The sequence below is a fragment of the Anabrus simplex genome, chromosome 2 (genome assembly GCF_040414725.1).
Source record: "Anabrus simplex isolate iqAnaSimp1 chromosome 2, ASM4041472v1, whole genome shotgun sequence".
NCBI classification, from domain to species: Eukaryota; Metazoa; Arthropoda; class Insecta; order Orthoptera; family Tettigoniidae; genus Anabrus; species Anabrus simplex.
Genome location: NC_090266.1, coordinates 1,177,268,282 through 1,177,392,762, shown reverse-complemented (window position 1 = coordinate 1,177,392,762; position 124,481 = coordinate 1,177,268,282). Strand labels below are relative to the sequence as shown.

The window sequence follows — 124,481 nt, the reverse complement described above, 5'->3', positions numbered from 1 at the left end:
TATTATTATTATTATTATTATTATTATTATTATTATTATTATTATTATTATTATTATTATTTAGGCTGGCTATTTTATTTCGCACTTACACAAGTAGGTTTCCGGTGGGATAGGAAAGACTTCGACTGGAAAAGTGGCCTATAATAAGATACAGTTCTGAAATTTGCATGGAGTAAAAATGAGAACCCGCGGTGCCGAGTTGATTGGCTCAGACGGTTAAGGCGCTGGATTTCTGTGACCAAGTTAGCAGGTTCGATCTGGCTCAGTCCGGTCGTGGTCAAATACGTCAGACCCCAGGGTTGTAGACAGTGAGGTTGTGTGGGGGTTGGGGCTTTCTGTGAGTTAGAACCTCCCACACCTCCATTAACATTTTACAAAAAGCAAATGAACAGAGACTGGCATTAAACCATCAGAGATATTATTGTAGAACCAACAGATCTGTTGTATCTATTATCTAAGAAGCCTCTGAAGTTGGATTTTAGATCGTAAACTGAACACACCATTCCTTGTAAAACTGTTGATCTTGATCGTATTGTATTTTAATGTAAGATTTTGTCCTGTACTGTGATCGGAATATCAACATAATTTACTTCAAATGAAAAAATGAAATGGCGTATGGCTTTTAGTGCCAGGAGAACCCAGGACGGGTTCAGCTCGCTAGGTGCAGGTCTTTTGATTTGACTCCCGTAGGCGACCTGCGCGTCGTGATGGGGATGAAGTGATGATGAAGACAACACATACACCCAGCCCCCGTGCCAGGAAATTTAACCAATGATGGTTAAAATTTCCGACCCTGTCGGGAATCGAACCCGGGACCCCTGTGGCCAAAGGCCAGCACACTAACCATTTAACCATGGAGCCGGACATTCACTTGTATCAGTGTCATAACGACAAGCGATGCATGCCTGCACCACACACGCACAAGCACCTATATTGTGTTCTATTGTAATTTTGTAATTATAACCCCACATCGGCCGATCCTTGCTACGCTACTGTCAGCCCCGTGTCGGTAGATTTACCGGCATGTAAAAAGAACTTCCGCGGGACAAAATTCTGGCATCTCGTCGTTTCCGAAAACAGCAAAAGGAGTTAGTGGAAAGTAAAACCCATAAATGTATTATTAGAAACCACGATAAAGTACATTCAGTGGACCAGATAGTTTGGTTCAAACTCACCATATACCGAATGCAAGCTTACAGCTACATGGTCCGCACCACACAGTTTACTATATCGATATTATTATTATTATTATTATTATTATTATTATTATTATTATTATTACCGGGGTAGTTAGCCGTGCGGTCAGGGGCGCGCAGCTGTGAGCTCGCACCCGGAAGATAGTGGGTTCGAATCCCACTGTCGGCAGCCCTGAAAATGGTTTTCCGTGGTTTCCCATTTTCACACCAGGCAAATGCTGGGGCTGTACCTTAATTAAGGCCACGGCCGCTTCCTTCCAACTCCTAGGCCATTCCTGTCCCATCGTCGCCATACGACCTATCTGTGTCGGTGCGACGTTAAGCAAATAACAAAAAAATATTATTATTATTATTATTATTATTATTATTATTATTATTATTATTATTATTATTATTATTCATCTTCCTCATCGCCTTTCCCCCATGTATCTGGGGTCGGAACTTCATGAGGATTAAGCCCAGTTTTACGGCCAAATGCCTTTTGTGATATAAACTTTTTGTGAAGGTATGTACTCCCAATTTGTTATGTCTGTGGTGGTTAGTAGTGTACTGTAATGTGTTTTATGTAAATGAGGATATGTATTAAAATGAACACGAATGGCCCGCCACCGAACCAGAGGAATTAACCAGACGCTGCTAAAATCCCCAGTCCGGCCAGGATTGATCCCAAGGCCCCCTGAATTTTTTATTTACAATTTGCTTTACGTCGTGCCGACACAGACAGGTCTTGTGGCGACGTTGGGATAGGGAAGGGCTAGAACTGAGAAGGAAGAGGCCGTGGCCGTAATTAAGGTTCTGCCCCAACATTTGCCTGGTGTGAACATGGGAAACCACGGACAACCACCTTCGGGGCTGCCGACACTGAGGTTCGAACTCGCGGATGCAAGCTTACAGCTGCGCGCCCCTGACCGCACGGCCAACTCGCCCGGTGCCCCTTAGAATTGAAGGTCACTACGCTAACCACTCGGATCCGGATTATTATTATTATTATTATTATTATTATTATTATTATTATTATTATTATTATTATTATTATTATTATTATTATCGAGAATAGGTAGATCGGCTATACAGAAACATTCGTGAGTAGGTTCCTTGCACACACTAAATTTCATACGAAATAGGGGAAACTAAGTGCGACTCGATAAATGTTACACTATCATAATAATAATAATAATAATGATGATGATGATGAAAAATGAAATGGCGTATGGCTTTTAATGCCGGGAGTGTCCAAGGACATGTTCGGCTCGCCAGATGCAGGTCTTTCGATTTGTGTCCCGTAGGCGACCTGAGTGTCGTGATGAGGATGAAATGATGATGAAAACGACACATACACCCAGTCCCCGTGCCAGCGAAATTAACCAATTATGGTTAAAATTCCCGACCATGTCGGGACCCCTGTGACCAAAGGCTAGCACGTTAACCATTTAGCCATGGAGCCGGAAATAATAATAATAATAATAATAATAATAATAATAATAATAATAATAATAATAATAGATAAGTAAATAAAGCTGGTGAGAAACCTCCTGAATCAATCGAAAATTGAATAAACGCCAGAATGTATAATGTAACTTCTCGTAGTTTGTAGGTGCCCGATTAGCGAATAATACATAAATAAATAAATAAATTATACTTTTACGTCCCTCATTTACTCGGAGACACTGAGGTGCCGGATTATTTGTCCCACAAGAATTATTTTATCACTGATAAGCCCACCGAAAAGATGTATGTAGGCGTATTTGAGCATGTACCACTGGGCTAATCCAGAGTCGAATCCGCCTGAGCCACTCCGCCGGGCGTGAAACCTGAAACCTGCTATTACGGCATTTGCTTAAAGTGAGGAACTAAGGAAAATTCCGGGAAAGAACTGTTAGAAATCACTGAATTATACAGCTATTCTCGTTAAATCAACATTCCAACTGGGGATTAACTCGCGTTTCTCTTGTTATGGCGGGAAGAGAAGAGTGACGGTTTCGTGGACGCAGCTCGACGTCGCAGAAGGGAGGGGGAGGATTAGCACTTATCCACGTGCGTAGCGCATAGCGGCAACAAGTGGGCCGCTGTGACGTCATCACAACAAGCGGCACGACAGGCAAGCTCTGAAATCCTCTGGCAGGGTTACATCAGCTGCGTAGCTGGCGACTCTGGACGTCAGGCAGTCGTGGGGAAGTTGCTTGACGCTAGGCAGAGCAGTGTAGTCGTGATCCGAACAGAGCACACACACACACTGACTTGGACGCGAGTGTGTGTGTGTGTGTGGTGTGATTTTTCGCGTCAAGTCTATCTGCTCCCTTATCCTCTGCCCCTCCTCTCCCCACCCTACTTCTGCAGACAGCTGGCAAACTTGACATTCAGCGTGCAATTATTGAAGTGAACTGATCATTGCTGGGCTAGCTGATCGCGTGTAGCGAGTGAACATGCAAGAACAGCACGTACAGGAAGCAGCTGATCGGCCTGCGGGAACATCTACTTCCGGCCTTTGGGTGTTTGGCTATGGATCTCTGTGCTGGCATCCTGGATTTGAGTACGACAAGTCCTTGACCGGTTTCGTCCGCGGTTGGGCGAGACGATTTTGGCAAGGAAACATCACTCACCGCGGAACGGAGGGAAAGGTATTTATGTAACCCATTATACTTCAGCATTTTAACTTAAGCATAGGAAATTTATTTTGAGGATCTTATCTTTTAAAATGTAAATCCTTGGAGAAATATTTCGTATTCAGTATTATTTTTCTGAAGAGCATGTTTAAAGAGAGAGAGAGAGAGAGAGTGTGTGTGTGTGTGTGTGTGTGTGTGTGTGTGTGTGTGTGAGAGAGAGAGAGGGAGAGATAATTGAACTGAATTTAATTTGATTGATAATTTACATGCCACCGAGGCTGAAGACCCCTTATATAGCGTCTTTATATAATAATATACAGATTTATGAACACACTAACTGCATTTTTATGATAGTAAACTATTAAATTAAACATTAAACTTAGACCAATTAAAATCAATTACAATTAAAACAGAGAAAGAGCAAATGGGTCATTTTCTAATTCTGAGAGGAAACCGTCAACAGGTCCTCTGTGTTAGGGTCGACGTACAGGTATATGCTTATAAATGTATATTTAACTAAGGGTACATTTATAGTGCATAATTAAATACGAGAAAAATCTGCTCTCTGTGTAGTGTGTGCAAGTGTAAACTCAGCTTCTCCATGTTATTGTTTTCCATAATTTGCTTCTACGATTTTAGTATTGAACTGTTTAGAATCAAAACATGCTTGAAATTTGGAAAATATTGATCACTGACCATTTGTTGTTTTTCTTCTAAGCGAACTTTAATACTCTATCTTTGAAATAGTTTCATATTGTGTGTTAACGTCTCAGTACGAACATTCCTGGTCCACGTGGAAAATACCAGCACTTTCTCCGGCAGGGCTCTCCCTACTCTGCAACCTCTCCCTTCCCCTCACAGCGTCACATTCTCTCCACCTGCCGATACAATCTAGTCTTTTCACATACAATTCCTGTATTACGTGCCGTAGTTAAGTTTCCTTTGAACGTCAGTGACTTGAACTATGGCAGTTACTTTATATATTTGCTAAAAATTATTTTTCTGTTCTATTGTGCACACGGTTATTGCCTAGCTTAGAAATTACTTTCATATGAAATAACCTGAACCAATGTTATTTTAAGTCTCTTTTTGTGCTGTTTATAGTTCCCTGTCAAACTCTCCAAATATTAATTTCCATAATGCCATTGCTGCAGTACAGTTCAATTTCAAGGTCATGGCCTTCCTCACACCTGCTTGAGTTACAGGTGGCAACTCCCGTAAGTGCCTCAAAAGACTGCTTCTCACTCGTAGGCGGGGTGGGGAGGGGGAGGATCATACACATTTCATATTTTTTTAACGTGGCTGTACTGAACCAGGATATTGGATTCGTAATTTCGGAACATGTCTGAAGTTTATGTAAAATGCAAATTATTATTATTATTATTTACTGGGGCTGCCTGGCCGAGGCGGTAGAGGCGTGCTCGGTTCGCACGGAAGGATGTGGGTTCGAATCCCCGTCAGGAAGTCGTAAAATTTAAGAAACGAGATTTCCACTTCCGGAGGTGCATATGGCCCTGAGGTTCACTCAGCCTCACCAAACATGAGTACCAGGTTAATTCCTGGGGGCAAAGGCGGCCGGGCGTAGAGCTAACCATTCTACCCCATCACGTGCCGAGGTTAACAATGGTGGAAGCCTTTACCTTCCACTCCTCCAAGGGCCTTCATGGCCTATACGGAGATGACTTTGCTTTTTATTATTATTATTAATATTATTATTATTTCTTCGTTGTGCCCATTCAAAGATCGCGTTTGAACTTGTTCGTTGGCCTGATGGTTTTCGCCTTCTTATCCTCCCAAATTCTCTTCATGAATGCACTGTTGCATCTTGCGTTCAGTGGACCACTTCCTACCAGTTTTCTTTTTAGATTTCTCCACGAATTTGTGCTTGGCTACTATTGTGCTAAAAGCTCCATGATCTTCTGTGATGTCAGCCGTGATGTTCATTTCTTGGAGGTCTGCCTCAGTTTCTTCTAGCTATTTTATATTGACCTTCTTTGATAATTTTTGGTGAGTCGGTGGTGGCTGTCCATTATATATATATATATATATATATATATATAGCCATAGAATTTCAGGCGTCCCTTGCGTACGGCATCAGTGAACCTGTCAGTTAATGAATGAAGGTCCGCTCTTCTCTTAATCCACATTCCATTTTCTCTCGTGGGACCATAAATTATTTATTATTATTATTATTATTATTATTATTATTATTAATTTCTGTGTTTGTCATAGTGTAATATCTGGAAGCATGTGTTGCGTTGACGAATCGTGTAACAAGGACGGTATAAACACCTTGTTATACTGTCCATTTCTAAGTTTTTAAATCATAGATATTATCTCAAGTGGACATATTGTTTCTCTCGAGATGTATTCAGCAGTTTTCTTAGATCAAACCACTTTTGTTCTTCAAACGTTAATCCCTTATCTCTGGACGAATTTCCGGAACGCTATTATCCTAAAGGAGATCAGCTTAAGGCTATGCTAACCATAGCGGTACCAGCTGAATGGCATAAATCAGTCCTACGTAAACCTGGTGCGAATCTAGCCTCACCGAGTGATTGGCCGCGTGGTTTGGAGCACGTAGCTGTTTGCTTGCATTCGAGAGATAGTGGGTTCGAATCCCACTTTTGGGAGCCCTGAAGACGGTTTTCCGTGGTTTCCCATTTTCACACCTGGCGAATGCTAGGGGTGTACCTTAAGGCCACGGCCGCTCCCTTCGCGCACCTAGCCCTTGCCTACATCACCGTCGCCATAAGACCTATCTGTCGGTGCGACGTAAAGCAAATTCCAATTCGAATCTTGTCTGGCAAACTGCACATGATAAGCTGTAGGACAGGCACTAGATTATGGCTTAGGTCTCTCCTTCCCTCGTCCACCAGTCTAATGGGGGTTGTTAAACTTCACTTGAATATAAGCTTGGAATTAGCTTCATGAAATGTATAGAATTACCTTCCATTAAACTATGATGTGTTCGTACAATAAGAAAACATAAATTATTAATTAGGTACTCCGAATAGTCAAGATACTTACCACATGGAGATTTCACAATTGATAGATGTATTACTTTGGTTTTAATATTTTTAACATTATTATCAATAATGCCACATTCTTGCAGTCCTTTCCTTTTGCCTATAGCTCCAGTACGAGCAGAAAAATGTGAATTGTCCTTTTACTAGAAGAAAGTTTTTTTAAATGCTATTTGTTCGGGGCGTCGACCTATAGAGATCTTTTGCCCCTACTTGCGCCATGTGATATGAACCTGCATGTAATTGGAATTGCGGAAGCTTAGAGTGTTGAATGTGAGGAAAGGAACGTTAAGGACGACACAAACACCCAGTCCTTAGGCCAGGGATATTAATAATTTACAATTAAAAACCCCTGACCCGGCCAGAAATCGAACCCGGGGCCGCCGGGTGACAAGCAGACTCGTTGCCCCCTACAGCGCGGGGCCGAACACGTTAATCTATTCCTAAATATTTTACTGCGAGCGAGAGAAATCAGCTATAATTAGTCAGTAAAATCCAGTGCTTTGTACGTTCCTCTGTACGCTGAAAAGCAATAGAGTTACAAATGAGGCCCTTAAATCTCGCAAGTCTGTAGAATCTGCCCGTGGCCAAGTCAGTAGGTCTATTATGGTCGGATATGGAAGAATGGAACGTCAGTGTATTTTCATTCCACACCTTAGTCCACCCTTGGCATCTTGAGTGATTTTGTACTTCTGGGTAGAATTGGTTAGATCACAATTTTGTGTAGTCCAGATTTTTTTCGAGATCCGTTAATCTTGAAGAAACTGCTTCAGTATAGAGATAATTCGATTATACACCATGATATGTTAGTGTAACTGCAGCGTGGTCCACGTACTGTATACACTTGGTTAACAGTTGATCACATGAGACTTACAGTGCATAAGTCTGTTTGTACACCCCACTTAGCAGATTTAATATCTTTATAATTTCTAAATAGTACATAACCAATGCACAAGACTTGGGTAACTTATTGTACAAGGTGTTGAGAACTTAATGTTAGCTATCAAAAGTCTCAGTAGATCATATTAAAAGAATAGGAGTGAAATATACTGTGCAGTGGCCTGTTTGCTTGCAACAGTCTTGTTTGTACACGTTCACTCCCTTGTATTCGCTCGGGAACACTCCTACTGAAATTCAAGTCAAGAGCTTAGGAAAAGTATCCTTCCGCATGTGAGCACGTCCCCTGTTTCCCCTTCCCGTCTCCTCCCGTTTTCCATCTCCGCCACAACCAGCTTATCATTAACGCCGTGCGTCCATCTGACAAGTACAGTACTTCATTCTGAAATAGTGAAGCATCAAACAAAATCACTTCCTTTCACATAGCTGTACTTTGATTACATACCATACCTACTTATTCCTTTATTGACCATGTAAAACCTACAGATTACTGACGAATTCCGAGGCAAGAGAAGCAAGGTTTATTTTTATTTCATAATGCGATTTGTGTGAGGCACATGGAGACTTACAACATACGTATAACATTCCGCTCTCGTACAACGACTGTCGGTGGCAGTTTCTCACAGTTAAAGAAGCTGAAAAACCCACCCGTGAGTGGGATTGCAAAATACAATGCTTCCAGGAATGTTGTAAATATTGTAGTCTCGTCATTCGGAAGGTAAAAACGAACTCATGATCCTATCATGACAACATTTCTGCAGGTAGAGGGCGGTTACGAATATAAAGTAAAGTACACATTATTATTATTATTATTATTATTATTATTATTATTATTATTATTATTATTATTATCAACATCATCATCATCGAATACGCCAAGGATCCTATTCCCATACCGTGTTAAGGCCCTTCCTGTTTTATTTACGGCGAGTGCTGAGCTGACACATCGATCTTTCGCTGGAGACTTGGATTTTCCATTCCAAGCGAGCGGCGTAAACACTGTACACAGAAACGCCGATCAGCTGCGCGGACTTTTTCACGTCTTCCACAGTCCACAGTGGATTCTAATCTCGCAGGCTACTGTAAACGTTTAAAACAATTTGGTTTAGATTTTCTACTTTATTTTTCTCCACTTTTGTTGGCTTTAAAGTATTTCACAGGGGACTCAAGCGTCATAGCATCACACACGTCTTGCTCACAGCTGGCAGCCATTATGAATACTGAACACGCTGTTGCAGCCAGTATTGCCAACAGTTTTCCTGGATCCACTTTCAACGTCCCACATATTATGCGAAATTATCAACAGTGGAATGAACTCGAACAAACTTACTAAGTACACAGTGCAATAAGATATCAATATCATATTAAATTATTATTATTTTGCTACATACACCACTGAGAACAATAAATATTCATAGCCATCTACGTATGAAATATGAGTTGGTAATGAACCCGAATAACATGCAACCTGTGATATATTTTCCATATATATACAGGGCAAAAATTTTAATTCATCAAGTCAGTTCACCAGAATATCTAACCAAAGTGAAGGAAGCTCCTGACTTGAGGAACAAGTAACAAACCTAGGGAACTATTTGGCGCTGCGGAAGCCTTTTCACCGACCAGAAGTCTGACTAACATCAAAGGGACCGCTAAGGTCTTGAGTTGACTCTCGGTTTTTTTATAGTTAGCTGGTGTGTATCTGTGCTGTGCTAGTGTGTACAGTTTCGCAGTTAGTGCACCAGGCCGTGTGTTATATAATGGATAAAGGAACAGAGTTAAGTGACGAACTAAACAGTGTAAGTGTATCTCTCGGATTGCAAGGCTATTCTATGCCTGAAATTGTACGTAAAGTAAATAAACCGCATTCCACAATACACTGTGTGTTGAACAAATTCAGGTATAGAGGTGCCACAAAGTATTTGCCAAGGAAAGCAAATGAAAAGATACTGAATAGGCGGGATGAACGTTATATTGTGAAACAAGTACAACAAATCCACAGTTAAGTGCGCCAATGATCCACGTAATGCTGGAAGGAAGTACGGAGAAGAAAATGTCAAGTCAGACAATTCGTAGGATATTGCGTAAATATGATTATCACGGTAGACAACCACGGAAAAGGCAGTTTGTTGCTAAGAAAAATCGACGAGGCAGAATGAAATTTTGCAGAGAGTTTGAAAACGAGGATTGTATGTTCTGGAACAAAGTTATTTAGTCAGAAGAGATCAAAGTATCTCTATACGGTTCGGATGGAACAGTTACGTATGGAGAAAAATAAATACATCCAATAAAGCTGCAAATAAGCTACCCACCCTAAGTTGTCGAGGTGGATCAAATAATGATTTGCGGGTGCATATCTTCTTGTGGAGTGGGAAATATCGAAATCAATGGCATCGTGGACAGATGGGGTTATTTACAGATTTTAAAGAACTCTGTCCGAGTGCAGTAAAAAGGGGGGTTGGGGTCTTGTTACATCTTTCAGAAAGGAAATGACCCCAAGCGCACAGCTGATATTTGCAAGCACAGTGGCTGATATGGAACGTACCAACGCAACTGCGAACTCCTGCCCAATGCCCTGATTTGAACCACATAGAGAATTTGTGGATCTTTCTAAAAAGAAGGGTTCATGTAAGGAAACCTCAATCACTTGAGCAGTTAAGAAGAATAGCCTACAATGAATGGGGTAAAACCGACCCTAAAAGATGCGATAAACTGGTTCATTCCATGCAGCGAAGGTGCAAGGCAGTTTTTAAGGCCAGAGTACACTCATCGGGGTATTAAATCCAAGGCGATTAATAAGTGTTTTTGAGTAAACTTTTCATTTCCTTCTGTTAGTGTACAAACAAGATTGCTGCACGATGAAACGTCCAGTTTTGGTACATTGCTTTTATTTGTGTTAAATTGTAAGGTCATAGATCTGTTTTTTTATTATTTACATTGTTTATTAGCGTATCTGTTACGATAGGGGAAATAAAATATAACACAATAATCGTCTACCAAAATTTAACCGTTATTTCGTTGCAATAAGTTGGTGTACAAACAAGACTGTCATGCACTGTATGTTATTTAACCTTGAAATACGAAATATGCATTAAGACGGCGCTAATACACAGTAATTTGTTCGAAGCCCAATATCCCTTAGCGAACCGAATCAGTGGTAACATCCACTTGCTTTGCGTGGTTTCAAGGCAAAGACGGTAGTTAATAACCTCGTCATCCCCGTAAAACCAAAGTTGTATTAATTTAATTGGTGAGTAAAACATTGAAGTTCGTCGTATAAAGAGAGATCAGCTAAAAATGCATAAGTTCCCGAGTACAAGCACAACGCACGTAGTGGTCAGCTTGCATTCGGGAGATAATGGATTCGAATCCCACTGTACCTAACGAGTTGGCCGTGTTGCTCGGGTTGCGTAACTGTGAGCTTTTACTCGGGACATGGTGGGTTCGAATCCCACCGTCGGCAGCTCTGAATATGGCTTTCCGTAGTTGCCCGTTTTCACACCAGGCAAATGATGGGACTGTATCTTAAGGCCACGGTCGCTGTCACCACAGTCCATTCACTCACCCATCCTTGCGTAGCTGAAAATCTTCCATCTACTAACAGAAGAGAGAATCCCACTGTCGGCAACCCTGAAGATGGTTTTCCATGGTTTCCTATTTTCACACCAGAGAAGTGCTGCAGCTGTATCTTTATCAAGGCCACGGTCCATTCCTTCTTATGTGCCCCCATCGTCTCCATAAGCCTATCTGTGTCGTTGCTACGTACAGTAAAGTAGGCCTATATCGTGAAAAGAAACAAAGCAGGACTGAAATGAAAGAGCGTATTTTACATACATACGTACATACATACATACATACATACATACGTAATCATTATAGACTGCTATGCCTTTCAGCGTTCAGTCTGGAAGCCTCTGAGAATTTACTAAACTTTGCCACAATCCTCGATGTGCAACTAGTGTTGTGGCCTCATTTAGTTCTATACCTCTTACTTTTAATCGTTAGAAACTGAGTCTAACCATCGTCATCTTGGTCTACCTCTACTTCTTTTACCCTCCATAACAGAGTCCAATATTCTCCTAGGTAACCTATCCTCCTCCATTCGCCTTACATGACCCCACCACCGAAGCCAGTTTATGCGTACAGCTTCATCCATCGAGTTCATTCCTAAATTAGCCTTTATCTCCTCATTCCGAGTACCCTCCTGCCATTGTTCCCACCTGTTTGTACCAGCAATCATTCTTGCTACTTTCATGTCTGTTACTTCTAACTTATGAATAAGATATCCTGAGTCCACCCAGCTTTCGCTCCCGTAAAGCAAAGTTGGTCTGAAAACAGACCGATGTAAAGATAGTTTCGTCTGGGAGCTGACTTCCTTCTTATAGAATAATGCTGATCGCAACTGCGAGCTCACAGCATTAGCTTTACGACACCTTGATTCAATCTCGCTTACTATATTACCATCCTGGGAGAACACACAAACTAAATACTCCAAATTATGGACCTGTTCTAGCTTTGTATCACCAATCTGACATTCAATTCTGTTGAATTTCCTACCTACTTAAATCAATTTAGTCTAATTTTCATACCATACTCATTGCACCTATTTTCAAGTTCCAAGATATTAGACTGCAGGCTTTCAGCACAATCTGCCATTAAGACCAAGTCATTAGCATAGGCCAGACTGCTTACTACATTTCCACCTAACTGAATCCCTCCCTGTAATTCTATATCTTTCAGCAGATGATCCATGTAAACTACGAACAGCAAAGGTGAAAGATTACAGCCTTGTCTAACCCCTGTAAGTACCCTGAACCAAGAACTCATTCTACCATCGATTCTCACTGAAGTCCAATTGTCAACATAAATGCCTTTGATTGATTTTAATAATCTACCTTTAATTCCATAGTCCCCCCAGTATAGCGAACATCTTTTCCCTCGATACCCTGTCATATGCTTTCTTTAGATCTACGAAACATAAACACAACTGCCTATTCCTCTCGTAGCATTTTTCAATTACCTGGCGCATACTGAAAATCTGATCCTGACATGCTCTCTGTGGTCCGAAACCACACTGGTTTTCATCCAACTTTCTCTCAACGACTGATCGCACCCTCTCTTTCAAGATGCCAGTGAATACTTTGCCTGGTTTACTAATCAATGAGATAGTTGTTGCCATCCTTCCTGTTCCCTTGCTTATAGATAGGTGCAATTACGGCTTTTGTCCAATCTGAAGATACCTTACCAACACTCCATGCTAATCTTACTACGCTATGAAGCCATTACATCCCTGCCTTCCCACTATACTTCACAATTCCAGGCCTAATTTCATCTATTCCTGCTGCTTTATGACTATGGAGTTTATTTACCATCCGTTCCACTTCCTCAAGCGTAATTTCACCAACATCATTTTCCTCCTCCCCATGAGCTTGGCTGTTCGCAACACCACCAGGATGATTTCCTTTTACATTGAGAAGATGTTCAAAATATTCCCTCCACCTCTCCAGTGATTCCCTGGGATCTATTATGAGTTCACCTGAATTACTCAAAACACTGTTCATTTCCTTTTTCCCTCCCTTCCTAAGATTCTTTATTGCTGTCCAGAAAGATTTCCCTGCTGCTTGACCTAGCCTTTCCAGGTTATTACCAAAATCTTCCCACGCCTTCTTTTTGGATTCAACTATTTGTTTCGCTCTGTTTCTTTCATCTACGTACAAATACCTGTCTGCTTCGGCCCTGGTTATGAGCCATTTCTGATAAACCTTCTTTTTACGTTTACAAGCTGCTCTCACTTCATTCCACCAATATGTTCGCCTTTTCCCATCTTTACACACAGTTGTTCCCAGGCATTCCCTTGCTGTTTCTATTACAGCATCCCTGTATGCCACCCATTCATTTTCTATATCCTGAACCTGCTTACTGTCTACTGTTCGAAACTTCTCACTAATCATATACATGTACTTCTGTCTAATTTCCTCGTCCTGGAGATTTTTCTACCCTTATTCGTTTGCAGACAGATTTCACTTTCTCTACCCTAGGCCTAGAGATACTTAGTTCGCTACAGATCAGATAGTGATCTGTATAATCAATAAATCCCCGGAAAACTCGTACATTCCTAACAGATTTCCTGAATTCGAAGTCGGTTAAGATAGTCTATCATGGATCTGGTACCCCTAGCCTCAAATGTGTAGCGGTGAGCCGTATGCTTGAAGAATGTATTCGAAAGTGCTAAACCGATCCTAGCACAGACGTCCAGCACACGCTTCCCGTTCCCATTAGCTTCCAAATCTTCCCCATATTTACCGATCACCCTTTCGTTTCCTTCAGTTTTATTCCCAACTCTTGCATTGAAATCGCCCATTAGCACTATTCTATCCTTGCTGTTGACCCTCACCACGATGTCACTTAATGCTTCATAAAATTTGTCAAGAGGCGCTGGCCTTCTGACCCCAACTTGGCAGGTTCGATCCTGGCTCAGTCCGGTGGTATTTGAAGGTGCTCAAAAACGACAGCGTCGTGTCGGTAGATATACTGGCACGTAGAAAAACTCCTGCAGGACTAAATTCCGGCAGCTCGGCGTCTCCGAAAACCGTAAAAGTAGTTGTTGGTACGTAAAGCCAATAACATTATTATTATTATTATTATTATTATTATTATTATTATTATTATTATTATTCAAAAATAAATTAAAAGGAACACGGACAAAACATCTTAAAACTACTAAACAATCCAGTATTGAAGAAGACGAAGATGAAGTTTTTAATTACGCGGCTACAGTATACACGAAATGAAATTCTTAAACTATATCTATAATCCATGTTGATAATACAGTAATTTGGATATACATGTACATAAGTTCTAGAATGACAGACATACAACAATGTACATATCATAACATTAAGAATAACAAGAAGCCAATACTTCAAATATTCCTTAACAAATGTTCCTAGCAATGTTGCCTGAACTAACAAGCGAGGCCTCTCTGACAGAGACAGAAGTAAGAGTAAGACAAATATTGCATTACGAAAGGCTGTAGCGCGGGATGAGGTGAACAAAGTTACACTGATTCTTCTGCACACTTCTGTATACTAAGGCCCACGAGAGTTGAAGTCTGAGCGAAGGAAGGACGGCAGACTGGAGCCTGACGGATTAGCTCGACACACCAACATTTAGCTACTTCACGGCAGGGGATCTCATTAGTTGGCGAACAAGGAAATAAGTCTACAAATAAGTCTTGGTCAGAAAGAGAAAGGGATAGTTTGCAAAGGAAGCTCGCTACGTGAGTAATGCACTGGGATATTTTTGGCAGGACGGAAATTCCGTGCCGTCATGGAAAACTACAGCGGTTGCCAGTACATTCGCTAGCCTAGGTTCGGGCAGGTGGAGATTTAAATCACGTGACCGCTTGCCGGCCAATCGTAAAAATTTGATGGAAGACTCAGGGATACCATCTTAAGGAATGATGGATGAGATAGTCTCGTAACTTCAAAAGTAATCAGTAATAAATTATTGTGAGTACACGGATCGATGTAATGAATTTATTAGATGTCACGCATGGAAAAATAATCAATAATTATTGGCAAATTAAATAAATTGAAGGCTGGATTTCTTGGAAACCAGACAGCTTGAATCTCATTGGCTGGACAAAGACCACGTTGTAAGGGACGCTTCCGAAGGCGCGAAATGTGAGGAGCTAAATCCACCCGTATCTCCTAAATCTGTGATCACCAGGAGTTCATATTTAATCCAGCAGATATGCTAGCGGAGTGGATTAATTTGATGTAAATTTTAACGTCCAATTCGGAGTGCAAGTACCGATATTAAAAATCCACCCCCTCCCTCAGGGGTATGACGTCAATAAATCCGCGGGAGAAAGCTTCATCCATATATACGGGACAAGGGATCCTCGCCAACAGCTCTGGTTTCCCTTCAAAACGAAGGGACACAATCTCCAAGAGGCTTTTAACATTGAAGAGCTCTGGTTGGGGACACGACGACTGCTCTCCTCTGCTTCAACGCAACGCATATTTTTTCTTCGGCCGGGTGACTGCTCAACTTTACTTATCACCCTGCCGAGACAAAGCATATAGGCTGGCACCACGTAGGAGGTCGGCCTTCCCACAATGCTCTACACCTGCCTTGCCCGCAACGTTCCTCTCGTCTTCTCAGATCAAGATGTCCTCGCTGCTCTTCGTCCGGCGGGTGCCTATGGTGCCTGCCGGCTAGTCGACGACGAAGCTCAACCACTATCCGATGTACTTCTCTATTTATCCACTCCAGCCGACGTCTCTACCATCATCAAGAATGGCGCACGCATCCACAACCATCTCTATGCAGTTGAACCTACTCCAGAGGATCTTTTGGCTGAGCTACCGGACACCGACGACCCTCCGCCTGGAACCATCGATCCGCCCGCTACGACCACACCACCTCCCTACTGCTCACCCCCGCCCCCTTTGTCCTTCCCTCCTGTTACCTCTGCCACTACTCTAACCACTGCTACCTCCACCATTACCACCTCAGTTCACACCTCCTCTTCCCTTCCTATCACTACTACTGTTACCACTCATCCTTCCCCTCTCATGACATTTCCTTTCCCCTTACCTCCTTCCACTGACCCCACACACCCCCAGCGCTCATCACTTCCGTCATCTGAAGAGGGATATTCCCATCAAGATACTCCTGGCAACTTGGTACAGCCACCATTGGTCCCACCGCCTTCCACCGGCACTACCACCTTTAGCTGTGTCGTCTGCGGTGTGGAGCCCAGTCTTCCATCAGCATCTATCATCCAAACACTCCGCCAGACAGGGATACCAGTGCGCCGAGCCTTTTGGATCTATAACTCCGCTGGACCCACCTATCTCGTCCGCCTTCATCTGCCGACTGCTGAAGACGTTGAACGCCTCATCGCCACCGGGATCCACCTCAACGGCCGTCATCACCGCATAGAACCATCTCGCTCACCTCCACAACCTTCATCTCATCCCTCCACACCTCGAAGTAGTCCCCGGCCGGCCCCACCTCCCCAACCACCTCCTCCATCATTTCATCCTTATTTCTTCCCGCCCCCACCTCCTTACTTTCCCCCACCTCCCTCTTTTGATATCCTTCGCCTTCTTCTAACTTCGCTTGTTAGCTTCTCCTCCTTTTATAACACCCTTGCTATTCATTTATTTTCCTCTCACCTTGTATAACCCCTCTCCTCTTTGTTCACAGCTCATTTTGACATAATCACAACTGTATTCTCACTTCAATAAAGAATAAATACTTAGGAATAGACGCAATTCCCCTCCCATCTCCTAACTCTCCACATCCTTTACCCACCTCCTTCTTCCATCACATCTCCCCAACCCGCCCGCATCTCTTGGCCAGAGAGAGGGCGACACCCTCTAGGTGGCCCGCCCCACCCCTTCAGGGTGGGGAATGAAAGCATTTAAGCAGCAGCAGTCCTCGCCAACACACTTGAAATGAATCTCTGGAGCTGAACTGTCGGTCGCAGCTAACTTCAAATTCTACGGACGTACAGTAACTCAACATTTAATGGCGCGAGCATCCGCCAGTGTTTAGAAAATGTGATCGCGCTCAAGCAACATGAACTGGAAATAGTTAACGTAGGACAGTGTTTGTCAGTTATAAATATCAGTGAAGTAAAGTAATTGCACTGTAAGAGAGTAAAATAAATTGTACCACAATAAGTACGTGAATAACCTACTGTGTGACGAACAGTACTTTAGGGGAATAATAGCCTGTACTTTGCAATATCGAACCGCTATCATGAACACTTCAAGAGTGCCGTATGAAACGGGCGTATCGCGTCAGACGACATAAATCGCGACGGGCGTAAAATTTGACACCTCGTCGTACGTGTCCAGGTCCATTGTGCGGTAATTGGACGAAGATTAAAATAGTGTAAATATTAAATTTTTGGGTCTAGGAGATTAATTTGTTGTATAAAAGTTAAAGTATTCAGTGTTAACGTTGTCAATGGTGAAAGTTTTGTGATAATTAAGGTATTAGTACAAAATGGTAATGTGCCAGGAAATCTTTTGTGGAACTACGCCATCAAGAATGGAGGAGTAAAATGCAGAGAGGGGCCGAAAAGAGCCTCCCATCTGCAAAGCTGTAATGGAATACCGAGAAACTAAGATGAGTACATAATGTATATAATATTTGGGAAATGTTAGCGTGATTGGGAAAAATGGGAATAATTTGATTAGACTTGGTTACCTTCTGTAACAAGATGAGGCGCTTAACGACCCCATCCTAAATTTGTAGCACGGACAGTAGTAAATATAACAATGTAAATAATCGGGTCTTTTATATATTCAGTTTGTTGGAGATGTAAATTTGTATATATAGTGTAGTACGTTAAGTCATGCATGTATTCATATTTCTTCGTAGAATAATTTTCTTTATATTTGATTTTGGTTATGATAGTTAAAATAGACCCGATATGTGCTTTTCTGTTTTGTCATTTTAACGAGCTATGTAATGACACTGAAGGAAAATCCAGCTTCGCCATACCAGTTGTGTTTTGTTGTGATTAGTATGTTCATATTTTCAAAGTGAAGTTGTTCAAATTTGTGAGAAGCGATTATAATAATAATATTCCAAGTAAATCGTATCTGGAGTTGATTAGTGCCAGAATGAATCGAAATTGTAAAAGGGGTTATGCGTTAAACATATTAAGAGTGGACTACCGTGTAACAGGCGAAATATTATTTTTTTAAAAAATTAATAATAATAATAATAAATAAAAATAAAACTACTTTTGTTTGAAGAATTTTTTTTAAAATTTAATTTGGATATAATAATAATTCATGAGATATTGGAATTTTTAGTGATCAATGCGTAATAATAAATTTAAGTGATCAGGTGTTGAGTTTATCGGGAATCATTTAATGACGGGAGGTCGTTTTTAATTCGGAATTAAAGTGTGTGGTAATTTAACTTGATAAATTAATAATATTGAAATGTAGATCGGTGCTAATAATCCGTACATGTTAATGAACGTGTGGTTTAAATTACGGTCCAATGTATTTTTATGTATAAATGTCGTGTCTTAAATTTGCAATTCATTAGCCGGAACACGTAGGACTAATATTACGAAACCATGATTGTCAAATTTTGGTAAATATAATTTCAAGATGTTACGATTATTTGTGGAGAATGAACTAAGGCGTAGATCAAAATGAGATAGAAAAATGTTAAAGAATCTGCAGTCAGATAATAAAAGGTCGTACGATGTCAAAAGTGGAATGAATAAGTCAGTTGATAATTCTGTGAGAAATAAATGAATCAAGGAATATTGAGATAGAAAAGGAAATAAATTCCGTACGAGAGACACTTAGGATATTGAAATGAGTGTAAAATGTACGGGCAGTGTCACAGAGAAATACTGAGTTACGTAGCGGGTAGAATTCGAACCCGTGACAGCATGTACGAAATAAATAGACTGCACAGGTATTCGTCGAGATGCTACGGATCTAAGGATAGTGAGAGTTCAGATTCCACATAAATGATCGTATATTGTAATCATTGTAATGACGAGTGATGTCAATCATGATGTCGTGATAATAATAATAATAATAATAATAATAATAATAATAATAATAATAAATATTGCAGATAAATGATTGGACCGCTTTAATTAATTGAGCGTTGATAAAGATGTTAAACGGGAATCTAAATGATAATATGCAACCGATAATAATAATAATAATAATAATAATAATAATAATAATGTAAGGACGATGTTAAATCATCGCGGTCAGCTTAATAATAATTGTCATAATAATAACAGTAATTATGTCGTTGATCAGTGAAATAATTATAATTGCGACCGATATCTTAATATATTTGGCGGAAGTGACCGGTTCATAAATAATAACCTCTTGAGTGGCGTGAATAATAATAATAAAATCTGGAGTCACCTATTTAATAATAATAATAATAATAATAATAATAATAATAATAATAATAATAATAATAATAATAACCACAAGAGGGATATAATAATAACATTAATAACCATTTGTGTTTGCATCCCGCATAATAATGATATTAATCAAACGTGACAGTGCCAGGAACCGTTGAGTAATAATAATAATAATAATAATAATAATAATAATAATAATAAGAATAATAATAATTTCGAGGATGATAATTTCATGAATATTTCTGACGATAGTTAATTAATTATTTGGTGACAACATCCCTCGATTCGTATGTTTGAATAATAAGAATGATAAATATTATAATCATTTGTTACCTCGTTATAGTACGGTTTCCGTACGGGACGATGTTACAGTAATACTTGGTGTGTTTGTTTACTTCGCCCGCGATGCGAGGGGAGGTCATTGCCACGGTATTTCCCACCTCTTCTCGTTATCTCATCTGTGGCAGTAGTCTACTGAGGCTACTTTGTAATATCTCAGATCATGTGTAAATAAAATGTAAATGCTAATTCAGTGGTATGGCATCAGCTGGACATCGTAAGATAGGAACTGTCCGTGTAATCCATTTTTCGTAATTCACGAGAAACATTACCCAGTCCGAGTACCGGTCTCGGAAAAATGTATATAGCCGGGGTATATCATCTTAGTTAAATCGGGAAGCCGACCGTAACATGGGTTATGCTCGGGCTCCCGATAGAAGGAAGCTATATCCTTGAACAACGGTTCGATTCAAATGGAATCGATCCGTAAATTATACCTCAAAATGTCATTTTATTTCAGAAGCAACCCAGCACGATATTGATACCACTTGCGGTATAGCAAGTGATTTGTTTATGTAACATGTGTGGAAAATTTAAATATCGTTGCCAAATGTATCAAAGTTTCGTACGTCGGATGGCGTAATAAACTGCTCTTTCTGGCAATTATTTCAAAGGAAACCATTCTCATAATCTTTTTATTGTAGTTAGATGATGCCCTTTTTAAAGTTAACGGTCACTTCCTAGTCCTATCATGGAGTCCTTAAATTCAAGTTTACAATCGAGCCTTCCCCAATTTTAATTTTAAATTGCTCCGTTCATTCCCGTGTTCATTTATGCCGCTATAGTTATATTTGATGACTTAAATAATGAACCGACACCCCTGAGATAAATGCTAGTCTGGGACTCGGGAGGTGGACGGGTGCAATACAGCAGTAATATGTCGACAAAATACACAAAAAGTGAGCAAAGAAATAGCAACATTGTAAATTGATCACAGGTCTTAGTTAATAAATGAGATGTTCTTTCCGAACTGTAGAAATCGTTGAGTGTGATACACAAAATACCTTCGCCATACGCGAGTTTCCCCCTCATAATTTGTGATCAGAGACGAACTTTTAAAAGAAGGCAAATGCAATATTACCTTTATACGCTTAAATTAGCAGTATGCTTATTTTCGAAAAATAATATAAGTATTCTGTGCAAATTAGGATATAAGGCTAACAATGAACTCTAAGAATTTAGCTGTACGTATTAAATAGGCTTCGGTGCTGGGGTCATGAGAGGCCAGTGGAAGAGGATAGGTTACATAGGAGAATATTGGACTCGGCCATGGAAGGTAAACCCCCTGTGGGTGGGGGACGCACATGTAGAATACACCCGCGGTATCCCCTGCCTGTCGTAAGAGGCAACTAAAAGGGATGTTCAAATTAGAACAATGAGACTACTTGTAATTAGTACCATCACGCAGGGAACACCATGGGTCGCATTTACTTGCGCGTAGTACCACTATGTTAGGTACGCAATAAAATTGTTATAATTAGCGACAGTGTGTGAATCAGGATGAGGGTTTTACAGTACATCTGATTCGTACCCCTATATGAGCAACACCATGGGATGAGCGACACCATGGTTCTGCCTCGCCTATGCTTAGTTCCCACTATGTGAAGAGTACCACGGGATAGTTCGAGTCCCTGTGGTTAGTCCACTTATGTGAGGAGCGCCATAGGTTTGCGTTGCCTTTAAATAGCGCCGCAATATGCGAAACACCATAGATCTGTGTTACATGTGCGCATTACACTACCTGTGAATATACCATGATGTGTGGCATACCGCGAGTCTACGCTACCGTCAGATGACAAATAGCATGGTTCTACTTTTCTAGCGATAAGTACCATTATGAGGGGCCGATGACCTGGATTTAGGACCCGTTTCGACTACAAGCATAATCGATTCAGCATCGTGCTATAGAAGCAGTCCCTTATTCAGTAATACTATTGTTTTTGTGCCAGCTTCTGTGCATGTGAGGCACTGTGGGTCGGTTCCACTGATCGTTTTAAATTCCTATCCATCCATCCATCCATCCATTCATTCTTCGTCTTCACACTTTGCATTCTGGTCAGTGGAGGATTTTGTACTTTTAATTTGTCATTACATTTCGTCTCATTTCTTACCATTAGGGGCCGATGACCTCGATGTTAGGTCCCTTTAAACAACATGCATCATCGTCGTCATGGAAGGTGAGGGAGGTAGAAGACCAAGGTGACTATGGTTACTCAGTTTTTAATTCTTTAATGATACGAGGTGTGGAAATAAACGAGGCCACAGAGCTATTGACAGAGGCTTGTAGACTAACCGGTTAAAGGCATGCTAGTCTATAATGAAGATGTATGCAAATATGTATGCAACTTAATATAAACTGTCGTTTACTTCTTTCAAATACGCATTTTCTTTGGGCTTTTCACTGCATTCCTACACAAAAAATGAGTACCAGGTTAATTCCTGGGGCAAAGGCGGCCGGGCATAGAGCTACCAACTCTTACCCAAAGTGCCGTGGTTACGGATGATGGGAGCCTTTACCTTCCACCCCTCCAAGGGCCTTCATTGGCTGTACGGAGATCGACTTGGCTTTGCTTTGCTTTGTCTTACTGCATTAATTTATTTTCCTTTACCATTGGTATACTTCGTTCTTGGAGAAACTGCTTATGGACAGGTGGTAATGAATAAAATAAAATAAAATAAAATAAAATAAAATAAAATAAGGCTATAAAATATATTTTATACTTTAGAAGAGATCCATTGTATGATAGTTCAATTCATGATATTCCATAGAATAATTAAGGAGCTCACAGAAAACCTTGAAGTCTGGATGAGAAACATTACGACTGTTTTCATTCACACATATTCTTTTATTATACAGCTTATTTCTTCGACACTTACTTTTGGAGCCAGATATTCCTGGCAAGTTCAATCAGATACAAATGAAATGGTTAAGCAGGAATATGTTGCAGAAACTACTTGCACACTTGCATTTTTGTCGCTAATATTTTATGAGAAATTCTAAGACAGGTCCATATACGATATAATTGACGGAACGATTTATAGTATGCAGGGTCCGGTTGCTTGGCTGAATGGGTGATAGGGTGTTTGTCTCAATACATTTCTCTTCATAAGCACACAAACCACCACAGGAACACGCAATAGCGTATACATCCTTCCATATAGGGTAGATGTCAGGAGCTGCATCTGGCCGTACAGTAGGGCTAAATCCAAATGTGCGACACAGTTCGTATCCGCGACACCACAGGAGTGTGGGAAAAGCGGTGGAAGAAGTTCGATAGTATGCAACACGTTTAAGAAATAAAAGCAGCTCATATGTTTAGAGGCTAAATTACAAAACGAAGAACTCGATAGAATTGAATAGCATACTGTACCTGCCAACTTTCCCGATTTAGGCGGGAGAATCTCGATTTTCGACAGCTTTTCCCACCTCCCGATTATGCTATTATTTCTCCCGATTTTAGCTCTTTTTTGTGAAATTCAAACATTTGCTTTCAAATCCCGCCATTTCAGCTATGTGCCCCAGTGGCCAGAAGTCCTTCGCTCATTGGCCGCTTTCGAATTAAATGTCGACGTTTATTAATACGAGAATTGCGCGCGAATGTGCGATGCTTTTTGAAACCTGTATCTCACGACGCATATATTGATTGTCAATCTCTCGTTCTCGCCTGTAACGTTCGTGTTCGTTCACATCAGTCTAGTCGATTCTAGAGACTAGTCGCTAGATTTGGAGTCTTTTTCCGTAATTTAGTGAGATAATTTCAAAAATAGCTACTATTGTATCTTCTAAGAGATTTTAGGAGCCATTTGGAGACAATTCTTGCGAATTTGACTTATTACATAATAAAAATAGCATTGTCTTCGCATTATCGCGCGGGCGCGTGATGCAATATATTAATCTATGCCCTTGCTAAGTAATGGCATCTAAGTGCATGACTGATTCATACGTGTGGAGCATGAGTTCATACTATTTTCGGAAAGCTTATCAGAAATCGTTCATCTCAGTTGCATACTTCCTGTGAGGGAATAGAGATGTTATTTTGTAGCCTTGTAGCCTCGTATAGCAACAATCGGGTTTTGAGATGTCTTATAATATATACCATAGTACTCCTGTGTTGTGCAAGACATGTAGAATAATCAGTTTTGACAAACTGTATCTCCTGATCTCCTGATTTTCATATCAATCTCCTGACTTTTGGTTTTGTAAAGTTGGCAAGTAAATACCATTTCTCAACAATTTCACGTACTCTGTTTGAAGAGAGGAGGATGATGATGATGATGATGATGCGCTACAGAATTGAATTTCAAATTTATCCTTAAGGTGTTCTCTCAACAAAGATTTTTCTTGCAAATGGTTTTAACGTCGCACTAACACATCGAAGGTTTCCGGCAACGCAAGGATAGGAAAGGGCTAAGATTGGGAACGTAGTGCTCGTTGACTTACGGTACAGTCCCAGCATTTGCCTGATGTGAAAATGGGGAAACCACGGAGAACCATCTTCAGGGCTGTCGACAGAGGGATTCGAACCCACCTGACCCTTAACCCATGGCCAACTCGTTCATCATCTCTCAATGAAAATTAATTATGTCTCTGTTTTTAGAGCATGTCTTGGGAAATGAAGAACAAAACTGATATTTTATTGCCACTATTTTATCGACAGTCAACATTGGTGAGTACGTGGGTATGCATAAGAGAGACTGCCATTTTCTGCCTTTCACATTGTTAAGTGTTAACGAAGAAATCTTGATTACGTTATTTCTTATCCTTTGTTTTAGGTATCGTATGTAAGACCAACAGTCTCAGTTATCGCATTAGGTTCGTTAATACGTTTGTGTTGCCATTGTTAGCAGTGCTTATAAAATAACGATACAAAAGCCTTATATTACGTCTTCAAGTAGTCTGAAAAGAAAGCTGAAATTCGGTGAAAAGTTTTATGCTGGCAGATACCAACTGCAGGAACAGTCGGTAGAGCAGTGTACACGTTTCGGTAGGAACGTCAACGACCTGACTGCTCAAATACTAAATGCCGTTAGGACTCAGAATATATATATACGATTTTGGCCTGTTATGTGAATGTTTGATGGAATGACTATTGTACAGCTGCAGTAAACTGTTTACGTCCTGTTAAATACAGTAGTAAGTACGGTAATAATAATGGCGTATGGCCTCCGGAGAGGCCTGGTGCAGGTCTTTTTCTAGTAGACGGCCTATTACAGTAGTAAGTGGTGGGATATTTTAAGGTCTTGAATATCACCATGATTATTGGTGCTGTCGGTCAGTGAATTTACCAGTAGAGTTCAACAGTTCTGTGTCACTACATTTTTCAACTGAATAGTTATTTATTACCTATGGAACGTGGATCTTCGTCAGATGTACCTTGCAGAAAACTGACACCATGAGGTCAGTGAGCAAGTTCTGAGTTCTAAGTTTGCTCTGAAGATAACACAAACAACTCATTTCTGTACCATTGTACTTAGCCACGAGGTTATGTGGTTGTTAATAGTGCACGAGTACAAGAAAGTATGTTAGTTCAACTCCAATACTCTGACCGTATCATAGAAAAATCACGGCGGCCATAGAATTCAGTCCGCTGGTATTGACTAAAACGAAATGATTACGTGCATATTGTAGCAATGGAAGTAATGTAACATACTAAATTTAACGGCGTAGGGAAAAATCACCGTTTTATGCATAAAAAAAAAGCTTCGTCAACAACTATGTACCTCGTATCACATACAGTCCACTAGAATCACATACTGTACATTCCACTAGAATAAACGGATAGCCTCATAGAAGGGAACAAGCTAATTATTTAGAAATGTCACTTAGTCAAATAACTTTCTCTCTTAGATTTCACCGGGCGAGTTGGTCGTGCGGTAAGGAGCGCGCAGCTGTGAGCTTGCATCTGAGAGATAGTGGATTCGAATCCCACTGTCGGCAGCCCTGACGATGGTTTTCCGTGGTTTTCTATTTTCACACCAGGCAAATGCTGGGGCTGTACCTTAAGGCCACAGCCGCTTCCTTCCCATTCCTAGGCCTCTCCTATCCCATCATCGCCATAAGACCTATCTGTGTCGGTGGGACGTAAAGCAAAATAGCCATCTTAGATTTCACTTCACTGGATACTGTTCATATAGTTTTTAATACTTAAAAATAAATTAAGGTGCGAAGTATCTCAATTTGTTCACTCTCATGATAACTATGGAAACATAACTTGTTGCGCTTTGCCCCGAGACAGTCGACATTTTAAGAAAGATAGCTGTGGGCTGGAATATTTCTGGAGCGAGTAAAGTTAAGGTTTGAAGGTGGACGGAAATAATCAGGCTAGATCCATCTCCAGCCAAGGAAAATTGGTGCAAATGCTAAAGAACAATAAAGGACTGTAAATTTTTTTTTGCTAGTTGCTTTACGTCGCACCGACGGGGGGACAGGATAGGGCTAGGAGTGAGAAGGAAGCGGCCGTGGCCTTAATTAAGGTACAGCCCCAGCGTTTACCTGGTGTGAAAATGGGAAACCACGGAAAACCATTTTCAGGGCTGCCGACAGTGGGGTTCGAACCTACTATCTCCCGAATACTGGATACTGGCCGCACTTAAGCGACTGCAGCTATTGAGCTCGGTGGACTGTAAATTATTATGTACCTTACTCGCTGTCGAGTTTTAACTCCTTGCGTTTGTTTATTTTAACTCCGGTTTTTCGGTGAGTTTTCATTTTTGTGCCTGGTTCTTAAGTTTCTTTGAAAATTCCTTGGGACACATTTTTATCACTCAGCACTTGGGAATAGTTAACAAATATGTTAGCAAACGCTTTCACACTTTTTAACTGACCTATTCCATTCTGAAAAAATATATTAAAACTGGCTCCAAATTTGTCAAGAATGGCACTGTATGCCACTTGTAGAAAGAGATAAGATGTTACTCTTGCTATGGGCATATTTGATACCAAAAGCATAGTGGCAATTAATATGCTTAAAAGTGAGGGTGTAGCAATTTTTATGGGGCTGTCCATTTTTTTAATTGAAAGAACATAATCAGTTCTATCAAATCCCACTTTTTTTAATAACAATGAATTGATTAATATTATTGAAAAGTGTAAAACCAGTTATTTTAAAACCTTTTTCCACTCTCCCAATAATTTGAGTGTTATGAATTGATATTAATGAAGTACTCCTCGGTGTGCTTCTTCCCTCCTCACTGGACCACTGAGTCGAAGCTGAAAGAAAAAGGGAAAAAAATGCTTCCACTATTACAAACTTACTGTTCGTGTTACACTTGTTACACTCCCAGAGCCAGCGAACCTTTTCCGCAGGCATGCACAGTTCCTTGTAAAATATGCTTGCTCCTAAATCACTTCACACTTTGAAGCACATAGATATGGATGAAACATCACCATATCCGTTATCGTCTATGTAAACAAAAATTTTCGAGGAACGCAAGTACGTTCACCATTTAAAATAAGAAAAAACATCTTCCCTAACCTCACCATTTTTCTAAAAATGGTGTTTTGCACACTTATGTTTTATCGTTTTCAAAAAATCACGATGTATGTTCCTAATCCATTTCTCTCTTAATGCTTTCAGGAAACTTAAAAATATTAGACACAACTTTGTACACAGAACCATTTATAAACAAGTACATTCTCAATTACTCTGTATAATTACAGATAAGTATTAGTATATCGGTGAGTGAAGATTCAGTAAATTAGGTGTAAGTTCTTCTTCTTGCCTGAATGCCATAAACCCCACGTGGTCCATTGTGTGACAGTCAGTGTTAATCCCGTGTTACCTGGCGAGTTGGCCGTGCGGTTAGAGGTGCGCGGCTGTGAGCTTACATCCGGGAGATAGTGGGTTCGAATCCCACTGTCAGCCCTGAAGATGGTTTTCCGTGGTCTCCCATTTTCACGCCAGGCAAATGCTGGGGCTGTACCTTAAGGCCACGGCTGCTTCTCTTCAATTCCTAGGCCTTTCCTATCCCATCATCGCCATAAGACCTATCTATGTCGGTGCGAAGTAAAGCCACTAGCAAAAAAAAATCCCTGGTTAAGTTTCAGGCTCACTATGATAATGTTCGAAATGTCATTCGAGAGCTCGAAACTGTTCAGAGTTCTGTATTCTCTCCGCCCACAGAATTAGACAATTTAAGTATATGTTGAAAACCTCGAGGAGAGAAATATGCATACAACAAACTTCCAACTACCAATCGTGAAATAGTTTCAACTTGAGAAGGAATCGAACTATATGGTAGGTGGGGGTGGGAAGGAGTGAGGATTTGTTCTCTTTTAACATTCCTCTCGGACATTCAGGACTGTTAAGCCTAGGCCTATACCAACTCTTCAATATTATTTTCGACCTACTTCTTTCTGGTAGCATTTGAAATTCTTTCCTTCCCTGTATGACTTAATTTTACATGAACAATATTTTAAGAAGGGATTCGAGCTATAGTATTTCGTTCCTACCATCTTGCCCTCGGCCGGCTGCGTAGCGTACTTGCTAACCATTCTTCTCCTGTTCTCAGTGTTACAGGATTGAATATCGATGCTGACTTTTGGCATTTTAAAGAATGCTTGAATGCGGGAAATCCTCTCACGTTATAGAAAAATGTTTAAAGGGAAAATTTCGGTAAACTGACGAGTAATTATCACCTCATTTGTAGCAGGGACGTTTAATATGTATTATGATTATTATTGTTACGATAGTGTCATTGTAAGACAAATGTAGCAGAATTGTGTAAAGTAAAAATATAGTAGGGGATAAATTAGCGGTTCTGTCTATCAGGTTCGAACCACAAACAGCACCACCAAAGGTTATACGGTTTTGGGGAAGGCACAAAAAGCAATGGTTGTACTAAATTAGGCATACTAGGCAATGTGAGATGTAAGGTAGTTTTCCTCACTGACAAGGAGAGGGTCTGACATGTGTCTCACCGATTTTGATGAACATTTGCAGGGACGTTCTACATTGAAAATAGATACACGTGTTTCGGCATTTTGCTAGACACTACCTAGTTTTTGAAAAAATCGAGATCAAATTTGATACGCAGAATCATATTTTAAATGCTGTATATCGAAAAATCGTCTGAAAACATGTTTTATTTATATAATATGGGGTCCAAAGCTAATATTAAGAGTTATTAACCTTTTTGTGTTTCCATGCTGTAGCAGAGTGAACTCGGCGTCAGACTACCAAACGGCTGGTCCGTGTTCGATTCTTGAGCGTGGTATTTTTCATTTCTTTTTCGGTGAATCTGATAACTATTCTGATTATCAGAATATTTTCTTTGCCCTTTTTTGAAGTAAGACATCGGGAAGTTTGATTGACAATCTGCATGTAATGTTCAATATTTGATTTGACAGTCCATCCCATTAGATGGATGTCGACAAAACCTGGTTGGCTATGCTTCATTAAAACCATAGAGTAACACTGATCGCCAGGGGCGTAACGAATGCAATACGGGCCCTCCTGCCAAAATAAACATTCCGGCGCCCTCAAATAAAACGCAAAAACCTATGAATAACCAATATAAATTTAATAACAGCAGCAAGAAATAATGCTATATATTGTCAAGTTGTAGACTATAAAGAAAGGGATTATTCGTTATCATGAGATTATTAAATATCATGTTAAGTAGGTTTAATTTGACTGCCGTCCGGTTCCATGGCTAAATGGTTAGCGTGCTGGCCTTCGGTCACAGGGGTCCCGGGTTCGATTCCCGGCAGAGTCGGGAATTTTTACCTTCGTTGGTTAATTCCGCTGGCACGGGGGCTGTGTGTGTGTGTGTGTGTTTTTTTTGCGAGAGGAGGCAAGGGCAAGCATTGTTTACAGCTGTGCTGTGTTACACTCAGTACAATAAACTGCTGCTGGGTGCAAGCTAGTGAATATTCCTCTACGTACAAATTGTAAAAAAGCAAACAGCCATTTCGACTGATTCTACAAAACCGCCCTCGTCGTTTCCGTGCAGTGACATTAGGCTTAGTCGTAAGAGGCGACTAAAAGGGGCGACCAAGGGATGATTGTATTAGAACCATGAAACTACTTGTGATTAGTACCATCACGCGGGGAACACCATAGGTCGCCTTTACTTACGAGTAGTACCACTATGTTAGGTACACAATAGGTTTGTGATTAGTAGCAACAGAAGGGGAGTCTGCATGGGTTTTCCAGTGCCCGTGATTAGTACCATCGTGACAAACACCACGGATCCGGGCGTTGCCTGTAATTAGTACCATATGAGGAACACCACGGGAATAACGGCGCCCGTGATTAGTACACCACACCTAGGTGTACACCATGGAACACCATGGGTTTGCGTTGCCTATGAGTGGCGCCAGTATGTGAGAAACACCATAGGTCTACGTTACCTGTGCGAAGTACAATACTTGTGAGTAGTACCATAATGTGTAGTACCGTAACAATACAGATGCCATTTTTCTACTTTACTAGCGATAAGTACCATTATGAAGGGCCGTTGACCTGGATCTTGGATCCCTTTAGACAACAAGCATCCTAGGTTCAGTACTGTACTTTAGAAACAGTCCATTGTTTGATAGTTTCTGGGTCGGATCCACTGATTGTTTTAAATTCATACCCATCCGTTCATTCTTCATCATCACGTCTTTTATTCTGATCAGTGGATGATTTTGATGTTGGCCATTTTAAACAACAAGCATTATCATCATCATCATCATAATCAACATTAGGCTTCAGGAGTCTGCAGGGCCCCTTAAAGGCCCGGGCCCGCCTGCATTGCAGGGTCTGCAGGCCCCTGCTGGTGGGGGAAATCTTGTGACCGTTGTCTTTGGTAGTAACCATCCTGACGGCAGCATATCTGGACGAGTCCAGTTTGAACGCCCTTGAACAAAAGTCCATGATATCTAGAATTAACAGTGGAAAGCGTTTCACGGTCGAAGTAATTTTGATTCCATTCATTGTACTGTATATAGGCCTGGGGAGTGGCACTGTACATACCAGAGAGGACGATAGCCGTGACGTATGACATGCGGAGATTACTTCGCTGACCTCGTCGAACTGCGCTTTTAAAAGCGCTGCCTGGATATTTTGGGTTCGATCCCATCGACTGAATTAGTGCATATAAACCCTTTAGGGATAAAGGTGGGATAGAATTAGGACTGAATACAACAGCAAGCTTTCCTAGAAATATTTAAACGTGGTATGCTTTTAAAACTTAAATGAATCAAAGGCTTTTGTTCCTCTTTTTGGCTACTGCAGGTTCGTATATTCTTAACATGAACCGCCCTAATAATATACTTCATCACGTACTTTACGGTACTGGATGTAACAAAAACACTGAACTGAATTTGACATGGGTTCCATGGACAAGAAACATAGTTTGTATCAACATGGATCTTGAAATGCTTGATTCTGTAGTTTTCATTTTTTTAATTAAATGCTATTTGTATATCTGCAGTGTATCTGAGGAACCTGCGTGTATTTTGTAAATGGGGGAAGTGTAAAGTGTTGAAAGTTAAGGACGACACAAACACCCACTCCCTAGGCCAGGGATATTAATTATTTACAATTAAAAATCCCCGTCCCGACCCGGAATCGAACCCGGGGCCACCTGGTGACAGGCGGACGCGTTGCCCTCTACACCGCGGGGCCGGACTCGTAGTTCTTAGACTGGCAGTAGTAATAATTTCGTGTGCCTACTTCTAGCCGGGTGCAGCCCTTGTAAGGCAGGCCCTCCGATGCGGGTGGGTGGCATCTGCCACGTGTAGGTTAACTGCGTGTTACTGTGGTGGACCGAGCTCGATAGCTGCAGTCGCTTAAGTGCGGCCAGTATCCAGTATTCGGGAGATAGTAGGTTCGAACCCCACTGTCGGCAGCCCTGAAGATGGTTTTCCGTGATTTCTCATTTTCACACCAGGCAAATGCTGGGGCTGTACCTTAAGGCCACGGCCGCTTCCTTCCCACTTCCAGCCCTCTACCGTCCCATCGTCGCCATAAGACCTATCTGTGTCGGTGCGACGTAAAACAAATAGCAAAAAAGTTATTGTGGTGGAGGATAGTGTTGTGTGTATAGTAGAAATGGGTGTGGCAGTTTCCCGCTGCATTCCTCACCTATCCAAAAGTTGCCATCACATATCAGTCTGCCAATCCCACTGAAATGCACGTACCAACCGACCCTATTCAGTGATATTTCATACCATTCACAAATAGGGACCGGCTACGTAAGGAATATCATTACCAGCATCGCTCATATCGTGGGCGACGGATGATGGTGGAATTTTCGAGATCCAACCAGGACTCGGTGTAACATTATTATTATTATTATTATTATTATTATTATTATTATTATTATAACATACAAAATAATACAGAGACTGCTTCAGAGGCATTTGAATATACCAATAAGTTTCTTCATAGGTTCTGGCAGGAGTCCGGCTCCTTGGCTGAATGATCAGCGTACTGGCCTTCGGTTCAGGGGGTCACGGGTTTGATTCCCATCTGGACCGGGAATTTTAACTGCATATATTTAATTCCAGTGACTAGGGGACTGGGTGTTTGTGTTCGTCCTAATGCACTTCTGTTTATCTACGCACAACACACCACAGAAACACTCGATAGCAAATACATCCCTCCATATAGGGTTAGCTTCAGGAAGGGCATCTGGATATAAAACTATGAAAAATATAGGTTCGGTGCCCGTACAATTTAAGGAAAAGACCAGAAAGGTGTGTGTGTATATATATATATACACATATATAATTTTTATGTTCGCAATTTGCTTTACGTTGCACCAACACAGGTATATTGTATAGTGATGACGGGATAGGAAAGGGCTAGGAGTGGGAAGGATGCAGCCGTGACCTTAAGGTACAGACCCAACAATTGCCTGGTGCGGAAATGGGAATCTACGGAAAACCATATTCAGGACTGCCTACAGTGGATTCGAAACCACCATCTCCCGAATTCAAGCTCACAGCTGTGCGCCCCTAACCGAACGGACAACCCGCTCGGTAATTCTCTTGTTCTCTAGATACTGTACTGTGACGATATCGACCTGATTTAGCTATCTTTTTTCTCAAAAGAATGTTCATAGATGAGCTCTCTTAGAAGTAAGTAATCTCCTCGCGAATTGCCCTGTATTCACTTGAATGTGTGAGCGAATTCAAGCTGTGCGGGAAGTCCAGTACTAACCTTGGAAAATCGCATTTGAATATGAGGAGGTTGTGTTTTGGCTCTTGATATTTACAAGACCAGTTGATAAATCTGTCTGGCTTGCTTTGTCGAAGGAATCACGTGCGGGCTGCGTGATCGCGAATTACACGCGAAAATGCACGCAGCCAAACGAAATAGCTAAGAAAACAAACTCAAACAAACATGACGTCACGAGTTGGCAGGAGTTCTCCTTTCAAGGAGAGGAACCCTGACATCGGTTTCCAGACTGTGGTTCGTGACGCGTTGGTTGTTGGCATAAGTCATTTGCGAACTTGGCCGTGAAGTTACTCGGTACACGTGCTTGATTTTACCTTGGAAACTGCGAAATAAACAGACTCGTAAAACTGCAGTGTGAAATCTAAATCTAAATGCTATCACTCAGAGATTCAAGGTCCGATTACTCACTATCCTAAACATCTCTGATTACTACATTATCTCTCTTGCTGGACTGAGTGGCTCAGACGGTTGAGGCGCTGGCCTTCTGACCCCAACTTGGCAGCTTCGATCCTGGCTCAGTCCGGTGGTATTTGAAGGTGTTAAAATACGTCTGCCTCGTGTCGGTAGGTTTACTGAAGTAATTGGTGGGACGCAAAGCCCATAACATAATTATTCACACACACACACACATCTTTACAATATGGTTACTGATGACGAAGTGTGCTGCACATACAAAAGACGAATCCGAAAGTCGTTAATGTATATCAGCTCAGGGTTCTTGAGTATTAAAAATGTTTGGTAAACTGAGTTTATACGAGCTCTATAGTCGGTAGTTTTTAAAATATTAATTTGGAATAGGATTGGGATAGATATCCTAAAACGTGAAATAAGAAACCATCCTAGCATTTCCTACTGCGTAGAATATTATAGAGAGCAAATTCAGAGCCGAGTTTTGAATCTCGGAAGGCCGCAATTTTCCATTCCTGCCTGGAATGAAATTGGCACGTTTCAAGTTGATGCCCATGAGTGCTGAGGATGATGCACACACACACTCCCAACCCCCGAGCTAGAGGACTTAGGCAATGAAGGTTAAAATTTCCGATCCGGTCGGGAATCGAACTCGGGACCCTGGAACCGAAGGCCAGCTGCTAACAATTTAGCCACGGAGCTGGACATGATTATTATGATGGTTATTATTAGGGCTCGGATGTTTAAGACCTAAAAATAGCCCAAATAAGCAAGGAAATAGGACTTCAAAAGTGGCGAAATATGACGTAAATATTACAAAATGTGACCCGAAAATGATTCATCCAAATATGGCCATTTTAGAATAAGTTAAAATCGAAACGGCAATTCCTTTGATACATATTTATTAACTAAATTCGTTATTCTTACTTTAATATTAATGTTTTAATATACATGTTTAGCACTTTTTCAGTCTATTCACTTTCAAACATTTGTGAATACATACCTATAAAGCACTAAGTTTGCTAAGATTATCAGATCACACAACATCTTAAAATTCAAAACATGTTTGCACCCTTCATTGTTGGTTTGAAATACGAGAAAGCTAGAAATCAATCTTTTTTTTTTCTTTTAAATATTTGGGAACGTTTAAGCCCAGTTCACATTAATATTACTCAAAATTGTTAAAGTTTATATTGAGCACCACGAAACGAATTAAGTAGATGTCTTTGGATACATTGTGGTAGGGAGGCGGGGCAAATAGTGCAAACTCTCATTACTTTTTCATTCTTCTCCGCGGGTGGTATTGAAGTGTATGACAAGATTCATCTTCAAAGCATCGGGCACGAAAGGCCTCCGATTCTCACTTAACACATTCTTGTTAGAAGAGAAGCTCCTTTCTACGTCACAAGATGTTATTGGTGTATATTTAAATAATATTAAATCACTGCTGTCGAGTATACACTCATCTTGAAATGTACTGGTACCTTCTCCTGTAAGAACATTTATCGTGCACACACAGCGAAAACCGTCACTTCAATTAAGCACCTTTTGAAGTTTCCGTTTTACACTGACTCCAACTATTCCATGTGATTGTTGTGCTGAAAGTCCAACACTTCTCACAATTTCAATACTTGCATGATTTTCTAAGCTAGCAGCTTCTAAACGAGTAATTTCACTCGATATACTTCCAAAGTTTGGCTTAATATATGCCCGACTTTCTGAAAAACTGTTGGAAAACAATTCCTGCGCAATCTTGATAGAAAAGGTAGAGTATTCCACTTGTATTAACTACAGATGTAATGCGGAAAAACAGTTTTGTGAGTACTAGTTCTCATTCGGTAAGTTGACGATGATTTTGCACAGCTACAGTTGTCGCCAAACCGGCGACATATGACCGAAATATGACGTTTATACGAAAATCGCTGAAAATATGACCTTATGACAAAACATAACCAAAATATGCATTGATATGACAAATAAAAATCACGTAATTGTGACGACAATCACCTGATTTGCACCAAAATCCAATCAGGCAAGAAAATAGAGAAAAAGAAAAAACGACTTTTCCCTTTTCCTAAACATTCGAGCCCTAGTTATTATTATCATCCGTTTTCACACCAGGCAAATGCCGGGTCTGTACCTTAAGGCCACGGCCCCTTCCTTCCTACTCCTAGGCCTTTCCTATCCTATCGTCGCCATAAGACCTATGTGTGTCGGTGCGATGTAAAACCAATTGTAAAAAAAAAAGTTGTTTGTACTCTCGTGCAAAGCTATGTTGGGCCTGATCTTCAGAGCTTCGGTCATTCGTGATACTCGAAGATTTAAAAAATATATAATGAGAGAGTCAACGGATTTCTCTTTAGACTTTTAACACCTGTCCTTGATCGATGGTTCGAACCGACCACAACAAACTATTTTCTGTTGAGCATAGTTCAGTCAGTCCGTGACCTTCCACGTTTTCTACCTACTTGAGCGAATGTTAATTAAGAGCTCCCAACATTCGTCTTTCACGTGCACATGGCCTTGCACCTTTCTCGGCAGAAATTTATGCATGTGAGAAATTCCATTAGAAAACTCTGTACAGGCATACGATCTGAATTAAACTGCTTGTACTTGTCAAAAAGCTGGAAACATGAAGTTCCTGAAGTCGGATGCCAGCTCAGTACAGAATAGTATCGTATGTGCATGGATCCCTGCATGCCTTTCTGAAAGACTGTTTTTCCGCGGGGCTCTAATTCTAATTATTTTTTCCGAAAACAAAACTCCGAAAGTAATTTTTCTCCAATTTAGGCCCAATTTTACGATCGGATATCCGTCCCGACGTCAACCCAGTGTGGAGGGATGTATTCACTACTGCGTCTTTCTGTGGTGGTTTGTGGTGTGATGTATAGATGAACACGAGCACGCAGTCTCCGAGCCAGAGAAATTATTCAGACGCAGTTAAAATCCTCGGCCCGGCCGGGAATCGAATCCGGGGCCCTCTGACCCGAAGGCTGGAATATTGACCATTCAACCAAGGAGCGGAATTTCTTTTCAAAACTCATTAATCATATGCATTAATAATTAAAATCATGGATAAGCTTTTAATTGAACTCCATAAAATACATCTGTGTATCTTACGGGTAATTTTCTGGAGAGAATTTACTGTATGCCGTACAGTATAAATGACGGGAATAGTGAAGTTGATGATCCTATTCTTTATGCGTTCCATTTCTCTTCCGAACAGTTGCCCACTCCCTTTTTGGCATTGCTGTTACTGTTCTACCCATTTTGAATTCACGAATCATCGTTCTAAAGTATCTTCGTTTTTTCTGTAGCTCCTTTATAGTGGAATGCAAACTGTAGTGGTATCTTCATACTACCTGTCGAACCTTTCTCCTCTGCGAGCACAGTCGTTTACGTGAGAAAATGTCCGCTGAAACATGGTTGTAAAACTTAATCGATCATGTTAACGGCAAAGAACATTCACTTTACCGGGAGAGTTGGCCGTGCGGTTAGGGCCGCGCAGCTGTGAGCTTGCATTACTGAGATAGTGGATTCGAACCCCACTGTCGGCAGCCCTGAAGATGGTTCTCCGTGGTTTTCCATTTTCACATCAGGCAAAAGCTGGGGCTGTATCTTAAGGCAGAGGCCGGTTCCTTCCCAATCCTAGGCTTTTTGTATCCCATCGTCGCCATAAGACCTATCTGTGTCGGTGCGACGTAAAGCCAGTTTGTAAACAAAAAAATCCACCTTAAATATAAGCACTTTTTTTTCATTTTGATTCTAAATCATTTCTAGCTAAATATTGCCGAGGAAGATATTAGAAGTGATCTTACAGCATTTACGGAAGTTATTCTACAGCTTCGGGAAGTAATCATTGAGCTTCGTGTGTATATTTAGAACAATTTTTCCTTTACTGTGATATTCTTCAAATGGGAATAATGTCTGTTAAATAGTTCCATTGTTTTATCCCCGTACTCGCGGTCCAGCGCGACATACACATTCTTCATCTGTACAGGAATCTCAGTCTTCAGATTATCTGCGATTTCTTGCACTTTTTCTTTTAACATTGGCACCTCACTTGGACGACTCGTATACCGAAATATTCACCTCTGCAAAAAAAAAAAAAAGTGACTCTCGCTTTCTTTTCACTCCTCGAATCATATTTTCCTCCCATTCACTAAAAATGTAATGTTTGTTCTTCACAGTTGTTTGCGTTTTCCGGCATTTGAATATATAAGCAAACTTTCTCAGTGAAAGTCCTTTTGCTTTTTTTTCTCATATCGAGATCTAAACACGTTCGTCCGCTGTTACTCATGTTTACTGAGCGGTGACGGTATTTCTGTCTCAGTAAGGGTCTGCACTACGACAGCCAGATAAACGTGCGGTTTAAGTTTATGTAGCATTTTGCATATTTATCTGAAATTTCGGTTGAAAACGCGTAAGTTACGCCTTTCGTTTATATGCAGTCTGGGAGAATATTCTCGAGTTTAGCTATGCCGAAGTTGGAGAGGTAGTTAACGCTCTTATCTGAGACTGTTGCGATCGGAGACGCTACTGTAGGAATCAAGATGGCTACACACCACATGAATCTACACCTGCATGATGTTATACGAAAAATAAGGTGTAATAGTGTAATCCTTGTATATATTAATAAAATACACCATGCTTCCTGTCCAGCTATCACAATTTTTGAGGATTTCCCAAAGCTAGCAAGTTGTTGCTTCTGACTGTATGAGTTGCACACAAGCAATTCAATAGCAAACTTCCTAGGTAGTCGTAGGCGAGTGAAACATCTTTTTACCTTCTGAATGTTAGTCGGTAGGGTACTAGATATGATAGTACACATTTCCTAATCATTAGAGTGCGTGTCAAAAGCTTTGGTTCTATTCCAAATCTATCCTTGACGCAGTATGGAGTAAAGGTATACGACGTTCTTCATGATGATTCGTCGGTCGAATGAGGAAATTGATGAGGTTATATTTCTTTGACTTTATAACAACTTGCTACTAAGTATTTACACTAAAGTGAGTAAATGCTTGCCAGTTACTGTTCTAACATTGGTTTGGAAAAAAGTAACTAACTACTTATTAAATTAGCAACAGTAAATTGAATTAATAATAAAATTAATGGTCCTACGCCGCATACAGTGGCATTAATTACAAATGTAAACTTTACTTTCGCCGTAACGCGCTTTCTAGTAAATAGCATTAGGAAAAAACAAAATTATACCGTGTGGTAGGAATTATTTGATAAGATACATACCCTGAATCTTAACTTTTGCGTCCAGATTGCATTTTCAGTCTCTTTTTATTTTCTACAGCAATTTCTGAGTTTCGTTACATAATTAATTTTAAAATTTCTTCGTGTATGTATATTTGTCCTAATTCTGTTTTTGACCTGAAATTCCACATTATAGCTTAATAAGAGTCTGATATTGGACTCTAGTAATACAATTTCGAAAGAAATAGCGCTAAATAAAGACACTACGGAACACTTATACCACCGCGCTAAATTTGACTATATTTTCAGTAACCTTATTACCAATGCAATAAATATATTACTAAGTCTTCCGCATAACAGTACCGTCGTTAAAATCCGTTGGTAGTACGCAAGAAAATATTTAACTTCTAGTTTGCTAAACTGCAGTCTACGTATCTGGTTGTTTATCTGACAATCGTAATACAGGCCCTAAGTAGAGTATGTAAGTCTCTTACGTGTCAAATGTTTCTGAACTACCTCACCTCGACCTTACCAGCGACAATCTGAGTTATGAATAGAATGATGCAAGCTAGGTTGGAAAATCCCTTGGTAACTTCTGAGTAAACAGTCACTGGAAACATTTCCGGGCAAGGAGAATTCTCAGAATATACGCTAATTAGAACGTAAGACAACCATAACGAAAGGTTTGGAAAGAACACTGTACAGAAGACTTTACTTCACGGCTACTACAGCATTCCTATGCACATTCCTCTATCACTTTTCCTTGGAGCCGAAATAATACAAACATTCAAAAGGGTTTCCCGTACGTCTGCAGAATGGTTTTAAAAGAAAGGATGGCATAGCCCGGTGTAGAAATAGTGTCCTGGAACTTGTACAACGTCCGCTTAAGAGAAGCGGACGAGACTAATGATGTCCGCTGTCCAGAATGCGAGGTGTCCGCATGAACGAAGCCTGTTTAGCACGTGTGTGAAGTAAAATAAATGCTGTTCTGTGGAAACATGTCCATATAGAGAAGTGTCCGCTGAAAAAAAGGTGTCAGTTTGGGCAGGTTCGACTGTACTCATCATCAATAGGACTCTGATTTCTATCTTCAAGGTCTCGAAATATATATGTATTTATGCCCTAAAAATTACCAAAATAGGACCTAAAACTCTGAAAATATTACCTAAAAGTTAAAACGATAAACGAAAAAATTGCTTTTAAGAGTTAGTTAGATGTGATTTATTTAATCTCCCTTAGCATTCAGTTTCGTTGTAGTTCCACTGTATGTCATGCAGTTTCAGATGGTCAAAGTTGAATTATCTCCGGATTCCAGCAAGTAAAGCCTTGTACGTGGAGAAACTTACTTCTACATCGCACGATGTAGCGGCGGCATACTTGAGAAAAGTCGAATTGTTGTTGGACATTTCTGCTTCATTATCGTGGAATTATGTTTCTTGTCCACAAATAATGTCTGTAACTTGACAATGTTTTATGCCCAACATTTCGTTCAAGCTCAAATTGTGATTTTCTGAGTTTCGTAATTCCCTTTGTTTTCTGCACATAATTGCATGCGTACAGTTTCAAGGCAAGTGATGGATTTTGATATCCCAGACATATGTGACTTTTGTAGGTTAAGTTTCTTGAAATGGTGAAAGAAAAACTCTTGTACAGTTTTGATTGAAGATGACTCGCTTCTGATAAAGTAATTGAAGATATTCTCATTCTCACTGTTTGTGCAGTAAATACTGTAATTGCAGCATCAGGCAAAGTCCTCCAACATGTCACAAGGGGCTGTAAAGGAAGGAAGGGATAGCGATAGCGCCCCTCCTTTAAACTTCTGCACTCGAAGCAGAGCCTTAATATGCCGTTGAATTTGTCTACCTCCAGGGTAGTTCCCTCGAACCACTTCAGCCACTGTGTGTAAGGCATGCGCAAGACGAGTAATGTGCAGCTTCAGCGATATAAAATCCGAAGACCTTTAGCTGCTTTTACCATGTAAGGGGCAGCGTCCGTTACGAAGATGAGCACAATCTCTCGTTCTAAGTTTCCTGGCCGCAACAAATTCGAAAACAGCGATTGGAGGATTTGTTCGCCCTATTAAACATCCCACACTATAACAAAAATGTTTCTCCAGACTGGTCTTGTTTAAATATGCCTACAATAATATTTGCCACATATCTGCCGTCTATGTCGGTAGTTTCATCTATGGAGACGTATTTTTTGTTGCTGCCGAGACTATTTATTTTGTTCATTGTACTGTCATAACAAAGATAATTATTTTTTTAACGTGGACGAGGGTAAGTCGTGAATTTTTCTAACAACTTTAGGAAACTAGGTATCTCTGCTTTATGTAAAGGAATGTTTGATGAAACCATCATTTCACAAAGATCCTTCTTAGAAAACCGAGATGCGTTGCCCGATGGAGATGAACTGCTGTGTGGTTTCTAAAACAGCAATCGCTGTCCACTTTCCGCGGCTAATTAATCTTGTTTACACAGCTTTTATGTTTAGCAGTGTTGCAAAGTTGTTGCACTGTAAAACGTTTCTCAGCTTCTTTTTCTACTCATACATTTTACTATATAAAATATTTCCATCAGCACTAAAATACTCTTCACCGAAATCTTCAACAAAACTTTGCGAACTCGCACTCGGCTTAACACAGAAACTGTTTCCTTTCGGGAGGGACGACGAAATAGAGAGAAGTAGCTATATGTTTCTTCTTCACACATCACATCATACTTTGGGCATTTCAAACGGGCTCATGCTTTTCCAAGTATATCTGTATGGAACTTTTCACCCGATGGTTTTGTCAAGATATTCCTGGTAAATCCCGCTGCCACCAAGTGAAGTTCGGCAAACAAACTTCCTTACGATCAGCTGCACAAGCATTACGAAACGATGTTTAGAACAATATCTAGTGAAATGTTAAATACTACATAAATATGACTAAAAGTATGCTCTCATTCAACGATTTGGCCAAAATATTAACCTCACGCTAAAATATGGTCAAATATGCATTTGTATGACCAATTAAAGCTGCTTCATCATCTTCACACATGTTAGAAACGAGCTTTAAGTAACTCTGGTATAGAAAAACAGGCCTGAAAAAAGACAGGTCATAAAATCGGAGGCCTAATTATTATTATTATTATTATTATTATTATTATTATTATTATTATTATTATTATTATTATTATTATTGTTATTGTACAAATCCTTCTCCCAGTACAGACACACGTCCAATTCATACATACTAAATACTCTACCGAGCAAAGTGGCCGCACGGCTTGGGTCACGTAGCTGTCAGCTTGCATGCGGGACATTCTGGGTTCGAACCCCATTGTCGGTAATCCTGACGATAGTTTTCCGTGATTTCTCATTTTCACACCTTGATTAAGGCCACGGTCGCTTCCTTCCCACTCCTAGCCCTTTCCTATCGCATCACTAAAGACCTGTCTGTGTCGGTGCGACGTAAAGAAAAATGTGAAAATAAAATGAAAATAGTACTGTATATAGGACGTTCTACTATATAATGTTGTCTCTAGCCCCATACGAAAATGAAATTACACGACCTGTTTGAACTATGTCAGGAATGGAATGAACGGAACTTCATCTAGCGGCGAGGATAGGAACTGTACAGGCTGCCGAAGCCTGTCGCATTCCTGGGGCAGTGATTGACTGACAGATGAAATGAAAAGAGATTGGAGTGTATTGCTAGAATGAAAGATAGCAGGGGAAACCGAAGTTCCCGGAGAATAACCTGTCCCTCTTCCGCTTTGACCAGTACAAATCTCACGTGGAGTGACCGGGATTTGAACCATGGAACCCACAGGGGCGCTGCCGTCTGAGCCACGGAGGTTCTTCTCTAGCCCCATATACAATCGTTGCACCTGCGAAGACAGCTATGGGATAATATTTTTGGAGAAATAATGACCCGCAGCTCATATTATGAAGAGCGGGAACTCCTTGATAATTGTCGCACAGTATTAAACTTTAGATGACAGAACCTTACTAGGCAAAGTTCAAAGCTAAAATATTTCACACAGCGATTTTTGCAGGCTCAACGACGATATGATGTATTATTGTTCGTGAAAGTAGACCTATAGAAAGAGGCGAGTAAGAGAACGCATACAGGCTGGGTCAGATTGTTCACACATTACAATTCTAAATCAACAAGTCAAGTAGACAAGAGCATCACTTACGTTCAGTCTTTCTCACTCAATAGAAAGGCTGTTGCTCGAGATTTTCACCAGTTTTTGTCAAGAATTCCTTCAGTATTGCATACTATTTAAAAAAATCAAATGGGTGCTCTTACAGGTGGTCATGAAATCGATGAGATCATGGAAACTAGTCCATTATATGAGTGGTTTCTTGTTCGACGTTACACCTGGATCCTGCCGAACGTTCTTGTAACGATGATGTAATGGATGGGATGGTTGTGGAACAATTTGTTTTGAAAGAGATGGAGAAACGTGATGTTCTTTTTCTTAAGGCCATGGTTAGGAGATGGGGGGGGGAATTAATTCATTGCTAGAAATATTTTATGAACGTGTTCTGGACAAAGAAATCTCGCGCAAATTAATAGTGGCGTCATCGGGGACGTTCTTTGGCTATCCTGTTGCGTTGCAAACAGATTTCGAAGATCTGTGCGTTTGGGATCAGCTTTGCAGTTATGTTTCTCCAATTCTTTCGTGATCTTATTTTGCATATCAGTAATAAATAGAGGCATGATTTTTCCTCATTAACGACAAATGCGACAGAAATATTTTGAAGCTTTGCGGAAACATCTTAACGAATCATATGATTCAGGTTAAGGCATTAGTGATTTTGTTTTCGCGAATTACAATGATTTAAAACGACAAAGCCAGTTTAAAGCGAAATGTACTTATTTTGCGATAAGTGCGAAAATGCAGTGAAATTCATGGAAAATAAGGGTTTTGAAATAGTATTCCAATATCACGTGTGTGAAGGGAAACAGAAGACAGAATAAGGAGTTCCCATTTCGACAGAAGTATCTCTTCGCATTAATATTCTATGGCATGACCATATGGGGTGAAAGTTATGGCCATGTAGGGTGAAAGGGTAATTCGTTAATCGATATTGCTTTTATTTATTTATTTATTTATTTATTTATTTATTTATTTATTTATTTAGCTTTCACATAAATAATTCACACATCTCACGAATTAAACTTTTTATGAACAACTCTAGGAAAGGATTACAGCGACATTAGTGATGAGGTAAGCCTTATTTCGGGAAATAACGCGAAAAAATTGTTTCCTTTTCACGAAATCGAACATAAATTAATGTGAAAAAACATGCCCCCAGTAATAAGGAGCCATTCGTTCCGTATTTCAAAAACCTGTTTCAGTTCATGAATCACATAACCAGAGTTCATCACCTTCATTTAAGTGAATTATTTCGTAAATGTTCAAGGGTATATGTGTGGTACGTGATTTATATACTTCGAAAAAGCAGGTTGACCTAACCATCAGGAAATAGTCTACTTTGTTCGTGACTTTCTGAACACCAACAGTGACAGGTTAATTCCGTGCAATGATACTCATTTGTTTGTAGAATAAAATAGTTCAGAAGTCATTGGTCTGTCTACTATTTTATTATTTCATTATATGGACTGGATATCAAAATTCCAATGCTCTTCTCTCTTCTAGATTTTTCCACTTTGACACAGAGGTTCCATATTGCTATTCAATCATTTCTTTCCACTTGTACGTAGACCTGGCTCTGTATGTCAGAATGTAAAATATTATATTACTTCTTTTTCATTTCTGCGTGGCGGCAGTTTCACAGCACAGGATAAAATAAACATTTTACCCGTCCGAAGAAATGCAGTCCATCCGCTTGCGTTGGACAGTTATACGACCCAAAGGGTGATGTTCAATAATGCATGCCCATTCAGTATTTTCTACTGCCCGGTTAAGACTTCTAGCCTCCAGTGGAGGCGGTAGCAGGCAAACCAAAGGTGTATTTGACCTGCAACATTTTCATTGTGATTGAGGCCTAATAGATTTCGGGATATAAGGTTTTGGAGTACAAATGATCAGCGTTAGGTACTTTATTCTTTCAGAGGCTTGCATACTGGACGTTGAAATGAGTTTTATTACAAACAAAGGTGTATCATCACGTTGAAGTTAATAGATCGATCACTTATTTACCGTTAAGTGTATTTCAATAATCCATTTTATGTAGTTGAATTTTGTTAAGTTATTATGTCTGATAATTCACTATCTGGTTACAAAACCCTATAAAGCTGAAAGGATACCGCAGATACGTTTAATCACATTCGCCAGTTATGTTATCTCTTTATTTGGATATAGATAACAGAGTTGCTCATTCATGTTGACATTCGGCTGAACCACGTGCATGGTACACATAGCATAGCTTTATAAACCATTCTCCTTCTTTTGCCACAGTGTTCCATTTCCAAAATGCCAGTTGCATTTTTCCTTTCGTGTTTGATCGCAGGCCACTAATTCATTAGCAGAGTAAAGGGGCAGGTAGTGAGACAACAAAGACCACACGGGATTTTAACTCTACGGTCTAGAAATTCTTAATTCAAAACCGCATTTAAATTATAGTAATGACAGTGTAATAAATGACTGATGAATGAATTCAAGTAATGAGTAAAATTTAAAATGACAAAGGGAAGTTGGCCGTGCGTTTTGGACCTCGTAGCTGCGAGCTTGCACTCGGGAGATGGGTTGAAATCCCACCGTCGGCAGTTCTGAAGATGATTTCCCGTAGTTTCCAATTTTCATCCCAGACAGATGCTGGAGCTGTACCTACCTTCTGTTAAACTACTAACAGGAAAACAATTCAGAATCATAGCAAATACTGTGCAAGCGTTAAATTAAGTTACTCCCTTACTTTTTGTTCATTTGTTTCATTGTAATAAGAATGGCTCGTTTTAACGGCGCCAAGTTATTGGAATATTGAAAGGCCATGATGATGATGATGATGATGATGGTCAGACCGGGATGCCTTTACGCTGCAGAAAGACTAGCAAAAATGGAAGATATTTCGATTGAGAAAAAGGAAAGCGAGTTCCTCTGGAAGATTTTGAGTCCTAAGAAAGTGTCCCACAGGATTTGTCTTCCACCTGAGGTCAAACAAAGGACTGTATACAAGAGTTAAAAAAAAGAGACCTTTTATGGTCGCCGGAAGAGAATGAACTCGGAGAGATTGGCGCACAAGTTGCTCATTTTACAAAAAAAATGGAAGCTCGTGCCGGCTGGCTGAAGGAGGTATACAAAGACATGCGGGTAAATGATATAAGACCAGAGGACGTAATGGAGAGGACCATTTTTAGGAAGAAAGTGCGGGATTCAGGGATGATCCAGAGAAAGAACCTGTTAAACCGCGGAACTTTTCGACAGAAGAACGGCTGTAAAAGAGCACCTTTGGTTATTCTGTAAACAAAAAGGTGTAAGCCTAAGAGAGAGGCAGGTAGTTTGTGTAGCTGTAGTCCATAGCTGGCTGTATCGATATAAATAGTAATACCATCATAGACAAAGATCATTGAAGGCTGCATTCTAAATAGTACCATATGGAGCTTGAAGTTCATTGCTTGTCGTATTCATGTGATCAGTTAATCTTCCGTTACAAATGGTGCAAGGTGAATGGAATTGTGTACGTTTCTCATTTTACGCCAGGGTACTAATAAATACTGAAAATGTACGACTATAACTGGTTGTTTTCAGAGTAAAATGTACTGTTTGTCCTGGTTTCCCTGGCCACACGAGGTTCCTCAGCTCAGAAGAATCTTGCGTCGACAAACACGGCGAGTACAGAGACAGATCCAGTAAAAATAGCATGCCGATTCAGTGTGAACTCGAGGCTTCGCGTTCTTGAGAGTTTGCCACGTTGGAGCTGAAAATGCGTCGCGGAAATCCACGAGCGTACACTTGGAAGTTTATTGCCTCCTCCGAGGTCGAAGGGTTTGCATAGTGGGGCAGACCAGGATTCACTTTCTACTCTGCCATAAAAGTTAGAACTAAATCGTAATATACATGAGTGGACATATAGGTTGTAAGATAATGTATCATATGTTATTGTCCGGCTCCATGGCTAAATGGTTAGCGTGCTGGCCTTTGTTCACAGGGGTCCCGGGTTCGATTCCCGGCAGGGCCGGGAATTTTAACCATAATTGGTTAATTTCTCTGGCACGGGGCTGGGTGTATGTGTCGCCTTCATCATTTCATTCTCATCACGACGCGCAGGTCGCCTCCGGGAATCAAATCGAAAGACCTGCATCTAGCGAGCCGAACTTGTCCTCGGACACTTCCGGCACTAAAAGCCATACGCCATTTCACATTACGTTATTGTAATTCATTCGCTCCTACGATGCCGTTGCAGGCATGAAAGGCAAATAATCAAGTAGGTTTCAGCTAAAAGAAAAAACTACACACTAATAGAATTATACCACGGGATACAGATATTTAAATACTCCCGAATACGTGATCTCGTGAAGATAACTGAGGAGGTAAATGGATTCAAATCCCACCTTTGGCCATACCAGAATTGTTTTCCCGTTTATTTTCAGCTGAATACTGGCATAATACCCAACTTACTGGCTACGTTCAGTTATTCTCTTAACTTAGTTCCGATTATTTATAAACACACACGCAAGCACAAACACCACAACTACGAAAGTTCACGGACTTCGACGAGCTCAGTACAGACGTGGCCAAATTATAAGAGTAACGAGTGGGCATGATGAGGGGCTGCCTGGCCGAGGCGGTCAAGGCGTGCTCGGTTCGCCCGGAAGGACATGGGTTCGATTCCCCTTCAGGAAGTCGTAAAATTTAAGAAACGAGATTTCCACTTCCGGAGGTGCACATGGCACTTAGGTTCACTCAGCCTCACCAAAAATGAGTACCAGGTTAATTCCTGGGGGCAAATGCGGCCGGGCATAGAGCTAACCACTCTACCCCATCAAGTGCCGAGGTTACAGATAGTGGAAGCCTTTACCTTCCACCCCTCCAAGGGCCTTCATGGCCTGTTCGGAGATTATTTTTTGAGGGAGCGTGATAGTTAAGTGTCATCGTCACTGGGTTGTAAACAAAACTCTACCATTTCGCGTAAAGCTACGAACATAATAATTACGGCTCGGATGTTTAGGAAAAGTGTTTTTTTTTTTCTCTCTCTGTTTTCTTGCCTGATTGGTTTTTGGTGCATATCAAGTTAATATCGTCACAATTAAGTGATTTGTATTTGTCATATAAATGCATATTTTGGCTTATTTTTCGTCATCAGATCATATTTTGAGCTACTTTCGTAGAAACGTCATATTTCGGTCATATTTCGGTGGTTTGACGACAGCTGTAGCTGTGCAAAGTCATCTTCAACTTACCTAATGCGAAGAAGAATCTTGCGTCGACAAACACGCCGGGTAGAGACATATCCAGTAAAAATAGCATGCCGATTCAGTGTGAACTCGAGGCTTCGCGTTCTTGAGAGTTTGCCATGTTGGAGCTGAAAATGCATCGCGGAAATCCACGAGCGTACAAAGAACTGATTCTCGGTATCATATCTGCAGTTAATACAAGTGGAATACTCTGCCCCGTATATCAAGATAGCGCAGGAATTGTTTTCCAACAGTTTGTCAGAAAGTCTGGCATTGGAACTATATCGAGTGCAATTACTAGTTTTTTTTTGCTATCTCTTTACGTCGCACCGACACAGATAGGTCTTATGGCGACGATGAGATAGGAAAGGCCTAGGAATGGGAAGGAAGCGGCCGTGGCCTTCAGTAAGGTACAGCCCCAGCATTTGCCTTGTGTAAAAATAGGAAACCACGGAAACGATTTTCAGGGCTGCCGACAGTGGGGTTCGAACCCACTATCTCCCGGATGCAAGCTCACCGCACGGCCAACCCGCCCGGTCAATTACTAGTTCAGAAGCTGCTAGCTTAGAAATTCATGCAAGGAAGGCAATTCGGTAATATTAATGAAATCTGGGCTTAAACGTTCCAAAATATTTTCAAAAAATGTATTGATTTCTAGTTTTCTCGTATTTCAAACCTCCAATTCAGGGAGCAAACATGTTTTGACTTTTAAAATATTGTGTGATCTCATAATCTTAGCGAACTTAGTACTTTATAGGTACTCTTCACATCACAAATGTTTGTTAAATGAATCAAGAACAATGGACTGCTAAACATGTATATTGAGAAAATGAATATGAAAGTAAGAATAAAGAATTAAGTTAACAAATATGAATCAAAGGAATTGCCGCTGCGACTTATAACTTATTTTAAAATGACCATATTTATATAAATCATTTTTGGGTCATATTTTGTAATTTGTACGTCATATTTCGTCACTTTTGAGGTCATATTTGCTTGCTTATTTGGGCTAATTTTAGGTCTTAAACACCCGAGCCCTAATAATAATTATAAGAGTAACATTAGAATATAAATGCTGGGGCTGTATCATTAATCAAGGCCACGGCCGCTTCCTTCCAATTCCTAGGCTTCTCCTACCCCATCGTCGCCATAAGACATATGTGTCGGTTCGACTTAGAGGAAAATAGCATTAAAAACGTTAGAATACTGAATTCTCCACAGTGGAGGAGTAATTTTCGAAAAGCGGAATAAAGTTCATCAGTCACTCCATGTCATACGAAAGCTTCCTTGGCTCAGACCGCAGCGCGGCGGGCTCTCACAGCTGGGTTCCGTGGTACAAATCTCGGTCATTCAGAGATTTGTGCTGGGCAAAGTGGTGACGAGGTACTCCACGTACTCAGATTTTCCCTGTCGTTTTTCATTTCATCAGTCAGTCCTTAATCATTGCCCCATAGTGGGACAGGCTCTCGATAAGGAGCTTCGTTCATTCATTCCATTCCTGACCTGATCGAGTGACTGGAAACAGGCTGATGATTTTCACTCCGTGTCGTACGGCAAGTAAAATATATCTGGTGACACATTTGGTGTTTACCTGACAAGTCGGCTTAGATGGAGTCAGATCACGAAATGCCTGTACAAGGTAGTCCAGGCCATATTGTTGTTGATTTAGAATTCTCGGAATTTCACTCTGTTCGCTCATTCCGGAAATATTTCCAAACTTGTTATCCATGGCGTTTTTCAGTTATGAAGGTATTTTAATGTTAAAAAAATTTATTAGCAGAAAATGTAGGGGTCCCCATAGGGGTCTACTGCGAACAACGTAAAATTAAGCAATTTTCTCAATTCTGCCGAAGGATGAAGGGCTAAAGGACCTGCGAAGGTTTCAAATTGCGAGTCTTGGATAGCTCTATCAAACTAAAAAATCTAAAATCATTTCCGGCCTAAATGCAGTTCCGAAAAAGGCCTGAAATCGCTTGTTTTTTAATCGTCTTATTTTGTATTCAGATCGTAGCCAAATTAACTTATTTACATAATTCCTTCTGTAATGTGTTCATTGGTTCAATACCCTCAGGCGTTGCCTATGATTAGTACCCACTATGTGAGGAACACCACGAGATAGTACAGAATGTAGTTATAAGGGCTTAAGTGATATTCTGCATTGACTCACATTGGCGCTCGTAGTGGTAGAAAAAGTTAAACTGCTAATTTAATCGACCGGATAACAATGATTAAGAAAAGGATTGTAATTTTTAGGAATAAATAAGGTATACATTCTCATGCTTTATTGTATTTACCTAAAATTAGCTCATATCCCTAGGATGTTTTCAACATTGAGCTGCTTTCCTGAAGGGCTAGAACTGTAGACATTTCCTATTGGGCTAGTTTCACTTATATCCTACACTATATTTTTCCTTTCTAAGTTCCTGTGATGATCACTCAATGCGTCTAAGCAAATAATTTTTAAATCTTTATCATAATTTTAAATTTACAGTCTCCTTTAATTACTAATAGAAACTCACACTCTTTTCTTTTTGTTGGCGGGGCGTGATTAGCTCAGTGACTTAGCTGCTAGCTTCACACTCGGACTGCTGTGGCTCGAATCCTGGTCAATATCCGGTCGCGATTTTCATCTCAAGAATCACGTGGCGTCAGGAAGGGCATCCGTCCATAAACCCCCGGCCAAAAGCAAAATGGGCGTCTCCGAATACCGTAAAAGTAGTTAGTGGGACGTAAAGCAAATATTATTATTATTATTATTATTATTATTATTATTATTATTATTATTATTATTAAAAGCAAAATAAGCCTGGGTAGCGCCAGCGACCCCAGAAATAAGTGGAATAAGCTGAAGAAAGTTTTCCCTCGACCCAACAGGTGTGGGGGGAAAATAAAAGTACAAGAAAATGAGTATTTCTGTTAAAGTACGTTATGGAATATAAAAGCTTCATTGGATTGACAAATGCTGTTGTTGCTGTTTGAGTCGTCAGTCCATAGACAGGTTTGATGTAGCACAACATAATACCCTATCCTGCGCTAACCTTTTAATTTCTACATAACTACTTAAATCTGCTCTAATCCCACGAACTTACTATGCTGGCGTAGCAGTGGGGAGAGGTGATACTCCCATGTGGCGGATAAGGGGGTCCTAACCGGCTTGCCGGCGGACTTGAGCGAAATAAAATAACTCTCGCAGACCAAACACACAACCCCCTGTGGGTGGGGGACGCAGACGAAGAATACACCCAATGCCATGTTACGTACACATAGGTTTGTGATTTTATTTTGCTATTGGCTTTACGTCGCACCGACACTGATAGGTCTTACGGCGACGATGGGATAGGAAAGGTCTAGGAGTTGGAAGGAAGCGGCCGTGGCCTTAAGGTACAGCCCCAGCATTTGCCTGGTGTGAAAATGGGAAACAGGTTCGTGATTAGTAGCAACAGTGTGTGAATCAGGATGGGTTTTACAGTACCCGTGATTAGTACCACTATTTGCGGAACGCTACGGGCTTACGTTGCCTGTAATTAGTATAATTGTGAGAAACACCACGGGTCTGGGCGCTGAATGTGATTAGTACCACTACATGAGACACCGTGGGTCTGCGTTGCCTATGATTAGTACCCACTATGTGAGGAACACCACGAGATAGTACGAGTCCCTGTGATTAGTACACCTATGGGAGGAACACCATAGGTTTGAGTTTCCTGTAAATGGCGCCGCAATGTGAGAAACACCATAAGTTTGCGTTACATACGCGTATTATATTACCAGTGAGTAGTACCGTAATGCGTGGAATATCGCGAGTCTACGCTACTTTTGATTAGTACCGCAACATGACAAATGGCTTCACTAGCGATAAGTACCATTATGAGGGGCCGATGACATGGATTTTGGACCCTTTTTGTCAATAAGCATCATCGATTCAGGACTGTGCTTTAGAAACAGTCCCTTGGTCAGAAATACTGTTGTTTTACGCTAGTTTCTGGGAATGTGGGGCATTGCGGGTCGGATCCACTGATTGTTTTAATTTCATATTTATCCATTCATTCTTCGTCATTACATTTTGACTTCTGGTCAGTGGATGATTTTGGACTTTTAAGTTGTCTCATTTCGTACCATTAGGGGCCGATGACCTAGATTTTAGAACCCTTTAGACAACAAGCATAGTCACTATCTGCTCTAATCTGTTTTTCATATTCGTAACTTGGTCTACCCGTTCATAGCACCTACACTCCCTCAGAAAACAACTGTAAAAGTTCTGGGTGTCTTAAAATGTGTCCTGTCATTCTATCTCTTCTTCTTCTTCTGGTCAAATTTAGCCAAATCGATCTCCTCTCACCACAATTCGATTCCGTATCTCTTCATTTGTGATTTTATCTACCCATCTCACCTTCAGCAATCTTCTGTAACACCACATTTTAAAAAGCTCCTATTCTTTCTTTCTGAGCGAGTTATTGTCCATGTTTCACTTCTACACAATGCCACGCTCCAGACGCAAGTCTTCAAAAACGTGTTTCTAATTCCTATATCAATGTTCCAGGTGAACAAATTTCTTTTCTTAAGAAAAATCCTCCTTGCTTGTGCTAGTCTGCATTTTATGTCCTCCTTACTTCTACCATCGTTGGTTATGCTACTACCCAAACAACACCACTCATCTACTCTCGTTAAGACTTTATTTCGTAATCCAATATTCCTTGCATCACCTGACTTCATTCGAACGCACTCCATTACTTTTGTTTTGGACTTACTTTCATCTTGTATTCTTTCCCCAAGACTCTGTCCATACCATTCAGCAATTTCTCCAGATCGTTTGCAGAGTCAGATAAAATTACAATATCATCGGCAATTCTCAGGGTTTTTATTTCCTCTCCTTGAACTTTGATTCCCTTTGCAAATTCCTCTTTGATTTCTCTTATCGCCTGTTTTATCTGAACATTGCAAAGAAGTAACGAAATACTTTTAAGGAAGTTGCAAAGAAAGGTATTATTAATACTTTACGAATTCACGTGGTCACCTACATTCACAGTAGATATTTCGAAATCCACTTCTTTTCAACGCTCCGAATATAAAGGAGGACTTTCATATTGTCGTCGCGTCTTAACACATTGAGGGATTTGTTCCTTGGAGACTGTGGGTTAGTTTACTCTCATTGTTTTGATTCATTAATTATGTCCATTAATTCTCACAGTCTCCTGCTGATTTGCGTAACCAGCCTCCGCTCCGCTAGACACAATGGCTACGATATCCTGACCTTGGCATCATTGCTCCAAGGCCTCCTCACCATCCTTTCCTCGCCCAACATGATTCAGCTCACTCCCGTTACGGAAAGAGATGTCATCTTACGCATTGCTTCCCCGAGTTCCCTGCGTTAATAGTAAAGGTCGGACCAGATAGATACACACACTTTAAACAGCAGAGTTATACTGTTTATATTCATTTTCAAGTACTTCTTTATCTCTGTTTTAGCTCTGTCTCATTCTACGCATACACGAGGACGATAACCTTATATTCCATAGTCTCATGCTTATTAATTAGTCCAGTGATAGCTCCTCATCGGGAAATACGTCATTAACACACCCGACATAATGGAGACTTTAAAAAACTCAGTCTTTCAAAAAGAAAACAATAACTGCATTACTGATGTAATCAGGTTCGTAGTACTTACGTTCAACTCTTGAATAAATTTTTCAGTCCTTGCCGGAGAATAACTGATCAACAAAAAGTAACTTTCGGCGGATATCATGGCATCTAACACACGTTCTAAGACAACCAATTTGTCTCTATCTTGAGATATACATCAACCATTTACGTATGTTCAACACTGTATCCAGGAAAACAACTTAGACGAGAGCATTGATTGCTACATGGAGTTACTAATCAACATGGGTTTAGCTAAGATTGTGCAAATGCTCCTCATGGCACTAATTGGATTTGTTACATAGCCGCACACGTAGAAAAACATATCCGGTGAATTTGTACAACCTCTGGATGATATAATTTCCACTGTCACTGACAATAAAGAAGAAAATGAAAATGTTCGGCTTTAAATGAAAAATAACGTAACACTTAAAACAGTTTTCGATGAACGCTGTTCCACGAGAACTAAATCTTTCTCAACATCTTCAAAACCTGTTGTGATGGAATAACACGGTTTCCAGATTTGAAGTCAGCATGAGAAACTGCACTAGAAACAGTAAACATGTCGGATATCTACCCATTGTAAGTCAATGTAATCGGTTAAAACTCCTACAATTGCCACAGCAAGATACTTCCTCGTTATGCTAAGGGCAGTGAATCTTGCGTGGTTCTTCACCCATAAGAAAGTAAATTAAGATATTACAGAAAGATACTAAATACTAGGAAATTGTCTATGCAGCATTTTCGCTACGATAACCCTAAATTGATAAATTAATGATTTCGGTATCAAAATAAACTTTCAACGTATAGGGTCGTGTTCAGTACATCCGTCCACGCCTTTCTCATCTTCAACATTGGCCTTTCGTGAAAACCTTGGTGGTCTTTAGTTTCCTCCTGAGTGGGTTGCGTTCTTTAGTATCTTATTTTTTGTTAGTGGCTTTTCGTCGCACGGACACAGATAGGTCTTATGGCGACGATGGGATAGGAAAGGCCTAGGAGTTGGAAGGAAGCGGCCGTGGTTTCAATTAAGGTACAGCCCCAGCATTTGCCTGGTGTGAAAATGGGAAACCACGGAAAACCATCTTCAGGGCTGCCGACAGTGGGATTCGAGCCTACTATCTCCCGGATGCAAGCTCACAGCCGCGCGCCCCCGACCATACGGCCAACTCGCCCGATATCTTCATAATTAATCTACAGCATATGCAGTTGGAAGTCTACATACACCCCCTCATTCCAAAGTTTATTGGACAGCCCTTACTGCATAGCCTATTGATTCTTTTGATTACCTGTGCTTGTGACATCCTCCCAAACGGTGAATACTTCTGTCCTTTATTTCAGTGTGATAGAAAGCAGGAAGTATGTAAAATATATTTAAGTGCAGATAAGCACCTTTTTCTGTTTTCTTTAACTTTACATCAATTCTAAGGCATATGTAGACTGTTGTTACAGACTGCGAACTAATACGTTGGAAGTTTATTTCGAGTGCAGTGCGATCGTGACAATTATTCATTTCGGTATCACTTTATAGAATACTAGCGAATTTTGAATTTATGATGGATAGTTTTTAAGATTTCCCTGTAGACGATACTTCAAGTTTACGTCCTGATGATTGTATCTACGTAGCTCAGTGGGACGTTTCTCCAAGGACCTTCCCGTCACCTGGTAGTTCTCACCACGTGATATTTAAACCATCCCTGCGTTTTCGGTAAACATGTCGGTAACTCCTGAAATATATACCGCAAAGGATATTTTTACCATTAAGATTTTTGAGATGAATAAGCAATATTTATTTAATAAGGATTACGTGACTAATCACAAAAATGGTTTCTAATTTTGAGGTTGATTTTTAACTGCCAACTGTAATGTACAATCTTTAACATAACTTTTCTTATTCAGGGAGAGATGGATGGATATACTGTATACTCTACAGGATTTTTTTGGTAGAGATTTTATGCTCGCCTGTTCTTTCACACATACTTGGGGTCTGTCGTTACGATTTTGGCGCGTAAGCCGAGAAAATGCTCGAATGATCGTTTTTCCTTTGATATCCTTCACCGAAATTCACAGCCCAGCTCTCATTAGTCATAAGTTAATATATCGTTCACTAGCACATTTCTGGATAAATGCTCTATACATACATACATACATACATACATACATACATACATACATACATAATCATTATCATTATAGACTGTTATGCCTTTCAGCGTTCAGTCTGCAAGCCTCTGTGAATTTACTAAACGTCGCCACAATCCTCGATTTGCAACTAGTGTTGTGGCCTCATTTAGTTCTATACCTCTTATCTTTAAATCGTTAGAAACCGAGTCTAACCATCGTCGTCTTGGTCTCCCTCTACTTCTCTTACCCTCCATAGCAGAGTCCATTATTCTTCTAGGTAACCTATCCTCCTCCATTCGCCTCATATGACCCCACCACCGAAGCCGGTTTATGCGTACAGCTTCATCCATCGAGTTCATTCCTAAATTAGCCTTTATCTCCTCATTCCGAGTACCCTCCTGCCATTGTTCCCACCTGTTTGTACCGGCAATCATTCTTGCTACTTTCATGTCTGTTACTTCTAAGTTATGAATAAGATATCCTGAGTCCACCCAGCTTTCGTTCCCGTAAAGCAAAGTTGGTCTGAAAACAGACCGATGTAAAGATAGTTTCGTCTGGGAGCTGACTTCCTTCTTACAGAATACTGCTGATCGCAACTGCGAGCTCACTGCATTAGCTTTACTACACCTTGATTCAATCTCACTTACTATATTACCATCCTGGGAGAACACACAACCTAAATACTTGAAATTATCGACCTGTTCTAGCTTTGTATCACCAATCTGACATTCAGTTCTGTTGAATTTCTTACCTACTGACATCAATTTAGTCTTCGAGAGGCTAATTTTCATACCATACTCATTGCACCTATTTTCAAGTTCCAAGATATTAGACTGCAGGCCTTCAGCACAATCTGCCATTAAGACCAAGTCGTCAGCATAGGCCAAACTGCTTACTACATTTCCACCTAACTGAATCCCTCCCTGCCATTTTATGCCTTTCAGCAGATGATCCTTGAAATAAAAATCAATTAGGTAGTTATTACACACACACACACACACACACACACACACACACACACACACACACACCTACCTGTGAGGGACATTTTTATATAGCCGAGCTGGGTAGCTCAGATGATAGAGCACCGAGCTCGATAGCTGCAGTCGCTTAAGTGTGGCCAGTATTCAGTATTCGGGAGATAGTGGGTTCGAACCCCACTGTCGGCAGCCCTGAAATTATTATTATTATTATTATTATTATTATTATTGATTATGATGAGAATAATAATTTTAACGTCACTTAATCTACTCTTGGTTTAAAGGCACGCGAGATTACTGAAATTTTGCCCTGTATAGTAGTTCCTTAACGTAATTAATGACTGATGTCCTTGATATTGAACACCCTTAAATTCTAACGGACTGGGTCTGCTTTCGATCCCACAGTTATCATCATAGAGAGCCAGTTAAGGACAATTTTAACTCATTTGCAACGAAGTGTGTTGCTTTGCTGAAGGGTTTCTTAAACGAAGGTTATATTCATAATTAAATGAATTGTGGTTCTGGTGCCTGGAGAAACTAAATTTCGGTATACTTTCATTATTTCTACAGAACGGTGTTTCAATTTGAAATGGGAATTGTTATAAGGCGTTCACCCGTTGAAAATAGAAAATCAGAGAAAACATTTTCTGAAGTATTTTCCATGTTGTGAAAAGGGAATGTAATTGAGAATAGTTTCTGTACTCTTGTCTTTAATTTTTTTAAACCATCTGATTAGTTTTGATGTCTTTTCTGATATATCCTAGTTTGTTAGTACTATCTGTACCAGAAGTAAGCGCACATTCTCCTACGTTGAGGGGAGTGGTACACCTTTCGCTCGCTTAAATTTAGTAGAATTAAAATTGCTCCAGATCATGTCTCCCTAGAATGGTACATAAACAATTATTTTCATGTTTAATATAAATTTGCTACCATTCATGAAATAATTGAAATTTTATAAAACTTAGTCTCGCTAATCTGAACCTCGATAACACGGAAAGTCGGTTAATTCGAACTAAACCTTTTCCAAGTACCAAAGTTGCAATGAAATATATTGGAAAAATAATCTCGGTTAAAATTAGTTCTATTTTTATTATGTATGTATATATGTATGAAATAAATGTAAAATAGTATTGCACTCTGTATTACAGTAGTTCTTTGAGACAAAAATCGAAGTAAAATACTGTAACATATTTAATCGGGTTTTATAATGTTTGGTTATACAAATTTATAATACACAACGCTCCACAAATATCAGTCAGTGCTTATTTTACTTTATAATGTCAGGTATTCCTGTTAGGTTATTACACATTAGTCTTCATAGTTACGGCACAATGCTGGATTTCAGCAGAAAGTTCTGATAGTCCAAAAATTTGCCGAACTGAACGGGCCCCGATCCCAATGGAGTTCGAATTAGCAAGATTCCAGAGTACCCGCAACAGTTACATGAAATTTAAATACAGTATTAATTTTTTGTGCTAAATGGAATTTGCACCGTAAATATTACAATTAATTAATTGTTATTCCGCCGCGAGAAGGGTATAAAGGCATATACTAATAACGTACTCTACAACAAAATTTCTTGACCATTTTTGTGCCATGGATCCCTTTGAAAATCTGGTGACACCATTGAACATATATAAAACATAAACACACACTCACAACTTGGCAGACAGTGAATGTATTTGTTATTGAAAACTGATTTTTATACAGTGTATGGTATTCATACTTGGTGTATACCACGTTCAGTCGGGGATGAGGGAGATGAATTTATATGGCATGCTTTTACAGCTGGATGCTCTTCCTGATGCCACCTTAGTTTAGCTAATCGAGATAGCTGTGGTCTGTGAAGATATGTCCCGGCGTTTGCCTGGAAATGCAATTGGCAAACCACAAAAAACTTTTTTCAGTACAGCCGACGGTGTGGTTCGAACCCACGCGTCTCCCGAATTGCCGAGCTTGGTTCCATAGCCGCAGCGCGTCCACTCAACTCGGTCAAGTAAACAGTCTGTATCATGCAAAAATTAATTACCTCTCTGTACAAAAATGAAGTACGGTTGTCAGGTCCAAATTGCATAAAACGAAACGCATGTTTAATTCAGCTTTAAAGTAAATTTCAGCGAGAATGTTCTTGTTGTTGTTGTTGTTGGAATGGTCCTTCACAAGCCAATCAATTTCGACTTCTTGGTTTGGTAGAAATAAGTGCTGAAAATCCTGTCTCACAAATGGAGTTAATCCAGTTTGTAATGAAGCATGTAGTTACAAAAAAAATTAGGACACCCATAGCCGTTCAACTGTGATTTTCATTCCTAAAAATAAAATGTCTCTGATTCCCTTTTGATGTTCACGTTAAAATTCTATTTGACTTTCATGAACCCTTTAAAGCCAATTCACGGACCTCCCAAGTAGTCCATTGACCTCATGTTAAGAACCCCTGCTCTAGAACCTGTAAGATTGGCTTTTCCTTCAGAAAATATCTTCTTTCGTAGTCATTAACATTCTATATCAAAGGCCTTAATGTCAGCATTAATAGTGATTTCACTTGTGTCGAAGAAATTGCTACAATGCAAAATATCATAAAATGATCTTAAATAGTTCTTGGATTACGTTGTAAACCGTAATGCAGAGACTGCAGTTACGGAATATCACACCGAGCTCGATAGCTGCAGTCGCTTAAATGCGGCCAGTATCGAGTATTTGGGGGGATAGTGGGTTCGATCTCCACCGTCGGCAGCCCTGAAGATGGTTTTCCGTGGTTTCCCATTTTCACACTAGGCAAATGCTGGGGCTGTACCTTAAGGCCACGGCCGCTTCCTTCTAACTCCTAGGCCTTTCCTATCCCATCGTCGCCTTAAGACCTATCTGTGACGGTGCGGCGTAAATCCCCTAGCAAAAAAATCTGATCTAAGCAATCTTAAATGTTGATCACTTGAGGCGGATTTCGAACCTACAACCTTAAGAACAGGAGAGCACTAAACCTAACCTATATAACTGACAAGACTAGAAAGATAAGCAGTGAATACGATAAACGAGAGATGTGTTTACCCATGGGACAGATAGTACTACACGCTGGTGTGTTTGGCCAACCTTACACTCAGCAGGGGACCTCCAATCTGTTGTATTTTTAGATTTGCGAGCCAAGCAAAGCACGTGCTTGTTTCGTGCGTGCAGCCAATTTTACTATTGATCCACTAATACTCTGGTTTATTGTTCACAGCCTGGCAGAGTGGCCACACTGGTTGAAGATAAGGAGGTAAGTTGTGCCACGTGTTCTCTATAGTAGTTGCTTTAGTTCTAACGTACGATGTGTCCCATACCGTGATAATGACGAGGAGGAACGGCTGAGAAATGTGTTTCTATGTGAATGCATTGCTGAAAATCATATGACTGCCCAGCGTTGCCTTTTTGTCACTAGAAGTAGTTCATCTTATATTCTGGGTAGCGTTTTGTTAAATTTCATGTGACTTTGCACTTTCGATGAACTAGTAATCTGAATGCAAACTAGATAATACCTTTAATTCCTGTATTGCATAATTTATTTCGCTAGTAATAGGCTACTGGCTGAGAGGCCCCGGTTTTGATTCGTCCTCGTAAAATATTTGTCATGCGAGGTTTTCTAACCTCGTGGAAACAGTTAGGTCCCTGCCCGATCCTATGGTAAATGGATGGACAGAAAACAATACGCAGTTTTTACCACCGCTGGTCGCGAAGTCTCTACAGAGGCTTTAGTCAAATGTCAAACATGAAAAGCATGGAGGATTTAAATTTTAGGCTACCCTTGTATAAAAGACAAATCCTTGGCGTAACAGCCTATTGGGGCCTTGGCCTGCAAAGACAACTGCTGTCCAGGCAGATGGGGTGTAGATACTGGAGCGCCATACGGTCAGCGCGAGGACATCCTCAGCCATTCTTGACCGGATCAACTCTCTCTCGTATCAACAGCTTCTCAGATTCGGGTTGAGCGAATCCCACTCCGGCCCTCACATGTTTCTTATAACTGGTACTGTTAAAGAGCTGTGCTCTTCAGTCGGAAGTCATCCTATTTTATAAGAAATCTTACCTAAGCACCTGTTGTAAACATAGTAGCCTATTATTCTCATACAGGATACTAGAGTGAGCATATTGAGGCTATGCTGAGGAAAGGCGATACAAGCAGATTTCTACACCCATTCATTATAAAGATGGTCAAGCACGCAGTGCGGAGATATTACGTGAAAATTGTTACCACGTACACTGGTGTGCGTTGAAAAGTTTTAAATGCAGAACTTATCCCTGCTGGTGGTGTTATTTTCACAACTTTAACATTGTGTAGTCTGTCTAATTACTTGGGTGCCCATAGCGCATCAACTAGTGTATTTGATTACTCAAGCTACGATGGTACGGATTAGTTTTCGTTAATGGTTCAACCAATAAAGCGCATAACATATGTATTTTACTTCAACCAATCAAAGAGCAATTTTTTTTCCTAGTGGTTTAACGTCGTACTAAAAACATCGAAGGTTCCCGGCTGCGGAAGGATGGAAAAGGGCTAGGATTGCAAAAGTAGTGGGCGTGGCCTTAATTTGCCTGGTGTGGAAATGGGAAACCTCGGAAAACAATTTTCAGGGCTGCAAACGGTGGGATTCGAACCCACCATCTCCCTAATAAAAGTACACAGCTACGCGACCCTAACCGCACGGCCAACTCGCTCGGTGTTTTGTTCTTATTCACGTGAAGTTAGCTGGCACTGTTCTCCCTTCACTACTTTTGGAACCTCAGGTGTAAATCAAGCTTCAGAATGGACTTTACATTCCTGGTAATGATGCATTGTCAATTTATGTATCAATAGAACCCTATGCATTGACCGACTAAACAAAAGTTCGACATTTAAATAATCACCGTATGGATTCAGCTACCTTGTACAATAATTAATCTTCGACGCCATTTAGGCTCCCTGCGCGTCAATTTCGACCTTCCATTTTACTCTTCGGATGGCGTAGTTCAAGTTGATTCTGTCGAGTAAACGGCAAATGTGTCACCAGAAAACGTTTACATGCAGACATCGTACGATATGGAGTGTCGAATAAACTTCTGTCACGCTTAAAAAATCCGACAACCTCTGTCAGTTTTACACCCACGATCTTCGATTCCGGAGGCCGATACTCTCTGGTCCACGGAGAGATAAACGAGTTAATAATCTCAGTGTTAAAAACAATTTGAAAGTTACGTATTTTCAGTATTGCTGTACGTCAAGAAACTTTTACTAAATTTGTAGTTCCATTACTGAAATTTCCACAAAGTTCCCCCATCCTTCCGCCCCATTATTTGTCAGTCTAGAAGCAATCGTCGATATGTCGCAGTTAAGTTATAATCGAGAGTATTAGGAAATTCCCTCGATTAACTCGCTTTGTCCAATTGCATGTTAACATGTCTTCAGTCATTTCATTTTAGTGAAGTGCGTTGATGCCACGTGGAAGAAATTCACTTTGGTAATAACTACCCACCGCGTTCGTTTGACTCTCCTATGTGGAACTACCTCAATCGCGTGGCGACTTGTCCGCCTGCCTACTCGGTGCCCACGCTGAGCAAGGAATGTCCGAACACAATTCATGGCATTCTGCCGAAACTTGCTCACAGAGTTGTACTTATTTTTAAAAAAGGAAGTCATCCGGAGAAGTCTCAACAAACTGAACACTGCCAACACATGGCAAATAAATACAAAATTTTATTTCACCTCAAAGCAGTTGAGCTATCTGCCAACTTAATGTGCCTGTAAAATATTTAGGCCTACGTCTTTATTATCCGTGGGATCTTGATCATTTTCGCATTTGTAGAAATAGAGCAAGTGGCCTTGTGGCTGTGAGCTTACAGTCGGGAGATAGTGGGTTCGAAACCCACTGTCGGCAGCCTGAAGATGGTTTTCGGTGGTTTCCCATTTTTACACCGGGCAAATGCTGGGGCTGCATCTTAAGGCCACGGCAGCTTCCTTACCGCTCCCAGCCCTTTCCTATCCCATCGTCGCAATAAGACCTATCTTTGTCAGTGCAACGTAAAGAAAATTGCAAAAAAAGGCATCTGTAGAATCAAAACACCGAGATGTGCAGATGCGTCATTTTTCTTTTAGAGTCTGCAGAAGATCCAGGGAAATTAATATTGGCTACAAACGCCGAAATGAGGTTACAATAACCTGTGTGTTGGCAAAGCGTTTCCCACGCCATGGCTTTTTTCTGTTTAGAACTAAAATCAGTGGTGGTGGTGGTGGTGGTGGTGGGGGGGGGGGGATACTGACGGTACGGCAAGACCTCCCATCCTCAATGCTGTAAACAGCAGGTAACTGTGTCTGCTGTGAGCGGTTTAGCGTTGTCATGTAGGATTACAGAGTTGCCCAACAGTTCTCGACGTCTTTCTCGCACTGCGCGGCGATGATACCGCACTACGCATTTACAGTTCGTCCCTGAAGAAATGGATGATAAACTAAAACACCTTAACTGCCATATGCCAAGATCATCATTCACAAAGCTGATGATAGATTTCGTCGTATCTTAAGTTTCCGTGATGATCCACGATGACACCATTCGCTGGATTGTGGCTTCAGTTAGGGTTGGTATGCTCTTGACCATGTTTCATCAATGGCAATGATGCGAATCAGCATGCGGTTTCCTTCACGGCGGTATCGTTCCAGAATGATGCGATACGTCTGATACCGCGTACACATCCCAAACTGCGTTTAGTGATGTGGCACTCACTCTGAAATAATCTTCCCCACATTTAAGACCCGCTGTAGAATTAAGCGCACTGAGGAAGCACGAATAGCAGTATGCTGGGCCAATTCGGTCACTGTCCAGCGCATGTCTTCTAGGAGGCACTGCTCGATCACTGCCACTGTCACTAACACAGGATGTCCACTGCGAGGCCAGTCTACAGTTGACTCTCTTCCCTCTTTGAAGACCCCGACCCACCTTATTACTGTACGTTAGGGTATAGCAAGATGCAAATGCTTGAGCCCTAGCTTTGCACGACATCCTCGCGCAGTAGGGCCGCTTCACACTAGGCGACAGCAATCTGCGACCGGTATCGGCTACAGAGTAGCTCAGTGTCGCCGAACGGTGTAGCCCGCCGCGCTATTTAACCGCCTTCCCCGGCCTGAGTTCTCAGGCAGACGAGTATCTCTAATTGCTCTTGTTATTGCCCAAAAGAAAGAAGGAAAGAAAGTATCGTAGGTTTCATTCACATTTTATGTAGGAAGATCGTTTGGTACAAGGACTTTAAAACTATTCCACGATTTATGTGATGATAGTAAAAATATTTTTAGTTACTTGAGAATGTCAAAGAAATATTTTGGCAAACTGTTCAAAAATGTGAAAGAGATTACGGGAATGGATGCGAAGTTGAGAAAATCAATACTGGCTAGAGAACAAAATAGCCTTAACATAGAGGTAAGTTGAAATGAGATACTGGTCATTACTAGAGACCATGCACTTCTCTTCTCAGCTCTTATTACTGTATTCGTCACATTTGAAGTTCTAGATGGCTGTATAATTTGTTTAATTACATCTTCTGTGTTTATTCAGTCCTCTCGTCTAGATAGATCATTCATAGTGAATATTTATTTTATTTAGTATAATTTATAGTATTTTTAAACTGAATCCGTAACGAGAAGTAACTTGAAATGCACAATAGCACTGAAAGGAGGTCTGAACGGAGCGCAACTGAAGGCGAGTAGCAATGTGAAGCCCCCAATTCATAGCAATGGTTCACCAGCTGTCGCCAATTGAGGTTGCGAAATCTGCCTGGGCTACCGGTAGCGGGAGTGAGCTACTTCAAGCTCGGTCGCCAGGCTTCTTTCTGTAGCTCGGCTACAGAGTAGCCCAGTGTGAAGAGCTCCATTTTAAAACAATGTTTCACAAGCATGGGTGGCTGGTAGCCGATTCCTGTCGCCTAGTGCGAAGCGACCCTTACAGCCGTTCGGAAGGGCTATCTTGATGTGCGAACCCTGATTTTGCGTTACGCCATTAAGGTCAACTGTCAACAGACAACTGATATCGGAATCGTGATTATATCCAGACCAGTGCACTGAACCCCATCTGGTGGCAAAAGTACGAAGGACATGTAATATACTTTCCAGGGTACCGGTATATAGTTGTTTTCGTGTGTTGACATACTGTCGGGGAATAAGAAATACTAGCCATGACTTATGAATCGACCTATATAAGTAAGCTAATATTGTTACGAGGGCTGGAAGGAAAATAGTGGCAATACTGTCGTCATATTGTGTAAGAACAATAATTGAAGGCGCTGCTATATGCAGCATATGCACGGGGACGACGTCGACGAAGAGCTTCGCATGTGACAGAAGAATACTGTAGGCGAGATGGGTAGATAGTCACAAATGAAAATAATCTGAACAGAGTTGGTGGGAGGAGGATGATTTGGCGAAATTTCACCAGAAGTAGTGGTGAAATGAAATGAAATGTCGTGTGGCCTCCGGAGAGGCCTGGTGCAGGTCTTTTGAATTGACGCCGGTAGGCGACCTGCGCGTCGTGATGAGGATGAAGGAAGAAGTGATATAATAGAACGCATCTCGAGACGCCCAGGACTTTAGGAAAGTGTAGGCTGTAATCACGATAGGGATAGACCAAGGCATGAATATCACAAATGAATTAGTGTAGATATAGGTTGCATTGGTTACGTAGAAATGAGGTTAGCACAGAATAGGGTGGAATAGAGCGCTGCATACAGCCAGTGTATGGACTGATGATAGCAATAACAGCAAAATCTACTGTTTTGTATTTAGAGCAGCAGAAGCCTATGGCGAGTCACTGTAGAGTCCTTCTTAACCAGTATACTGAAACTACCATGTACTAGTTACTGCCAGGAAAAAAGTTTTATCCTTAAGGTCTGTACTACGACAGCCAGATAAAAGTGCGGTTTAAATTTATGCGGGAGTTTGCACATTTATCTGGAAGTCCGGTTGAAATCGCGTACTACTACGTGCAATCTGGGAGAATATTCTATAGTTTAGCTATGCAGTTAACGCTCTTATCTGGGACTTCGCTCCTATCGGAGACGCTGCTATAAGAATCAAGATGGCTGCACATCGTGGTGAATCTACATCAAAGACATATATGTAGACTGGTAATGAACAGCAGGATTCTGAAGCCGGAAGCGTGCGGCCGCCGCCATCTTACGTCACTACAGTACACTATCTCGATGCAATAATGTAAAATGGTAGCCGAAACGGGAATATCGGACAAGAGATAATTAAAATAATTAAAAGCACATCGAAATAATAAAAATAGTACTGAGTAATTAGACCTATTAGCTCCTTTATTGTACTGTAAAAATGAAACTTTGGTATATCAATTTACAAATGATTAAAAATAGCCATCCTCTTAAGACCGATGTATGGTCAGATCTGTTTCCATTCAACACTCTTACAGCATGATTCACGTGCACTTTCAAGAACAGTGAAGAAATTATGCTAATAAGGGGATAAACATTCGTGTCCATTGGGTTTAGATCTAAAGCATGTGAGCCTAACCTAGAAAACAAATTTCTTTCGTAAAAATGTGCTGTGGCTTCATTAGGTATGTTTCCTTTCATGACTTAGCTTAAATCATTACATGCATTTTCTCTGAAATACTTGAACAATATCTTTCGTAGGAACATAGATTATACCTACGGTATTCTTCAAAGAAATGATTGGATAAGAATTGCCTTTTTGTACAGTTGCTTCTTTACAAGTATCACATTGTAGAGAATTGACTAACATCTTTACCACACATCCTGAGTAATAATCAATAATATTGTGTGATATTAAACCTAACATCTATCGATTTATGAAAGCTTGCTGTCTCTCCACTCTAATTTTGACAGTAATTCTGACATCCTTACCACATATTCTTACAGAATAGAAGAGACCTAGACCATTATCATTTAATTACGAATGTACCGAAAACAAAAACTCAACCTATAACAAAGTTTTGCAGTAACATATTATTATTATTATTATTATTATTATTATTATTACATCACAATGGGGCTAACTACAACAAATATACATCGGAAGGAAGTTATGTCTCCCACATAATTACGGTAGGCATCTTTAATAGTAAATTTAATAGCATTAATAACCCTAGACAAGTGTACATGAGCACATGTGAGGCACTTAACGTCGGTGTATTGAAACTCCTGTTTCTTCTTTTTCCGTGAATAGGAAAAACCACACCCAAACACTATGCATATATTCACCATTCTACCACACAGCAGTTTGCCGAAAATAAATTTGAAATATGCATAAAAACAAGATAAACCAAAACTGCGCGTAACACAGTAACATACATGTTTACAGTGGATCTGTAGTGACGTAAGATGGCGGCGGTCGCAAGTTTCCGGCTTCACCAGCACCAATGCTACGAGATACAGCGCTGCCAGTCTATTTATGTGTCTGTGCACCTGCATCTGCAAGATGCTATACGAAAAATAAGTTATAATATAATCTACGGTATATGTTTATAAAATATTTATCATGCTTCCTGTTTAGGTATCGCAGAGTTGCCACCAACTATGAGTTGCACGAAAGCATTACAGTAACAAGCTTCCTAAGTAGCCATACTCGTTACTGCGCCATCGCTTGATGCTGCCATGCCGGTTCGAGTTCCAATAGTCGAAAAATAATTTACGTTCTAAATGTTAGTCGGCAGGGTACTGGAGGTGATAGTACACATTTCCTAATGAATGGTGTGCGTGCCGAAAGTTGGGTTCTATTCGAAATCTCTCCGCGGTGCTCGTATGGAGTAAGGGTTTACGACGTTGTTCGTGGAGATTCGTCCGTCGAATTAGGATGTTAAGGAGGTTATATATTTTTGACTTCGTAACAACTTACTACTACGTATGTGCACTAAAGTGACATAAATGCTTGCCAGTTAGTTCTAACATTGTCTTGGAAAAAATTAAACGAATTAAATTAACAACAATAAATTGAATAGGCTAATACAATTAATGATTCTCCGCCGCATACGGTAGCATTGATTACGAATACAAATTTTACTTTCGCTGTAACGCGCATCGTTATGATTAGTATTAGACAAAAAACAAAATTTTATCGTCTGGCAGGAATTATTTGGTAGGATTAATAAGATGCATAACCTGAATCTTGCCTTTTGTGTCCATGTAACATTTTCAGTCTTTTTAATTTCTACAACAATTGTTGAGTTTCCTTATATATGGAATTAATTTTAAAAGTTATTCGTATGTGTATATTTCAGTCCTATTTTTTTTCTTCACCTGAACTTCCACATTATAACTTAATAAGAGTATAATATTGACTCTAGTAATATTATTTCAAAATGAATAGTGCTAAACAAGTGAAAACACCAGGGAACAGGTATACCGCCGCACTAAATTTCACTACATTTTCAGTAACTTTATTGCCAACGAAATAAAAATGTTGCATCTTTCGCATAACAATACTGTAGTTACAATCCGTTGGTAGTACGCAAGAAATATTAAACTTCTAGGTAGCAAAACTGCAGCCTGCGTGTCTGGCTGTTTATCTGACAGTCGTAGTACAGGGCCTTAGAAATGAAACTGGAATGCGCGAGAGAAATATTCCTTAATTTGTCCAAAAGTCCTTAAACTGACTTCAGAAGTCGAATGTTGATAATATTAGATTAAGCAATGTTCAATGACATCACCGAGAGTAAATCCGTCCTTTTTATTATCCTTAAGTGGATGAGCTAGCTGGAAAGTAGATATAAGCCTTATTAGCTCCTGGAGGTTTGAAAGGCAAAAGTTTAGGCTGACCAGAAATGTTTGGATCAAAAGAAATGTAATAAACACAAAAATGTTAAACAGTAACTATAGTTTTCATTAACAAACATATATGCATGTATTTTTATTTAGTATTTCCGGTTTTCTTGCTTGTATTACAAATAATGTAACTTATTTAAATTACATATTACTTTAAGTAACCATCTGAAGCTATATTCATGTTTCAAAATGAACAATTCCAGTATATTTGGGTCAGAATATGACCACATGATCAGAATTCGGATAAGTGATAGCAAATATCTCTCCTTTATTCATATCCGTATCATGATTTTTACCTTTTTTATACGTGTTTCATGTTTAGTCTGTTCTCTTCACAGGTTATGTTAACACAAGATTCCACTTCCATAACTTGCTCGAGTCTGTTTTTGCTATCGTTACAAAAGTTTGATTCCTCCTTTCGTATTCGGTAGAATAAAATAAATATGAAATTGATAGGTCGACATTTTTATTTAAACTGCGTTAGTGGAATACATTTAAAGTACATCATTTTTCTTGTGGGATAAAGAACGGTGTATCATAATTTGACCCTACAAAAATGATACTTAAAAAAAAACTGTCTGGATACCTGATAAAAGAATCTGCTATTCGCAACTTCTGTTCGCAACTTCGCCATCAATAATAATAATAATAATAATAATAATAATAATAATAATAATATTTGCTTTACGTCCTACTAACTACTTTCGCGGTTTTTTGAGACGTCGAGGTGCCGGAATTTAGTCCCGCAGGAGTTCTTTTACGTTCCAGTAAATCTACCGACACGAGGCTGACTTAAGTGTGCACCTTCAAATATCACCGGACTGAGCCAGGATCGAACCTGCCAAGTTGGGGTCAGAAGGCCAGCGTCTCAGCCGTCTGAGCCACTCATCCCGACCAAGACCGTGTCGTCTCAAAACTCACGAGTTTCAAAACTCACGAGTCTCAAAACTCACGAATTCCAGGAAGAGGATTACTAAGAACAAGTTTCTCTACCTGGGCCAGTCTCAAAACTCACGAATTCCTGGAAGAGGATTAGAAAGTGTTTCTCTACCTGCGCCAGTCTCAAAACTCATGAGCAAGGCCAGTCCTTTAAATGGATAAATGCCCACCACTGATCTCTATACCTGGATGGCTGGTAGCTTGGGTAGCAGTAAGCCGAATAGAAGATGACTGGCGCAGTAAGATGGCAGTGAGCGCACGGTGCAGTAGACCACGAGGAGCGCGCTTGCTTTGTTTATGCTTAGTTCAGTGACGCCAGGCCTCTTGATTGTAGTTCCACGAGTGTTCTGTGCTTTGTTATTGCAAAGTAAATAGTAGTGTATTTTACGAATTTAGGTTCGTTGCCTTGTAGTATACTTGTGGATTACAAGATTCAATTTAAATATGTATGTGTTTATCTGAGTCCGCCTCTGTGGCGTAGTGGTTAGCGTGATTAGCTGCCACCCCCGGAGGCCCGGGTTCGATTCCCGGCTCTGCCACGAAATTTCAAAAGTGGTATGAGGGCTGGAACGGGGTCCACTCAGCCTCGGGAGGTCAACTGAGTAGAGGTGGGTTCGATTCCCACCTCAGCCATCCTGGAAGTGGTTTTCCGTGGTTTCCCACTTCTCCAGGCGAATGCCGGGATGGTACCTAACATAAGGCCACGGCCGCTTCCTTCCCTCTTCCTTGCCTATCCCTTCCAATCTTCCCATCCCTTCACAAGGCCCCTGTTCAGCATAGCAGGTGAGGCCGCCTGGGCGAGGTACTGGTCATTCCCCCAGTTGTATCCCCGATCAAGAGTCTGAAGCTCCAGGACACTGCCCTTGAGGCGGTAGAGGTGGGATCCCTCGCTGTGTCCGAGGGAAAAAGCCGACAGATGATGATGCGTTTATCTGAAATATGAATGAAGAAACATTCTACAGGGTATTAACATACCGCAGTGTTCAGCTTATGGATGTACAAACAGAACCGATCAGTAGAAGGAGAAATCATTTCATCGGGGAGTTTTATACTGTACATAAGAATCTTCCTAGGGTAGTGTTTTGAGTTTTAGGTTTATTGTATCTTATTTCGCATATTCCGGGAGCAAAATGGCAATTAATTTTTGTAGGTTTCCTTTCTCGAGACCCGAACATCTAAGATCATCGATTAGGAGTATCAGGCGGGAGACTTGGGAGCCTTCTAAAACAGCTGTTCTCTGCTTGGATCACTTAGAGGAAGACTGTTTTGATAGAAATGGACAAACTGTACACCTTAGAAGTGATGTACAGCCAACTGTTTTCAATTTTACTGAACATTAACTGCAAGTAAAAATTTACTTATATTTTTTTTATTTCTCGTAATTAAACTGACGGTTTCGATGAAATAATTGACGTGACCTTATAACAATCTTAGAAAATGAAGTCTGGGGGAATTCTAGACCTTATTTACATCAGTAATAATTATGGATGGGAGAAGGGAAAGTGTGGTGGGTGTTTGGGGCTATCCCATTATACAATTCGTGGTATTTGGGACTCTTAACTGGTGTTACTTATATCTGATGATGACTATCAATATCGCTTTGCTAGCTGAATTTAATTAAAGAGGTCTGTAATAGTAAATTAAGCTGCAGGTAATGTGATATATTGACAAGTTTTGAATATTTGCTGGTTTTATAAATGTGTAGATTTGCTTCAATGATATTTTAATTTGATAATATGCGCGTTATTTCATGGAAACAGGAAACAGAAATTCATTATCAAGCACCGATTACGAATGTCGAATCTGGGTCTGTATAGTGAGCTACGTTTATAGGTACATCATTTTAAGAATGCATAATTTCATGGCATACATGTATACAATTTACAGCAATGTTTCCAGAAACTGGTTTTCACTTGTATTGTGTTACCGATCGCTAATTGCATGTATTCAGCACTTAAGTTAATATTTGTCGGCCGTTATTATACACTCATGTTTATTGCTATCCCGGAGATTTAGTGACCTCGGAATGACGTGTCAGTGATCCCAATGTCCTTATGCTTTGAGTGAACATGTCTCTATATTTTTAATTATTCCAATGCGCCATTAATTGCGACTTAAAATTGACTATATTATCATTGCTTCCCCATAAGGAGAGCTCTAGGTTGGGTACGCCAACATGGCGAACCGCGCGCTCAACTTGGCGTACTTTCTCCTGCAGCGGAGACCTGCCATCAGCGATCCATGTATAGAGATCAGTGATGCCCACCCTATTAGTGATAGGACAATCGAATACTTTCTTTTTCCTGTTTGTTTTACGTCGCATCGACACAGATAGGTCTTATGGCGACGATGGGATAGGAAAGGCCTAGGAATGGGAAGGAAGCTGCCGTGGTCTTAGTTAAGGTACAGCCCCAGCATTTGCCTGGTGTGAAAATGGAAAACCACGGAAAACCATCTTCAGGGCTGCCGACAGTGGGGTTTGAACCCACTATCTCCCGGATGCAAGCTCACAGCTGCACGCTCCTAGCCGCACGCCCAACTCGCCCAGTGACGAAATTTTGTCCTTGCGTCTTTAATAATCAAATAATTTCCGTCGGATTATTTAAATAGTCGAATGAATAATCAAATCAAATAATCGAATGAGTTTCAAATATCATTCACCGTCAGTTATATCGCGCGGAATAATAGGATGCGTCATGGATATATTTTTTTCCGGTTTAAATGTGTCTGGTAGATTGAAATAAACGAACAGATGAACACTTACGAAAATTAGAAATACGCCTTTTTCCAAATGAACCTCCAAATGTTGAAACTAAATGAGTGAATCAACTGTCTTGATCTCGTATATCTCTAAATTCCTTATTAAAGTAAATGCCGCCTTCTGGCCGCATTTTGGAACTAAGCCCCAGTACTAACAACTGACAGTTTGTTTTAACTAGCAGCGGGCAATATACCTACCGGTAATTTAGTTTTATGTCATGCAGCTGCTTGCATAAATGGTCAGCGTGCTGGTCCAATGAGTCCAGGGTTCCCGGGTTCGATTTCCGGTCGGGTGGGAGATTTTAACTTTCATTAGTTAATTCCTATGGCTTGGGAACTGGGTGTTCGTGTCATCTTCAGCATTAGACATCTTAGGTAGGGCCTCATCCTCACTGACGTGCAGGTCGCCTATCCGCCTAAAGACCTGCACCAGACCTCCCCGGAGGCCATACGTAAATTTATGTGAAAGGGAAAAATTCATTATATTAAGACAACAGCAAAATATTCTTGAAATAATGATAATACACCTCGGTCTCTTTCATTCACTAACCATTATTTTTCCACCATCGGTTGGGGTGGCAGAATAACATTCACAGTATCCCCTGCCTGTCGTGAAAAGCGACTAAAAAGGGGCCCCAGAGGTTCGTAAATTATTTAAGAAAATAGATAAACAACTTATAGGCAATCTGCTACCTGGGTGACTGCCCTAAGTCGGTGGAAAAATATGGTTTGAAGGGAAGCGTGAGTCACCTCATCCCTCCTGCAGTCATCCCAAGCACCTGCTGTCCGGATTCGTGAATTTTGAGACTCATTAGATTGTTTACTTTAGCTACCAGTTTGTAGTCGTGAGTTTTGATACTATTTGTTACTAATTATAGCCCGTGAGTTTTGAGACTCGTGAGTTTTGAGACGTAACCGACCAAGACTGGGACTAATTGCCGTTTTAAGCTGTGTGAACCAGAGCTCTACGCCTACCTCTATTCGGTAGTAAAGTAAACTCGTATCCTCATCCCGAGGTGGTGCAGCTCTTTTCTGGGACACCCCCAATGGAGGTGAGCTGCATGTTCCATTTCAACCACATACGAGCCCACCTGCCATTATTCAATTTCTGGCAGCACCGGGAATCGAACCCGAGCCCCCGAGGACGGCAGCTAATAAAAACTAACCCTTACGCTACGGAGGCGGACTATTCAGTAGTGAAAGTCATTTACAACTTCTCGACTTCATAGCCGGGAATTGAACACGCGTCCTTCCGAAGAAACCAATGAAACGAAACTTTCACCGCCGTTGAATACTGTACGTCCACTATCCTGATAAATTATGATAATACACTGCGTTTCACTTTTCCACCTCGGCAAACGGAAGGTAACCAATTGTATCTTGTTCCTGGAATGAACACAAATTGGTAGCAACTCCATTAAATTAGGACAGTCCAGCGAGTTGCGAGAACATCTGTGCATGAAATGCGCATTCATATACTTTACTGCTTTATTTTTTGTGAATCGGTATGCATCTTGGTGTTGAGCGGGTTTTAGCTGCAAATTCGAGAGAAAACCTAACCCCATGGCACTAGAGCCCTGAAGGGCCTTGGCCTACCAAGCGATCGCTGCTCAGTCTGAAGGCCTGCAGATAACGAGGTGTTGTGTGGGCAGCACGACGAATCCTCTCGGCAGTTACTCTTGGCTTTCTAGGCCGGGGCCTCTATCTCACCGTCAGATAGCTCCTCAAATGTAATCACGTAGGCTTAGTGGACCTCGAACCAGCCCTCCGATGCAAGTAAAAATCCCGGGACCTCCAGGTAAGAGGCAGGCACGCTACCCCTACACAACGGGGCCGGCTCAGAAGAGAAAAGACGGGGTGAAGTGACACATAAGAACGTGACGACTTAACTCCACTCTAGATACCAATAATTACAATGGACTTAATAAACGTATACTATTCCTGCAAGCGTACCCACGAAGGGATAAAGTAATACTAGGAGAATGGTGAATGACCAACAGTAGAGGGAGAGTGTAACAATGAAAAGGGCGAGTCCAAGAAATTAGCTAGTAACACTGCTAGTATCGCATTGCCAGCAAAGATTATACAAACAAATCTCAGAATCGTATTTATTAAGTGCCTTACTTTCTTACGCAGTACGTATTCATCGCCACTAGTCTCACTGTACTAGTTTCTTCGTATGTGTGCAATTATCGCGAGTCGGTAACTATTCTCATTAAAGTAAATGGCTCCAATTTATTAGTGGTTTTGCATGCAATGGAGCTCGGCTGTACGCGAGGTCAGTAGTTCGTTCATAGCTACGGGTAGAATGTATTACCTCCTAGGTAATCTAGTTTACTCTTTTCTTCCATGAAGGGTTTAGGTCGTAGATTATATTAGACATCACTCGGCTACATGAGGACGAAGGAGAAGAGAGTTTGGTTCGAGCCTGGCTCAGTCCAGTGGTATTTGAAGGTGCTCAAATAGGCTTACGTCAGCCTCGTGTCGGTAGATTTACTGGCACGTAAAAGAATCCTGCAGGACTAAATTCCGGCACATCGGCGCCTCCGAAAACCGTAAAAGTGGTTAGTGGGATGTAAAGCCAATAACATTATTTGAGAAGAGTTCGAATTCTACTATTGACCGTTCTGGAGGTGATTGCTCCTCTTCAGTTCAAAGAGAATGTTTTGGTATTGGTTAACATACATGGCTTTGACGTTCACTCAGCCTACACCAAAAAAATGAGTACCGTCTAAATATTTGTGGGCAAGGTGGCTGGGCATAGAGGTAACTACTCTATCCCACTAGAGCCGAGGCTACGAACATTCCACTCCTCCGAGGATAGGCACGCAATTCTAGCCCTGTTAATTTCTAATGCATGAACACCCTTACACATAATGGTTATCTTAACTTATAGCGCACTAATTTTACTTTGACTCCAATGTCTCGAACTTTAAATTGATTTGAATTGCTTCACCGATTTTTTTAAAAAAATACCGAAAATCCCGGACTGTGTTAACACAAAATTGTAGCACAGAACTAGTCTTCTAAGAAAAGTAGTAGACAAATAACACAGCCCACCGCAATAGGCATACGGGCGAATTTACCAAAGAATGGTGTTCCGTTATGATTTATAACCTTATCGTACAGAGTGGAACGTATTGTTTGTACTGGTTTGAGGAGTATGGGCTGTCAAGGTGATGATGCTGCAGCTCGTAATGACAGGCAGCCAAACAGGTGTGCATAGTGCCACCACCTGTTCTTGCAAAAACACAATGGTCGAAGCTTTTGTTCCCATTGGAGAAGCATCTACTGAGATCTCTGAGAAAGGCTGTACAGTTGAAGTTCCTTCGATGAGCTTCTCATCGTCAGCATCAATTTAGAAATAAAATTGCGTTATCTTAAGGGATAACGTCTCCTTCCATTTCTAGTAGCAAATGTAAACAAGGTCTAGATGAGAATGATGAAATTATGGTAGTGGCTGGCCTAGAGCTACATTAAAATAGGGATTTGAAAATAATCCCATTATAGTGTAAACAAGTGGAGTCAAACTAGGCGCAAGACTTACGGAGCAGAAAATATGGGGAGGTGGTACCTAGAAGAGTTGATTAATGCGTCCTCTGTTCACCTGGAAGGACAAGAGTTCGAATCCTGGTCAGGAAGTTGAAAAGAATAAGCGATCACTTCCAGAGACGCACATTTCCGGTTCACTCATCCTACACAAAACAATTATGTTGATGATGTTGTTGGCTTTACGTCCAACTAACTACTTTATGGTTTTCGGAGATACCGAGGTGCCAGAATTTTGTTCCGCAAGAGTTCTCTTACGTGCCGGTAAATTAACCAACATGGGGCTGACGTATTTGAGCACCTTCAAATGTAAGCGAGCTGAGCCAGGATCGAACGAACCAACTTGGGCTCAGAAAATCCAGCGCCTTAACCGTCTGAGCCATTCAGCCCGGCACAAAAAAGGGCAGTAGCAGTGGGCTCTCATGAGCACATGAGCAAGTGAACACCCAGTTCTAATGCATATTCAAGCATTCATGGATAATTCAAAATTGTTTCCTTTGTTTGTTTGTTTCTGTCTGATTTCATCAGTCGATCGAAAGTATTCGACTTACATCGAAGCTCCGTTACACTGACAGCTGTTCGTTTCGACTGACAATGCAGGAAGCACACTGGAGATTTTGCTACGAGCCTGAAGACTATACGCATGCGCATGGAGATGACGTCATAGTTTATGCACAGATATCTCCATAAGCGAGGAGCACGGTAAGGCATGTGCCTTTCAGTCTACAACTACCCTCAAACAAGTGATAGTATTACAGTTGACCACAAGGGTCCGCAACCTCCCCTGTTACTTTTGGCCAATGCTCCCAGAAGTTACTATTGCATAACATCGCCGGAAGATTTCGCTAGTAGGTAATTCTGAACACACGGGAAGAAGTTTGCTTTACATTGTGGGAGGAGAATCGTTTCAATTTGAGTACTGGTAAATGTGGTAATTGCACGCACTATTTTTATGCTTGTTCTCATACTTAGGTGAACTTCGTGCTATGTAAATCCAAGAATAGTGTTCGCATCTTTTAATATTCGCTAAAATACCGCATTGTAGCAAAGTTGTTGTGAATTTTACTTTTACCGAGCTAAGTATTGAACCTGCCAACTTGGTGTCAGAAATCCGTCTGAGACACTCAGCCCGGAAGTGTAATTTTAGTTTCGTTGTACATTCACTGATTAGTCTAGGAAAAATGCATCCTCGGTTATAGCGGTTCTACCATATTATGAGTGGAGAAGCAGCCGTACAAGGAACTTTTAGTGAAATGATTAAAGTTATTTTGTACTGATTTTCATTCTACTTTGGTATAGCTGAGACATGAATACACATTTTGTTGTGAACCCCACTGAAAATTTTGTCACGAGACGCCACTGCTCCTGGGGGAAGAAGTGCCCGAACATGGAGCTAATCACTCCATCCCACTTAGTACAGAGATAGTGTAATTCTTTACCCTCCATTTCTCCAAGGGCCTTCATGGTCTATAAGTTGTTGTTTTTGCTTTAGAAAGTATGAAAACAGGCAATTTTTTAAAACTGAATTCTGTCTTTTCCTTCTCATATTGTATCCTGCGTTCTTTGGTTAACTCCCGTTCTTCTCCCACTTCTTTTAGCTTTCAGGTCATGGAACTTTCGGTCTTTTCGCTTTTGTCCTATTTTCGAAACAGAAATACTAATGTCTGTTTTCAAGGGACCAGCAATCACATTTTCCGACCCATGCAAATGGGGATTCGAGTAGACTTCGTAAACCTCTTCAAAAAACAGCAGCAGTAAATGTCTACAATTTGTGATAATGTTATGTTAAATAACACTTAATCCTACCGAGAACATGTGCACAATTCTTAGTATATTAACAAATAAATTTACTTCTTCAAAAAACTCTAGAATCCTTGAGAGTGACTATAGAAGACACTTTATATATATCTGAATATTTGTAGCTGATAACGAACTTGCTTTACTATCACTTATGAAAGATTGTGGTATGTACCTATCTTACCTATGTATTGGAAAGTGTATATGATGTATTGTGAGTAGAAGTGATAATTATCGCGGCAAAAATATTTTGTGCTAACAGTTTATGGGGATACGCAGTGTATCCCTTGAGTGTTGAGATTTAAGTGTAATTACAGTGAAATAAATATTTACAATTATGAATCTGTGAGCCAACGCCCGTAGCCGTGTTGAAACACCGGATCCCGTGAGATCTCCGAAGTTAAGCAGCATTGGGCGTTGTCAAGATTTGGATCGGTTGCCACGCGCTGTTGGTGGGGGTAAGGGAATGGAGGAGCGGAAAGGTAATGGCCACCCTACCGTAAACTCTGGCTCAGGCACACCTCTACGGAGGTTCGGACCTGCCTTCGGGCAGAATACACCCTTACCTTATGAATCTGTGAAAGCCATGTATTGTTTACTACCAAAAATTGTATTCCGCTGCTTTAAATGCCGATTCTTCTTCCGCACAAGAGAGATATGAAAGCAGTTGTCTACCTCGATGGAAACAATCATCTCGCAGATACTCCAAATTGTCCAGCTGCTGTTCGCAGCGCCATCTGGCCGACCGACACCAGCAACACGTGCATTCCTCACGCTTCTTAATTCTATTCGCTATGCTATGAGACTAAAACTTTACAGTTGTTAATGTAGCCTCTGAATTGTCATTTCTAAAACATAGACTGCTGTTAAGAATTATATTTTTGTAATGTCATTTTAATTAATCGGCAAAGAATATACTTATCAAAATTAAGATTATAGAGTTTCTTGTAGCTGTCCGTCTGTTAGGTCATCAGCCCAGAGGCTGGTTGGATCCTCAAATAGCACCACCAAAAGTTATGCGGTTATAAGGAAACCGCAAAAACCAATGGCAGCACCAAAATGAGGCGTACTAGGCAAGACGAGGAGTGAGGTAGTTTGCCATTGCTTTCCTCACTGGGTCAGAAAGTGCTATTGCAGCACGACCGACCCTATGAGCAACACCTTTCATAACACTCAGATGCACTAGTCGTGCTCTGAATGTCATTACTCAGCACTACCTATACCCCAGCAGCTTCCATATTGTCACAGCAATGGATGAGACTGGGACTTCGGTGAAAGCTACACTTTACTCTGGCCTGTGCCAAGAGATGGATACAAAAGTACTGTATCCATCAAGAAATGGCAGCAGGCAATTCTTGTAGCTATGAATGTATTTAATGAGTGGTAAATTTTGAAGGTAGTGGTAGCAGTAGCTCGGTAGGAGTGTGTACCCAATGTAATATTTTTCAACGAGATCTTGAAAAACCGCACAGTTTAAAAGAAGTACTAAGAGCTAATGAGAAGTAAGGCTTTGACTTCACAGTGTAAAATGTGTGCACTACTTTCTTTAACATGGTGGTAGAGGCGGTGGGAGATGTAGTTCCTGCATGCTGATAAACGTCTGTTCTTAAGTTCAAACCTTGAATTAATTGGTATACTACGACGTTAAAATCTGGAAATTTATTTTGGATATAGGTATCATAAAGGGGATTTGCATTATAAAACAAATAGTTGTCGCTGAAATATTTGGAACACGACCAGTTGCTGAGGGTGTCTTGTCTTTATTAAAAGAAGACTGAATATGGAATTGTATTACTATCTGAATGTAAAATTAACCGGAATTGATAGAACTGGGAAGTTAAAGCTTTCAATGCTATATGATGTAGTTTACTTTTGTCAGAATTTGGAATTCCAGTAAAAAAATCCTTGCGGAAATAAGCCATCTAAGAGTTAACTCCGTTCGATTCTAGAATTGCGAGAGAAGGTAAGGACATGTCTGCCTTCAATGTAGTGTGTCTCTTTGGCTTAAGTGATTCTTGTTAGTGGCGAGTGTCGCAATTGACACGGCCATTGAGGGCTACATTGGCACCAAGGACATGATTAATTATGATGAGTTTCCGGTAGTTACGAGTAATAGTGAGAACACAGCTGTCTGTACATTTATCTGTCTTTTACGCTTAGATTACCTCAAATATATTAACCTCATGATTAACGGTGATTTTTTTTCTTTTTCTCAATGAGCTTGCCTAACTTGTTAAATTATCAAGGGTGAAATAGAGCTCCGAAAATTGAATTGATACTGAAACGCAAAAAACTGAACTGTTAGCGGAATACTTATGCTCTTCCATATTATTTGTGTTGGTACGATTTCGAAACTCCTTCCTAATCGTATGATTTTAGAGATGTGTCAATTGGCATGACCGGGCGAGTTTTTTCGAGCCCCACTGTCGGCAGTCCTGAAGATGGTTTTCCGTGGTTTCCCATTTTCACACCAGGCAAATGCTGGGTCTGTACCATAATTGAGGCCACGGCCGCTTCCTTCCCACTTCTAGGCCTTTCCTATCCCATCGTCGCCATAAGACCTATCTGTGTCGGCACAACGTAAAACAAATTGTAAAAAAATTGGCATGTTAAAATCAGAATGGATTAAGTTTTCCAAATGATATATTCCAAATTGTTAACAAATGTTACTTAATGAAATAGTTTTTCTTCAGAATACAATTTATGGCTTTCAGTTACGTAATCGACTATACAAACATTGTTAGGTTTTTAAATTTAATTTTGACCGAGCTCGATAGCTGCAGTCGCTTAAGTGCGGCCAGTATCCAGTATTCGGGAGATAGTAGGTTCGAATCCCACTGTCGGCAGCCCTGAAGATGGTTTTCCGTGGTTTCCCATTTTCACACCAGGCAAATGCTGGGGCTGTACCTTATTACGGCCACGGCTGCTTCCTTCCCATTCCTAGCCCTTTCCTGTCCCTTCGTCGCCATAAGACTTATCTGTGTCGGTGCGACGTAAAGCCAATAGCCAAAAAAATAAAATTTAATTTCGAGGCACGCTGGAACAGTTATCTAGCTATTTGGCTCTCAAACTTGTATCCCCGGTTCGAATGACGGTGACTTCGCACAAGATTTTCAGTAGGATCAGATGTCAGCTGTCGATACCCCCCTGTGGGCGGGGGGCGCAGACAAAGAAGACACCCACGGTATTCCCTGCCTGTCGCAAGAGGCGACTAAAAGGGGCGACCAAGGGATGCTGAATTTTGAACCGAGATTCCCTGTGCTTAGTACCATCATGCGAGGAACACCATATAGCTTCTCCGTACTTTATACAAGATAGAGTAGTAGAATATTTTAACACCATTAAAATTATCAATTTGTTTCGAAGTGGTGAGCTATAATTAAGGAGCTGTACTAGTTACCAGAAAGTAATTGGTCGCAGCTTGCATTGGCTTGTTCACCCTTACAGCTAGCGGAGTTGTTCTCATTGAAGGGTTATTATTATTATTATTATTATTATTATTATTATTATTATTATTATTATTATTATTATTATTACTGAAAGGTATAAACTGGCAGGGAGGGATTCACTTCGGTGGACATACAGTAGGCCTAAGCAGTTTGGCCTATGGCGACGACTAGGTCTAAATGGCAGACTGTGTTGAAAGCCTGCAGTCTAGGAACTCTTGAAGACTAAAATGATCTCTGTAAAGAAGAAATATGGAATGTTACGCAAGTAATACGAAAGTGAAACAGGTGGGCCATTTCAAGGATATGGGATGTTTTTTTTCTAGCACATTGAATCAAGGTACAGCAGAGCTAACGCAGTTGCGATCAACCGTAGAAGAGTTCTCGGACGAAAGTACCTTTACATAGGTCTGTTTTCAGACAGACATTGCTGTACAGATGTGACAGCTGGGTAGATTCTGGATATCTTATACATATCTTAGAAGTAATAGACATGAAAGAATGTTCGTACGAACAGTAGGAAAAATTGGCAGGAGTTTACTCAAATGAGCAGATAAAGCTAAGTTACGAATAAACTCTATAGATGAAGCTGTACACATAAACCAGCTAAAGTGGTGCGTCATGTGAAGCGAATGGAGAAAGATAGGTTACGTAGGATAATAATGGACTCTGCCACTGAGGGTAAGAGAAGTAGAGGGAGACAATCGTTACTCATTTTGTAATGGTTAGGGCTAGGAGTTTGATGACGTGTCATTTTAATTGGTTCATAACAGACATTGCAAACTTGTACAGAAATCCTGATCATAGGTCTCACATTGTAGAAATGCTAATGTATTAGGTCATTTTTGTCATTTTTTTGCCATTTTGTATTTTTGTCATTTTTTAAATTGTAAGTCATGATTTGCTCATTTTATGGAAATTATTAGGCTATTTTACATCGAGTCATTTTCTTACATGTTTGAGGATTTTGAAGCATTTACGCGTGCAGTATTGGATATCATCGCAACTTTAAGCGAGAATAAATGCGGAGACTTGAGAATCTTCACAACTCTTCGTCGATCTGGGGACTAAATAAACTTTGTTCACCACTTACTTCTTGGAAATGCCCACATTCCAGGCGAGAAGCCTCCAGTTCTAGAAGTTTCCCTCATGAACAGCCGAGATTTTCTTCTGAAGATGTGGAGCAAAGTTCTCTGCGAAACGTAAAGAATTTCACTTTTTTCCTTGACATGGCAAAAGCCAAAGAGCTTACTATAATGTCTACAACATTAATACAGGCTATACCAACTCTATTAGTAAAATGATTTTAAATTTCATTTACAATTTGCCATTTTTAAAAGTTTTTGGATCATTTTACTGGATTTTTGCCGTCTTTTTTATAGATAATTTTTGAACATTTTTAGGTCAATGAAATCCTGGCCCTGGTAATGATTCATTGATAAGATGTGTGGAGCCAAACAAGGCCATAGAGTTGGTTGCAAATAGAGGATTGTGGTGGCTCTTAGTTAATTCACAGAAGGTTTCAGACAGTCTATAATGAAGGTGTATGTTAATATTATCATCTCGACGACTAGCGCGTATATTTCCTTGTTCCTTGTTCATCCTCCACTTGTTCAACAGCGAGCTCGCCTACTCTAATAGCGAAATGGAGAATGCTGTCATGAACCCTCCCAAGGTGTGAAGACTATTTGATTAACTATTTAGCGCATTTCTCAATGACCCTTCGGACTCATTTGACGCGTTAACATTTCTCAATGTCGTGGGCAATTTGTAAGAATCAAGTTGAAGGCTATTCTCAAGTGAACTCTTTCAAATGTTCTAAGACTAGCTTACGGTCGTAAGAAAGAGTGCAGGTGTGTCTCCTTGTGTTCATCGTCCTCTCTGGTCGTAAGTGGTAGACGTGTGTCTGCTCTTCACAAACATTCCCTGTATTTATGGTCCTTGATCTGCAAGTTCAAGGAGGAGATAGCAAGCTTGCTAGGCGCTTCCTTCAAAAGTGTCAGATAAGCAAGAACGCGGGATAAGACAACAAAATAAAACAGTAAAACTCGATGGGTTCGAAAACAATTACACAATTGATGCTGTTGAGCCGCGTAATTTGTGGTACATGAAGTACTTTTTTGTTTACTGATTAAACCAGTATTTTGCCTTAGTTCTTTCTTAAATTACCCCCCATTCCTATTCCATTCCAAGTACAGTTGAACCTCTCTAACTCGAACGTCTGGAACTCGAATTTTTTATACCTCGAAGCAGTTTTCGTTTCCCAAAGGAATCCTAGATAATTCATGTTACAAATTGTCGATAACTCGAAGTTCTGTTACTCGAATTCTTCGATGTCTCGAAGGATATTTAAAGCCCATGTGTGAATTTCTTTTCTGTAACTCTACGTATATGCAAAATATAATATGTAGGCCTATTTGATTCTTCTTCTTCTTCCTCTACCGCTTCTTCCGCATCTGTAGGATCGCGGGTGCGAATTGTGTCGCACATCTGGATTTGGCCCTGTTTTACAACCGGATGCACCGGGCGAGTTGGCTGTGTGTTTAGGGGCGCTCAGCTGTGAGCTCGCATCTGGGAGATAGTGGGTTCGAACCCCACAGTCGGCATCCCTGAATATGGTTTCCCATTTTCACACCAGGCAAATGCTGGGGTTGTACCTTAATTAAGGCAACGGCCGATTCCTTCCCATTCTCAGCCCTTTCCTGTCCCATCGTCGCTATAAGACCTATCTGTGTCGGTGCGACGTAAAACAAATAGTAAAGAAAAGAGGTAGTCGTGTAGTTAAGCCCTACTCCGCTACGGCGCGTGACCTCTCCGACCGCTTGGCGCTCGACTGTTTGAACAAATCCACCACATTCGCTCCGGCTGAATCACATTTGTTGCGAGCAAGGAACGGGAATCAAGACACATTGAAAGCAAAACTTGAGAGGAAGGAATGTGGATTACAAATGGAATAAAGGATGAAAAGTGGAGTGTCCGAAAACTACGGAGTAGTAGTTGTAGTAGTAACAACTTCAAATAGTCAACATGTAGGATATGTGTCCTCCAAACGTTCGTTTTCTTGTTGACGTTTGCATCTTATTACCACCACGAACCTACACTGACTGAGCAAATGTCATGGGATAGCAGAGCACTGATGCGCAGGTGTGTCTGCACACCACACGCCCCCTGTGCCAGCGGCAGTTATATAGGAGACCTTGTGAGCAGTGGCTGTGCATGTGAGAGGTGTAACATGGAACGTCGTAGTGAGCTGACACCGTTCGAACGGGTTATGGTGGTCGGTGCCCGACGGATGGGAAGTGCTATTTCGGAAGTGGTGCGGGAATTCGGCTTCACGATCAACCGTGTCCAGGGTGTATCGTGAATGGTTGAAGGCGGGTGTCACCGTCCACAACAGACGAACGACCGGCCGTCCAGCCACCCCCGATGAACGTAACCGGCGACATCTGAGACGGATTGTCAATACTGACAGACGGGCAATTCATCACAGGCCGTGCTAGACACGTCTCCCAGTGGACAATCCGTAGGAACATGGGTTCTATCGGGTATGGGAGCCGGCGCAGCACACGGGTGCCACTGTTAACCCAACGTCATCGGGCACAACGACGCGCATTTGTCGCCAGTTACCAGGGATGGACACTGGAACAATGGCGTAACATGATATGGTTGGACGAATCACGATTTCAACTGCACCATGCCGATGGGAGGCACCGTGTATGGCGCAGACCACATGAAGCGATGGATTCCGCCTGCCTCGAAGGTATGGTCCAGGCGCTGGTGTCCCTGTTATGCTCTGAGGTGCATTTTCCTGGTATGGAATGGGCCCCCTAGTTGTTCTGGAAGAGACTTTGAATGGTACACGGTATGTTGAGCATTCGGAGACCATCTCCACCCATTTTGGCCTTTCAGCGCCCAGACGGTTCTGCGGTGTTTCAAGGTGATAACGTGCCGCCACATCGCTCCCCCGTCGCCCGGGAATGGTTCCAGGAACATGTAGCGGAGGTCCAACGACTGCGATGGCCACCGAGGAGCCCCGATATGAACCCTATCGAGCATATCGGGGATGTCCTGGAACGCAGGCTCCGCGTCATGGATCCTGCGCCAACGAACAGACCAGCATTGGCGGCCGCTCTGCAAACTATTTGGTGTCAGCTGCGTCCAGAGGACTACCAGGGACTTGTCGACTCACTTCCACGTTGTTTCACTGCAGGTCGCAGGGCCAGGGAAGGCCCCACACGCTATTAGGTGACTATCCCATGACATTTGCTAAGTCAGTGTACTACGCTGGCGTAGCAGAGGGAGAGGCGATACTCTCACTTGGCGCGTCCCAGGTAGCGGATAGGTGGGTCCTAACCGGCTTGCCGGCGGACTTGAGCGAAATAAAATAGCTCTCGAGGACCAAATACACAACCCCCTGTGGGTGGGGGACGCAGAAGAAAAATGCATCCACGGTATCCGTTGCCTGTCGTAAGAGGCGACTAAAGGGAACGACCAAGGAATGATGATTTTTAGAACCATGAGGCTACTTGTGATTAGTACCATTACATGTGGAACACCATGGGCCGACTTTTCTTGTGATTAGTAGCACCATGTGAGCAACACCACGGATCTACGTTACATAGGAGTAGAACCCCAATGTGAGGAACACCACAGGTCTGGGCGTTGCCGGTGGTTAGTATTATCATGTGTATTCGACGAAGGCGGGGGGTGGGGGTGCATTCGCTTCCGGTCCATGTGCCGTTACGCTGCGCTGGTATGTGTCGGTTCTCCTGTGTTCAGAATAGATCTGCACTGTCTATGAGTAGTATCAGTTTCTGAGAAACTATCGGTCTACGTTGCCTGTGATTGGTGCCTCTATGTGAAAAACGCCATGGGATTTTCTTACCTGTGAGCGTTTCCGTAACGTCATACACCGCGGGTCTACAGTGCCAATGTTTAGTCCCACTATGTTGAAACACCATGGTTCTACATTACCTGTGATTAACACCACCATGCGAGATACACCATGAGTCTACGGTACCTGTGCTTAGTACCACTATAGGAGGAACACCATGGTTCTACTTTACCCGTGATTTGTACCATTATGAGGGGCCGGTGACCTGGATTTTAGACGCCTTTAGATTATAAGTATCATCCCAGTAATTACGTCATTGTGAATTGGATCCACTGATTGGTTTTGTTTCAAAATCATTTTTCATATATATTCGTTTTAGATTCTAGTAAGTGGATATATTTTGAGGTTTTAATTTTCATTTCGTTGCACCTCTTACCATTAGGGGCAGATTACCTAGCTGTTAGGCCATTTAAACAACAACCATCATCATCATCTTATTACCTCACATATGAAAATATACGTGCCTAAAAATGTGGCCTAAAGCATTGTGTCCATGAAGTACAGTACCATATGACATCAAACACAACGTTACACAAAAGTGCAAGTGCGTCAAACTGTGTGCACCAGTTCTTCCTCTCTTTACGGTTTCGGGAACTGAATTCCATGATCTGCATCAAGAAATTGTCAGAGTTGCTACAGGTTATGGATAAATAAACGTTGCTGATATTCTCTCTCTCCAAACCCCACCCCCTTCCAAACAAACAATCCACGAAACATCATAGTGCAAGTCGTCATGATACGACCTAAAATGTTGCCTTAAATTGCTCGAGCTGCGGAGAATGGCGCCAGTGTATTTACAGCAAATATGTGGACGAATCCGTACAAGGAAATGCATTACCTTTGTATTACCGTTCACTTTACTGATAAAGGCTGAGAACTTAAAAATCGTGCCCTCGTTACTACTGAATTAATTGAAAAGGCAAAACAAGTACATACGTAAACAGATAGAAGAGAAGCTGTCGGAGCTGGAAATATATTCTGAACATATGAAGAAAATATTCGTGACCAATAAAGGAGCAGATATTTTCAAAACGCGTGAGCTCTACCACTATTATCCGTACACCGCTCTGTGTCTGAGCACAGTGCTTAAGACATGTTTTCCTAGATAAATTCATGACTGAAGAATTGCCAGCATATCAGACGACCATCGATGCCGCCAAACGGTCTTTTTTTCTTCTTTCGGAATAGCGTGATGATACAGATGAGTCGAGGCATGAGTTTTCCGCATTAACGATAAGGGTGACAAATATTTTGATGAGATTTTGAGATATCTTAACGAATCATATGATTCTGATTAAGAAATGAGTGGTTTTCGCGAATTACAACAAATTAAAGCGACATGGCTATTTTAAAGCGAAATTTACTTATTTCGCAATAAGAGCGAAAATGCAGCGAAATTCATGGAACATAACGATCTTGAAATTGTATTCCAATATCATGTGTGTGAAGGGAAACAGAAGACATACTAAGGATTTCTCATTTCGACAGAAGTATCTCTTCGTATACATATTCCATAAAATCCCGTAATATTATGTCCATGTAGGGTTTAAGGTTAATTTGTTACGTATCTTGGTTAGACTATAATTTACTTCTAATTAAGATTACATAAGGAGTAATGAATGATTACCAATATTGTTTCTCTTTATTTATCTATCTTTCACATAAATAATTCACAAATCTCACGAATTAAACCTTTTATGAATAATTTTAGGAAATGATTAACGTGAAATTAAAGCGATGGGATCAACCCTATTTCGCAAAATAACGCGAACATTTTTTCCTTTCCGCGAAATCGTACATAAATTGATGCGAAAAAATCATGGGCGTACAGATGAGAAACTATCTTCGAATATAAAGTTGATAATTACGTCTTTTTTGTTAAAGGATCGCCTTTCTGATGACGATCCCAGTGCTTGATGGAGAAATCAAAGCACAGAATATTCAAGGCTTACTCTGCTAGCGAAGAACATATTGTCTATTTCAGCCTCCAGTGTAGCAAGTGAAAGATATTAGTGACAAAACGAGCTCGCTTAACCCAGACGGATTATGACACACTCTTTAGTTATTCTGTACTAAAACGAAATAAAAATGGTTAATGTTTATAACGATGTGAGAGACTCATTTTCTCACAAAGACCGAATATCTCGTGGAATCGCATTCCCGTATCCTTCCTCCTCCCCGGATCTCACGGCCCCAGATATAGTTCTCTCAATTGCCTCAGTGATACATTTCCAGTGTGTAAATTAAAGATTTCAGTCCAAACCGGATATGAATTGTCAATGAGAAGAACGCCGTGACCACTTTTGGGCCGAGACCCACTCTGCGTCTGTCGGCAGTCCTTTCTTCCTCGCAGCATTAGTGTCGATATCTCTCTCTTCGCATTGCGTATTGATAATGCTTTCCCCGATGTGGAGGCATTTGCTTCGTCGTTAAAGCACTTCTCAAGGAGGAATGAGGTGTACTTAGAACCAAATGTTTTCTCTGAGTACAGTACACTTGCCGAGCATGCGCAGAACAGCATCGTGATTCAAGTCATTTGACACAAAAAGTAACTGTATCATTCTTGTGTTAGGCTGACGTATTGTCCAAATTAATTTCCGTAAAAGGCTGGTAGGCAAAATATCTCTGAACATTTACAACCAAACGGTATACTTTTAACTTTAATAGTGCAGCCTTTTAAATGTATTAGTGTGCAACATCCCGTTTTCACAATTAGTCTCGGTAAGTTCTATTTAACGCACATTTGAAACTTATTCACAACTAATGTTACTGATGATCAAGTAGACTTCATCGGTTGCATCAGGGAGATAGTAGGTTCGAATCCCACTATCGGCAGCCCTGAAAATGGTTTTCCGTGGTTTCCCATTTTCACACCAGGCAAATGCTGGGGCTGTACCTTAATTAAGGCCACGGCCGCTTCCTTCCAACTCCTAGGCCTTTCCTATCCCATCGTCGCCATAAGACCTACCTGTGTCGGCGCGACGTAAAGCCCCTAGCAAAAAAAAAAAAGACTTCATCGCTTTCTGCGTTCATCCTCAAAAAGAGTAAGAAAATAACAAAGAGGAAGTGAGACGTTATATTTTACAGGCGATTGTATTCAGATATATTTGTATATTTTAGTACTGTGACTCTTTTAGAAGATTTTTTAAGGTGGTGTACGTTTGAATACTGCTTGATCTTCTCACAGGAGTGTGTAAGCCGGCAACCTTGCATTGTTGTTCGCATGGCAGTAGCTGCGACCGAAATAGCTTCCCATTTGGGAACTGATTTTTAATGACCCTGGCCTTTAATCAAACAGGAAAATGTACGACCATAACTACGTTTGGTTGTAAATCTATCCAGAGGCTCACAGCTGGCGAGACGTTCAGGAACGTGGGGCTTCGAGCTGGGTCTTTCATATTTCTGTTTCATTAATCCATTCCATTTTCTTAACGAATTTCCTCAATTTTAGAGCAGTCACAACTTCCCCTTTCTCTTTATATGTTGAGCGTTCGAAATCTCTGGAATCGCCTGCAAATTACAAAGATCGAATAAATATTCAAATCTTCGTCCTAATGGGGGCTTTCTAAATAAGAATAGGCTATGACTCTGCAAAGATTTGGAGCGCATTGAATACTTCAAATGACAGGGTCACAAAGTAGCTGAGCTGGATCTACATCTTCGTCGCCGAACTGAATAGCTTAGATAGTAGAGCACTGGCCTTCTGAGCCCAAACTGGCGGTTTTTATCTCGGTTCAGTTTAGTAGTTTTTATGGTGTTCAAATACAGCAGCCTCGTAACTGTAGATTTACCGGCATTTAAAATAACTCTTGTGGGACGAAATATGGGCACTTTGGCGCCTCCGAAAACCATAAGACTAGTCGGTAAGACCACTGATTTACCTGGGATAAAATTCATGGTGCTATTCACTTGATTTCAGGATCTTCCAAATACCCTCTTATGTACGATCTCTCTCTGCATGCAGTTTCAGCTTCTTCCCTTCAAAAGTCACGTACGAAAATAAGGAACTGGATTGAAAATAGTCAGATGTGGCCTAAATAGGGAAATAAACACTAGATTCGAATCTGAAGACAGATCCTCTTCTTCATTACTTCATTCGTTACACTGAGCGACGTCTAGTATTCTGTTGTACCTAGGTACATGAATAGTCACCTCTTATAGCCTATACCATCAACATGCATACAAGTGAAGATGATGCAGCGGAGAGAAATAATATCGCCTTGAATGAGTACTGTGAATATTTTCGATAATATTTACGAACAAGTATGCCTTTGCTGGCGAGATGGTGTTGACAGTGCACTACGTCTTCTGGTATGGGCTAGAATAAATTTGTTCCTTTCATTAACCTGTCACAGTCTCGTCCTTGGCTTTGTCAGTATGAAAGTGACTGAGGTATGAGCGGTGCTAGTAATAGGTCTACCACTCTTTAAGCAGCCGGTCCCTGTCATGAATGGTGTGAAAATATCGCTCATAGGGTCGGTTGGTGCATGCATTTTTAGTGGGCTAGGCAGGCTGATATGTACTAGCAACCTCTGTCCCGACGAGGAAAGCAACGGGAAACGACATCCTTCGTCATTTCCCTGGTATACCCCTTCATTGACACCTTGGCTGTGACAGCTGTTGGCGGAGCTGTGGAGGATCAAACCAACCTTCGGGCTGAATACCCAACATACAACGTGCATATGAACAAGAATACTCGAAATATTTCGAGAAACTGTATCGGGACCGGTGTGTGCGTTTTACTTTCCAAGTAAACTAAAGCAAAAACGTATTTCGTAGTACAGCGTAACGTTTCGTACTCGTTTAACTAAAGCATAGGGTAGGATGTAAAATTGAGCTGTGAGCTTGTATTCGGGAGTTAGTATGTTTGAACCCCACTGTCCGCAGCCCTGAAGATGGTTTTCCGTGGTTTCCTATTTTCACACCAGGCAAATGCTGGGGCTGTACCTTAAGGCCACGGCCACATCATTCCCACTCCTAGTCATTTCCTATCCCATCGTTGCCATAAGACCTTTATGTCGGTGCGACGTAAAGCCAATTGTAAAAAGAAAATAAAGAACATTATTACACTTCTGTTTACCAGTTACCTTGTGGCGAATGCGCCTTTGTCTTGCCTTCCGTCCGGTGACAGCTTAGGGAGCTAAGGGCCAAGGACAGATGACCACATTGTCGAGACCGCTTCAAAAAAAAATCATCCTTTGTAAATGTCGAGGATCAAAATCTGTGGCTCGAGCTATCCGTGATGAGTAAGTCGGTGAGGTGTGGAGGGTGGGGGGCGGGTTTGGTCAAGTGTGATGTGCACACCTGGAGACACACGAGCGGACACGGAACACAGACTGAAATTTCACCTGCCTCTTGTTCCTTGTGGTTGCCCCCGGTGACCGCAGAGGGCTGGCGGACGGGCTTCCAAGTCATGGTCACGTGACCTTAATGACAGGACGTACATGTTTGAGTGAAGAGGTTTCATCGGTCCCGACAGGTCATTAGCACATCACCCCATGTGCTACCATGAGAGACCATGTGTGAAGCATGATACAGTATTTTCTTGAATTGAAACCTTCAATAATGATGGAGTGCCGTGGTAGTGAAAAATCCACAGTTGTAGCCCTTCAGGCAAGCAACTCAATGTTGAAAACATCCTAGGGATATGACCTCCGGATTTTAGGTAAATACAATCTAATAAAGTATGATGACATTCTTTATTTATTCCTAAAAATTACAATTCTTCTCTTAATCGTTATCCGGTCGATTAGATTAACAGTTTGCCTTTTTCTATCACTACGAGCGCTAATGTGAGTCAATGCAGAGTTTTTTTTTGCTAGTGGCTTTACGTCGCTCCGACACAGATAGGTCTTATGGCGACGATGAGATAGGAAAGGCCTAGGAGTTGGAAGGAAGCGGCCGTGACCTTAATTAAGGTACAGCCCTTAAAATGGGAAACCACAGAAAACCATCTTCAGGGCTGCCGACAGTGGGATTCGAACTCACTATCTCCCGGATGCAAGCTCACAGCCGCGCGCCCCTAACCGCACGGCCAACTCGCCTGGTAATGCAGAGTTCCTTAAGCCCTTATAACTAAATTCGATGTCTGGCTCCATGGCTAAATGGTTAGCGTATTGGCCTTTGGTCACAGGGCTCCCGGGTTCGATTCCCGGCAGGGTCGGGAATTTTAACCTTAATTGGTTAATTTCGCTGGCACGGGGGCTGGGTGTATGTGTCGTCTTCATCATCATTTCATCCTCATCACGACGCGCAGGTCACCTACGGGTGTCAAATCGAAAGACCTGCATCTGGTGAGCCGAACTTGTCCTCGGACACTCCCGGCACTAAAAGCCATACGCCATTTCATTTTTACTACATTTGATGTGGGCATTTTTTAAAAAATTAAAAAATTCCTTAGTTTATTGAACCAAGGAACACATTACAGAAAGAATTATGTAAATAAGTTAATTTGGCTAAGATCTGAATAAAAAAGGAAACTAGTAAAGAAAGAAGCGATTTTAGGCTTTTTTCGGAACTACATTTAGTCACGAAGTGATTTTTAGATTTTTTTTTGGTTTGATAGATCCATCCATGACTCGCAGCTTGAACCCTTTTCGGGCCCTTTAGCTCTTCAACTTTCGGCACAATTGAGGAAATTGCTTAATTTTACGCTTTTGTCTGCGAAGAATTGTTTTTATCATTAAAATGGTATTCACTATTCCGTGTTTTTTTGTGGTTGTTAGTATGATGTTTTGCATGTACATGAAGAAAATTGTGTTTAGACGAACACGAACACCTATTCCTCAAGCCAGATGGATTAAGCGTACGCTGTTAAATCTCCGACTCGAGGCCCTCCGAACCAAAGGCCAGTATGCTCAGCATTCAGCCAAGGAGCCAGAACGTTCAGTTCTCTTTAGCAGCATTTCTTCATCTTGTATCATTAACAAAGTTTGCAAAACTGCACAGATTTTTAACGCTAGTTAATTTTTCCTGCCATTATTGATGGTTTTTTGAGTTATCTTCCCGTCGTTTTACGTCTCATATTATCGCCTCCAGATGTGGCAGAGGGTCAGACCTTACGCGGGGACGATTCCTGCAGCCGTTATGCCAAGAACGCAAAATCCACGCTAAATCTGCTGATAAGGCAGAGATAAGAGTGGTAGGCTACTAGACGTCAATTTTCATGTTTAGCACCGGTTCTTTCTTTTCACCTTTTCAGGTGTTCGTCCCTGGAACAGCTTCTGGTAAGGTCCCTAATCAAACACTTAGCTATTCCAAAAGCTGGTTCTGGTCCTAGTAAACATAATGCTGACCATTGTCTAGCAAGTTCGTCAGCTTTTCCATTTCCCGCAATGCCTCTCTGATCTGGTGCACACACCAGATTTACTATTGTGTTCTCCGAGATTAGACAATACTATGAGGTATTCCTCTATTAGGTTACAAGTAACTTTGGAACTCTGTAAAGCTCAAAGTGCTACTTGGCTCTCTGAAAATGTAAGAATCGGCATGCTTACAAAGGTAATTATTTAGATTTGGATGTTAAGGAAAAGTCATATTTCTTTTCTGAGCCCAGTTTACACGAAATCTGAAAAGTTACTGTGAATGATGGGTCCCTGCCCCAGTTTAAAGCAATTCTATTTTGCATACAAATGCATATTTCGGCCATTTTTATTGTTTTGGTCATATTTTGCTCATGGCAGTGATATAAGGTCATATTTGGTTATATTTTGAGCTCTTTCGGGACTAAATTCCGGCACCACGGCGCCTCCGAAAACCACAAAAGTAGTGGGACGTAAATCAATAATATTTTATTTCGAACATTTTCGTTTAAATGGAGGCCTTGTTTTGAACAAGGTGCATGTTATCTGCGTCGAGTCGAAAGAGATGGGTAGCATGTTTAGGAGACGTGATTACAGGAAAGTGATGTTGGACGAACCTACGCCGATATATACCAAAAAGCATTCTAATACTTCTCGATTTTTGGTCCTTCTTTACGAAAACAGAGTGAGAACTGCGCCTCAGTACTGAATGAACACCTACAACCTGTTTTCCAGTCAGTGGCCGGGTCAGGGATGGAATGAATGAAGCCCCCAACTTGCTGCCGAAGCCCGTCGCACTCCTCTGGGGCAATGATTAATGACTGACAGATAAAATGAAATGATTTTAGAGTGCGTTGCTGAATGAAAGATGACAGGGAAAACCGGAGTTCCCGGAGAAAAACCAGTCCCGCCTCCGCCTTATCCAGTGCAAATCTCACATGGAGTGACCGGGATTTGAACCACGGAACCCAGCGGTGTGAGGTCGGCGCACTGCCGCCTGAGCCACGGAGGCACGGCACGCCTCAGGACTATGATATTGAATTAATATGTAAAGTTTTAACGTACCTACAGTAGCTCTGTCAGTTTGCATGATATGTGTCTGCTGTATTATCGCTAATCACTTTTTGGCACGTTCAATGTTAGTAATTCTCTAATATATGTTACCGATCCCTAAAATGCTCAAGTATTTTTTTTTTTACATTTTAGGTCGCATTTAGCTAGTTTTAGGGCATATTTGCTTGCATATTTTGTACTCCTTCCGGTCATAAACTTCCGAACCCTAGTAATTATGTTACCATATGCGCATTGCAGGATACCTAGATCTGGTCTTGATCAGTCTATATGCGAGATCAATGATCCCTCACGATAGACAGACTCTTTCTCCCAGCAATTGTGGGTCAGTGATGCCCCTAAATTTCGTATTGAAATTATATTTCACTGTTGCGTAACCTAGCTGCATATTTAATATGGGATCGCCTACAACTTCGCATATAGAGGGAAGGGGATACTAATGTCTAGTTGCTTGTAATTTGGTGAACAACACCGTCAGTAAGTAGATTTCTTTTCATTTTATCGAAAATTAGTCATTGCGAATTAGATCCACTGCTTATTTTAAATTCACCATCGTTATTCATCTTCATTTGTTTAAAATTCTAGTCAGGGGATACATTTGAAAATTTTAATGACCATATAATGTCGTCCATCGCCTACCATTAGGGGCCGAATGACTTTAGATGTTAGGCCTCTTTAAACAAGCGCCGGGCTGAGTGGCTCAGACGGTTAAGGCGCTGGCCTTCTAACCCCAACTTGGCAGGTTCGATCCTGGCTCACTCTGGTGGTATTTGAAGGTGCTCAAGTACGACAGCCTCGTGTCCGTAGATTTACTGGCACGTAAAAGAACTCCTGCGGGACTAAATTCCGGCACCTCGGCGTCTCCGAAGACCGTAAAAGTAGTTAGTGGGACGTATAGCAAATAATATTAATTAATTAAACAACGAGCATCAAGTAGTTTATTCAAGTGTGATAGTATGAGTACTCGTGAAGTTAAGCGTTCACCTTCTATTCTAAGATTGTGGAATCTGTTCTTGGGTGTCTCGGCTAGCATTAAAGAACGTTCATGTGTGTGAGAGTCGCGTCAGCACCCTTAAAATCTGTGCTAGTTCAATACATATGCGTGATTGGTAGTTTTCCATGAGGGTTCGATAACTCTGGAGAGTTGGTCTATATTTGTAGGTTTCATCAAATCTCATTAGATTTGGTAAAATATCCAGTCTTAGGTCGAACTACTACATTCCATGTTATTAGTAACCCTACGTTTGTCGAGCAGCTTCTGCTAACATACCATTCCTAATTTTCTGTCTGATCCCAAGTATAACAGCTGGTCCCCGCTACATGTGAGGCTACTTCAGAAAAATAACTCTTTCCCCTGCCTCCCCCCACCCTCACCTGACAAATGAGATGTGACGACACCTCATCGTTTTGAGAATGCCGAGCTGAGTCTCTCAGACGTGTGACGCGCTTACCTTTTGATCCCAACTCGGCAGATTCGATCTTGACTCAGTCCGGTGGTATTTCAAGGTGCTCAGATGCATAAACTTCGTGTCCGTAGATTTACTAGCGCGTGAAAGAACTGCGGGACAAAATTCCGTCACCTCGGCGTCTTCGAAAACCGTCCAAAGAACTTAGTAGGACGTAAATATATTATTATTGTTATTATTAACTAATAAAGCAGTTATGTGAGTTGGGAAATCTGCCGAGATAAAGGCATGAGGTGACAGTGTGATCTCCTCAACTGCCAAAAATCCGTGGCGGGCAGAGATAGAAGGTTGCCCCTTGGTTGGTGGGTATCCGTGAATGAGGAGTGGGGTGGAGTTATCATATGCGCCCATGCATGCACTTGCACAAAAGAATATTCTAGGTAGACTTATATTCCTGGTGTCATAGTCTATTAATTGGAGGAAACTCTGTATGGACTTCCGGAAATAAATATTCAATATATTTATTTATTTATTTATTTATTTATTTATTTATTTATTTATTTATTTATTTATTTATTTATTTATTTATTTTACAAGTTGTTTTACGTCACACCGACACAGGTAGGACAGGAAGGGGCTAGGGCTACGAATGGGAAGGAAGCGGTCTGGTGTGAAAATGGGAAACAACAGAAAACCCATCTTCAGGGGTGCCGACAGTGGGGTTCGAACCCACTATCTCTAAAATATTGGATACTGGCCGCACTTAAGCGGCTGCAGCTATCGAGCTCGGTATTATTATTATTATTATTATTTTTATTATTATTATTATTATCGTTATCATCTCTTTTGATACTCTTGTAAGAAGGGGGTCCGAATATACGCAGGATATTTTGGCCTTTAAAAAAAGATTATATACAAGAAGCAAAGCACTGTAGCTCGGCTCAATTGGGTGCACTCCACGGCACATAAAGTGCATCTGCAGCGTCTTGGCGGCTGGTGTGCTTAGGAAGCGAACGAGATGAATGAATGAATGAATGAATGAATGAATGAATGAATGAATGAATGAATGGAGAGTGAGTTTTGGTTTCCTTCTCTCCTAAATTTTGAGAAATTTCAGAGTATTTGAGGATTGTCTTCATGTTCAGTTTTATAATGTTTTCGTCACGATAGGTAGATAAGCTATCTTTTCTAGCTACCATGAGCAGTATACAATATGTACTACCATAATATGCTATATTATTTGCATAAAATATGTACAGTATAATATACCAAATAAATGGACATTTTGCATCCTAAATACGGCGATGAAATACAATCTACTCTTTGTAGAAGTAGTGTGGTGATGATGATGATCACTGGTCGCAGTAATTTAATATTGTGTAATTGAACTTTTCGCATAAAGTGGACTTCAGCACCCTGTTGTAACTGTAGTCGAAATATATTGCTTACATAATTAGACTTCAGATAAAGATTGTTTAATGCAAGAACCATGGCGTACTACCTACTACTACTACTACTACTACTACTACTACTACTACTACTACTGTCTGGCTCCTGGGATGAATGGTCAACGTAGTGGCTTACGGTTCAGAAGGCCCCAGATTAGATTCCTGGCCGAGTCTGGAAATTTAATCCTTAATGTTTAATTCCCTTTGCTCGGGGACTAGGTGTTTGTATTGTCTCCAACATCTTTGCAACTCTTAGCAGACAAAACACTATCCTCCGCCACAATAACACCCAGTTTGTCATACACGGCAGATGCCACCAACCCTTTTCGGAGGCTCTGCCTTACAAGGGCTGCACAAGGCTACCAATAGCCACATGAAATAATAATATAATAAAATAATAATGCCTGGGTGGCTGGGATGCCAACCTTTTACCACCAGAATTTTAGCCGAAGCCTTGAACTTTAAATCAAAAAAAAAAAAAAAAAAAAAAAAAAAATCTGTGGAGAATGGTTAGCATAATGCCGGGCCGTGTCGCTCAGAAGGTAGAGCGCTGGCTTTCTTGGCCCAGATTGGAAAGTTCAATCAATTAATCAATGATCTGCATTTAGGGCGGTCGCCCAGGTGGCAGATTCCGTATCAGTTGTTTGCCTCATATTTACATTTATTTATAATTGTTTACCTCGCTGTTTCTTAGATATTTTCAACGAATTTGGAAATTTGTCGAACATTTCCCTTGATAATTTATTCCAATCCCTTATTCCTCGTCCTTTAAATGAATATTTGCCCCAATCTGTCCTTGAATTCCAATTCTATCTTCATATTATGATCTTTCCTGCTTTTAAAAGCTCCACTCAAGCTTATTCCACTGACAGCTCGAAACATACCACATACTCCAGCATTTCGTCTCCTTACTCCCAAGTCTTCCCAGCCCAAAGTTTGCAACATTTTAGTAACACTACTCCTTTGTCGGATATCACGTGCTGCTTTCCTTTGCATTTTTTCTTGTTCTCGTATCAAGTAGTCCTGGTGAGTTTCCCATTACACTCGAGCCATACTCTTACAGTGGTCTTACCGGAGACTTATACGTTCGATCCTGGCCCTGTCCGGTGGTATTTGAAGGTGCTCAATACGTTAGCCTCGTGTCGGTAGATTTATTGGCACGTTAAAGAATTCCTTCGGGACAAATTTTTGTCACCTCTTAAAATGAATAACAATATTTTTTATTGATTATTGATTTATTATCATTACAAAAGTGTGTGTATTCTGTATATAGTGCTTGAATCTCTTATATAGACAGTCTTTTGTTCCTTTGATTACAGTTTCATTAGCTAAGTATAGTACTACTTTGCTTCAATCTCTCCGTTCTCGTTTAAGAAATGGTGACTCAGCCGTTCCGTACAACAGTGACATACAAGGTTAGTCTCCTCCTTGGAAGAAACTCGGATGCCCTCAATAACTGCTCTTTAAGTTCATGGGTTGTAGATGTGGGTCATCCTGGTGAAGTTAACCTTGCGTGGTCAAGGGCTCAAGAGATGAGCGCCTTTACCAGAGTCTCGCAACTGTTAAATTCAGTTACGCGGTTCCGGTTCACACTGCTGTGAATCATGTGCGACGCAATGCCAAATATAGTGAAATATCCTCCAAGGACAGTTTCACTGTACTGTACTCCATCTTGCTCATCTTGGAAAGAAGGAACCCATTCTCTTCACACGCTTCTAAGTAACTAAAACATTCCAGTCGGACATTTTGGTGCTCCATTGTCTTGAGTGCAAATAAGTTAATCATCGTTTTTCATTTACTTGGCACCGGGCGAGTTGGCCGTGCGGATAGGGGCGCGCAGCTGTGAGCTTGCATACGGGAGATATGGGGTTCGGACCCCACTGTCGACAGCCGTGAAGATGGTTTTCCGTGGTTTCCCCATTTTCACACCAGGTAAATGCTGGGGCTGTACCTTAATTAAGGCCACGGCCGCTTCCTTCGCACTCCTAGCCCTTTCGTATCCCATCGTCGCCATAAGACCTCTCTGTGCCGGTGCGACGTAAAGCTAATTCTAAAAATAAAGTAAAAACCTTACTTGGCATCGGCACTTAATGAAAATTAAGCCCAGTTTTACGGCCAGATGCCTTTCCTGACGCATGATGTGGAGGGATATAGCCTCTAACTTATACGTTCGATCCTGGCTCAGTTCGGTCGTATTTGAAGGTGCTCAATACGTCAGCCTCGTGTCGGTAGATTTATTGGCACGTTAAAGAACTCCTGCGGGACAAATTTTTGTCACCTCGATGTCTCCGAAAACATTAAAACTAGTCGGTGAGACTACTTGTTTCTGTGGTGGTTGACTGTATATGATATGTTGTTTGTAAATAGGGATGTGTATTAAGACCAACACAAATACCCAGCCTCCGAGTCAGTGGTGGGCAGACATGGCGTAAAGCTCGGCCCGACACGGAGTGGAACCCGGGGCCCTCTGAGACGAAGGCCACCACGCTGGCCATTCACCTCAATAATGGTTAGCATTTTGGCCTTTCGTTCAAGGGGTCCCGGCTTCGATTCACGAACGGGTCGGGGATTTTAACATTCATTAGTTAATTCCTATGGCTCGGGGACTGAGGGTTTGCGACGTCTTCAGCATTAGATTTCATCTTAGATAGGGCTCCATCCTCACAGACGTGCAGGTCATTTATACGGCGTCAAATCGAAAGACCTGCCGGGGGCCACACACCATTATAAGTCAGTAGGAGTTAATTCCATTAATCAAACAATCATTTAATATAGACCAATAAAGTTGAATGACGGTGTAGATTTCAAACATCATGGCCTTTATTCTTAAAAATGTTATATCTTCGAATGTGATTTTAACCTTGTAATGTTCTGATCTACTTGCTACTGAACAACTGCGCTCAGGCGAAATAATTCCTGTGTGCTGCAAATACACTTGCATAATTTGTTCATGCAAATAACGAAGACTGGTTATTTCTAATTGTAAAATATCTTTATCCTTTCTTTATCAATATCAGTTTTCAGCCAATGATACCATAGATTTTTTAATACACACGGAAAACGTATTGCCAATTGAGTAATTGTGTGGTTCCTTAGTTGTTCGTGAAATTGATCTATTATATTTAGCTATATATTTCCGTTAGGATGAATCCAACCTACTAATGGAAGTTTTTACGAAAATAAAACTCTATGGATATTTCCTGTAGTTTTTTTGCTAGTGGCTATACGTCGCACCGACACAGATAGGTCTTATGGGGACGATGGGATAGGAAAGACCTATTTGGAATGAAGCGGCCGTGGCCTTAATTAAGGTACAGTCCCAACATTTGCCTGGTGTGGAAATGGGAAACCACGGAAAACCATCTTCAGGGCTGCCGACAGTGGGGTTCGAACCCACTATCTCCCGGATGCAAGCTCTGGAGGTATAGTGTATTTGAAGAAGTATTTTTCACCTATGCTTGGCTAGGCTTCTAGGTTATAAACTCTTTACGTAATAATGTTAAAACTTCATAAATAAAAGGCACTCTTAAGAAAATAAAAAAATAAAAAGCATCCGGGAGATAGTGGGTTCGAATCCCACTGTCGGCAGCCCTGAAGATGGTTTTCCGTGGTTTCCCATTTCCACTCCAGGCAAATGTTGGCACTGTACCTTAATTAAGGCCGCTTCTCTGACCGCACGGCCAACTCGCCCGGTATATTTCCTGTATTAAAATCGTATTTCACTTGTAATGCAGTATAGGAATTTCGTTAGTCAACTGTTCGGCTGAGTGTTCATCGTAGTTTCTATTAAAATTCACGCCACTTTTTATTTTTTTTATTTTCTTAAGACTGCCTTTTATTTATGAAGTTTTAACATTATTACGTAAAGAGTTTATAACCTAGAAGCCTAGCCAAGCATAGGTGAAAAATACGGCTTCAAATACACTATACCTCCACTCTCAGCTTTATTAGGCCGGGCTGAATGCCTCCGTCTGTGGAGTCTGGTCTTCTGAGCCCTAGTCATCAGGTTTGATCACGGCTCAGTTCGTTGGTATCTCAAGGTGCTTAAATACGCCATTCTCCTATCTATACATTTTCTGTCACTGAAAAGAACACCCGCGGGACAAAATTCCGGCACCTCGGCGTCTTCAAAACCCTCCGAGAAATGTATTCGTTCGGTCTTAAAACCAGTAATATTATTTTTAGTCGTTGTTGTTCTGTTCCCAAGATAACTGGTTCCATCCCGGATGAAATAGGTGGTGTTTCGCTGTGTTTAAGTGAGACAATTCTTTGTCATCTTCTGGCACGTTCAGAAACGCCTGCAGTAGAAAATTTAAACACATCTCTAAATTTATTGGAATTTAAGAGACATTAAAATAATAATAATAATAATAATAATAATAATAATAATAATAATAATAATAATAATAATAATAATAATAATCTCTCACATATACACATGAACCCACAAAGTACACAGAGCTGACGACCACGTTTTCTCTAGCCCCTTAATGAATATGAACCGATATCCTTGTTTCGACCGACTTGACACAAGAGATTAATTAATCATTGTTAGCAGATGTACGGCCGTACATATTTGTCCATTGATATTCGTAGAAGTTAGACTTCTGAGATATTTGTACCTGATCTGTATTTTTGATAGTCTTAGTTCACTTCCCATTTAAATTTGAGGTGCTAATGTTTTGTTTCTTCTTTTGCAGGGTGTGGTTTGGGGACGTGCCTTCCAAATCAAAGGTGAAGCTGCCCTTCCTTACCTGGATGCGCGAGAATGCAAGCTGGGCGGCTATCTAACACAGCTAACTACATTCTACCCCCGAGGACAGCGCGAACCCTTCCTTGCTGTTCTGTACGTCGCGACGCCCACAAACAAGCATTGGTTGGGAGATGCTCCCCTGACGGACATGGCCCGCCAGATTGTGGACTCGTTCGGTCCCAGCGGACACAACGTCGAATACGTCTTGAGATTAGCCAACTTCATGCGGGAACACATCCCTGATGCTGAGGATGAACATCTCTTCTCCCTTGAAATACTCATTCGCACATTCATTAAAGAGAAGCGCCTTTGCCTTGCCACATTGATGGGGCCTGATGTGGCTCCTCTACGCTCTGATTCGGATTCAGAAAGTTCATCGGACGAAGCAGAAGGTGCTGTCGGAGGAGAACCTGCTCCTCGTCCAGGTTCCTTCCAGTACACTTCGCGAATGCCACCAAAGAAACTTCGTTGCTTGAATATATGATCTTATGTTACTGTATTATTTTATGGTGTATCTGTTACCAATGAAGTCGAAGCATTGGTTATCAGTGAATGCAGCTCAAAGAAACTAAGAACTCCACAGTTATGTCTCGTGGGGGATATTAATGCCTGTTCAGTTGTTGCTACAATTCAGGACTACGATCCGTGCCTGGGAATGGCGGTAAAATTTGACAGGATCCATGCAGTGTCCGTAAAGAACACTATGAAACGAGAGAATTGCTTCGAAACTTGAAAGACTTTTCGCTTTATATGCGAACAAATTCTTTCCCTTTGATCATGGAAATACATCGGTTGTAATTAACCTTCTCTCTATCGAATAGTGTGATAACGCAAGAGGAAGAAAATTTGCTTCTTTGAATTCATTTCTTGAGAGAAGAATTATTCCTTTGGGTCATAACATTTAATATTCCTGTTTTCCTTGTTAACTTCGAAAGAAATAATACTACTTGTCATTGCAAGGAAACTTGACGAGCACTAAAAGCTGAAACATCTGTTACATCATTACCTCAATAGGAAATATTCTTCCTCAAGGTGAGTGAATATGATATTCTCAATCATCCCATGGGCCCGAAAGCAAGGAGAAATGTTAAACAACTTCCATGAAGTTCCCATCAGTGTTATTAAGATGCCAAATGAATGTCGATTATCAGCCTGTTACTGAACAAGTTACCAGAACGCTGTTATTCAGTTTAGATTAAAATATTACACAATGAGTTTTGCTGGTCAAAACTGGCATCATTATTGTTATACTTTTTAAATGTCGTGCGTTGTTTTTAGTTTTCGGGACTAGGCCTAACTGATGGTCACAGTTGCATTTGCTGGTCTTAACTTGTACGTTGGGTTTATTTCATTCCACGTATGAGTGCTTTTCATGCAGGTGTTGTTGACATGTCAACAGTATTGGCGAAAATAACTATTTTACCTTGAAGAAACACGGGTTCCTCGCTCTCAAGACATGCGTGATATTTGTGAAGTAACAGGATCATAGTTTGAACTGTTCGGCCTTTGATACTCGTGTCAAGTGTGTGTGATGAACTCGCACATTTCCATGCTTTAGTTGGCAGAGCAGTCTAAAATTCTTTCGTTTCGCTCTGTTACATCTGACTTCTATTTTCGCAATCTTAAGAGATTTCATCCGGAATAACCCAATTAAAGACTGAAAGATTAGTTGTAATCTGATGCTTATATGTACCGCTAAATATGTTAACTGTACTAGTAATTAAACGTGAAGTCAGAAACTATGTAAAGCTAGTCACCGAGGCGTGAAACTGACAAAATTTGCTGTGATTACGGGTGACTTATGTGTTTTAGAAATACGTAGGCCTACATAAAGTTAAAATTTTATGTATTATTAGTAGTTTTAAAATCGCAGCGGGTTTTTTATGTGCCACATTTTTTAAAATGGATTTCCATTTTTAAGTTGTTATTAAGTCTGTAACATGCAGTGAGTGCAGTTCCAGAATGATCAAATGTAAAATATGATCATTGGCGCTAACATTAAAAGACACACATTTTGTAGTTACAACATATGTAAATAAATAAATTGTTGCTGTGGGAGTAATATCGCATACACCACAATGCTCTTTCTATCATTTATTTACCTTAAGACTGGTCACGCCTCCCAGACACAAGGATATGCAGTCCGTTAGAACATTTTTCGTTGCAATCATTTTCCTATGCCGATTCGTACCTTACTATAGGGATGTATATTTTCAGTATAATACATTTAACGTTAATTTTCCTTTACATATTAGCACAGGAAATAAACACAAAGAACGTTGTTCTGATGGACTGCATATCCACGTGTGGCTGGGAGGCGTGAACAGTCGTGAGGAGGATGGTGGACAGGAAGAGCATTGTGGAATACGGGGTATTCCTCACGCAGCGACGAAATACTAAAACAAAAATTGAATCCACTTAGTCTTAGCCGTCTTTCATAGTAAAATTTGAGGCAACATTCAGTTCGTTACAACAATTACTTGCTTCTTAGAAATCAGATTATACAGTATATTCCGCACACATATCTGGAAATTAAACTGTGAGACATATCACCTTAGTGAACAAAGTAGACAAGTTCTACTGCTCTTCTATACAATTAGGGAACTCTTAAGCTACCGGGTCTATAATAGTGGAAACGTAAGAGAAAAGGTGAATGTACCAGGTATATCTGGATTTGCTAGAATATCTCTTTTAACTAAAGTCGATTAGAGAAGTGCAAAAATTGGAGCTGAAGCTGGTTCCACTATCTTTCACGGTGCAACTCCAGTTCATCAGTATTTCCATTATGAGATAGTTCTTAAAATCGTGCAGTTCCTCGCAATAAATAAATAAATAAATAAATAAATAATCAACATTCATTTCACTCCCCCATTCTATATGTAGCTGTTTAGTACCATGTGTACGGCAACACACAAACTATGAAAGACTCGCTTGGTGTATCAGAGGAGCATTTCCATTCTTTTCCACACTCCCACCCCGCTCGTAATCTTTGTTACTAATTGCTTAAAGTATCTGTATAATAAATATAAGAACATAACTGTGTACAATGCTGTGCCAAAATTATATTCAGCAGTCCTGTCAAAACCTTTCAGTCTGGCTGTATTAGACAGCTTGGAGCGAGTGAAATGTTCGGTGGTGACTGCCTGTATTTTAAGCTAGGTCGCTAAAGGAAGCTAAGAACCAAACGTTCTCTTATGTAGCGTCAAGAATGAAAAAACCTGTCTTTTAAGTCGGTGCGAAATTTAAAAATATAGAAAGGGGTCTTTTACGCTGGAAAGAATGGCCGGACTGCAAATGCTAATGTATTAATATATGCAAATGGAACTACAGTTATATCTTAAGTGATTAACTTAACGATGCTTGTCTTTAATTCACTTTTTATATAAACTGTTTCTCTTTTAATATTCTCTCAAACGATCTGTAAGTTTTAGGACTGTCCTTCAAAGAACTGGAGTTACAGCACATAGTGTCATTTCTGAACAACGTTGTTAAATGACCAACATTTAACTTCTAAACGTTAGATATGTTTTCCGTGGGAAATAACCAGTTAAGAATAATTCATCTTAACGAACTCCAGACAGCGCTCTCTGACCAAATTTGGTGTTACTTTTATCCAGTAGGTTTGAAGGAAATCCACCTAAGTTTTACATGAAGTTTCCGGAAATAAATACTCCTATGATAATTTAAAACTACTTATTTAGCTGTTTGAGCATGTAAACAAAATATTGTGGAGAAACATTCACCTTCTTTGGTCAGATATAGCTGAATTAATGTTGGACAGTTCTAAAAATGTGTAAGTTATAGTAGGAATAATAAAATGGTAGTGGTCTATATTGAAATTTGATGTGTTGGTACTTGGCTCCTTTTGTACGATGGTAAATTAATATACAATGTGTATTTTATAGTCAGTAGGTCTACATTGGCATAAATTTGTATGAAAGTGTTTGTGTTTCAAGACAAGGAGGCATACATTATACAAGGAACGATATTTGTCAGCATATTTTACAATGATATTGATTTTAAATTTGTTTCATGACCCCTGTGTTCTTCAAATTACCTTACCATGTATTTTAAAAATACACAGTACAGTGTGTGATCAGTCATGAAATGTTATTAACAATGACATAAAAAAAGCTATATCTTGTGATAAACAAGATTTGTACGTTTTTCAGTACTTGAATAAAAACTTTTTTTCTAAATATTGAAGTTTTATATGTTATTTCACTACTGTAAATTTGGCCAGTTGTATTTCACTTTTCTTTCCCTTAGTTACTAAGTAAATGAGTGGATACTGGGAAGTATTGACAGGGCTGCTTTACAGGCATATGTAAAATTCATATGATGTACGTGTACCAATCGCAAGATTCTTTTCACAAATTTCGCGACGATATATCTGAAATTCTGCAAAATATTCATTGCAGTTTCACTAAAACATCCTGTCAAAATGTTGATAGCTACGTTATATTTTTACAGAAATACAGGGTGGTCGGAAACAACGTGAACAGAGTATGTGAGCGTTAGAAGGTTGGTCAAACTGATAAATCATTTTTAAAAAATAATTCTGTATCTCGAGCAGTTTATTAATGAGCTGCTGAGCTTGCCCAATCATATCGCTTCGTCGGAAAATTCAAATGAGCTATGCGAGGTGGTATTGCAAAATCTGCATGTGGCTTAATAACTAATCGAGAGCACAAGAATTCTTATTATTTCGCCGGGAGAGCGATTTGAACACGCACGTTTGACCTGCCATGATCGCACCACAGCAAGTATGCTATGGTGACACCAACTGAAAGCCACGATGTGTTTGTGTTTCGTAGTCATTTCTTGGCATGGCTCTGAAATCTGTCTTTAAGACACGTGGAGATTTAGAAACACCACCTCACAAATCCCATTTGAATTTGCCCGCGGAGTGATTTGATTGACTAACATTAGCAGGTGATAAAATTACAATGGCGTAAGATATCGAATTTTTTTTTTTCAAATTATCAGTATGACCAATCCTCTAACGCTCATATACCCAGTTCGCATTGTTCCCGAGAACCCTGTATACTTGAGGACAGTCCTAAGTAGACATATATTTCAAATCCCAATTCAGGAAATGGGTATGGGTGCTTGGCAATGTGAAAACCCAAATTGAAATGTAGTGCTCATTTTCTGCCTACCATCCTGAAGTTAATACAATAATTCTGGAAAGGATTGAGATTATAATTCGATCTTCACCAGGAGACACCATACTCTGTATATCACAGATTTATTTGCGCTCTGGAGAGATGTAATGACATTTTCAAGTGATGCATCCACCTGTCCAAAGGTAGGTTTTAAAAGTCAATATCATTTCATGTTCCGGAATGGACGGGCGGTATATAGGGAACCGAAATGGTGATTTTACTCTTCCACAATATATACAGAACAAGACCAACCTGACTGGAAATCGACCAAACGTGATGGAATTCCACCTCTAAAACTTTTTTCATGTGCATTTTTTCGTCAGGAGGATTAATAAGGGAGATATCATGAATGGTCAGTTTTGCAGGTTAAGTCCAGCGGACATAGTCCAAAAGGTGTTTTCCATGGAGCAGATTCCTTATCTATGTAAATCAAATCGTAACGACTGTGTGCCTCTACATCGACTATTTTGGCGACATTTTCGTACACCTTTCCGTTTAAGGGGTAATAATGACCATCTGCATAATTTTTGGTTTAGTTTCCTGAAAGTCCTAATTTTTACCCGCCTCGCCCAAAATCCAGATTGCGGCATAATCTGCCAGAAGAAAAGAGATAATTGAAATAATTCTCCATGGTAGATAGTCAAGACATTGAAAATGGTATCGTCAAGTAGCTGTTACGAAATGCTACAAATTTGTCGTACGGCAGCTCAGTGCTAAGGAGCGGGAAATACGTTTCACGAACCCGGGTCAGAAAACAAGATTCCCCTGAACCCTTTATGTTTAATTTTTATAATGTGTACTCTTATCTTAGAAGTGAAGCTTCCAGGGTGTGTAGAATTACCGGTATATAGTTTTTTTCCGGACTGAACCGTCTTGTTTTCTGTAAATCACGTACAGTTTGCCGACGTTTCGAATACATTGCAGTATTCTTTGTCAAGGCAACTGAAATACTCCTACTCGATCCGAGGTAATCAGTCTCCCAGGCAGCATCACACTGATAACCTCGGATCGAGTAGGGTTATTTCCGTCGCTATAACAAAGAATACTGCAATATATTCGAAACGTCGGCAGACTGTACGCAACGTACGGAAAAAGAACTGAATGTGTACTCATGTTTATTTTTCACAATTGTTACCCTAAAAAGTTCATTTCTCACATCCATTCGTGCGAAAGTAAATACAGGAAGGGTATTACATAAAACTTCCACTAGAGACTGGAACATTGGCTCGCATATGTATAGTAGTAGTAGTAGTAGTAGTAATGTACCGTTTTCTTATAAAACTCTACATATTACAGATTTAAAAATCATTAATTTATTATGTGGCAATATTTACAAAATACAGGGATCATTTGAAGAAACTACATAGACGTGTGTGTTGCGTTGATTTCGTTTTTTATACGGTACATGCATTGGCAAAAATAATAAAGCAGCCTTTGCTAAAAATAAAGATGAAAAGCTCTATATACATGAACTTTCGGAGTAGTGAAAATGAAAACCTACAACCTGTTTTCCAATCATTGACCGGGTCAGGGATGGAATGAATGAAGCAGATATAGGCTGATAGTACGATGGGGTCGCCACTCCCAAAGTGATTTATTAATGACTGATACATGCTATGAAATGAGAATGGAGTGTGTTGCTGGAATGAAAGATGACAGGGAAAACCGGAGTACCCGGAGGAAAACCTGTCCCACCTTCGCTTTGTCCAGCACAAATCTCACATGGAACGACCGGGATTTGAACCACGGTATCCAGCGGTGAGAGGCCGACGCGCTGCCGTCTGAGCCACGGAGGTTCTTTCGGAGTAGTAATTGTGAAAAATATAATGAAGAGCAAAGTTTGCTTTTTGTGTGGGTTTGCTGCAGCTGAACATGCCATTCTCTCCTATGCTAACATTTTTCACACCGAGCGAGCTGGTCGTGCGGTTAGAGGCGCGCCGCTGTGAGCTTGCATTCGGTAAATAGTGGGTTCGAACCCCACTGTCGGCAGCCCTCGAGATGGTTTTCTGTGGTTTCCCATTTTTACACCAGGATGTACATTAATTAGGGCCACGGTCGCTTCCTTCTCACTCCTAGCCCTTTTCAGTCCCGTCGTCGCCGTAAGACCTATCCGTGTCGGTGCGACGTAAAGCCAATTGTAAAAAATTAACTACGTAACTACAGTACGTACCGTACTCTCGTCGGTCATATTCATGCCTTGGTTTACCCTTACCGTTCTTACCGCCTACACTTCCCTAACAAAGCTGAACAAGTCCTGGGTCTCTTAAGATGTCCTATCATTCTGTCTTTTCTTCTCGTCGAATTTCGCCAAACTTGCTCCTCTCACCAATTCGATTGAGTATCCCTTAATTAATTATCTGTTATATCCATCCCACCTTCATCATTCTTCTCTAATACCGCATTATTATAATGTTGATGGCTATGATATATTTGAAAATACAGTATATATACTTCATGACAATGCTGCATAGACTTCATCTTCCAAATCTGAATTCAGGATATGGATATGGGCGTTGTATCATACATGTTGGCAGTATACAAACCCAAAATCGTATAATAATGAAGGAAAAACCCTTCATGGTCAACGCGGGTTTCGAATCTGGGTACGTAAAATTTGATTCCTGCGCCTTAACACTGAGCTGCCGTACGACAAATGTGATAGTTGCCTAATAGCCTCTTTGCACGCCACGATTTTCAATAAGGTGAATATTTCTAAAACGGGAGGTTATTGGTGCCCTGAACTACATACTGTATCACTGTTCACCACATACCTGACATGTGAGGTTAGATTTAAGTTTCAAATAATCAGATATCATTTGGTTAATAATCACATCCTTTATGGAACACTTTTGTCCCATATTCAAGTAATAATATCGAGCAATCTTCTCTAGCGCCGATAATTAATATAAACTTTTGCCTGAAAATTACAAATTTGTACTCTGTTCCGTGCTCGGTTTAATAGAGTACTAATGTCATAGCACTTGCTCTGAACAGAGTCGCTACGTCCCCACTAGTTCCAACACTGCGGTACAATGGCGGTGTTGCTAAGGTCAGTGCGACCGCACGCGATGAACACGAAGATCGAAATGGCGCAGGTAGCAAGTCTGATATGGTCGGGCCGACAGGAAGACATGTCTGCCGGATACCACTAATTCTTGCCCTTGCCTAGTACGCTTCGTCCACAGCAAAGACTCCTCATTTCGGTATTTGTCGTACGACAAAAATGTACAGGTAATATATGATGGGAAATAACTGTTTACTGCGCATTATACCGATGAGACTAATATTAAGGGAGATATTAGTGACCTTCTGTTCTCTCTATATTAAGGCATTCCTTTGAAATCTCCTTGTGCATCGCAAAATGAGTAGCCAATATATGCCATCATACCAATGTCCTTTTTCAGGGTCAAATAAACAAATCAGTCTGTGTAATCCATCAAGTATACAACCTTGCCACATCACAGTCAACTGGCTGTAAAGAAATAAATGTATACTTGCTTGGGATCCGAACCCTCGAGCACCGTCCACTATTACAACTCCCCCGCGCCTCTGCCAAACGAGCTATTGCGAGGCTTGACATATAGCACGCAGTTACCAGCCTACACAATACCTGTTCCTGGTCTGTATGTGCCTCCTGTTGTAAGGTACATATTCCTCATATCTGTCCTCGTTTTACGGGTCCATTCGGTGTACTCGCAAAGAAGTATTAGTGGCGCTCACGATTTTTGCTGGTTTTTAGCCCGTAACCACACATCTTGTTATATGACAGCAGTTTAGGGAGAGGGACCAATGCATTTAAGCTATGAAGAAGTTAAAGCTGAAAAACATGAAATTCTAGGTGTACGGCTCACAATCTAAAGATAATAAGTAAGTTGATGTCTTTGGAGTGTACAGACCGGAGAAGGGTAGCGCTGACACTGATACGGATTTATTTAATAAGATACTCAGCTATGTGGGAAACGATATGGAAAGGGATGTGATTGTAGCAGGTGATCTCAATTTACCAAACGTCAATTGGGAAGGTAAAATAAGTTAATATAGGAAGGACAGCTGATTCAGGAAGTGATAGAAACAGCTAGAGGGAAGAATATTCTGGACTTGGTGTTAGTAAAACCAGACGAGTTCTATAGAGAAACCGGAGTAATAGATGGTAATAGTGATCACCTAGCTGTTTTTGTCGTAGTTAAAAATACATGTGATGGAAAGAGAGGTATGAGGGAATTTGTAAAAAGTAACTGTGATCGGTGGAAAACGGCACATAAAAATGTAAACATGCTCTGGAATGGGTTTAAATCGATTGTTGAGGAATGTGAAAACAGGTTTGTACCTTTAAAGATAGTAAAGAGTGGCAAAGACCCACTATATTAAACAGATATGTAAAGAGACTAAGAAGTAGGTGCATTTTGGAAAGAAATAGAGTTGGAAATGGCTGTGGAAGTAGGGAGGAATTGAAGGAACTTACTAGGAAGTTGAACGTATTAAAGAAGTCAGCTAAGGATAACATGAGGACAAACATAATTGGCAGTCATACAAATTTTAGTGAAAAATGGAAGGTACTTTAAAGAAGAAGCAAATTACAAGATGGACATTCCAGGAATTGTTAATGAACAAGGGGAGTGTGCATGCGAGTATCTTCAAAAGGCAGAAGTATTCAGTCAGCAGTATGTAAAGTTTGTTGGTTATAAGGATAATGTCCAGATAGAGGAGGTGACTAACACTAAAGAAGTGTTAAAATTTACCTGAAATGAAATGGTGTATGGCTTTTAGTGCCGGGAGTGTCCGAGAAGAAGTTCGGCACGCCAGATGCAGGTCTTTCGATTTGATTCCCGTAGGCGACCTGCGCGCCGTGATGAGGATGAAATGATGATGAAGACGACACATACACCCAGCCCCCGTGCCAGCGAAATTAACCAATTAAGGATAAAATTCCCGACCCTGCCGGGAATCGAACCCGGGACCCCTGTGGCCAAAGGCCAGCACGCTAACCATTTAGCCATGGAGCCGGACAAATGGACAAATTTACCTATGATAACTACTACATTTACAATAGTCAGTGCAACGTAAATCCAATTGTAAACTAACTAATAATAACAACACACCGTTCAAGCTATTAGACGACAATATTTCACCGTTCAAAATTTCGACTACAATTTGATAAACATGATTAGAACGAGGTAGAGGAAAGGTAAGGTTTTCCTGTGTATTTTGGTTCTCCTTTCTATCGAGCATGTTTTTCAAATGGTCGAGAAAAATTTGAACGGTGAAAGATTTTTGTCCAACAGTTTGAAAATAAAAATTAAAATCCATTGCCTGTTTCCAGTCATTCGACCAGCTCAGGAATGCAATGAATGAAGCCCCATCTAGCGGCAAGGACGGGAATTTTGCCGGCCGCCGAAGGCTGTCGCACTCCTCTGGGGCAATGATTAATGAATGACTGACAGATGAAATGAAATTATATTGTAGTGTGTTGCGGAATGAAAGATGACAGGAAAACCAGAGTTCCAGGGGAAGAAGAAACTGCCCCGCCTGCGCTTTGTCCAGCAAATAATAATAATAATAATAATAATAATAATAATAATAATATAATAATAATAATTATAATACTAATAATAATAATTATTATTATTATTATTATTATTATTATTATTATCTTGACGTCCGTTCACTTGTTACTGGTTTGAAGTTACACCGGGGTATCAAATTATGTCTCACTTGAGCTCTTTTACTTGCTGGAAAGCAACGATACAGAGTTATCTCATTTAAACTCAATTAAATGCCACCGATCTCAGCTGGGATCGAACCTGCTATATTGTAACAGAAAAAAAACTAGTCAACTACATCACTTATTCTTATTCTTGTTCTTATTCTACCGCAATTCCCACACCTGTGGGGTCATTGTTTCGAACTGTTGGTTTGATCCTGTTTTAGGGCCAGGTGCTCTTCCTGATGCCAACCCTATATGGAGGGAAATGATCACCATGGCGTTTCTCTGTTGTGTTTGATAGTGTGGCGTGTTGTCTGAATATTGAACCCATGACCTTGGCCCAAGGGTATAATATGAAGAGCAGAGTGTTGGGACAGACACAAAACACTCCGTCCCCGAGCCAGAATAATTAATCCAAAGCGATTAAAATCTCCTACCCGGCCGGGAATCAAATCCGGGATCCTATGAACCGAAGGGAAGTACGCTGACCATCCAGGAAACGTGTTGACACTAAGCCATGAGTTGAGGATGACCGAGGACATATTCAGCTCGCCTGGTGGAGGTCTTTCCGCTTGACGTCCATGGGTGACCTCCGCGTGAGAAGTTGATGATAATGAGGTAGGAATAGGGAGAAATGTGGTGTCGACACATATCTTAGTCCTGTCGAATAACACCAAGGGGCCTATTCAAGGCTTAACGCCGCCATCCGACGGACGAATCACTATCAACCACTCACTGCATATGAACAATGCGGAGAGGTTTGGAATTGAGTCTAGGCTTTTGGCACGCCATCTAGTGGTTAGAAATTGTATACTACTCCATCAATTATCCTGCCGGCCAAGCATCTGACGGTGATAAAGTTTTCCACCAATGGGACTCGCCTTAACGATCTTGCGAGCTGAGGCGAGGATGATAATAATAATGCCGGATTCAGTGTCCCAGACAGTATAGCCCTGGCTTTCCGAGTCCAAGTTGGGCGGTTCAATACGAATCGATCCGGTGGTATGAAGGTTCGATCCCAGCTGAGATCGGTGGCATTTAATTGAGTTTAAATGTGATAATTCTGTATCGTTGCTTTCCAGCAAGTAAAAGAACTCAAGTGAGACATAATTTGATACCCCGGTGTAACTTCAAACCAGTAACAAGTGAACGGACGTCAAGAATATTATTATTATTATTATTATTATTATTATTATTATTATTATTATTATTATTATTATTATTATTCGTCAGCTCCAGATTTACCGGCACGTAAAACAAACTCTTGTCCGCCTCTGTGGTGTAGTGGTTAGTGTGATTAGCTGCCACCCCCGGAGGTCCGGGTTATATTCCCGGCTCTGCCACGAAATTTGAAAAGTGGTACGAGGGCTGGAACAGGGTCCACTCAGCCTCGGGAGGTCAGCTGAGTAGAGGTGGGTTCGCTTCCCACCTCAGCCATCCTGGAAGTGGTTTTCCGTGGTTTCCCACTTCTCCTCCAGGCAAATGCCGTGATGGTACCTAACTTAGGGCCACGGCAGCTTCCTTCCCACTTCCTTGTCTATCCCTTCCAATCTTCCCATCCCCTCACAAGGCCCCTGTTCAGCATAGCAGCTGAGGCCGCCTGGGCGAGGTACTGGTCATCCTTCCCAGTTGTATCCCCCAACCCAGAATGTGAAGCTCCAGGATACTGCCCTTGAGGCGGTAGAGGCGGGATCCCTTGCTGAGTCCGAGGGAAAAACCGACCCTGGAGGGTAAACAGATTACGATACGATACGAAAACAAACTCTTACGGGAGAACTTCCAGCACCTCCCCAAACCCCTCATGGTGCAACAGCACCGAAGGTCCAAGCGACAGCTTCTTAGCCCGAAGGACTGCAGATTACGAGGTGTCTTGTGGTCAGTACGACGAATCCTCCCGGCCGTTATTCTAGGTGTCCTAGACCGGGTCCGCCATCCCACCGTCAGATAGCTCCTCAATTGTAATAACGTAGGTTGAGTAGACCTTCAACCAACCCTCAAATCCAGGTAAAAATCTATGATCTGGCCGGAAATCGAACTTGGGGCCTCTGGGTATCCAGCACCTCTGCGTCTCCGAAAACCTTAAGAGTATTTTGTGAGATGTAGTAGTGCGAAGCGAGTTGGCAGTACGGTTAGGGTGGCGCAGCTTTGAGACTGCATTCGGGAGAGAGTGGGTTCGAACCCCACTGTCGGCAGCCCTCAAGATAATTTTCCTTGGTTTTCCATTTTCATAAGAGGCAAATGCTGGGGCTGTACCTTAATTAAGGCCACGGCCTTTTTCTTGTCATTCCTAACCCTTTCCTATACCATTGTCGCCGTAAGACCTATCTGTGTCGATGCGACGTACAGCAAACTGTGAAAATAATAATAATAATAATATAATAGTAATAATAATGAAATGTCGTATGGCTTTTAGTGCCGGGATATCCCTGGACGGGTTCGGCTCGCCAGGTGCAGGTCTTTCTATTTGACTCCAGTAGGCGACCTGCGTGTCGTGATGAGGATGAAATGATGATGAAGACAACACATACACCCAGCCACCGTGCCATTGGAATTAACCAATCAAGGTTAAAATCCCCGACCCGGCCGGGAATCGAACCCGGGACCCTCTGAACCGAAGGCCAGTACTCTGACCGTTCAGCCAACTAGTCGGACGTAATAATAATAATAATAATAATAATAGTAATAATAATAATAATAGTCCGCATCTGTGGTGTAGTGGTTAGCGTAAATAGCTGCCACCCCCTGAGGCCAGGGTTCGATTCCCGGCTCTGCCACGAAATTTGAAAAGTGGTATGAGGGCTGGAACTGGACCACTCATACGCGGGAGGTCAACTGAGTAGAGGTGGGTTCGATTCCGACCTCAGCCATCCTCGAAGTGGTTTTCCGTGGTTTCCCACTTCTCCTCCAGGCAAATGCCGGAATGGTACATATCTTAAGACCACGGTCGTCTCCTTCTCTCTTCCTTGCCAGTCCCTTCCAATCTTCCCATCCCTCCACAAGGCCCCTGTTCAGCATAGCAGGTGAGGCCGCTTGGGCGAGGTACTTTTCCTCCTCCGCAGTTGTATCCCCGACCCAATTTCTCGTGCTCAAGGACACTGCCCTTGAAGCGGTAGAGGTAGGATCTCTCGCTGAGTCCGAGGGAAAAAGCCGACCCTGGAGGGTAAACAGATTAAGAAAGGAAGAAAGAAAGAAAATAATAATAAATAATAACCAACCGGGCGAGTTGGCCGTGCGCGTAGAGGCGCGCGGCTGTGAGCTTGCATCCGGGAGATAGTAGGTTCGAATCCCACTATCGGCAGCCCTGAAGATGGTTTTCCGTGGTCTCCCATTTTCACACCAGGCAAATGCTGGGGCTGTACCTTAATTAAGGCCACGGCCGCTTCCTTCCAACTCCTAGGCCTTTCCTATCCCATCGTCGCCATAAGACCTATCTGTGTCGGTGCGACGTAAAGCCCCTAGCAAAAAAACAATAATAATAATAATAATAATAATAATAACCACACTTTCTTGATCCGTTTACCCTCGAGGGCTGTTTTTGCCTTGGACTCAGCGAAGGATTCCACCTCTACGACCTCAAGGGCAGTGTCCTGGAGTGTAAGACTTTGGGTTCGGGAATACAACTGAGACAGCGGACCTGTACCTCGCCCAGGCAGCCTCACCTGCTTTGCTGAACAAGGGCCTTATGGGGGGGGGGGGGGATTCGAAGATCGAAAGTGATAGACAAGGAAGAGGGAAAGATGCGGCTGTGGCCTTAAGTTCGGTACCATGCCGGCATTTACCTTGAGGAGAAGTGGGAAACCACGGAAAAGCACTTTGATGATGGCTGAGAAGGTAATCGAACCCCCCTCCCCCCTCTACTCATTTAACCTCCCCAGGCTGAGTGGACCCCGTTCCAGCTCTCCTACTACTTTTTAAATTTCGTGGCAGAGCCGGGAATCGAACCCGAGCTTCCAGTTGTGACAGCTAATCGCACTAACCATTACACCGCAGAGGCGGAAATAATAATAATAATAATACAATGCCAAGTTCTGTGTGCCATAATTAACATACGTTTTTCGTTGTGAAAGGTCCCAGCGTTGTTGTTTTTGTATGGAACTCGTCGCGTACGTAAGCGTCGACTACACTATTTCTGGCTTGACATCACTAACGGGAATAATTTCTGACCCAACAGTATCGTTTACAAAGCAGGGAAATAAATAGTCTGTAGAAGGTTTGACGGACTGTATATCAATGTTAATACGGTACGTGCGTAACTACCCGTAGTTCCATGCATGTTGGATACAGAATTATCGTGCTAGGCGTGCAGGAAGAGGCGCTGATGGACTGGTCGCCGAGACCTTGTTCACGTAGTTGATCAGTATACCGAGAGATAGAGTCACAAGCGCGCTTAAATTGAGCGCGAATTAACTTTCTTTTAAATATCTGCTACCAACATTCACATGATCTGTTACACTCAGGGACGTAACTTTAGGGCCTGGAATGCAGGCGGCAGCGGCTCCGCAGACTCCTCACAAATAAATAAATATGATATAACTCAGTTCCGAATGAGATCTCCCTGCACGAACTTACTAATAAATTAGGCTTATCAGTTGTGCGGTTTGATCTTTTTCTAACTTCATTTAAACGTTTTTATTTAATTATGTTATTTTTTGTTTGTTGTAATCAAATGAATTGTTATAACCAAGACTTCAGTATCAGTTACTTTAGTTACTGAAAAATAAACCCAATAAAGTTCAGTTCTGACATCTAAGTGGTGCATGGTTGGCAATTCAGGAGCTCAGCCATTAAACGACGAAGGAAGTTAAATAAATAAATAAATAAATAAATAAATAAATAAATAAATAAATAAATAAATAAATAAATAAATAAATAAATAATCTTACGTTGACGAACAATCTCGTTGTTTATATAACTTGACAACATATTGCATTACTTCAACCTGCTGTAATTAAGTTTATATTAGTTATTCAATAGGGTTTTACGATATGAGGGGGCCCGAATTTTTATTTTGGCAGGCGGGCCCTAATCGCATACGTTACGCCCTTGATTATACTACAGTGAAAATAAATGTTAAGTGTATTGGATATGAATAAACACTTCAATTACAAGTTGTTGTCAATTCCACTAAGCTAGAATTTAATTTAACTTAATTTAACTTAATTGCTAGCTTCATTGTAGCTGCCTGGATTAACCAGAGAGAGATCGGTCGACATCATGTTCCAAAATTCGTGAGTTCGATCCCTGCTCGAAAACCTGAGTGGTTATTCTGCAAGAACCATCACAGTTGTTTGCCCAGCTACAATTTTGGAAATGAGAAAGAGGATAATATTGCGTCATCACTCGACAGATAGTGTCATTTAAAAAAACCTCCACTCGATAGCTGAAGACACATGACCTTCAGCTGATTGAACCTAACTTGGGAAATAACATACGTAATAATTAAAGTAAGAAAAGTTTTCTTATTTTTCTTTCTTTTTTTACAAGCTGCTTTACGTTGCTCTTCTGGCGACGATGGGAGAGGAATGGGCTAGGATTGGGAAGGAAGCGGCCGTGGCCCCCAGCATTTGCCTGGTGTGAAAATGGGGAAACCACGGAAAACCATGTTCAGGGCTGCCGACAGTGGTGTTCGAACTCACTATCTCCCGAATCCAAGCTCACAGCTGTGCGCCCCTAACCGCACGTCCAACTCGCTCGGTCTTAATTCGTTTGTTTCGAGTGAGATAAAAATCGAATTCCATGGATTAAGTAACATCAAATATTTTTCAATCTCTACGCTTTGTGAATTGGACGACGTTGACAACTTTCACATATTTGTGTTCAAATCTACATTCAAAGAGTGGTCAGCTGTGTGTGAAATCCGAAATACAGAGCAATGGTTCTGATTTAGAGGCAAACCTCGAACCAAGATGAGTGACGAAATGCACAACGGTGAATAAGTCAAAACAAAAAAACCGTTTAAATATTCTTAAGCTTCCTTTACTTCCTGTTTTGGCTGATGCCCTTTTTGACGCCACGTGATATTTCAGGTGAACATTTTAGCCTGAATCCATTGGAATTCGAACTTCGAACACCCGCTTGGAATGTTAACAACTAAGCCACAGCGTTAATCACGCCTTTCTTGGACGGGCCTACATAAATTCGGCGCAAACGTGTGAAACTGGGGATGTTCTGATACAGAAACCATATTGCAGTGCTACAGTAACACGAAATGAAAACTAATCAAGTCTCACTATTATTATTATTATTATTATTATTATTATTATTATTATTATTATTATTAAATTCATCGCAATTGGGAATATCCAGGTGGCAATGATCACATAGTTAACCAACAACAACAACAACAACAACAAAAACAACAAGAGTACAACAAGCAATTGCATGGAAAGAAAATATTACAAGAAATAGTACAAGTTTAACATTCTAAATCCAGCATCATCATATACAAATATACACACAATTTAAGTATTTCCAGTGCTTAACACTACGGCTTACAATACTATAGGTTGAGCCTGCTATTAGCTTAACATTAGAACATCATCATACACAAATTCACACGTACCTTAAGTATTTCAAAATTTTACACTGCGACTCAAAACAGTCCGCCTCTGTGGTGTAGTGGTTAGAGTGATTAGCTGCCACCCCCGGAGTCCCGGGTTCAATTCCGGAATCTGCCACAAAGAAAAAAAAGCAAAGGCGTACGAGGGCTGGAACGGGGTCCACTCAGCCTCGGGAGGTCAACTGAGTAGAGGGGTTTCGATTCCCTCTTCAGACATCCTCGAAGAGGTTTTCCGTGATTTCCCAGTTCTCCTCCAGGCAAATGCCGGGATGGTACCTAACTTAAGGCCACGGCCGCATTCTTCTCTCTTCCTTGTCTATCTCTTTCAATCTTCCCATCCCCTCACAAGGCCCCTGTTCACCATGGCAAGCGAGGCCACCTGGGCGAGGTGCTGGTCCTCTTTCCCAGTTGTATCCCCGACCCAAAGTCTCCAGCTCCGGGACACTACTCTTGAGGTGGTAGAGGTGGGTTCCCTCGCTGGGTCCGAGAGAAAAACCAACCCTGGAGGATAACATGATTAAGAAAGGAAGAAAGAAAGAAAAAAGAGAAAGACTTACAACAACAACAAGGGTACAAAAAGCAATTCCATGGAAAAAAATATTACAAGAAATACTACTTGTTTAACATTCCAAATCCAGCATCATCATATACAAATTTACACCCAATTTAAGTATTTCCAGTTAGTAACACTACGGCTTACAATACTTTAGGTTGAGCTTAACATTACAACACTGTCATATACAATTTTTCACGTACCTTAAGTATTTCCAAATTTTACACTATGGCGTACAGTAGACTGAGCGCTCCAATTACTAACTATTATCTTAGAATTGTAAATACACCACGTTCATAAACACATTCACACATACCTTGAATAATTCAGATGGTAAGGTAAGGGTTATACAGCCCGAAGGCAGGTCCGAACCTCCGCAGAGGTGTTCCTGAGCCGGAGTTTACCCCAGTTCCTTTCCGCTCCTCCATTCCCTTACCCCCCACCAACGGCGCGTGGCAACCCATCCAACTCCTGACCACGCCCAATGTTGCTTAACTTCGGAAATCTCACGGGATCCGGTGTTTCAACACGGCTACGGCCGTTGGCTAATTCAGATGCCTTAATACTACAGTATTAAAGTGGGTTGAGGGTTGCGTTAAAAGATGGTATCATCACATAGAAATTTAACAGGGGCGTAGTTAAAGGAGGGGCGAGATGGTGTTACTGGGGTTTATAACACCCCCACCCCATGGAATTGTTATAAAAGTGAACTGAAAGAGACAATAAACAAAGGAAAATCGACTTCGTAGGATGACTGTTTTGAACATTTACAGAGGCATAATTGTAAAAACCAACAGATCTCTCGAAAGTTGGATTTTTTTTTTTTTTTGCTAGGGGTTTTACGTCGCACCGACACAGATAGGTCTTATGGCGACGATGGGATATAAAAGGCTTAGGAGTTGGAAGGAAGCGGCCGTGGCCTTAATTAAGGTACAGCCCCAGCATTTGCCTGGTGTGAAAATGGGAAACCACGGAAAACCATTTTCAGGGCTGCCGATAGTGGGATTCGAACCTACTATCTCCCGGATGCAAGCTCACAGCCGCGCGCCTCTACGCGCACGGCCAACTCGCCCGGTAAAGTTGGATTTTAGAGTGTAATCTGAACATACGTTTCGCTGTAAAACTGTTGACCTTGATCATATTGTTTTGCTCTGTATTTTCATGTAATTTTTTTTACAAGTTGCTTTACGTCGCACTGGCACTGATAGGTCTTATGGCGACGATGGGACAGGAAAGGGCTAGCAGTGGGAAGGGAGTCTGGTGTGAAATGGAAAACCAGGGAAAATCATCTTCAGGGCTGCCGACAGTGGGACTCGAAACCACTATGTCCCGAATACTGGATGCTGGCCGCACTCAAGCGACTGCAGCTATCGAGCGTAAGATTTTCTAGTGTACTCCAATCTGAATATCAACTTAATTCACTTCTTTTAGTATCCTTATAAAACACACGCTTGCGCGCAACATTTACTCACAAGCAACTCCATTATGTTCTGTCATCAGTTTGTAACTATAACACCCCACCCCCACATCGGCGATCCTGACTACGCCCCCCCCCCCCCCCCCGAATGGCGCAACAACCGCGAAGGTCTTGGCCTACCAAGTGGCTGCTGCTCAGCCCGAAGGGCTGCAGATTACGAGGTTTCGTGGTCAGCACGAGGAGTCCTCTCGGCTGCTGTTCTTGGCTTTGTAGACCGACATGGCTACGCTACAGCTCTTTAACTCCTATCAGGGTACCTAAAGGATCATTGCCAGGAGATACGGTTACTAGCGGGCACGTATTTAAGCGTCTCTGATGCCCGCGCAGTTAGCCGGCCCTGCGGTGTAGGGATAGCATGCCTGCCTCTTACCCGGAAACCCCGGGTTCGATTCACGGCCAAGTCAGGGATTTTTACCTGGATCTGAGGGCAACCCTGAAGATGGTTTCGCGTGGTTTCCCATTTTCACACCAGGAAAAATGCTGGGGCTGAACCTTAATGAAGGCCACGGCCACTTCCTTCCCACTCCTAGCACTTTTCTATCCCATCGTCGCCATAAGAACTATTTGTGTCCGTGCAAAATAAATCAAATTGTAAAAAAATAATCTTAAGTCATAAGTAGGGTTCGGAATTTTATGACCTAAGGTAGTACAAAATGTGCAAGCAAATAAGCGGTAAAATCTAGCTAAATGTGACCTAAAAAAAGATAATATTGTATATGACTACATTTTAGGGATTGGTAGCAAGTATTACAGTATTACTAACATTAAACGTGCCGAAAAATGATATGCAGTAATACGGCAGACACATGTAATCATGCGAACTGTGAGAGCTACAGTAAGTACGTTAGAATTGTATACGTTCATTTAGTTCAGTCCTAGAGCCTCCGTGGCTCAGGCGGCAGCGCGCCGGCCTCTCACGTCTGGGTTCCGTGCTTCAAATCCCGGTCACTCCATGTGAGATTTGTGCTGGACAACGCGGAGGCGGGACAGGTTTTTCTCTGAGTACTCCAGTTTTCCCTGTCATATTTCATTCCAGCAACACTCTCCAATATCATTTCATTTCATCTGCCATTCACTAATTATTGACGCAGAGGAGTGCGACAAGCCTCGGCAGCCGGCACAATTCCTATCCTCGCCGCTAGATGGGGGCTTCATTCATTCCATTCCTGACCCGGTCGAATGACTGAAAATAGGCTGTGGATTTATATTTAGTTCAGCCCTGAGCCGGAGTTCTCACCCTGTTTCCCTTTTAAAAAACGAAGTATCAGCATGCAGTTTGGTATCTGTCGGCGTACGTTCGTACTGCATCTCTTTCGCGGAATCATGTATTTTAAACTTGTTATATACCTGACTGTTTCAGGAAAAGAAAGAAAAATACATCTACTACAGTAGTGTATTTGGAAATCCTTTCTTTGAAACTCGACGCAGATGACATGTACCTTGCTAAAAGCGACGCCTAATTTTAAACAAAAATACTCAAAATATAACCAAATATGACCTTATATCACCAAAATAAGAAAAATATGACCAAAACAATAAACATGGCCGAAATATGCATTTAAACGCAACATAAAATTGCTTTAAATGTGGTCAGGGATCCTTCATTCATACTTATTTTTCAGATTTCGTGTGAAATGTGCTCAGCGAAAAATATGACTTTTCCTTAACATCCGAACCTTGATCATGAAATGATGTATGGCTGATGTATGGCTTTTAGTGCCGGGAGTGTCCGAGGACATGTTCGGCTCGCCAGATGCAGATCTTTTGATTTGACTCCCGTAGGCGACCTGCGCGTCGTGATGAGGATGAAATGATGATGGAGACGACACATACACCCAGTCCCCTTGCCGGCGAAATTAACCAATGAAGGTTAAAATTCCCGACCCTGCCGGAAATCGAACCCGGGACCCCTGTGACCAACGGCTAGCACGCTAACCATTTAGCCATGGAACCACCTTGGCCATAAGCCATGGAAACGAAAGGATAACGTGGAATTCGGACTAGTGGGCCGTGACATTCCACTTCGAAATTCTCAATTGACTTAACAGGGATTCAAACCAGCTTGATTATTAGCTAGGGATGAAAACACTCAGCTATCACGCCCAGTTGGCCAGTAAGCCTGAAAATGCGTCTATCGTGGTCATTGTTAACTATTTAAACTGTTCATTAAATGTTAAGCATGAAATTGTTCGCCACCTACTTCTACTAAAATGTTTTCATTCCTCCCCTGAAGGGGGGAGGCGGGCCTCTTGGACGGAAACGCCGTCTCTCAGGCCGGGAGATTTGTTACGGTGGAGATGCTCGTAGGTAAGGGGTTTGGTGGGCGTGGTCTGTACCAGGAACTGTCCCGGCATTCGCCTTAGAGCAAGAGAATTTAAAACCACGGAAAACCTGTCCCGTCTCCCGAATGCAGAGGCGTAGAGCCACGGCTGAACCGCGGCCCTTCGCTATTTTCTACTACTACTAAACGTTTTCATTCCTCCCCTGAAGGGGGAGGCGGGCCTCTTAGACGGTGACGCCGTCTCTCAGGCCGGGAGATTTGTTACGGTGAAGATGTGCGGAGAAGGTGAGGGGGGTGGGTGGTCGTGGCCTGTACTACGAACTGTCCCGGCATTCGCCTTAGTGCAGGAGAATGGAAAACCACGGAAAACCATTCTCAGGGCAGCCGACGGGTGGGGCCAGGCGTGAAGTCCGGCACTGTGCCCCTGTCCCGTCTCCCGAATGCAGAGGCGTAGAGCTACGGTAGAGCCGTGTGCACCTTTCCTCTGCTCGATTGGCCGGTCAGAGTACAGAGCTGTTGGACCACGGACAAGCCGTGGCCTTTTAAGGGACGAAACCCAAGAGCCGAAACCCACTCTGCATCTACCGACGTCGCTATTTTCCTGACGTTATGTTCAAATCCTCTATAGAACGCAATAAATTAACGGGTAGTTCACTCGGTAGTAAAACCGTGAACTCTATATTACGATGTTTTGTATATTGAACGTTTAATTAT

At 41.1% G+C, this 124,481-nt stretch overlaps 1 protein-coding gene across 1 annotated transcript; it reads left to right on the top strand.

The window, feature by feature from the left end:
- The first annotated feature begins 3,333 nt into the window (after nucleotides 1-3,333).
- Nucleotides 3,334-104,873, top strand: LOC136863387 (putative glutathione-specific gamma-glutamylcyclotransferase 2). Its single transcript, XM_067139796.2, has 3 exons — nucleotides 3,334-3,814; nucleotides 60,089-60,124; nucleotides 101,973-104,873. The coding sequence occupies exons 1-3, from the start codon at nucleotides 3,620-3,622 to the stop codon at nucleotides 102,507-102,509; spliced, it is 768 nt and encodes a 255-aa protein (XP_066995897.2). The 5' UTR covers nucleotides 3,334-3,619; the 3' UTR covers nucleotides 102,510-104,873.
- The last annotated feature ends 19,608 nt before the right edge of the window (nucleotides 104,874-124,481 follow it).

Coding starts and splice junctions, on each gene's coding strand:
- LOC136863387 (XM_067139796.2), top strand. CDS start 3,620: ATGCAAGAACAGCACGTACAGGAAGCAGCTGATCGGCCTGCGGGAACA. Junction 3,815..60,088: donor ACCGCGGAACGGAGGGAAAG/GTATTTATGTAA, acceptor TATTGTTCACAG/CCTGGCAGAGTGGCCACACT. Junction 60,125..101,972: donor CACTGGTTGAAGATAAGGAG/GTAAGTTGTGCC, acceptor CTTCTTTTGCAG/GGTGTGGTTTGGGGACGTGC.